The 144,179-nt window shown below is 40.4% G+C and overlaps 3 protein-coding genes and 1 long non-coding RNA gene across 6 annotated transcripts in view; 3 read left to right on the top strand and 1 right to left on the bottom strand.

Moving 5' to 3' along the window:
* Positions 1 to 1,975: 1,975 nt before the first annotated feature.
* Positions 1,976 to 3,790, bottom strand: LOC105028838. The gene is made up of 3 exons (XR_829426.4): positions 3,527 to 3,790; positions 2,482 to 2,782; positions 1,976 to 2,241 (listed from the first exon to the last, which is right to left on the bottom strand). It is a non-coding gene; the product is annotated as an uncharacterized LOC105028838 (long non-coding RNA).
* Positions 3,791 to 12,034: 8,244 nt separating this feature from the next.
* Positions 12,035 to 106,889, top strand: ccbe1 (collagen and calcium binding EGF domains 1). 2 transcript variants are annotated; one of them, XM_010901860.5, is made up of 12 exons: positions 12,035 to 12,198; positions 12,705 to 12,747; positions 12,854 to 12,934; positions 86,778 to 86,830; positions 87,547 to 87,681; positions 91,309 to 91,449; positions 93,401 to 93,510; positions 95,303 to 95,411; positions 96,624 to 96,763; positions 101,382 to 101,417; positions 104,482 to 104,517; positions 105,870 to 106,889. In XM_010901860.5, exons 1-12 carry the CDS (start codon positions 12,123 to 12,125, stop codon positions 106,305 to 106,307), a joined length of 1,398 nt encoding a protein of 465 aa, XP_010900162.2. In that variant the 5' UTR covers positions 12,035 to 12,122; the 3' UTR covers positions 106,308 to 106,889. The 2 variants fall into 2 exon arrangements, with proteins under 2 accessions (XP_010900162.2, XP_010900163.2); XM_010901861.5 differs by lacking the exon at positions 12,035 to 12,198 and adding an exon at positions 12,210 to 12,604.
* Positions 106,890 to 107,605: 716 nt separating this feature from the next.
* On the top strand, positions 107,606 to 115,223 carry LOC114828777 (G2/M phase-specific E3 ubiquitin-protein ligase). 2 transcript variants are annotated; one of them, XM_029124955.2, is made up of 9 exons: positions 107,606 to 107,763; positions 109,691 to 109,903; positions 110,089 to 110,163; positions 110,507 to 111,069; positions 111,248 to 111,562; positions 111,690 to 111,871; positions 111,963 to 112,135; positions 114,424 to 114,638; positions 114,778 to 115,223. In XM_029124955.2, exons 5-9 carry the CDS (start codon positions 111,427 to 111,429, stop codon positions 115,032 to 115,034), a joined length of 963 nt encoding a protein of 320 aa, XP_028980788.2. In that variant the 5' UTR covers positions 107,606 to 107,763; positions 109,691 to 109,903; positions 110,089 to 110,163; positions 110,507 to 111,069; positions 111,248 to 111,426; the 3' UTR covers positions 115,035 to 115,223. The 2 variants fall into 2 exon arrangements, with proteins under 2 accessions (XP_028980788.2, XP_034152751.1); XM_034296860.1 differs by lacking the exon at positions 107,606 to 107,763 and having other exon boundaries at positions 109,406 to 109,903.
* A 21,772-nt stretch (positions 115,224 to 136,995) lies between these two features.
* lman1 (lectin, mannose-binding, 1) overlaps positions 136,996 to 144,179 on the top strand; it is a 54,606-nt gene continuing 47,422 nt past the window's right edge. Inside the window, exons 1-2 of the mRNA XM_010901862.4 lie at positions 136,996 to 137,263; positions 141,588 to 141,742. Coding sequence (XP_010900164.1) covers positions 137,056 to 137,263; positions 141,588 to 141,742 — 363 coding nt within the window. The 5' untranslated portion in view covers positions 136,996 to 137,055. The remainder of the gene's footprint in view (positions 137,264 to 141,587; positions 141,743 to 144,179) is intronic.

Here is a 144,179-nt window from a genome sequence, read left to right on the forward strand (position 1 = left end):
GATCTCCTCAGTTCCCAAACGCTTATAGGGTATTGTTAAAAGAAGAGGTGATGCAACACAATGGTAAAATTGGCAAGGTCCCAAATTTTTTAAAATTTGTTACTGGCATCAAATTCAAAAATGGGCATGTAGTTTTCCAAAAACAATACAATATCTCAGTTTCAACCCCTTGATATGTTGTCTTTGTACAAGTTTTAATAGGGATAAATGATTTGCACATAATTGCATTCTGTTTTTATTTGCATTTTACGCAGCTCCCAACTTTTTTAGAAATGGGGTTGTAAATGGGTGGACACTATCAAACCCAAATCTAATTATTGAGTGATAACTGAAGCCATTTTAGTGAAAGGGTGGTCTAGGAATCAAGAACATACATACTCCACAGCATTTTTATATTAATTCTCGCAAAAAGTAGAGTGATCATTTATTGCTTATGTATTGTGTTGGTTTTACATTATGTTCTGTAATAACAAGTTATCAACTTCGTTTAGATTTTATTCTCATTTTGAGAAACAAAGCCCATTGCTCCCAAAGAACAGGGGGATTGTTATAACTTCTAAGAATCATAATTTTTTTGTAATCAAATCTGTATCCAAGACTCATTTGTCAAATCAATAACAGCTCACAGTTTGACAATTTTATTCAATGGTTAATCTTTTTTAAAGTTTAATGGTACGTTTAGGTATTGATTGTAAAGGTGACAGCTGAGTTTGGGGATAAAAAAGACTACCCTAATCCTAAATAACCTCAATAACTAAACCTTTATGCCTATAATTATCATAATTACTTTTTCCAGTGTTTAAACTCCTGGCTTGATGCACTAATGCAGCTCCCTGTCGGAGCCCAGGGTTCAGTACCCATCCCTACCCTTCACCTTTATGTCTCCTCTTCACCAGTATTCCTATGATTTCAGCTATCAATAACAGCCTTGAAAAATAACTTCCAAAACAATATTTAAGGAGACTCACACTTCCCATATAATAAAGAAGGCCTCTCTCCAACCAGCATCTCGATGGAATTAAATGAACACAGATGCATGCAACAAATGAACAAACATACATACACAGAGCCTGTTCAACCAGTGGACCCTAGAGCACCACTCTGGGGGTTGAGCTTGTTTTGTTGTGATGGAATGGAATAGCTGCTGCTGTTATTCGCTAATGGTACAAGTGTGCGTGCCTCATGTTTTTGTATGCGTGTTTGTGTGTTCATGTGTGTGTAGGAGTGTTTGTGTATATTGTATCGACGGATTTGAAACACTTGTCTCCCAGAGCTATATGATAGTGTACAGTACATCGGCTTTATGGTAACCCATAAGGGACAATTCCTGTCAGAGTGAGAGACCACAGAAAACATAAAATATCCCTCTGGTGCTCTATGCTGTTTGTGTTACTAACCACATGCTATAGGAGCTCCATTTCACACTGCTGTTAAGGCTGAAAATAAAGAACTCACATTGCACATGTAGTATATCGTCCAGATATTAATAGACTCTATAAGTCTGGTTTTGGAGAGAATAGTAATGGCTCCCAAGGAGTTTCAGTCGGAGCAGCATTGAATGCTAACTGCCAGACAACCAACGGTTTAATAAAATACAAAATACAAATATAATGTGACTAGCAGCAATAGGATTCTGAGTTGCTCTACAGCTACTGTGTGGATTAAATTCAGAACAAAACCTTTTGGGTGGACATTTTGAAATGAAAACGCACAATTCTATTGCAGCAAAGGAATTTGCCTCACAATTGTAAATCGAATCAACACTAATATACAGCGTGATTAATGCTGACAAAAATAATCAGTGGAAAATAATTCAGTTCAATATATTGCTTGTTGACTATTAAACACTTTTTTAAACTATAAAAATAATCAAACATACAATACATACTCAAGAAACTGCCACCTGATCCATAGCTGCTTTTTAAAATGCAAAGCAAATATTGAAATTGAAGTGCTCTGTGAGCATTGTCTTGCAGTAACATCACACTGGTTCAATTTGTTCTTCAAAATAGATTTAATTTAATGATCAACCCGGCTTATGAATTCATCATGTGTTTCCTGGCTGTGAGAGTTTTTGAGATGTCCCTGAAGATGGAATTTGCAGTGGCACTCTGGTCTGGGCATGTGCAGATGGACACTGCAGTACTGGTGAGAGGGAAGAAGAAAGGAATACAGAAAGAGGTAGGAAGGAGAGGGAGAGAGTGCAGGAGAGAGGAGGAATGAATGAAGGACACAAAGAGACTGTAGGACATGGAGAGAGAGTGGAGAGGGAGGGTGAGAGGGACAGGATGGGAAAGATTGAGACAGAGAAAAGGCAAGAGAGACAGGACAAAAGAGGAGCAAGTAGGATGAAGACAGAAAGGGGAGAAGAGCGGGATTAAGAAGAGAAGCAGGGAAGGTATTGGTCGCGTTGGTCAGCAGAATGTCAAATGTCTAGACCCTCCCCCCTTCCAGCCACTGTTAGTAGTAAAATAGTACTACCTGATTTAGGGAAGATGCCTTGCACAGCACACAGAGAAACAGAGGGAGTGAGAGAGTGACAGAACGAGGGAGAATCGATCGATAGAGAGTGTTCAATGTGCAAGTGCACATTGCTAGAACCTTGCTGCATGAGTAATGGGAGGTGGTGAATCCTAGCTTTCCTCCTCTTACAGCCTTCATCATCCAGTCAGGAATGGTCCGATGGATGCCAAATGAAGCCTGGCCAGACGTCATGGACCCCCACTTGGAAATAGATTGAAAGCCTGGTCAATGCCATGGTTCAGCTAGCCCCACCCTACAACTGGTAGAGGGTCAATGGGAGAAGTGTGGCCCATGGAGATAGGAATCCACACATGGAGGAAGGCACACATTAATAAATTAGTAAACAAACACAAAAAAAGTAATTGGGCAGTCAGACGTATAATCTGATTAGGGCAATTCAGTGTACTCAGGGTCTGGGAAAACGAGCAGTCAGGTACCATCTTTATGTTTCTTTCCATAACCCTATAGACCAAGTGCAGCTAAACATGTTAAAGTATTGAGAATGGCTATAGAATGTATATTACAAACCAGTCTTTATAAAGCCTGACTTCTAATTGAGTCGGGTATGCCAAAGGATTTGTTTGTATGGTTTGTAATAGCAATAAATAGCCTCTGTGGCTTAAGTTATATGGCCAAAATACCACGGTTAACCTCCTCAAGCCTTATTGTTTATATTGAACATATGAAACAAATGGTTTCATTGAGCCGGTTCTTTGTTAGTCGACAAACACAATACACTACATTTAAACTACTGGTCTCCAACCTTTTACTCATGAAGAGCTACCCATCAGAGAGGAAAACCTACACAGTGGTAGCTCTCCAGGAACATTGCTGAAGACCACTGGTTGAAAGGATTGTGGCAACTGATCTTCCGACATATATAATTACCTAAAATCTTTAAATGCAGATAGTACTTTCTGAGGTAATTACAGACTATGTTCAGACTGTGTTATTGGTGTCTGTATCTTGGTTACATCATATATATAGAGAGAGATGATAATACCTTTTAGGAGCAGCAACTCTCTGCTCCATTTCCCTCTCCCTCCTTGTGCTGATGCATCAAAACAGGTGGAACATAAATGGATGGCAGTGCACACAGCACCCGCACCCGAGTCGTGACGCACGCTGCCTGCTATTTCTAAAGGCTGTCATCCATTTTGTTGACGATGATGGTGGAGCCTGAATGCTTATTGCTGAGATGTGTTCTTCTGGGTCTAAAGGGCCATCGTGTGGACAAAGCGCAAACTACACATGGGATAAAAAGTCAGGAATGACAATGCAAATACACAGCCCTGTGTTGTGAAATACTGAATAGCCTTCTGGAGAAAATACACTTTCCTTCAGCATGGAAATAATTCCACATTAAAATGAGGATGCTATCATAATAGCATAACAATCACATTTTGTTCTTCACCTATTTCAATACATAGACATGATCCTGTCCAAGGATATAGTTAAAGTTTTCTGAAGTCTATAGAGACCATGCAGAATGTAAATTGTAAACACTTGTCCTTCAGTTCCGCTCCTGTGATCCTTTACAGGGCCTTTCATCTCAGGTCACGGTAATGTTCACCACTTTTCTGACTGTGGATTGGAACAGAACAAAGACACATACTGGACGACCAGTTTGGATGATCCAAAACTCCTGCTGCCACCACAGCCTAGGTATGACCCATAGAACAGGGCAGGGGTATGACCCATAGAACAGCTTTATCTCTGGGTTTCCATTGGAGGTCAACCAGAGTAAAGTTCAAGCCTGTATGACCCTGCTCCATATCTATTCAAGTCAAGGATCTGTGTGTGTGAGATTTTGTGTGTGTAATCACTAGGTGATGAGAATGAGCTGCAGGTGTAGACGGAGATCGAATTGGATAGAATAATAGTTCTACAATCACTGGTATTGGGCATGTGCCATGAAACTACAGGATTTTATAAATGCATTCAGTGTTGGGTAGGTTACTTTTTAAATGTAATCTGTTACAGTTACAAGTTATCTGTCCACATTTGTAATTAGTAACGTAATCTGATTACTTTGAATAACATTTAGATTAATTTCATATTAAGAGGCATTGGGGGACAAAAATGGAATAACCTATAACCAACTGAACACCTTTTGCGAGATCAATCAATGTTAGAGTTTACATTGCTGGCCAAAAATTGAATTAGCATTTTACCTTATGGGTTGTGTACAATGCCTGTGGAAAGTTTTTCTAAACAAATTGATTCTACTTCAGTATGACTGGGCTACATCTCTACATTACACGCTAAAGGTCTGTCAGATATTTAGTAATTCCAATTAATCCAATAACCCTCGATCTTCCAGAATCTGAAATCTGAACATAACCAAAAATCTAGTGATGCTTAAGCCTATTTTGTTATTTGTGTTTTTAATTGCTTAAAAACATTGTTGAAACATAAATGGCAATTACTCGAAAAGAGCTTTGACATTGTTGTATATAAAAATAAGATATCCGTAGCTTTTTGTGCATAAACTAAATCTGAGTCTGATGTTTTGCTCCCCAACCAACAACATTGTCAAAATGTTGCAGAAACCCCAGGCACTCAAATGCACGTTTGCAATCATGAACACCCGCATAGAAATAAGATTTACCCGTGCGAACGTAACCTGCAATTATTAGGGCCACCAGTGATGGACAGTGACTCTTAGCTTAAAGTAAATGACGTCAGCAGCCAATAATAACAAATGAAAAAATTTTCAGAGATGCAAAGCAAGCAGTATCACCTACCTGTATGGCCTACCTGTATAATCCTGATTGATGTGGCTGCGTCAAATGCAAATAATCATCCTATGGCAGAGTGCTTCCCAACACACATTTTTTCTCCTCACAGATCGTGGTAAATTCCATTTAATGTTTTATCTTGAAGGCAGCTCCAAATCTATTTACCTAAATAGAGTTCCTAACTAACCAATGACCTTAATTGATCATTTACACTCTTCCTTTTTATTTTATCGATCACTGGTTAGTTTTAAACTCCCTTTACCTGGTTACTTAGATCTTATTTAGATACTTCCCTAAAGTGGTGAACACAGCCGAACCCAGAGTACTTTTACTTTGTACTTTGTACACCTCTACTTCTATGTGATTGTTGTGATCTTTCATTTCAGTTGCCAAAATGCGTTGTTGACCTGGGGGAAGCTGTTGCCTGGGTAAATGCCAACATGTACAAGTTCTCACCCCTGAATGATGAGGAAATACTGGGTGCTGTGCAGATGCTCAGAGAGGCCTCAACTCTAGAGAAAGAACAAGAAGCTTTCTCACCATTCATGTTTTTGGTTAATAATTTTGAAGTCACTGAAATATTCATGGATAAACTAGACAAAAGAGGACTTAATAATTTAGAGTTTCTCTTTTAATTATTTTTGTTGATGAGGATACTTATTAGCTGTCTTTAAACCATCAGCTAATGCTGGTTTCCACACAACAAAAATGACAAGATCCAGAAAACACAATATAGTTTGATGAGACAAAGAGACAAGAAACATCAGTTGTTTAGCAAAAGTAAACTGGACAGTGTTTTGGAAGTGTTCACCTTGCCATACAACATGATAGGATGAAACCAAAGCCTACAGAATCTGGGCAAATCTGAATACACAGTACATACGGTTTAGTTTTGTCAGTGTTGGAATGTAATGTTTTGAATATTTGATTGGATGATTAAATGTTTTACTGTCTAAATGGCATATAATTTAATTTTGTATTTTTAGGTTATACCATCACCTTTATGCTTTTGGACTACATTCATTGATTTTCCATAATGTCTGTTGTGCTCTTTGTGCTCTACTTGTAATTTATGTTATTGAATCAACTTTTAGGATAAGGGTTAAATTAGACCTCAGATAATCAATTCCAAGACATGTAACACTTACAGTGGATATAAAAAGTCTACACACCTTTGTTGAAATGCCAGGTTTTTGTGATGTAAAACAATGAGACAAAGATAAATCATGTCAGAACTTTTTCCACTTTTAATGTGACCTATAATGTGAACAAGTCAAAAAACAAACTAAAATTTTCGAGGGGGGAAAATGAAAAATAAAAACCTTACAATAACCAGGTTGCATACGTGTGCAAACCCTCTTATAACTGGGAATGTGGCTGTGTTCAGAATAAACAAATCACATTCAAAATCATGTTAAATATAATTTATTACACACCTGCCATCATTTAAAGAGACTGATTAATCACAAATAAAGCTGTTCTAGTAGGATTTTCCTGACATTTTCTTAGTTGCATCTCAGAGCAAAAGCCATGGTCCGCAGAGAGCTTCCAAAGCATCAGTGGGATCTCATTGTTGAAAAATATCAGTCAGGAGAAGGGTAAAAAAAAAATCCAAAGCATTAGATATACCATGGAACCCAGTGAAGACAGTGGTCATCAAGTGGAGAAAATATGGCACAACAGAGACATTACCAAGAAACGGACGTCCCTCCAAAATTGATGAAAAGACGAGAAGAAAACCGGTCAGGGAGGCTTCCAAGAGGCCAACAGCAACATTAAAGGAACTGCAGGAATTTCTGGCAAGTACTGGCTGTGTGCTACATGTAATAACAATCTCCCGTATTCTTCATATGAATGGGGTAAGGTGGCAAGACAGAAACCTTTTCTTACAAAGAAAAACATCCAAGCCTGGCTGAAGTTTGCAAAAACAAACATCAAGAAGCACATGGGAATTTTTTTTATGGTCTGATGAAACCAAGGTTGAACTTTTTTGGATATAATTCCAAAAGGTATGTCTGGTGTTAAAACAACACTGCACATCACCCAAAGAACACCATACCCACAGTGAAGCATGGTGGTGGCAGCATCATGCTTTGGGGCTGGGCAATTCCACGCAAATGTCAACCTTGCTGTGAAAAATTTAAGTTATCATAAAAAAATCAAAACCCTTTCTAAGTTGTCCATTTGGATCTGTATTTTATTGTATTGATGTGCTGTCATGTAAATTTTAAGGACATTTCTGTTTATTCACCTCAGATAAGGTGTGCACAGATACTAAAATTGCTTTTTTTATACAAACCTATTTCATGCTTTAAAAAGAGGGATCAAAGACTCCTTTAATTATACTTTATGTTGATAGTAAGGATTTTGCAGAAAGATGGGGGCATGACTGAGATATAAATACACTCACTTTGTTATAACTGCATTTCCCTTTAAATTTATAAAGGCTATATTTAGGAAGTCACGACGCTTAAGTGCTGTGTCACGTCCGTAACGATTTAAAGAATAAGTTTAGATTGTATAATCCTTATTATTACAATTAATTTGAAACTTTATGTACAAAGCCAAAATATGTCCATTCTAGTTATGATTGACAAATCATCTCACTTAATTGCTCTAAACAACCTAATTATGCGTTACGGACGTGACCGTTATGGACGCTTCACATTAAATCATGCATGATTTGACCAGCTTATATTTGTTTAATTAATTAATTCATTTATTTATTTCAAGCAATATAATGACACATAACAAAGGCAATCAAGAAGCATTCTGATTAAATCAATACGAAAAGATAAATTCATCAACTTTACAATATAAATCGATCTATTGCTTGAAATGGAGTGGAAAGAAGTCAAACTTATTTAAACTCACCTTGGTCTTTCATCATTTTACTGTTAAAAAAAACCCACACATATATTAAATTGATCTCTATTACTGTACATCAGAACTTTTTAGAAATCAATTAATACTAGAACCATGGAGTGTGCGTGCGCGTGTGTGAGAGAGAGAGAGAAATATGAGACGCGCCTTCTGTGATGACTCACTTTCTTTCCCGCGCACGCCCTCTGTGGTCAAAGGCAGTTATTTCTGTGGTGATTGTAGATCTGCGATTTCTGGACAAAATCTCTACTTTATTTGCAGTAATTGGTAAGTATTTTGGGTGTCTCTTTCACACAGATCGTCTTGATCCTCCTGACATCCAAACCAATATAAACGTGGCAAAAACCCATCGGGCCTAATGAAATGAAGTAATCATTGTGATTTTGACTTAAGACAATAACATTTCAATTATTATTTCAATGCATTGGCTAATTTTGCAATAATGTGGCTATTTTAAAGCACGATTGCGCATTCAACAACGCAAAACGGGTATAAACATTGCGATTAGTTTGACACAAAACATAATATTGCGATCATTGTGACATGATTGCTTTTTTGCATGCAAAAAAAAAAACGCTCTCCAGACTGTTTGTTCTATATAGACACAGGCCAACACACTGCTACTATCAGACAGCGTTTCAATTCACTGACGGGACTGAGGGGAAACCGGTGCTCTTAACTCCGGAGAATATCGATATGATAAACTGCATATATAATGATTATGTATCTTAGCTTTATCAATTCCATATCTTTCGGGGTCTAAAGTAAACACCTTGATGATAAAAACACATTATCAAGCAAGCAATGTTTTGAACATGCTCACATGCCGGTTAAAGTTTAGCTGCATGAGAGATATGCGTGAACTAATCTATAACACGGTGATTTCAGTTTAAATTTGATTAATTGTGCAGACTTACCTTACTGATGTCTCAGATGTTTGTTGTTTCAAATAAAAAGAGACACACAAAAAGGTCTCTGTTCAAGTTTTCCAGCGTCAGCCAAGTGATGATTTCGGAACGGTCACGTCCATAACGGAAAGAAGTCACATCCGTAACGTCCGTTTTTCCTCATAAATGAATTTTTTTAAACTAAAATAAAATAAATAATGTATGTTCTATAGAGAGCCGACACTCATCCATTCGGCTAGTATTATTTATTTTGGCTTGTGCATTTTAATTCACAGAATTTCAACAAAGTATATTGTCTCCCACAAACTCCCGTCTTTTTTTTGTCACGTCCATAACGCATGTGTATTTCCCTCATATTAAATATAAAACGCATGTGTAGATTGATATTTTTCTAATGTCTGTACTCCTTTATTAAGGGAGTATGGACATATAAACAGACATTTAAATATATTGGTTTTAAATGCATTTTCTGAGAATTTATATTTTATGTTTTGACTGCAAATGTCACGTCCATAACGCTGGAATTGCCCGGCTGTTTTTCTTCAGCTGGAACCGGGGCCTTAGTCAGGGTGGGGGAATTATGAACAATTCCAAATACCAGGCAATTTTGGCAAAAAACCTTCAGGCGTCTGTTAAAAAGCTGAAGATGAAGAGGAAGTTCACCTTTCAGCACGATAAAGAACCAAAGCACACATCCAAATCCACAAAAGCATGGCTTCACCAGAAGAAGATTAACGTTTTGGAATGGCCCAGCCAGAGCCCAGACCTGAATCCAATTGAACATCTGTGGGGAGATCTGAAGAGGGCTGTGTGCAGGAGAAGTCCTCACAATCTGACAGATTTGGAGCGCTTTTGCAAAGAAGTTTGGGCAATATTGCCACGTCAAGATGTGTCATGCTAATAGACTCCTACTAAGACTAAGACTGAGTGCTGTAATAAAATGATAATGAAAAGGTGCTTCAAAAGGTATTAGTTTAAGAGTGTGCACACTTATGCAGCCAGGTTATTGTGAGTTTTTTATTTTTTATTTTTCCCCCTCAAAGATTTCAGTTTATTTTTCAATTGAATTGTTCACGTTATATCACATTAAAGGTGGAAAAAGTTCTGACATGATCTATCTTCGTCTCATTCCTTTACATCACAAGAACCTGGCATTTTAACAGGGGTGTGTAGACTTTTTATATCCACTGTATATAACATTTGCGTGTTCCAAGAACCACCAGAAAAATACCTTTTTCTGTAAACAGATGTTGACCTGACCTCTACATGATGCAAAGTGAAAGTTCCCACCTTTCTGCAACAGACTATAGAAAATTCAACACTTCCAGTTACCAATTTCAACTTTCTAGAACAATGCTGTTAAACTGAACAGTGCAAGTCAAAGGAAGGAGAAACCCTAACAGTGATTTGTATGAAAACTGGTTAGATCTACACAGCAGAACCCACAGGTCTTGGCAAAGGATCTTCAGAACAGTTTAGCTAACACTAAAGTTGTTGCTCGCAGGTCCACCCCACAATGTACCTTACACAGAATGTTCACAATTGTCTAATATGTTGAATCTATGGAAAATGCATAAATGGTAATCCTGTATAAATTTGTGCAAAAGGGGGGCCTGTTTCACTTTGTTACATGTAGAGCTTAGATCAACTATATTTTAACTGCAATAAGCAGCATTCTCAACCATCAACCTCCTAATGATGGCCCTCTACTGAATCACATATAACCAAGCAATGGCTATTTAAAGAAAACGTGACCATGGCAGGCATAGTGAGTATGACTGTGTATCTGTATGTATGCATGTGTCTGTATTATAACTGCACTCAGCAGCTTTCTAAACCACCAGTGTCTCATTCTTGACTGTAAGCAAAACATTTAAAACTATTTTTAGAGGCACTTCAGTCTTCACATTAACATATTTAATTTGTATGTTATCAAAATGTTTTATCCTGAAACAAAATACAATTAAATGGTATTGGAAAATACCTTTTAATTTTACATAATTGGTACTAGCATAATCAGACTAGAGCACTTTTTCAACATGTAGTCAAACCGCTTGAACCTAGTGTCATATCTTAACAAAATATATTGAATTAAATCACATGGACTCTGAGTTAAAGTTGTAACATTGGTTAACTCTTCTTCCTCCATCAGCACAGTCAATGTAATGATGTCATACCCATACATGACTCCTAGCGTGGAACTGTGTGTCAAACCAGGATGTCCCCAAACTGGTAAATGGCGAACATCAGTGGGCATAACCTAAATATTCAGTGGGCGTAACTTAAAATTCAGGAACCCGCATATTAAACAACAACCCAGACTTGTGGTCTGCAGATATACTTTATTGGAGGATCCAACGCCCTCTCCTTCACTTCATCGTAGACACCTGTTTTCTTTGATTATTGCCCGCACTTGTTTTCCCTGATTGCGGACCCTATTTAACCACTGAAACGGAAAGTCAATTCAAATGATTGGTGACAAATTATTTTCAAGGATGCAATTTCATTTCTAACCACATGGTGGTGGCAAAGTCAACTAGACTGCGTTCCATCATCGGCTGGTGCGTGTGCAGCGCTTTTGTTTAGGGTGATGGACGTGAAAACATTAGCTTCTTTTAGTGTCTTAAATGCACAAAAAATACTAAGTGTATATAACTTTTTGTTCGTAATAAACATTAAACTCTTGACTTGCCAACTCAATCGTAAATGACACTATATCGGTGTATCATTGATCTGCAAAGAGTGAAAAAGGTTACAATAAAGGTTTGTGATGAACACTTTCATATTGAACCGAAATTAATTGCACCTATTAATAACATTGGCGTACTGTGGGCTAAACGCAGGTATTCATATATAGGGTGCTCACAGCAGGGATTGCATATACTCACTTAAAGTTCAGTGGAGCTATACGGCGTATCAATAAGGCTAATGTAACATATCAGAATCTTTAGCTTACAATGTTGGTACACGTTTTTTCACATTTTAAAACGGCTGTATGCTTAGTGGTATTCATTCGTGGGAACGTTCCAAAATATAATAAGCCTGAAAGGCGTATTGGAGACGTTTCATGCGATCGGCTTCAAGGACCGAGAAGAAAATAACCATTAAGAAAAAAGAACGGCAGGTAGAACAACCAAGACAACGTAGGCAATTCAATTTTTATTTTGAAAATCAGTAGAACGGGAGAGTGCAGGATGTTTTGGTGAAGTTCTTTATTGTCGAATTGCTCGGCTACTACGTTGAAGTTACACGTCGAAGTAAATTATTAACAAGTAGGCCTTCCACAGCTAACAGTCAGAACGACATCATTATAGCCGGGGGAGCGAATTGTTTTTGGTTAACACTTCTTCAGGCACCACTACACCACTACAGATTAATAATCTCCCAAATCTTGTGGAAGGAGGGACGACCCAAGGAAAAATACAGTCAGCATTTCGGAATAGCCTACTGACGGCAGCAGCAGCATCTGGAACCATCCAATCACTTCAACTCTCCATACACTATTGAAAGCTCTTGTGTAATTGCGACGGGTAACCTACCGGAATACAGGTGTTTGGACTGGGGGAGATTCATACTTGACCGGGGGAAATGAGCTTAAAAGACAGCGGGACCCTTATGATTTTAGTGATGTTTATGTTTTTCTCTCAAGGTTTGATGTGGACGTACAACGATGATCTGGATAATACAGACAGGTAAACAACCCGGCGCGCGACTTGTGTAATTTAGTTTATAAATTCATAGACAGGTTTTAAATCCGGTAATTAAGTGAATTCATAGACTAATTTCAGTATTTTACAGGGAGTTCTGTTCTGAGAATAACATTGCCACAACCAAATATCCGTGCTTAAAACCAACTGGAGAGGAAACAACATGTTACAGGTAGGCTCATTTCAGTATATATGCCTAATCGTTCTCATTGTTGCCTATATAGGCTTCCACCCGAACCAACTTGTATTCCGTAGTTAAAATGTGTTGGCTACGTCAGTGAATAATTATTCTATATGCGCTTTAGTGTGTTTTGTTTAATTGTTCTTCCTTAACACTGTTGCAGTATCATGACCCAATTTTCATGTTAAGCAAAATGTAGGCTTCATAGCATATTTGGAATGTGATCCCATAGTATGTTTTAACTACTGAAGATCCAGTTTGGATCGAGACGTTGTTACTACAAGGGTGAATTGGGAGTGTTTGCAGTGTGATGGTCTCAAGTCAAGTATGAATTTGCCCAGCACAGTTCAAAGATGTGCCTACTACTACAAACAATTCTAATGCTCATTTAAGTTCCAGTATGCCCACGTCTACACTGGATTCAGTATTTTACCAATGTAGCGCTTTGAGCTGAGATTCTGTGGTTAAACATTGTCTTTTTCAAGGAATGTTGCTTTTCAACACGAAGCAAAGCAATATTGTCTGGAGTCACTGACTTACCATTTAGCTTATTTCTTATACTTGGAGGATGATTGAAATCTCCTGTTTTCAAGATAAAGTGTAGCCTAATTAATGTTTACAATGATTGGGATCATTTAGACATTTATTATTTTTCGAAATGAAAGCACACTTTTTGTCCATTAAAATAACAAAATCCATCAAAAATACAGTGTAGACATTGTTAATGTTGTGAACGACTATTGTAGCTGGAAACTGCTTTAGTGGAATATCTGTATAGACATAAAGACGCCAGTTATCAGCAACCATCCCAATGTGTCCCAATGACATGTGTTTACTCATCCAAGTTTATAATTTTAAAGGGCAAATTTATCATTTGGAAACCCTTTTGCAATTATGTATTGCTAAATACATTCATTTAGTGCACTTCAAGATTAAGATTGATTTTGTTTCATAAGAGGTAAAATCCATTTTACTTTTGAAAGAAATGGAAAGTTGGTTTTTGCTTTTAGTCATCCACAGTGTTTTTCAATCATTCATTATGCTCGTAATGTTTATATTGATGTGAGAATATTTAATCTGAGGTGCCTGAACTTTAACAAGTACTCAGAGTAAACGTCTGGCCAAATCGAGCACTGTTTAGGAGTGAGTTAACATTTCATTTTAAATGGGATTGCCTATAAAACACACTGAACCAAGTGGAACCTAACTGTATTTGGCCAATATAAACTCTTGTTGTCACTGCCAAACGTTTTGTGGGGAAATTAATTTTGAAAATGGGAGGTATTACATTTAGACAGCTTCATTTTTGGTTCAAGCACCTTTAGCAGCAATTACACCATGTCTTGCTACAATCTTGCAAACCTGGATTTGGGAAGTTTGCCATTCTTCTCTGTAGATCCTCCCAAGTCAGGTTCAATGGAATATATTGCAAGACAGCCATTTTCAGAAATCTCCAGAAATCTTAATTCGGTTCAAGTCCAGGCTCTGGCTGGGCCACTCAGGGACATTTACAGAAGCCACTCTTGCATTATCTTGGCTGTCTGCTTAGGGTCATTGTCATGTGGGAAGATAAACCTTCACCCCAATCCGTGGTTCTGAGCAATCTAGAGCAGGATTTCATCAAGGATATGTATTTACTTTTCTCCTTTTCGTCTTTCCCTCAACTCTTAAATGGTCTTGTTTCTAATGGTCTGAGAGACCTGTAGATACCTTTCAGCAAACCCCAAGCAGGCTTTCATGAGCGTTTTACTGAGGAGTGGCTTCTGCCTGGCAACCCTACCATAATGGCCTGCTTGGTGAAGTGCTGCAGAGAGAATTTGCTGTCTAGAAGGCTTTGCCATCCCCCCACAGGAACTCTGCCAGAGTGGCCATCATGTTCTTGATCATCTCCCTGACCAAGGAACTATTCTCCCAATTGCTCAGTTTGGCCAGATAGCCATTTCAAGGGTGTTGGTAGTGTCACGCCCTCCGCATCCACCTCCTCCTAGTCTGGGCCAGGCTTTCTCTCTCTCCTGTCTGTCTGTGTATGTGGGGCTTTCCCCCACTGCCCCTCAAGTCTCCACACCTGCTATTCATTCCCTCATCAGCCTGCCTATATATACCCTGGTTTACGTCCGTCTGGCGCTAGATCGTTGTTATTCATTACTAGGTAGTAAAGTTCACGGCCGTTCCAAACCATAGTTTGAACACCCAGTTTAGTTGTTCCTTCCTACTAACCCTGTTCATCCCCGTTACCAAGACCCACCTTACCCAGCCTCCAAACACCTCCACCTGCCCGCCTGTCAGCCACCTAGAGCCTAACCGCTGTCCTGTCTGCCTTGCCCTACCTACCTACCTGGCCAGCCTCAACCCTTCCGGCCTGGCCTCTGTCCTTCCCAGCCATCATTAAAACACCATCTTTGTTTCCCTGATTGTGTCTGGTGTTGTGCGCTTGGGCCCACTCGCGCTTCCCCCCATGACAGGTGGTTCCAAACTTTTTAAATTCAAGAATGATGAAGGCCTCTGTGTTTTTGGGGACCTTTTACGCTACAGAAATGTTTTAGTACCCTTCCCCAGATCGGTGCCACGACATAATCCTTTCAAAGATCTATACAGACATTTCGTTGAACATCAAGGCTTGGTTTTTGCTCTGACATGCACTGCCAACTGTGGGACCATATATAAACAGTGTTGGCCCTTCCAAATCATGTTGAATCAAGCTCCAATAAAGTTGTAGAAACATTTCAAGGATAATCAGTGGAAATGAGATACACCTGAGCTCAATTTCAATTGTTATAGCAAAGGTTTGAATACTTGTAACTGTGATATTTTGTTTTAGAATTTTTTAATATATTTGACAACATAAAAAAAGCATGTAATCCATTTTAGAATAATGCTGTAATGTAAAAAATCGTGAAACAATTGAAGGGGATTTGAACACTTTCTGAAAGCAATTTACAGGTGCTGGACATAAAATTTGAATATCATCAAAAAGTTGATTTATTTCAGTAATACCATTCAAAAAGTTAAACTTGTATATTATATTATATTATATTCATTCATTACACACAGACTGATATACTTCAAATGTTTATTTATTTTAATTGTGATGATTATAACTGACAACTAATGAAAATCCTCAATTCAGTATCTCCATAAATTTCAATATTACTTAAGACCAATACAGAAAAAATATTTTTAGAAATGTTGGCCAACTGAAAAGTATGAACATGAAAAGTATGAGCATGTACAGCGCTCAATACTTAGTTGGGGCTGCTTTTGCCTGAATTACTGCAGCAATGCAGCGTGGCATGGAGTCGATCAGTCTGTGGCACTGCTCAGGTGTTATGAGAGCCCAGGTTGCTCTGATAGTGGCCTTCAGCTCTTCTGCATTATTGGGTCTGGCGTATCGCATCTTCCTCTTCACAATACCCCATAGATTTTCTATAGGGTTAAGGTCAGGCGAGTTTGCTGGCCAATTAAGAGCAGGGATACCATGGTCCTAAAAACCAGGTACTGGTAACTTTGGCACTGTGTGCAGGTGCCAAGTCCTGTTGGAAAATGAAATCTGCATCTCCATAAAGTTGGTCAGCAGCAGGAAGCATGAAGTGCTCTAAAACTTCCTGGTAGACGGCTACATTGACCTTGGACCTCAGAAAACACAGTGAACCAACACCAGCAGATGATATGGCACCCCAAACCATCACTGACTGTGGAAACTTTACACTGGACAATCCACAAGCAATGTGGATTCTGTGCCTCTCCTCTCTTCCTCCAGACTCTGGGACCTTGATTTCCAAAGGAAATGCTAAATTTACTTTAATCAGAGAACATAACTCCGCAGCAGTCCAGTCCTTTTTGTCTTTAGCCCAGGCGAGACGCTTCTGACGCTGCGTCTTGTTCAAGAGTGGTTTGACACAAGGAATGCTACAGCTGAAACCCATGTCTTGCATATGTCTGTGCGTGGTGGTTCTTGAAGCACTGACTCCAGCTGCAGTCCACTCTTTGTGAATCTCCCCCACATTTTTGAATGGGTTTTGTTTCACAATCCTCTCCAGGGTGCGGTTATCCCTATTGCTTGTACACTTTTTTTCTACCACATCTTTTCCTTCCCTTCGCCTCTCTATTAATGTGCTTGGACACAGAGCTCTGTGAACAGCCAGCCTCTTGTGTCTTGCCCTCCTTGTGCCTTGCCCTCCTTGTGCAAGGTGTCAATGGTCGTCTTTTGGACAGCTGTCAAGTCAGCAGTCTTCCCCATGATTGTGTTGCCTACAGAACTAGACTGAGAGACCATTTAAAGGCCTTTGCAGGTGTTTTGGGTTAATTAGCTGATTAGAGTGTGGCACCAGGTGTCTTCAATATTGAACCTTTTCACAATATTCAAATTTTCTGAGATACTGAATTTGGGTTTTTAAATTAATTGTCAGTTATAATCATCAAAATTAAAAGAAATAAACACTTGAAATATATCAGTCTGTGTGGAATGAATGTATACATTATACAAGTTTAACTTTTTTAATGTAATTACTGAAATAAATCAACTTTTTGATGATATTCACATTTTATGACCAGCACCTGTATATCACATCGGAATACCATTCTGGAATTCTGTTTATCCACAAACATGTTTTTTAATCAAAGTCAGTGATCCATGTTTTAATGATGCAGTTCACAACATCAACAGAAGTGTGGATTTGTGCAAGTAATGTCTATCTGGCAAAGTATTTTATGAATGGTTTAGTCGTCTACAAGCAGGAGAAAGTGTCAGTAATGCCAGATTAACTTCTAGTGTAGTTGTGTTGTTTAGTTACATAATAATGCATAATTCAATATAGAAAATAGATGTAAATCAACTTTCTTATCAACCTTGCCTTTTCTGCATTTATCAAATCAAATTGTAAAATAAACAATTTGTAATTAGCTATATTTCATGGACAAACATAAGGGAAAACTAATATTCAATACTTGCACAGTTGCTCAGAGACAACACAATGCATTTTTAAACAGAAATGTATTCTTCCCCCAATTTGTTTTTAAATTATTGTAATCTGAAGGACTCGTAAATTTTTTTTTCTAATTGTGTTTCGGAATCAGAGACATAGGCAAAATATAATGCATGTGCCGGTATGTGCTCCATGTTATTAAAACCACTCAATTTCAAACTTGACATTTCATGCTATGATAGTGATTCTACGTATAGATTATTCTCATAAAAAACTGAATTCACATCCAGCCCAAACTTTGAAGATTAAAAAATAGGTGTTAGCCTCGAGTATCCGCAGAAGATGTTACCATACAGAAGCTGCAAGTTTCCAATACACTACCTTCACCAACAGGACGATCTGAAAAGTGCCAAGAAGTGTCTGCACAGTTTAGGAAAGTTACAATTTAAACACGTTCATCTGTAAAACTAGTCAGTTCAGAATCAGCTACAGGTCGGCTGACTCGATTTTCTTCTCATACAATCCCGCAGCGTCACAGTGCATTTCCTTGTTGAAGCCGGGCTGCTTAGAACAGTTTTTTTCAGTGCTCTGAAAGTAGATGGTGATTGGATAAATGCTGCGATTATGTCCCGCCCACAGACGTTCAGCGTCTCTGGGGGTGATTGAGGAGTGGGCTGGCCCAGACTCCGGGCTTCCGCGTGATGATTGGAGGATCTGACGATCTATTAAACTGCATCTCCTTTTGACTGACAGCGGTCTGTTCTATAAGAAGTCACTGAAGCTATTTCGCGCTCAGTCCCATTGCAGATTTCTCAAGTGTATTCGAAAGACAAACTGCTGCAATATTTCTTGATATTTGTTTGGCGAAATTGCTAGCTGATTTGCATCATACATTTCACACGATTATAGGCTACACCACAATCCTTGTTTCAGTTTTACAAAGTTTAATATATATTTTTCATTCATTCATTCATTCATATAAAGTAGTAGGCTAGGCTAGCGTCATACACGGCTGAAACTGCGCACGATGGCAGACAGTGCTAATATTGTCGACCAGATTTTAGCTAAGGCATTAAAAGTAAAATTATATTTGTAAAAAAATATATATTGTTCTTTTACAAAATTACATGTTATTGTCTGGGGTCCCCAAGTGTAGTGACCCCAAGTGTCACTACAAATGATGACCATCAGAGGGTTATAATGTTGGCCGAAAATGACTTTCCCCTCTTTGAAAGGCCAGCAGCCGCCACTGTGCTACTGTCCGCAGTTACATGATCAATAAAGACAAGTGAGGCAATTTCCATGGCAGCAACCTTATTGTGACCGATAAGTTGTGACAGTTACTTTTCTTTCTAAACACTTTCTAATTGTCATTCTGGTACATGTTAATATCCAACCACAATACCTTTTTGCAGAACTCTCTGGGCTCTTTTTTTTTATTGTATGGACAACCATCTACAGTAATCTTTGTACAAGAGTACACTTTAGTTCTGTTTATTAACGTCCTATTTCCATGTTATTTCAGCAAAAATGTGATGGCTGGAATAAAAGTTGCATTTATTGACTACAAGTAAGCCCTGTGGTGTAGTGGGAACAGCCCTGGTCTTGAATATTTTGACCCCGGTTCAATTCCACTCTCAGACGTTTCAATTTTTGTCTCTAAGAAATATTATCCACTCTGTACTTTTCAGCCATTGCACAACAATATACATGCGCTCTGTTATACTATGAATCTCATATACTCTGAACAAAATTATCAACGCAACACTTTGGTTTTGCCCCCATTTATCATGGGCTGTACTCAAAGATCTAAGACTCTCTATGTACATAAGGCCTATTTCTTTCAAAAATCTTTCACAAATCTGTGTTAGTGAGCACTTCTCCTTTGCCGAGATAATCCATCCACCTCACAGGTGTGGCATATCAAGATGCTGATTAGACATCATGATTATTGCCTTAGGCCACAATAAAAGGCCACTCTAAAATGTGCAGTTTCACTGTATTAGGGGGGTCCGGGGGCATCTGAAAACCAGTCCGTATCTGGTGTGACCACCATTTGCCTCACGCAGTGCAACACATACCCTTCACATAGAACTGATCAGGTTGTTGATTGTGGCCTGTGGAATGTTGGTCCACTCCTCTTCAATGGCTGTGCGAAGTTGCTGGATATTGTTAGGACCTGGAACACGCTGTCGTATACGCCGATTCAGAGCATCCCAAACATGCTCAATGGGTGACATGTCCGGTGAGTATGCTGGCCATGCAAGAACTGGGATGGTTTCAGCTTCTAGGAATTGTGTACAGATCCTTGCAACATGGGGCCGTGCATTATCATGATGCAACATGAGGTGATGGTCGTGGATGAATGGCACAACAATTGGCCTCAGGATCTCGTCACGGTATCTCTGTGCATTCAAAATGCCATCAATAATATGCACCTGTGTTCGTTGTCCATAACACACACCTGCCCATAACATAACCCCACCGCCACCAAGGGCCACTCGAACCACAACGTTGACATCAGCAAACTGCTCACCCACACATTGCCATACTGGCATCTGCCATCTGCCCTGTATAGTGAAAACCGGGATTCATCCGTGAAGAGAACACCTCTCCAAAGTGCCAGGCACCATCGAATGTGAGAATTTGCTCACTTAAGTCGATTACGACGACGAACTGCAGTCCGGTCGAGACCCCGATGAGGACGACAAGCATGCAGATGAGCTTCCCTGAGACGGTTTTTGACAGTTTGTGCAGAAATTCTTTGGTTATGCAAACTGATTGTTGCAGCAGCTGGCCGGGTGGCTGAGAATAATTGTATTATGTAACCCTTTTATACTGTTTGTGTCTTCTAAAGAAACTAAGTAGCTATTGAGTGATTGGAGTTATTGTTTTCATTATAAGTAGGCTGTATAGCGATTAATTAGCCATCTACAGTAATCTTTGTACGAGTGTACACTTTAGTTGCGTTAATAAACATTCTGTTGCCCACGTTATTTCAGCAAAAATTTAATGACTGATGTAAAAGTTGCATTTCCACTGTTTAAATAGCGTAATGGTTAAAGACAGTCTGCCACAAAGAAAATTGTGGATTGAAACCAACCAGGGACAACAACATTTATCCTTTCTAATAATGGGCCAGCTGAACTGGGATTGCCTGGCTCCTTTTCTGTAATTTTTTTTAAATTATTAAAGTGCCACATTTACTGTTAGTGGACAAATATTAAGGTTTGACTTTAATTATTTGTGACTCACCATTGGTCAAGTAGGAGATTGTAAATTGCATTTTATTGTATATTGTATGATGCAAGAAAGCACTTTACTAATTTTTAATTAGTTTAATTTAATTGTATTATCATTATTATGGGGCCCACAGAGAATAAAACTATGTATGCTACCCTCTCTATTCGTATTCATACTTTAAAGTTTCAAAATTTGATTTTGGATTTTGTTAATGGGGCTGACAATATTTTGATTAATTCACATTAAAAATGCATCAGTTTCATTAAAAACACTGATTTATTCTGTGAAGTGCAAATGAATTGGGCAAACTCAAAGAAGTTGAATCTTTTGTGTCCGCGGAGGCTGGCAATACTGTCTGACAGTCCTGAAAGAGTTGTGCGACTGTGCACATGCACACCATAGAGGGAACATTACTCCACAGACCCCAGTTTAGAAACCCTGAGAGAGATTACAAGAAGAGCTAGTTTAGGCCCTTACATAAAGTTGCATCAAAATACAAAGCAAAGGTTACATTTAAAGGAGAAACTGGTCAATTCAGCCCTCTAGCGTCTACAAGGGGAATTGCAGAAATATTTTTTTCCATTTCAGGAACCCTGGGATTACACATTTTCAGAAGCAATTTGAAATGGTACAGCACCTCGCTTAACATAGCACATTATTTCCATGACCTAATCTATCTATCATGTTTTTGTGCCTCAGTTATTTGTCATCAACTTTGAGAGATGTTTCTCTCCTGTGTTTCCTGATTGTCACTGACATTGTACAGTAAAAAACCCAGTTAAATCCCAAAACCCAGTCAGAAGGGAGCATACATATGCTTGTGGCACTAGCCTAAATGTTTCGTTGAAGTTTAGGGATTAAGGATCTTGAGCGATAATCTCACTTTCATCATCACAGGGCCAGGTCAGACATGAGGCAGAGCAGGATACTCAAACACAGAGAAACAGAGAAAGTTCTGACCTGTAACATCAGCATGTTATGACAGACCCTGGTAAATCGCTGTCTAACCGCTATGACATGGTGTTTAAATGATTAGTATGGTTTGTGGCTATCGGTCAGACTTAATGTTGGTTTTATAAAGAGAGAGAGGCTGATTGTACAGGAAAAAATATATCTACATAGCTGAGCAAGCTGGCTGCATTTCAGTCCACTGGCATTGTACAAGTTCACACATGACTAGCTGGCTATCAGCCCTGTGTGTATCACTGTTTTTTTAAATCAGACTACGATATCTTTGAATTCCCCACAGCAGGCATTACAAGGGAGGTTATCTCCAAGAATAATGGGATTATCCCGCCGTCAAAATACTGCTTTCGTAAGAATCCCTAAAATGTATTTGAAAAAAAAAAAAAACTTTACTTCCACCAGCACTGGGGCTTGGCCTAAATATGACCCCTGTGTCTCTGTGTTGGAAATGAAATGACTCCTGCACATAAGTACAGGCACATTCCCTTGCTTTCAATGGGATAAACCTCTTATTTTATGCACATATGCAAGAGTAATAGTTTATATTTGTTTGTATTGAGTGTTTGGTATATGAAACGGAATGATTCATTTGGTGATGCTATGTTTTATTGTCATACACCCGAACAAAATTATAAACGCAACACTTTTGTTTTTGCCCTCATTTATCATGAGCTGAACACAAAGATCTAAGACTCTCTATGTACACAAAAGGCCTATTTCTCTCAAATATTGTCCACAAATCTGTCTAAATCTGTGTTAGTGAGCACTTCTCCTTTGCCGAGATAATCCATCCACCTCACAGGTGTGGCAAATCAAGATGCTGATTAGACAGCATGTTTATTGCACAGGTGTGCCTTAGGCTGGCCACAGTAAAAGGCCACTCTAAAATGTGCAGTTTCATTGTATTGGGGGGGTCCGGGGGGCATCTGAAAACCAGTCAGTATATGGTGTGACCACCATTTGCCTCACGCAGTGCAACACATCTCCATAAATGAGAGACATACTGGAAGAGAGCTTGCATAAACCCTAACAAAGTAGCAGCAAATTACAACATTTTATGATATTTTTTAAGCATTTAAGATTACACAAGAAAACTATTACATTAAAGGAGAAATTGGTCAGTTTAGCCCTAGCTTCTACAAGGAGAATAACAGAAACAATGTATTAAAAATTCTAGATATTGTTGACTTAGCAACTATCTACTGTAGGTTTAACTAGCTAGCTCAGCGCTCTAGCTAACGTTATACATCGGGTGGTTAAGAATTCCCATTTTTATAGCCTTTATTGTTTGTTGCATAACTAACCAAACAAACACATACACACTTTTTGTATAATATATGTGCTCTAGGTTAGTGGAGCAGGATAGAGAAATCTTGCTTGGTTTATTCTTAGGAGCTAACTAAATAACAGCTAGTGTATAGTTTGGCGTTTTTGCTAATGTTGTACATCACATGGTTCAGAAATTCAATTTTATAACCTGTCTTATCAGTGGTATAGCTATAACAGAGCAAACAAGCGATTTCTAGGCTAGTGGTGCCAGACATCGATGTATGGAAAGTTAGTTGTGGGGGGTGTAGCAGTAGCCAGTGAAGTAGCCACCTCCCTGTGAAGAGATTTTGCAGGCTGGGATGTCTGCTCCTTCAAAATTACAGTGTCAGATGCTTGATGTTTAGCTTTTGTTTTGAGGAGAAATATGGTAAACAGCTAGCTACAGAGTGTGAATAAACGTACAATTAGAAACTATTTGGGAAGTACTTCATTTCAAATAGAATATTTCCTGTTCATAATTTGTATTGTTCTCTTTTTATGAGAACAATACAAATTATATCTAGCTAATGCCTCATTTAATTTAATATTGTATAATATTGTACACACTATTGGTAGCTCCTATTTTCGGAGCAAGGAATAGGGACAAGAGAGAGAGAGTTTTGCAGCTCCGCTCAGAGAGTGGAGAAACAGTTTCCTGTACTCTAACGGTCACACGTAATTGACATGTGGCGTGTGTAATTGTTGCTTTATATTTTATCCAAATATTTCTGGTGGTCTCAAGCAGTTTGTATCCCCATATCCCCACCCCTATACACCCCATTCCCTTCCTCCTCTTCTCAGACCTGGGTTCGAATACTATTTGATATTATTTAATGTGCTTCATCTGGGAACTTCAGCCTTCCTTGTTACAAAGGAACCAGTGGAAAAGTAGTAAAGCCTAAATCCCCAGTCCACCTGGCACTCCACCGCAGACGAAATGCTTCAAAAGTACATTAACATTTTCAAATGAATCCAGGAATGCCCTCCGTCTCCTCCTTAGGTGAGGCATTTCAGGGTGAATCAGTGTGTTTACTCTAAAAGGGCTAAAGGCCATCAAATAATTAACTTTATGCATGCATGGATGTCTTCTCCAACATTCCTCTCCTATCCTTGACTTCTTCCTTCTGGCCCCTAGAAGTATATGGATATTGTCAATGTGTTTCTCTTTTATTCTGCTATTGTCACCTCAACCCCTACAACTATGTGAAAATGTTTGTTATGAAAAAACATCCTATTGAAACATTGGGTGTCTAGTAAACAATTTAAAATGAAATAAACAGGCTTCATTTATCTCCAGAGATACCTTCTCCGACATGTTTTCCTTGTACTGTGAGGCAAGACAGTCACGGACCTGGCTGGCATATGTCCTTTATTATCTGATCCTGAACACCTATTAATCTCCACCAAACTATTTTAATGATGGAGCATAACAAATTGAAGCATGCTCCAGAAGTGCTGGCAGAGGACATGTGTTTTTCCTCTTTGACCTGTTGTTATCACGAAATGCTGCGTCATCAATGCTGAATGGAGATAAGTGTTTTTCCCCTCTGTCCTTGTCTGGCATATTGTAATCTGGCGGTGTTTTGATTTTCCATCCCCTACAAAGGATTTGGAATTGCTTTGGTTTTCAAAAAGCCTAGTCATGTTCAAACACTACAGGGAATAGCCTAATTAGCATAGCTTACAACTGGATGTCTGTGAAATGTATCAGTCATAATGCGCCTTAGGCAAAACATGATTTGAGTCACCTTGCCAACAGTTGTACTTTCATCAACTGAATTTTTGGCTGATTAGTATACCATGGCTCTCTTTTGTCTTCTCTCTCTTTCTGTGTTTCTCATACTACCCCCCACATCTATTGCTGTAACCCCTTTACCGTCTCTCTCTCAGTTCATTAAATCTGTCTGACTGCTGGTACTCTCCTGTTTTCTGACACAACATCCATGCATGCACACATTTTTCTAAGCCCAATTAGCTGTTTTAATTGCCATGAAGTAATCATATTCTCTCAGCAACGCAGCATAGCCAACTTTTGTTCTCTTTTCTCCCACTCTAAACATGCGACTGCTTTTGTCAATTGGCCCAAAATATACTTTGAGGTTCTGTTTGTAATAAAAAGCACTATAAAATATATTGTTTTCATATTGCCGTTGTGATATTTCTTCAATAACTACTTCGCTGTTAAGAAGGACCCACCCAGGGTGAGACCTGAGGATGGAAGATAGAACAGAGCAATGCTGCTTAGTTTCCACACTTCCCTTGGGTGGAAATTAGAAAGGATAGAATTATGTGTAATTATAATTTCTGTAATTAATATTTGAGACAAGATAATGTGAAATTTAAAGGTGGAATATAAGGAATTAACACATGCACATAAGGGAAATGCCATTGTCAAAAGCTTGTTTCTACTGTATTTGTTAATTGCAATTATGTCCATGTTGTAAGGAGTCTTAATAAATCAGGTAAGCATGTAAAATGGAATTTTAACTGAAAGTTTATGATTTTATTCCTAAAGAAGCATATATGGTATGTTAACTTTCCACCATGGCAATATACTGTTACAAAGATTAAAATCCGTCAGACATCTGAAACAGATGTTTTTTATTAGTTGAAAACATATCTGACGTATGTTACTGAAAATGCTGTCATACAGCTTGTAAAAACCCAGTCAGTAGAATATTCCTGGATTGGGCAATAAGTTTGCATTCATGGCAAGCAGTCATGTTGGAATACAGTGTGCGGTTCAAGATTTGGCAATTGTGTAACAGGAAGTGTGTGTTTATAAGTGTGTACATGCATGTTTTCCCTGCATTTCTTTATTCTATTCTAAACACTACTCTTAAGATGAATGTGTCACTAGAGACTCTGAACTCACACTAGATAGTCTGTAAAATTGGATGGGGACATGGTTTGATGTATTAATATTGAACTGTTTTCAAATTGCCAAGTAATGTAATGTTATTTTGTTTCTAATCCATGCATGAACCTTTGTTTGAATAAAGTCATACAGATGAATGAAAAGGTATAGATGTTGTATCTGCATCAAACTAATGTGAAATATTTCCCTGACAATGCAAAGTCCAAACCAGTGACTTTGCATAAACACATGGAAAAAGAAAAAAATATCTTCCAACATTTCTTTCTTGGAAAGAAACAGTCTTAACTATAAATTGCCTATAAAGGAACAGGGTTGCTGAGATAATACTGATGATAATTGATTAATCATTTGGTTCAGTGGTTTTACAGAAAATGTTTAGTCCAATATGTTCACACTAACACTTATCAAAATTGTTAATACTGCTGTGTATTTGGCTTGCAAGTGTTTGGCTGGCTCCATGAAGTTAGAATCATTCAACTGTAATTGTACTTTCAAAATGGTATTCTGTTCTAAAAATAGGGCACAGCTTTTAATCATTTTCTAGGCACTCTAACCCTTGATCTTGTGAGGCAAAAATTAATATGATACATTGTTATGGTTACATACAACAGGAAGTCACTGAAACCAAGGAGGGAGGTTGAACGGAGTAGTGAGGGGGCTTATTAAGCACAGGTCTAGCAACCCATTGGTTGTGTATTTCAATCGCATCACTGACAATTTTATAATTTTTGTAGCCTTACTGGTACTCAATTCTTTTCAACTATTTGATGTCAACAATTCTTTCCCATAACCATAAACCACTAATCCTAACCCTAAAATTAACCCTTAACCTTAAGCCCTAACATTTACCACAAAAAATTGTAATTTGTAACATATCATGCATATTGTACAGTTGTAACGCATTGTACAGATTGCCATTCAGACATATTCTAATAATCCCTAAAAAACTGATGATAGACATATCTATATACACTACTGATCAAAAGAAATGTCATTGTTTTCCATGACCACATAAATTAAATTTGTTTAAATAGAAAATATAGCAAAATGAATAGGAAATATAGTAATTGACAAGTTTAGAAATTATGATTTTTAACTGAAATAATAATTGTCCTTCAAATGTTGCTTTTGTAAAAAGGAATCCTCTGTTTGCAGCTGTTTCAGCCTTGTAGACCTTAGGCATTCTAGTTGTCAATTTGTTGAGGTAATCTGAAGAGGTTTCACACTGTGCTTCCTGAAGCACCCTGCCACCCTGATTGGCTTGATGGGCGCTTCTTACAGTACGTACCATATGGTCAAGCTGCTCCCACAACTGCTCAATAGAGTTGAGATCCGATGACTGTGCTGGCCACACCATTACAGACAGAATACCAGCTGAGTGCTTCCCTAAGTAGTTCTTGCATAGTTTGGAGCTGTGCTTTGGGACATTGTACTGTTGTAGGAGGAAATTGGCTCCAATCAAGCCCTTGTCCACAGAGAATGGCATGGCATTGCAAAAGGGAGTGACAGCCTTCCTCCTTCAAGATCCCTTTTACCCTGTATAGATCTCCCACTTTACCACCACCAAAGCACCCCCAGACCATCACATTGCCTCCATCATGCTTGACAGTGGCCTAAAACACTCCTCTAGCTTCTTTTCATTTGGTCGGACCATGAAGATGACCACACCAAAGACAACAAAGATGATGACGAAGATATGAGTTTAGATTAGGACTTGTTCCTGAAATCTTTTTTTTTTTTTTTCATAACACTTTTTTCCAATCTTCCTCTGTCCAGTGTCTGTGTTCTTTTGTCCACCTTAATCTTTTCTTTTTATTGGCCAATGTTAGGTATGGCATTTTCTTTGCACCTCTGCCTTCAAGGCCAGCATCCCTGAGGCGCATCTCAACTGGTTTTTTGCGGGGACTATTTAATGAAGCTGCCAGTTGAGGACCTGTGAGGCGTCTGTTTCTGAAACTAGACAGTTGTATATGTCCTCTTGTTCTGTTGTGCACTGGGGCTTCCCACTCCTCTTTCTATTCTGGTTAGAGCCAGTTTGCGCTGTTCTGTGAAGGGAGTAGTACACAGCATTGCATGAGATCTTCAGTTTCTTGGCAGTTTCTCTCATGGAATAGACTTGATTTCTCAGAACAGGAACAAACTGACGAGTTTCAGAAGAAAGTTATTTCTGTCTGGCCATAATATTTAAACCCACAATTGCTGATGCTCCATATACTCAACTAGGACCCAAAAAACAAAGAGCGTTGTTAGCAGATCTCACTGTGAACCTCGACGGCTGCATGGTCGTATCCCAAAAAACTGTAAACAACCTTGGCGTTACCCTTGACCCTGACCTCTCCTTTGTAGAACATATAAAATATGTCTCAAGAGTTGCTTATTTTCATCTTCGAAACATCGCAAAAATTAGAAAATATCTATCAAAAACTGATGCAGAAAAATTAATTCATGCTTTCGTTACTTCTAGATTAGATTACTGCAATGCTCTTCTCTCTGGTTATCCAGACAAATTAATAAATAAACTTCAATTAGTGCTGCACACAGCTGCTAGAATCCTAACTAGAACAAAAACATTTGAACACATTACTCCTGTCCTGGCATCCTTACATTGGCTGCCTGTTAGGGTTAGGGCTGATTTTAAGGTTTTACTCTTAACCTATAAATCAATACATGGACTTGCTCCTACTTACCTTGCTGAAATGATCCAGCCATACATACCTACACGTAACCTTAGATCGCAAGATGCAGGCCTTTTAATTGTACCTAGAATTTCTAAACAAACAGTTGGCGGCAACTGTGGAATGATCTGCCAATTAAGGTTAGAAATGCAAACTCAGTGCAAACTTTCAAGTGTCTACTAAAAACTCATCTCTACAGCACGGTTTATAATTAGGTGTAGCCTGGCCCGGGGGCGTGAAGGTGACCAGTAGGCTTGATACTGTCCACCCTTGCTGTCTTGCCAGGTGGGCTCTCGTCGCCACTGGGATGCCCTCCCTCCAATGCCCTTCGGGGGAAGAGTCACTGGCTAGTTGTTGACTCTCTATTGCGCACTTGTGCAGTTGGGCTGTACGCTGCTAGCAATACTCGGCCCTCATTCAGGGGGGTTGCGGTTGGTGGGTGTCCCTTTGGTTGATGCCTGGCAATGTGGTTGGATTGATTTCCTGCCTGTTGGGCCCTGTCCGGGGCCTCCCCCGGGTAGGGCCACAGTGTCACCGGACCCCCCCGTCTCAGTTTCCAAGGTGTTACGCTGCTATATTATTGTGCTGGGGGACATGAGGGATGTACAACTAACTTTTCTCAGTTTCCTCCAATTTTAAATTTTAGAAGGAGATGAGGTCCTGGTCCACACCTGCGGATTACCTGGTTTGGGGGGACCGTTGCTGTTCCTGTCCTTGTCCACCTGGTCATACTTCTGACCTAGTCTAAAATCGAATATACTCTGGATTTAGCCAAGAGAAATTTATTTATTATTCCAATTGGACTCTTAATATCTCACCGGCACAGCCAGAAGAGGACTGGTCACGCCTCTGAGCCTGGGTCCTCTCTAGGTTTCTTCCTAAAATTCGACCTTCTTAGGGAGTTTTTCCTAGCCACTGAAATTCAACACTACTGTTGTTTGCTCCTTGGGGTTTAAGGCCGGGTGTCTCTGTAAAGCACTTTGTGACAACTGCTGTTGTAAAAAGCGCTTTATAAATAAATTTTGATTGATTGATTGAACTAGTCTAAAGAAGGCCAGTTTTATTGCTTCTATAATCAGCACAACAGTTGTCATCTGTGGTAACATAATTGCAAAAGGATTTTCTAATGATCAGTTAGCCTTTAAAAATTATAAACTTGGATTAGCAAACACAACATGCCATTGGAACACAGAACTGATGGTTGCTGATAATGAGCCTCAGTACCTCTATGTAGATATTCCATTAAAACCCAGCTGTCCAATAGTCATGTACAACATTAACCATGTCTGCAGTGTAGTTCTGATCAATCTGATGTTATTTTAATGGACATAAAATGTTTCTCTTTCGAAAACAAGGACATTCCTAATTGATTCCAAACTTTTGAATGGTATTGTACATGCTTATCACACGAAATGTAACATATCCAACTAAACAGAGGGAGAGAGATTTGTGTTTATTCTGTTTCATCTATCCTTCACTCATAACCATCCACAAGGCTAGACTTTGAGAGCTAGAAAGATGAGACGCATAAAATCTGGCTGTTAGTTTTGAATAAGAAGTTATCATCATCAGCATCTGTTCTCCCTCAATGGTTCTGTCAGAGGATTTAAAATCCACTTCAGTGGATTGTGGATGTTGACTGAGGAGATCAGTTTGTGCTGGTTTAAAAGAGGTGTGTAGTGTTTGTATAAGGGCAGTGGAGGCTGGTCTAGTTAGATGGGGAGGGCAATCTCATTGTAACAGCTGGAATGTAATTGACAGAACGTTAGTAAACACAAGCAAATGAAAGTCAGGCATTCTTAAATTAAGTTGTGTGTTTAGCAATTTCAAAAAGGCTGTCCCCTGCATGCCCCTATGGTTCCTTCCATGCACGGTCATAGGAAGAAGCCATGAGGTCATCAGACTAATGGAAACTCAAGCCAGTGATTTGTCGATGTTGTATATGTGTATGTAACACTTCCTAGTGCAAGGAGTTGGCAAGGAGTTAAGCTCTCCTATTCTCTATCACATTTCTATATAGTATAGCTGGGAAACAGTATTATGTAAAAGTCTTGCAATAAATTACCTGTTTTTGCAAGACTACAATATAGATAGAACAATTTGTTTATAACATTGTTTTTTATTATCTACTATTACTACTACTAGGGGTATGATTGTGGCCAACTACTGTCTCATTAACTATCACCCTTAGTAGGAAATGTATTTAATTTCAAGCTCATTTCTGTAATATAGGCTAGTTATCATAATGAGGATATCAGCAAAATGCCTATGAGAAGTGATTGGTTTGGTCAGTAATTTTCAATTAATATCATCTAGCAGATTGTGTATACTACAGCTATCCCATGTCACCCATACTTGTATCAGTCAATATACTGGAGACTGAACTACTGCATTTATTTCAAGAGTTGGGCGTACACAAAACAAGTGAGAAAATAAAGCCATGCATTTGCATAACCAATTCAACTTTTTGGGATGGCCCTTTGGAGTGGCGCGATAACAATCAGTTTGCCCACAAACAAGTCATAGGTTTCCAAAGCAGTGGGCGTTGGCTTGTTGCCATCATTGATGAAGTGGGCAGAGATCTCAATAGTCTGGCAACTTTCTCCCTTAACTCTTTACTTTCAACTAAACATAAAAATCTGAGACATTTCTCATTGCTTGAAACATGAAATCCCTGAGACATTGATTTGACGGGGTAATGTCTTTAAGGATACTGAGGTGCACATCCTTCCAGTTCGAACATCAGCTGTACTGCCACTGTGATATATTAACTTTAATAGCAAATACTAGTATAACTGTACTATAAAATAATCATGACTTGGTATGAGAGAGGAAATGTTGAACATCGTAAGAGAGGGAACATTTATTCACATATGGGATGGGATAGGGAGTTGTCGGCATCCTCATTATTGCAAATGGAAGAAAAACTGCTAACTGGCTTATTGTAGAGAGTACAACTGACACATTTTGGTGCTCTTCACTGTATAGAGTTAGGAAATCTTAGTGGGCTTGAGTAACTTTGGCAACTGCAGGGGAGGATGCATTGTTTGTGTTTTGGAGCATTCCTTGATGTATGCCTGCCTGAGAGTCTGACTGCTGCTGTACGATTTAAGCATATTTCTCCAACTCTCACCTTTACCCACCCCTGACCTCTGACTCCTTTCTCTCTTCCTAGGCAAATAGTATTTGTAAAGTGTTTAGGATGTGCAGGCTTAGATGGAATAAGACACAGGCTATTGAACAAAGCAGATTCACTGTAAACATAATTTAGAGCAGTTTTGCTTACAAATATATCAATCACCAATATTTCCCTGTACTGTTCTTTGATTGGTTTCCGTCACACAAAGTTTGTACATCTGTTTTGCTTTGTTGTGGTTTGTAATACAAAACATACCTTTCCAGTAAGTCCATGGTTATAGTTGTGTCCTAAAGTAAACCATATTACCTATACTGTATAGTGCACTGTCTCTGTGCAAATCCTGCAATGTCATTTGGTACGACTCGCATCCAACATCATCTTCATAATAATGACTCACTGTCTCCAGAATGGTTTCAATGGAAATGTTCAGCTTTGACTGTGAATGTAACTTGTTGTTTCCTTTTTTTATTTTAACAGTTATCCACTTTTATGGGATGGACTGTGAAATACATAGTTGATGAGTTTTAATAAGCTTTTAAATCCTTCAAGACATTGAAATAGTCATAATATTATTAAAATGACTCAAAAAAGATTAGATTAGATTCAACTTTCTAATCTTCATATCTTTGATTGTCATGTGATCATTTTGGAGAATGTGATTGCCAAGAATTAAATTATTTTTATAATGTTGAAGTGATTATTTAAGGAAATCCAATAAGCTTCTATTGAGTTAGGTCCAGAACATGCTTTCAAATACACTTCTTTTTTTGTGTTTGTTAGAAATACCAGATGGGTGGATAGCTAGGAGTTCAGGCAAGCCCTTATCAAATATTTAACATTAATCAACTAATATTTCAACCCAGTTCCAGTTAACTCTGAAGTAATGACATCTTAAGAGAGTTTGATTTGTTTGAATTGTAAAACCAGGGTGAGGTAGCTTGTGACACACCACAATGTTGGCATCATGCAGGGATTTGTATTCTTTGGAATCTGTAGATTAAAATGCCTCACAAAAAAGGAGGCGCCACATTGTGTAGGCAGAATGGCCGTCAACCAGAAGAGGAAAAGGAATGGGAGCAGGAACACAAGCAGAGACAGGTTTGACATTTGAGACATGGAAGGTGAGATGCACCCTGAGGGTGGAAGTGAGACAAAGATGGACAGCGGAGCGACTTACGACACAGGTAATGGGGAAAGGCCCGATGTACCAGGGAGCGGGCTTCCGAGAGGCAACTCAGAGCAGGTGTAGAAAGCCACACCCTTTGTCCAGGCCGGTAGTGGGTGGCTGGGACCCTACAGGCGATCCGCCTGTCGTCGGTACCTGGAGGTCGTCTGAAGCAGGAAAGAGTGGGCACTGCGCCAGGACCTGCGCCAGGCCCAGCGATAGCGGCGAACAAACTGCTGGGCCGAGGGGACTGCGATGTCAGCCTCCTGGTCCGGGAAGAGAGGCGGCTGGTAGCTCAGGGAGCACTCAAAAGGGGAAAGTCCAGTGACAGCGCTAGGCAGGGAATTACGGGCGTACTCGACCCAGACCAGGTGGAGGCTACAGGTGGTGGGGTTCGAGGAGGTGAGGCAGTGGAGAGTCGTCTCGAGATCCTGGTTGGCATGTTCTGCCTGCCCCTTCAATTGCGGGTGGAAACCCGAGGTGTGGCTGGCACTGGCCCCGAAGATGTGCTGCACCACCAACTGGGCAGTCTCCTTGGCTGAGGGGGGTTTAGGCAATGGGACGAAATGGTCAGCCTTGGAGAACCGGTCGACCACCGTGAGGATGGCGGTGTTGCCGTCAGAAGGTGGAAGACCGGTGACAAAATCCAAGGTGATGTGGGACCAGGGATGGTGCGGAATAGAGAGTGGCTGTAGGATACCGGAGGGCGTCTTGTTTCGGACACAGTTGATGCAGGCAGAGGAGGGGACATCCGCCCCCATGATGGGCCACCAGAAGCGGTGCCGGATGAAAGCAAAGGTCCTCCCAGGTGGCACGAGAGGTTAGAGGAGTGGGCCCATTGCAGAACATCGTAGCGAACTGCATTGGGGACAAAGAAACAACCAGCCGGGCCTTCTCTGTGGTGTTGTTGTTGGCCCGGTGCACGGTCACCTCGATACCCCAGGTGACGGCAGAAGCAAGGCAGGAAACCGGGAGAATGGTGCCCAGGTCAGAAGAGGAAGGGACGGGACCGAACACACGTGAGAAGGCATTGGGGAAAGGTTGAGGAGAGGAGAGGGTGAGGGTAATCAATGCACGGCTGAAGGGTACTTCTGCTTGAAGAAGATAAACCCAGCACCAGCGGGGGAGGCAGAGGGCCGAATGGAACCATTAGCGACTGAGGACTTTCATGGCAAGATTGTCTTTCATGGCCTTGGTCTCTGGCCCAGACAAGGAGTAAAGTCTACCACAAGAGGGTGATGTTCCGGGGATGAGGTCTATGGCGCAATCATAGGGTTGGTGAGGTGGCAAGGACGTGGCCTGGGTCATACTGAATACTGCTGACAGATCCCGATAGTCAGCCGGGACAGAAGGGAGGTTGGGGATGGCCTCCGCGCCAGAAGGGACTGCGGTGGAGGGGAGCTGAGCAGACTTCAGACAATGGGCATGGCAGAAAGAGCTCCACCCCATGATGGAGCAAGTAGACTAGTCGATAGCGGGGATGTCTTTTGAGCCAGGAAAGACCTAAGACAATCGGGACATGGGGTAACCTGATGGGAAGCAGCTGGACGCTACGTGTGGCCTAACATAGCGACAGGAGGTACTGGGGCCTTGAACACCCTCCAAAGCCTCGGCGGTAAAGTCCTCGTACAAGGTGGCAAATGGGGGTTGGAAAAAGCAGAATGGCTTGGCTGAAATTTCTGAGGCAGGTTTGTTGCAATCTACAATTCCCATTTGGGTGATTTCTGTTATAATTTATGATTTCAAAAGGAGCCAAACAACTATGTGATAATAAATGGCATCATATGATCACTATCCTTAAATAATCGAAATTGTTTTTGCATGAACAGTCATTTTCAAAATGAATGCCAAAATTTCACAATTTCTGCCAGGGTATGCAAATTTATAAGCACAACTGTATATGTCGCAAGAGTACTTCTCGAGTAGCCCGTAGCACACAGCAGTTTTATCATGTGTTACAATAAAAAAAGGTGCACCACCCACATGCAAACGAAGTCCCCCAGGGCATGAGCCAAAACTGCCATCGGACTACAAAAACTTGCTGTGCCACAAAATAACTGTTCAGACACACTTCACACACACACAAGATTTTTCTTCCCGAGATTACCAGCGGAATATCAGTGGGATTAAACCATAATTTCTTTTCACAAAAACACATACACATACATACGTACATTCATACATACATGTGCACATATGCACTAATTTATTCACACCATACCATACCATACCATCTTCTTCCGCTTATCCGGGGCCGGGTCACGGGGGCAGCAGTCTAAGCAGGGATGCCCAGACTTCCCTCTCCCCAGACACTTCCTCTAGCTCTTCCGGGGGGACACCGAGGCGTTCCCAGGCCAGCCGGGAGACATAGTCCCTCCAGCGTGTCCTAGGTCTTCCCCGGGGTCTCCTCCCGGTGGGACGGGACCGGAACACCTTCCCAGGAAGGCGTTCCGGAGGCATCCGAAAAAGATGCCCAAGCCACCTCAGCTGACCCCTCTCGATGTGAAGGAGCAGCGGCTCTACTCTGAGCTCCTCCCGGGTGACCGAGCTTCTCACCCTATCTCTAAGGGATCGCCCGGCCACCCTGCAGAGAAAGCTCATTTCGGCCGCCTGTATCCGGGATCTTGTCCTTTCGGTCATGACCCAAAGCTCATGACCATAGGTGAGAGTAGGAACGTAGATTGACTGGTAAATCGAGAGCTTCGCCTTGCGGCTCAGCTCTTTCTTCACCACGACAGACCGATACATCGACTGCATTACTGCAGAAGCTGCACCAATCCGTCTGTCAATCTCCCGTTCCATCCTTCCCTCACTCGTGAACAAGACCCCTAGATACTTAAACTCCTCCACTTGAGGAAGGCACTCTCCACCAACCTGAAGTGGGCAAGCCAACTTTTTCCGACTGAGGACCATGGCCTCGGATTTGGAGGTACTGATTTTCATCCCCACCGCTTCACACTCGGCTGCAAACCGTCCCAGCGCATGCTGAAGGTCCTGGTTAGAAGGGGCCAACACAACAACATCATCTGCAAAGAGCAGAGATGAAATTGTGTGGTCCCCAAACCTGACACCCTCCGGCCCCTGGCTGCGCCTAGATATTCTGTCCATAAAAATTACGAACAGAACCGGTGACAAAGGGCAGCCCTGCCGGAGTCCAACATGCACTGGGAACAAGTCTGACTTACTGCCGGCAATGCGGACCAAGCTCCTGCTTCGGTTGTACAGGGACCTGACAGCCCTTAGCAAAGGACCCAGGACCCCATATTCCCCAAGCACCCTCCACAAGATGCCGCGAGGGACACAGTCGAATGCCTTCTCCAAATCCACAAAACACATGTGGATTGGTTGGGCAAACTCCCATGAACCCTCCATCACCCTGTAGAGGGTATAGAGCTGGTCCAGTGTTCCACGGCCCGGACGAAAACCACACTGTTCCTCCTGAATCCGAGGTTCTACTATCGGCCGTATTCTCCTCTCCAGAACCCTGGCATAGACTTTCCCGGGGAGGCTGAGAAGTGTGATCCCCCTATAGTTGGAACATACCCTCCGGTCCCCCTTCTTAAAAAGAGGGACCACCACCCCGGTCTGCCATCCCAGAGGCACTGTCCCCGACCGCCACGCGATGTTGCACAGGCGTGTCAACCAATACAGCCCCACAACATCCAGAGACTTGAGGTACTCAGGGCAGATCTCATCCACCCCCGGTGCCTTGCCACCGAGGAGTTTCTTGACCACCTCAGTGACTTCAGCCCGGGTGATGGACGAGTCCACCTCTGATACCTCATCCTCTGCTTCCTCAATGGAAGAAGTGACAGCGGGATTGAGGAGATCCTCGAAGTACTCCTTCCACCGCCCGACGACATCCTCAGTTGAGGTCAACAGCTGCCCACCTCTACTGTATACAGCGTTGGTAGGGCACTGTTTCCCTCTCCTGAGGCGCCGGATGGTTTGCCAGTATCTCTTCGAGGCCAGCCGAAAGTCCTTCTCCATGGCCTCACCGAACTCCTCCCAGGCCCGAGTTTTTGCCTCCACAACCACCCGGGCTGCAGCCCGCTTGGCCTGTCGGTACCCGTCAGCTGCCTCAGGAGTCCCACAAGCCAACCAGGCCTGATAGGACTCCTTCTTCAGCTTGACGGCATCCCTTACTTCCGGTGTCCACCACCGGGTTCGGGGATTGCCGCCTCGACAGGCAGCGGAGACCTTACGGCCACAGCTCCGAGTGGCCGCTTCGACAATGGCGGTGGAGGACATGGTCCACTCGGACTCAATATCTCCAGCCTCCCTCGGGATCCAGTCGAAGCTCTGCCGGAGGTGGGAGTTAAAGATCTCTCTGACAGGAGACTCGGCCAGACATTCCCAGCAGACCCTTACAGTACGCTTGGGCCTGCCGAGTCTGTCCAGCTTCCTCCCCCGCCATCGGATCCAACTCACCACCAGGTGGTGATCAGTTGACAGCTCCGCCCCTCTCTTCACCCGAGTGTCCAAGACATACGAACGCAGGTCAGATGAGACGACAACAAAGTCGATCATCGACCTGCGGCCTAGGGTGTCCTGGTGCCACGTGCACTGATGGACACCCTTATGCTTGAACATGGTGTTCGTTATGGACAAACTGTGACTAGCACAGAAGTCCAATAACTGAACACCACTCGGGTTCAGATCAGGGGGGCCGTTCCTCCCAATCACACCCCTCCAGGTGTCACTGTCGTTGCCCACGTGGGCGTTGAAGTCCCCCAGTAGAACGATAGAGTCCCCAGTTGGAGCACTTTCCAGCACCCCTCCCAGAGACTCCAAGAAGGTCGGGTACTCTGCACTGCCGTTCGGCCCATAGGCACAAACAACAGTGAGAGACCTATCCCCGACCCGAAGGCGCAGGGAAACGACCCTCTCGTTCACCGGGGTAAACTCCAACACATGGCGGCAGAGCTGGGGAGCTATAAGCAAACCCACACCAGCCCGCCGCCTCTCACCATGGGCAACTCCAGAGTGGTGAAGAGTCCATCCTCTCTCAAGGAGTGTGGTTCCAGAGCCCAAGCCGTGCGTAGAGGTGATCCCGACTACCTCTAATCGGAACCTCTCAACCTCACGCACTAACTCAGGCTCCTTCCCCGCCAGCGAGGTGACATTCCACGTCCCTAGAGCTAGTTTCCGTGTCCAGAGATCGGGTTGTCTAGGCCCCTGCCTTCGACTGCCGCCCGATCCTCTTCGCACCGGCCCCTTATGGTCCCTCCTGTGGGTGGTGAGCCCACGGGAGGGCGGCCCCACGTCGCCCGTTCGGGCTGAGCCCGGCCGGGCCCCATGGGGGAAGGCCCGGCCACCAGGCGCTCGCATACGAGCCCCAACCCCGGGCCTGGCTCCAGGGTGGGGCCCCGGCTGTGCCATACCGGGCGACAATTTATTCACACACTAATTTTATTCTAGTAATGAATTAGTTCCATCCCTCTAAATTCCAAAGAGGCAACCATCTTTCCCAGTAGACAAAAACATTTTCATAACCAGCAGCAATATTTTTCTCTGTCTTTTCTGTTTTGTCCTGACATGGTCTGCAAACGGGCAACTGCTCAATTCCCCATAATCTAAGCATTTTTTTGGTGGCCAACATTTTGTACAACAATTTAAACAGAAAGGCTCTCAGAGACACATCTATAGTTGTTTTATATACTAGTCCAATCTATGGTTGCACGATATGGGAAATAAATGACATTGCAATATTTTGTTTTTCTGCGATATATATTGCGAAAGAATACAGAATGTATTCAGAAAGAGCTTTGGCTATGAACCTGACAGTCTGTTTCTTTCATTCTTCTCCAGCCCCATCCTCTACAATTAAAATGTATGATATTTCTGAAAATGTTTATATTTCAGAACAGGTTGCTAGGTATTAATATGTTAGTCATAGTATAGCAATAGCAACAGTAGTAAAATAGAATGCAAAATTGGACATAACTTACCAACTGCAAGATGCAGTCTGTGGCCAAAGCACTGCAATCTGGTCCACTTGTTCAGGTGCAGCCTTCACCATGTTCGCGGCATTGTCTGTTGTTGTACAGACAAGACGACTCTCATCTAGTCCCCAATTAGCTAAAGCTTCTCTCATCCCTGTTGCAATGTTCTCACTTGTATGATCCTCTGGGTAAAATTTGCAAACAGTGACTTTTCAGGTGGAAGTCCTCATTAATAAATTGTACAGACTTATGTAGGGCTCCGTTGTCCGGCTGGACCACAAGTCTGTTGTTGCTGTTTCAACTTGTGCCTTGCATTTTACGTACAGCTCTGAGATGGCAACTTGAGAAAATTGTTGGCATTACATACCGCTTGTCAAGCAACCGGATCATGTTTTTAAAACCCTCTTTGGTAACCGTGTTAATTGGTACCATGTTTTTGGCGACGTGAAATGTTATTGAATCTGTGATTTCTCGTATGGTGTAGTACTGGCAAATGCATCCGAAATAGATTATTGCTTTGGATGGCATTGAGATGCTTTGCACTCGTCATACGAAGATTTGTGGTGACGCATTAAATGGACGAAACCCTTTGTCGTGTTGCCTCCTGTTGTGGCCAGTGCAAGGCACTCTCTACAAAGTATCTGTTTTTGGTCAACAGCATCCTGTCTGTAGCCGAAATATTTCATGTTTAAAATAATAATAATCAACTGTGTATCCAATAACCCATAAATCAGAGGAAATTACCTTATATCAGACAGATATGATGCAAGTTTTCCATTTGAAAAAATAATAATATTACCTTACTAAATCATACGTTCTGTGATGTCACTATTGCGGATGCGTACATCGCAATGTTGATGCTGAAACAATATATCGTGCAGCCCTAGTCCTTTGAAAACTGCAATCAGACTTTTTGAACGTTAGTCGGGTTTAACCATGCATGATCATTAATGGATGGGCAACCAGGAGATTCATTGCTTTCTAGAGTTTACATTTTCTTTCTCTATTTGTCTGGTATGGCTGCAATGAGTTGATTATACCTCTGAAGTGAGCATGTTTCACCATATGCTTGTTTGAGTTGCTCATGAGTGATACGTTTCTTGTCTTTGTTTGTGATGTCTTTAAGAAATAAGATACACTTCTTGTATATTTTTTTTAAATGAAAGTGTGTTTATTTTTAATTAATGTATTTGAGTTTAGCCATATAATGTGGTATACGATTTGTTCAAGCTCTTCAGGGGGATGGAATTGGAACCAGCTTTGTATAGATTCCTTCATAAAGGTATGTTTCAAATAACGTACCATTGTCTATAAATTAAAAATGGCACACTTTAATCTGCAGCATGGAAAAGACCCCGTCTTTAAACATGTGAGTGGCCTTTCTTATTAGTCTTCTTGAGAACCAGTTTGAATTCAGATATAGTTTTGGTATAATTGAAGCTTTAAGCGACTGATTCAAAGCTCTGATATTTATTTGGTTGACCACACCCATTTCATATTCATTATATACATATTTTCATTTTATTTTCGCTGGCTTCCCATTCCAGATAAAATTAAATATGATTTTTTCACAGGACTCAAAAACACACCCTCCTGGTGTAGGGAATGTCATGAATAAATGTGTGAACTAGAAAATGAGTGAGTTGACTGGAGTAATTTGCCATAGATGGTTAGGTGCATTCCTGTCCAAGGTTTTAATATGCGATCGACTTTTGTAATTTTCCTGTCAAAGTTACAAGAAACCAGTTTTTACTAGAAAAAGTATTTTTGGGAAGATGTATACCAAGGACATCCACTTCCCTGTAAAGTGTAAAAGGAGTGTAAAAGGTGTAAAAGTGTAAAAGGAGTATCCTTCAATGATCCAATGTGTAATATGGTGCACCTTTCATAGTTGGGTTTTAATCCAGATAGATTAGAAAAATTGTCTAGATTTTTAATGAGACATGATTATGATCTGTATTTGGCAATATGACAAAACTTGAATCATCTGCATACATTGATAATTTAGTTTTTATTCCAGGATTTCCAAACCCCTTGATGTTGTTATGTTGTTTTTTAGGGCCATTACGAATAAATATGAGGATAATGGGCATCACTGCTTTTCTCCTCTACCTAATCTAAAACTGTTCTGAAAGAAAACCATTATTTATGATTCTACATTTGGGGTCACTATACATCACCTTCACCCTGTGTATAAGACATTTACTTAAATTGAAATAGGTCATACATTTATAAATACAATCTAAACAGACTTTATCGAATGCTTTTTCTAAATCTGCTATGAAAACTAGGCCAGGCCTTTTTGATTTATCGTACAGCTGTATTATTTACAGTAATTGACATAGTCACCAATGTATCGGCCATGTATAAAACCTGTTTGTTCAGGATGTATTATTTCTGTAATGGCTTTTTTTATTTGAAATGATATACATTTTGCTAAAAGGTTTGCGTCACAGCACTGCATAATAAGAGGTCTCAAATGTTTTAACTGAGTGGGGCTTCTAATTACAGTCAGGGTGTTGTTTGAGCAGTAGTGATATTAAACCCTCTTGCTGAGTTACATTTAGAAACTTGATCTGAGTAGGTAAAATAAGCTAATAATTAGTTTAGTTCTTCAAAAATCGTTAGATATACTTCTGTGGGTATGCCATCGAGCCCTGGTGACTTGCCAGTCTCAAAACAGTTCTTCTACTGTTCTTTTCTCCTTACCCGGTTCCATTTATATGTTAAATTAACTTCCTGTTTATAATTAAAGAAATCCTTCAGGTAGTGGGTGAAGTGGAGGTTTTATTGAGTATATTTCCTCAAACTACTTTATTGTCTCTCCCAAGACATCTTCAGGTAAGTCATGAAGGATTTTTGACATATTTTTTTGAGTTCCTGTTTTGAAGATTGAAAACAAAAATGTACGTTTTTCACCATTTTCCATCCAGTTGGCTTTGTTTTTATAATAGGAGAGGTTAATATTGTCTTTAAAAAACATTAGTAATAAATTCTTGTTTTGGTCACGAATTATTCATCGTTTAAAAGGCTTTGATTGAACTTCCAGTATCCTTGTCTTCTTGGGTCAGAGTGAAGTAGATCAAATCAAATGGTGATCCGCGCACATTCTATCAGCAGTTTTTGGAACACCTAAGATTGGAATGAGAAAATAATCCAGATGGCTGCCTGGGATAGCCTCCTCCAAGTATTTCTCACCCTGTCTGGGTTTTTTAACCTCCATACATCAACTAGATCTTCTGTGTCCATAGTTTCAATAATTTAAGTGCCCATGGGTGATAGTTTGTGTGATGGCCTTTGCGATCCTTTGACGTATTAAGGACAATGTTGTAATCCCCCACCATTATAACATTATCATTAATGTTTTTTTTTAAATGTATACGATTACAGTGTATGTCTGCAAAGAATTGTGGATCATCTTTGTTAGGAGCATAGAGGTTAATGATCCATAACTGTTTATCATCTAGTTCCAAGTAAAGAATAATCCACTTTCCATGTGTGTATTTAATTTAGTTTTTTACCTTTAAGTCTGCTATATTGCATACTAAAATTGCAACCCCATTAGAATCTGAGGGACAATGATTATAGTATATATTCCCTCCCCATTCTTTATGCCATACCTGTTCATCAGAAATGTTTTAATGAGTTTCCTGTAGGCAATATACAGCTCTGGAAAAAATTAAGAGACCACTGCACTTTTTTCTTTCCTTTCCAAAAAAGTTGAAAAAAAGTTTTGAATGAGGAACAGAGATGTTCAATTTACAATTGTCTTGCTCAAAACCTTCCTTTCCAACTTTTTTGGAAAGGAAAGAAAAAGGTGCAGTGGTCTCTTAATTTTTTCCAGATCTGCATGTTTTTGTCTTTCTCCTTTAACTGTTGTAAGCACCTAAGCCATTGCAATTACAACTTGATATGCTAAGCTCACAATCCATTAAAATAACTAGGTGGAGATAATGTTTGTATAATTCTGTTAGTCATAATAAAACAGGACAGGTTAGGGGTATGGTGTTCATGCAGGTTCGGTGTGGTATTTTGTTGTTTGTATTATTATTAGGGTTTCAGCAGTTCACTGGTGAAACCATAGACTGTATATATAATGGACGACGCCCTTTCGCTCTTTTCCATTGGTGAAAAATGAAGCCACCAGTGTCCTGATACGGCGCTGACATCTTGGACTTGCATCTGCGCAGATAGCGATCTTGGGACCAGTTCTGCGCAGTAGTTATGCGCAGTAGCGAGAAGGAAGTAAAGCCCTAAAGCCGCGAAATCAACGGCCCCACCCCTGTGCCCCGCCCTCACTCTCCCTCGCAGAATGCGCATACCGTAATCAATCGCAAGTCCAAGTACAGTACAACCTTTGCTTGTAAAACCTAGACGATATGTTATAGCCTAACTTACATCATGTTTAACCTTAATTTAGAATAGGCATAATACAAAAATAATTGGTAACTTCTAGCTAACGATCACCTGCTAGCTATTAACATGGCTATTAACGAGGCTTGTTGTCTTTTAGCTAACGTTAGCTAGCCCATTACATTTATTTACTAATTAAATAGCTTATAAATGTAACTTACCTAAAAAAATTCAAAGATCGATTGGAAATGCCAGATCGGTTAGCACAATGTACTGCAGAACAACCCATTATGTCCGTGTGAAATTATAGAAATTTAGAGATTAAATGTAAAGTTCCAATCTCCTCAGTCCTCCGAAGATTCAGTGGCTCCTCGGCTCAGATAGCTGTCAATCACAGCAGTGAATCACGACGTCACCCCACCGTTTTTAGAGCATTAAATAACTAACTAAAAACAAACTTATTTTAAAAACAAACTCTTGAATTTACATTAGGGTGATACAAACTACAGTAAATGACAGAAACCAGCTTCGGAAAAAATATATTTGAAGGGTTATTTAATTGTTTAGTTGGTCTCGCGTCCCATTGAATAACATGGGGAGGGCGGGATTTATGACCTATACTGGGACCACTCACCAGGGGGCGATCGAGACGTTTTGGCTTCACTTTTCAGGGCTTGTGCGGCACGCTTGGGTGAAACCCTAATGTGTTTGTTCCGGTTTATTATTAGGGTTTCAGCAGTTCACTGGTGAAACCCTATTGTGTTTGTTCTGGTTCATCTAGGATACCCTTTGCTGAAAAACTCTTCAGTACCGCTGTGAATGTATTGTACAAAATACTCAGGAGAGTTTGTAAAATTACAAATATAATCCATATAGGCCATGGTCCTCAGTCGGAAAAGGGTGGCTTGCCCACTTCAGGTTGGTGGAGAGTGCTTGCCTCAAGTGGAGGAGTTTAAGTATCTAGGGGTCTTGTTCACGAGTGAGGGAAGAATGGAACGGGAGATTGACAGACGGATTGGTGCAGCTTCTGCAGTAATGCGGTCGATGTATTGGTCTGTCGTGGTGAAGAAAGAGCTGAGTCGCAAGGCGAAGCTCTCGATTTACCGGTCAATCTACGTTCCTACTCTCACCTATGGTCATGAGCTTTGGGTCATGACCGAAAGGACAAGATCCCGGATACAGGCCCCGGATGAAGCGGAAGAAGATGAATTAATGAATTTGCAGTTATGGGGCACTGTGCAACATCTATCAGAACAATATATTGTTGTCCCTCTTTAACCCCCAATGCCACACACTATACGGCAGCACTTCTCAAAGTCCGGACCCGGAGGGAATTAAATCCGGACTCGTATTTCAACCATAGACTGTAAAATAATATGGACGTAGTGTCCGTGACGTCACCCGTAGGTTTGTGAAGAGCAGTTTTGAAGCCTAAAGTGGGCGGAGCCAACAGTTGCCATTTTGGCAGCGTGTCAACGCACGTCACTCCCGGATAAACAGAAATGGGCAAAGAGGCAGGATGAGCTCAGCGAGGAGCCTGGATGCTGAAAACTGAAACCTAGCTCGACGTGAACGAGTTTGCTCAGGCTAAGCTAATGCTATATGCTACTGGCCTCCCACTAAGTGACTAACAACAGCTGACTTGAAGTAAAGCCAAAAGTAAAAGTTCATGTTTTTGCCCTTCGAAATACTATTAAGACATAGCTAAAAGTGAGACTGTGTATCGTGATGCTGTATTATTCTGCTAGTTAAGTGTATTAACTTACAGTATTGCTGTGAGCTTGTGTTTCATGCACAAACGTCATATCAGCCAGCGCGGCATTGCACATCAAGTTCATGGAGAGCTTTATTCAGTCCATTTTAAACTTTTATTTTGGCTGCCTCTCAAATCATTCAAACCATATTTATTACCTAAGAAGTTCAAGTAAATGTGCTAGAAATCCGTGTTCATTCAGGTGTGCATTAGTTTGTTGCATGGACGGAAAGCACTGACACCTCCAGGAATTTGCATCTGACGGTACATAAGCATATCTAACGTTCTGTTCAGTGAGAGCAACAGTACCGCAGAACAAGTGTAGCCTCTATATCTATAGACGTTTTACACATTTTTAAATCTGGAATCTCCACAGAAAAGCAACAAAATTGTCAGACATCCATGAGTGCATGTTCACAGAGGAAAACAACAGAAAAACAGCCCCGATTGTTCTCTTGATCCTCGACAATGACGGAATACAAAGGCGTGGGCGAACGTATAATGCGTGTATTAAATTGTATGAAATAATCCAGATAAAAAAGCAAGAACACGGCCGATATGTCCTGTTCAGCAGCTGGAATTAGCTGAGGAAGAAACGTGACGGCTGGCTAACAGCTAACAGCAGACAAACAGCTAGTGAGAGCGAGTGAGAGACCAACAGCAGTGGCAATCCACCAGTCAGTCAATGAAGTGGACCACGCCCTTAATCATGCATACATTTAAATTTTAATCAACTAAACAGTTATAAAAAAAAACATAAATTGAATGTTAATTTGTTATACATGTTTATTAAAAACACATTTTGTAGTTACCAATAGTTCCGGACCTTTGTCATTGATGAAAATTCAGATTTGGACCTTTGAATGTAGACTTTGAGAACCTCTGCTATACGGTATATGGAATTCATATTACCTCATTAGTTAGCAGCTAGTGGCATTTTTTAAGTGTGGCTAGTTACTCCATGTAAAATTATTCTGATGACATGAACATTATAACTAACTGTTTAGCTATTTTTAATGAGCATTTTAGATATGGTGTTATGAATACTAGCCTCAGTAGTTCATCTATGCTCAGTAGCTAATTAATCCACTGTTTTCATTTGTACAATGACTTGCTACTATAGGCAAATATTTAGTGGAACACAATGTTGCCATGTTTATTTCATAAAAAAAAAAAACTACCTGGCAGAGTAAAAAAAAGGCTGACCGGAAGTTAAATCATTACTATGCTCTGCGCTGGGGAAGTATGAAATACTGAAAAAAACAAATGTCATATTGCTTGCAACTATGGATATAAGTTGAGAAAAAATTGCACTCTGGTTATTGGTAGCTTTAATGCTAAAACGTGCTAAATGCTGCTTGCAGCTTTAATTATTATTATTATTCCGGCAAATAAGAGTGTTTTTGTTCAGATTCCTGTGAGATTTTTTTAAATGATAGTAAAGGGTCAAGGGCCGCAACTTCTGGTGCAGTGGCATCCGCGTCGGCCTCATGGTGGCGCTGTCACAAGCATCCAAAGTTGCACTTTTTGCAAGCTCCCCGCACCCACCCTTTATGACCTAGAGTAGGGGTGGGCAATATTGTTCACTGGGGGCCACACTGAAAATGCCAGAGAGCATCGTGGGACAGATTTTTAACCAACATGCCAAAAAAACACACAAGATAGATAACTCTGTTAACTTGCATATTTATTTTCCATGCAACACCGTTTTCATAATTTAACTTAATTTATGGCAGGCGAAGGCCTAAAAAAATTATTTTTTTAGGGTTATTACTCAACAGAAATGTTGCAACACATATTTGCCTTAAAACTTAACTTTCAACTCAACAGAATAAGCTATATTACATAAGGTATAGTGTATAACAGTTATATAGGTATAATAGTTATTAGGGCAGACATAAGTCTATGAAATCACTTCTGAAGATTTTCACTCAAAGCAAATGTTGGTATAATTGCCGTCATCTAACTTCATACAGTATATTTTTTGTACTAAGTGCTTTTAACGACAGCGATTCCAGCAGCCCAGACCCAAGAAATCAACTTTTAGGGCTACTCACTCAATATGAACAGGAGAGCCTCGTATGGGTGTTGACAAGTGAGGTGAAGTCAGGAGTCATTTCTGTTGAAGAAGTGTGCGGTTCTGTTGAAGAAGTGTGCGGTACTGCTGCAAGATGTTCTTCAGGCAGGCTGCATCTGCGCTTGGAGTGACAGTTTTTGTATTTCCCTGCATGCTTGCTCTAAAAGTGCCTCTGCAAATTGTACTCTTTAAAAACTGTGACGTTAGCTTAACATATTAAGCAAGTTGCTTTACCTGCGACATCTGCAAATAAATATTGTCCTGTCAATAGTTTTTTAAATACCCTGCTTTCGTTATCAACTTTTCTTAGGCTAATTTCCAGAGATCGCTAGCCATCAATTGCGTATAGTACGTCTGTGCGTGGATTGTGGTGCTGGTCCCTACGTAACATAGCAATGCAAATTACTGGGGGTGCTACAGGACTTTTAATTTGAAAATAAATAAATATGCAACAGTAAATAAAGTAACGTAATCTGCGTACCTCGTGAGTTTTTTGTAATTTTTTTTTATTATTTTAGGTTTTGGATGTATCGCTGGCCGGATAGAATGACTCAAAGGGCCGGTTCCAGCCTGGGGGTCTTATCTTGCCCAGGTCTGACCTAGAGTTTTGGTTCATAGGTGTATCTACATAAGTATATCTCCTCATGATTAACATTTTTGCCAAACACAAAAAAGAAAATACTCCACGTACTTTGAAATTTGGCATCTAGGGACCATGGTCTTCAAAGCTTATTTTCAATTTGTGAAAAACAAAAAAACAAAAAATCTTCTCTGGCAACAAATGTCCGATCTCCAGACACGTTGATATTTGGCATTTATAGACGATGGTCATCAAAAGTTATATCAATCAGGCCAGTGTGTTTAGAAACATGGATGTCATTGACCAATGAACATTTGAGGGGGCATGGTTTGCACATATGTAGACACACCTCCTACAAGGATAATGTTATAATAATTCTACTTGGTACTTATGTTGACAATGACCATACGGACTGCAAAGATTGTTTTTTATCAATCTCTCTCTCTCTCTCTCTCTCTCTCTCTCTCTCTCTCTCTCTCTCTCTCTCTCTCACGGTGGGGCTATTGGGGTTCCCCACATTTGCAAGCTCACCACGCTCACAATGTTTAACATAAAATCTTGAAAAGAGGTATATAAGTCCATCTCTTCATAAGGAACATATTTGCAATTGGGACCCATTAAGTTGGGCGTAAAGGATTTTCAGGAATTCTGAATTTGTGAATAATTCTTCAAACGCTACTTCTGTAGCATCAAATGACAGATTTAAGCCTTTTCACAAGTACATTTTAAAATATCACTGAAGGCCCCTCAGTGTGATTTCTTAATGCATATTATTTCAGTATGCACTGACAATTTCAGAATTTTATATTATGACAACAAAAATTACCATCACAGCAGCCCATAAACACCATGTTGCTTATTAGATATGGAGTAGTATTCTGATTTCAACAGGTTACAATTATATTTTGAAACTATTTAGGGCATTAGTACTGTTAAAAAGTATACTTAATATTTATTGATCAACCTTGTAAGATGCGATATTTTCCTCAGGATCACTCCACATGTCTTATCAATAAAACATATGCTAACCAACAGACAATGGTTTGTGTTAATAATGCATTTATTTATGTGATTTCTTCACTTTTTAACTTTAAAAATTATATAAAAAAAATTGCATCTTTAGTAATGGACAAATATGATCAGTGAAAAACATCTTTATGAAGGTTATGTTGAGCTTGTTTGGCTAATTAATGTTTACGTGCACAGCCATTTTTGTTTTCATTCAACTGAATTCTGGGACCAAATTTCTGCGATCAAAGCTGGTTGATCAAGATGATTCACCAATCTGACCGGAAGTTAAAATCTTGATTACCTTCCTGTCTCTGAGACACTCATCTTGTCACCTGTATCTGATAAACAATCTTTAGCAGACAAGTTGCAAATCGTGAAATACCAACTAATAACCCAATTTTATCGATCAGAACTCTTAAAGGAGGAAGTATAGAGACAAAATTCTCTTGGCACAATTTAACAGTTATTAATTATTTGCAAATCAGAGAGACGCTTCAAACTCCTAAAAACATAATCGTCCGAGGAGTCTCTAACTTAATACATGAACATTCCGTGTTTATTACAGTTAAAAGGGGTAAGTTGCTACCCATCTGTCTTGTCAATAAAACACATTTCCCCTGTTCCATCACACATCCTGGGCTTCAAACAAAGGGACAAGCTGTCCTCCCTCCCATGGGTAACCTTCTCAACTCTTGAGGAGTCACAATGTCTGGACAGACAACAGATATACACTAAAGGGATACAGATTTACGAGTAACCCTCTAATCAGCTGGTGCCGGTCAAGGATGTCCCCTAGGCAAACACCAGATCCCTCTTTAACTACATTCCCTTTCTCATCCAAACAGGGGGTCTCGGAATCTTTAACTAGTAACCCATTTATACATGTATAGGACCAAGTATACATCAGTGCAATAATTTCCACAACACAGACCAGACATCATGTAATGTTAAGTTGATCAGTCTTTTTTCTTTACCGGACAGCAAGTAAGGTAGGTAAAACGCTCTAGTAATCATTTGCAACATCAATAAAAACATATAATGCAATTGAACAAAATAGTAAGGTAGATGAAAATTGGGAATGGGTTCGTATTTTTTATCTATGTCGGAAATTTCAGAAATGGTAATTAATGACACGCTAGTTAACATTTTGTCGCTAATAATTACAAAACATTGACGACTTGATAAAGTTATTATTTGGTATACAATAAGATATGTTCGAAACTGCTGCTGACCAGAGGCCTTTTTTGCTAGCCTAGTGATTGAAGTTAGAAAAGTATATTTTTATAATTTAATATATATTTTCATTAACGCTAGATGTATTTTACAACGTTTGTTCTAAATCAGTCAGTTTCATTTCTTTTCTCTCCCTCGGTTGTGCTGTTTCCAGTGCAGCTCAGATAAATCTGTTCCTGCATCCTGTCATACTGCATAATGGTATTGTACACCCCTGATGGTTTCATTCGTCATGTATTCATGTTTCCGTAATTACTAGTGTTGTAATCCTCTTGTTAAATTGCTTTATTCCACTGTCACTGTGAATATGGGATGGTTACGTTAAATGACAATAGCCTAATAGCTGACCTGACCTGTATATCTACTTTACTGGTAAGCAGGTTAGGAATGTAACCAGCTAATAGTTTGTTTTAACCAGCAAGGCAGTAGATAATTGTAGCTTCCATATACAAATGTTGTGCAGCGGCTAATGACTTTCAATTGGGGATGATTACATTGTCAATTATATTACGGTATATTTTGCATCTATGGATGATGGTCTTCAATAGTTAAATCAATCAGGCCAGTATTTAGAAAAACATAGCTGCCATTGAAAGATTAACATGTGCAGGGGTGTGGTTTTGTACATATATAGACATATAGTCTCCTATAAGGATAATGGTGTTATGATTCTACTTGGTGCGTATGTTAACAAATATGATACAACCATAATGAAAACTGTAAAGATTTTTTTATTATCCACCCCGTGGCGTTTCCCACATTTGCATGCTGGCTTTTGCTGAATTGTGTCCATTTGAGTTCTCTTCCTTTATTCCTAATCATTTCATTTTGTTTGTAAATAAATACTCGGCCTGTTCAAAGTTTACAATGATTTGTTGCAGGCGCTCATTGTCATCGTTCTATGATCCTAGTCTATGCACCGGTGAAAAGTTATTTTGTTCACGGTATCAGTAGGTATTTTGAGTGAGGTGTGTAAAAAAATGCTTGCCTGCATTTTCAGGGTTATTTGCGTTTGGGACTTCTGGGATGCCAAAGAAAATCAAAGTCAGACAGAAAACACCATTTATGAGTTTAACCGTTTATTAGAGAACTTATGTACAGCCCTGTACATGCAAGTCTTGGTATTAGGTTCTGCTCCTTTAGTGTATTTCATTGCCATCACATAATTCTGTATACAATACTACCACAATAACATACCTGCAAATAACATGCAATTCCCAACCATTTTGTCAGTGGAGAATAAAACTACTTAGCAGTGCTCTCAGGTCAAGTATTTATTCCCTTCTGCCTCGCAGAAGCAAGATGGACCAGCCATATTTTTAGGTGAGAATAAACCTACTCAGCATCGCATCACCCAAACATTGCCCTCAGAAACATCACTCCCACCTGATGCCACCAGGTGAGAGCTGGAGCAAGATGCACCAGCCATCTTGATGGTGGAATACCGTACTTGATGACCCCGAACGAAGTCAGTCCCCCAACACCTGACAAGCCCACAGGTTTGCATGCGACCCATCGCCACAAGCAACAGATGACCCACAAAATCAGTACACACCCACCACCCAACTGTAGCCATAGAATGATACACACCATAAGGGACACAACAATACAAACAGCACTTTGACGTAGAGGTCCCAGCATCAGATACACCCGGCCTGAAACTCCTTAGAGCAAGCAACAACAAACATGATGCACAGTGCCCAGGAAAACTCCCTAATAAGTTCAAACCTATGAAGACCTAGAGAGGAGCTGGAATCCTAGGGGTGACTACAACTCCTATAGCTGTGGTGGGAGAGAGTAGAGTACACTGCCTTTGGCCACAGTAACAGGTAGCATGGACAGATGACCTGCAGGTCGATACATGCAGACAAACATGTCCAGTGTCTTTAGCAAGAATCCAAATTCACCACACATGATGACCATGTGGGACCATGTGGGTACAAGCGACGCAGGAATCTGGCAGCAACCAGCGGCAATGTGATTCAAATGCGGAGTATGAACTTGGAGACAACTTTTGACTTCATCTAAGCAGGGAAGACCTGGGACGACCTCGCCGGTACAGAAGTAGAACAGCGGATGCCGGCCACCAGCGGATGCCGGCCACCAGCGGATGCCGGCCACCAGCAGATGCCATCATCGCAAGGAGAGACATGGAATCAAAAGAACAAATGCCTCAACCAGTAACAGAGCAACGACAAACGGGAATTGCAGAAAAGATAATGACATGCAGAGCAAGGAGAACTATATGGCAGTAACATCAATGCCGACAAACAGACACGAAGCCAACCCGATAATAGGAAGATCATTCCAATTGATCTGGCATGATGCAACCCCTGCACCAGACTTGCATACCTTACCACACAATAACATAAACTTGGAAGCTCCACCCTGTTAGCATGACAATCACTTGATTGGGAGTACATTCCCCGGTTCTAGATCGAAACTCGCAGCACTGCAACAGGCGTATCCTCTGACCACTGCATGCTCCATATCGCAGTGAACACCACAATAAGAAGATGAGATCGAATCGGACAATCAAGATCCCAGAAACACTCCTGCAAATCCCCAACACAGCATGAGCACAGCCTCAGCTCAACCGAGAGAGCTGAGGTACCAAACACATTTGAAAGGATAACAACTGAGTGGACATGACAACAACACCAGAGTTCTGCAGGTAAACACAATACCACTCATGGCAAGGAACCATCTATAGTGAGCGGGAGCCCCCACATAGGAAGAATCCATAGAAACAAATGGGCACAGCAAATGATCACAGGATTATAGAAGCACAGTAAGTTTAAACCCACCCAATGACGCCAGCCAGGCAACAACCAGCATGCCTGCCACAAAGGCAGACAGTTGAGGAGTGCTCAATGACCAGTTCTAGATGTAGTGATGCAGCACGCCTGATGCAGCAGAAACACAGGAAACAGAACAGATACATTGTTGCAACATTGACACTCTTATGCACATGAAGGTACACGTGCACACATGCATCCATACATTAAAGACAGACGGACCAGCCACGCAGTGCGAGAGACCACAAGCTGCATCCCGTACGTTAGGCATGAAGCCCCGTTCACATTAACTCCTGCACTCCGTTACACTGCGCAGGACCCCATTCATTCAAGAAAGACCATCACATTGAGTAAAATCACATGGCCCTCAAGTGCTGTTGTAGCGAACGGATAGGTCATGCTTGGAAAATGTCATCAAAAGGGTGTAGCCTGCCGCAGCCAGAATCCATTCACAGAACTGGAAGTCACTGACCGAAGCAAACTGCAATAGATAGCACATAGTTAATAAAACACAGTTCTACAACATAGTCAAATCCACTAGACATAAATGACATCATGCGACACCATTGCAGCTCCTCGTGACAACGATTCCCATGAAATAAAGGCAACAATACCTGACATTATAATAATATACCCATATTACAGCTTTAAATGTGATAATATGGATGGGTACACCATCGCATTCAAAGCGTGTCCTGTGACAGTATCAATGGAATGTTGCCTTTCTGAATGATGCTATCGCATACATGTTATATCCATGGTCAGACACCAACCTAGCCAGAGTACGACTTGAGGTTTCCTCTAACTGTCTGCTACCCCCACCAAAATGTAGCTATGTTTCGTGCTATGAATCGCTTTGGACCTGGTCTATTCAAGCAATGCAAAACAGGACTTCCAGTTGGTGGCATCAGCCCATGGATTGGTCATAAATCCCCAAAATAGGATGTTGTGCATGTATTAGAGTAAAACATGTCATTTTAATTAAATAATTTGATATATTTTTTAGACTGCTGTCATTTACATCTATGATTACTGTAGTCTACTAGCACTTGGACATACAGTCTCTGTTTTTGTTAAGAAAGCAATAACATTATATTACGTTTTAGTTAATGCCTTATTCGTTGGCATGCTAGATTTTAACCCAGTCAATCAAACTAGTGATTTGAGTAATTTTACTGACTCAGATTTTTTAGTTCAATGAAAAGAACATATTTTGCATGTGTGTTAATTCATTACAGGAAAGAATGCCCAGAGCACCCTAGGACCACTGCCAGAGAATAATAAAATAAAAGCTGATGGCTAATTGTAAATGGGATCTCATCTTCTGCAATATTTTTGGTTATGTTGAATGTAATGATTGTGTAATTATTTAGTCAATGTAAATGTGAATCATTCTTGTCAGATGTGAAACTCTCTACTTGTGTCTGTTTTACAGATTGCATGACAGTGTGCATGAGCCACTCTTTCCCTCTCAGGCCTCTTATGTATTATATTCAGAAAGGAAAAACAAATCTTAGATTTTAGGACTCCCACTCAGGGATATCTTGGGAATTCAGGCGCAGGGCAATGACTATCGCTTGCTAAAGATGACAGCTGTCGGCCATTTGTTTACTTATTTCCTGGGGTGACTTGATGAAAGAAAAAGGATTTGTTCATATGGCTGTTTATTCCTTAAATAGTACACTACTTATGCCCATAAATGCTTTGGTTAACCGTTCTGGTGTTATACTGACGATCACTGGTTTTCCCCTAGTCATAATATTTTCCCTATAGCATGTTGGGCTGCTTGTCAACTCAGACATGCTGAATTTATAAACTGATTTACACCAACATGGGTTGGGTTAGATTTACAGAGACAATAAAAGATTAGGGACCACCCTCAAGAAACATCCATTCCCTGCCAGTTGTTTAAACCTGCAACAATTTGATTATACGTTTGGTTCTCTGCTGGGCCAACATTCAAATCTACAGCACTGTGACTAATCCTGATTTAGTAGCAGAAATGATGACTTCTTGGGAAACACAAAGTAAAGACTTCTGGTGGTGATGAGGGCAAACACAACTGAAAGCAGACGCACACACACCAACATTGGATAATCAGGCAACACATGGACACCTTAAATCTTAGCCATGATGTTGATAATGCTTTTGTCAAGCATCTGATTCTCTCCAACCTTTTGGATGCAAAATGTTTTCTATTCTTGGAGGGACTAGAAAAACACATGTACTGTATAGTTAAACCAGGATCACACATACTTTCACTATTTTACCAGTAATGAAAGAATGGCTGTTTTTTTTATCTCCATCTGGTAATGTCCTTCGTGATGGTGTATGGATTAAGTGTTTAATCCCAAGATTGTTTCCCAAATAATACCCTGCATTATTACCCTGCAGTACTAGTGCATTACTGTAGACCAGGGCATATGCAGTATTACTGGGCAAAATCATTACACTAAAGAGATCAGAATGTATTTGGTAAACAGCCTGAGACAATTGAACTGAGGTAACCTCCTAGCGACCTACTATTTATTTGTATCTTAACATCCGCAAGAGAACAAAGCAGGCATATAACAAACAGTGAGATTACGAAAATAACCATGATGTCCGTACATATCTACAAGAAAACAAATATATCAAGACAGTAACAGGAATTAGCCAAGATGGAGAGTCCCATGATTCTAGAAGCTCAATGTAGAAATGCATTTAGCATTTTCTAGAATTCCAAATAAATTTACCAGGGGTCTAAGACATGTACATCAACTGAATGTATCTTTTATGTATTCTGTTCCTATACGCCGTTCACCACTAGCAGCACTCAATTTTAAGTATGAGTAAATGTGTGTAGCAGGCAGTGTTGGGGAACTAAATACAGTAAATAATTACAGTTACTAGTTACTGTTCCCATAAAATAACTAGTTATGTTACTTTCTACAGCAAGTAACTAAGTAAGGCGTTAAGTTATTTTGTTACTTTAAGATAAATCCTTTGATTCTATATTCACGTGTTGGTCACTTATGCCCAAAAGGCAGAGATTTAATGGGACGTCATATAGTCAGGTATTGCGTTGTCAGTGTCACTCAACAGCATGGAAGCCCCACCTGATGGGTGGGGCTTCCAGATTTATTTGACAGGTGGGCAGGACATCCGGTTTGCTGGATGGGCATTCCGTTGTGACGTATGGACCTGTATGACGTGTGTTAGGGCAGGACTTCTGGGATGAAATATGCATAACCGGTGACTTTGTAATTTATGATTGCATTGATGTGTCCATGTTTGATGTTTTGTGACGATTGATAAACACCCCGGACAAGTGTTATAACAGGTGCGATATGTTTGATGTTTAACAAATCAGTCTTAGGGTTCCAGAATGTTAAAATCCCAGGCAATAAATAAGTGCTATATCAGCGGCAAGATGTTTGGTGTTTAACAAAAGGGCGCCAGGGTTCAGCAATGCTATAACTCTGACAAGTGCTACAACAGATGTCTTACAACCGGTGGATGTTAACCTTGCATTTTTTATGGGATGATTGGCATGGTCTGTGTATTTAAACCATGCAGACCCTGGTGATGGTTATTCAGTCTTGCCTGAGTAAACTTACCTACACATTACAAACCACAGCGGATTGTGCAGCGATCAACGTTTTGGGTGAAACACCATTGAAAGCTAACAGCTTAACCACTGCTCAACGAGTCAGCAAGAGATTACAAATGGACAACAGAAACGCAATAAAGATGCCAGCCCAGAAGAAATCGATGCAGAGTTTAACCCAAATCCATCAACTACACCGGGATATGTTGGCATGGGAGTGGAAATTGGACGACGGGCGGATCGGTGGATACATTTTCAACCCAGAGATACCGGAGGTTGCATTTTATTAATTACCTGAAGGCCAAGAGTTTAAGACCAGTGCGATTGATCAAATATTTTTTAATGCCAGTTTATGGAAAACCTTTTTAAAAGTGTTTTATTTAGGACACAGAATACGGTAGATTTACTGTTTAAAGTCGTTGAAGGAATGAAGCTGTATGACTCTGTTAGATTGGAGCTACTTCCGGAAAATGTCAGCAGGTTAGAGTGTGACTGCGGACTGTTCAACTGACGTAAGACCCTGAAGCCCCGCCTTAAGCGAACATCGTCCTCAACACAGCATAAAAACAGACAGACCGCCTGTGACTATCAAGCAGTCGGAAGACATTCTTGTTTCAACCCACTTGATATTTTTTTGATGACAATGTAGAGACAGTTTTAACATCGCAAATGAAACGTGTTGGTCAAGGCTTTGAATGCATTGGGGTTTCATGCACCGCTGACCGATGTTCACGTGGCCGCTGAGAACTTTCTGCATGAGCTCAAGTTGGAGTCGAACATCACACAGAGACTGAGTGAGAACAGGGTTGAAAACATGGATGTATTTAATGAGGAAGCTGTATGCGACGCAGTAGTGTCTTGGTGCGAGAAAAGCAAAGAGACTGCTGTCTAAGGATGGGTAACTTCAATTGTCGTTTACATGTATCTATACAAATCCTATGTGGCTTTAGCGATTAAACAGTTGATGTGCAAAGCTATCAAGAGTGGAATTGATGGTTGTAGACCTTGTAATGACCAAGACCATGTCAGTATAAAGCGTTTAATAATCTGAACAAGCATATGGAAACGGTCAGGAACACATCTGATGATTGGCTGCAATTGTTGTCAAACGGTGTTGAATCAAATGCTCCAAACAACTTCATGTATAAACTTCTAACGTTTTCAAATGCTGACAACAAAGACTTTAAAATTGGGCACCTTTTGTTTGTGTATACTTTTGTATGATGTGTAATTCCGGAAGCTCAAATGAAACAATGTTAAACATGCATTGCTTCGCATTATTGACCTCTACGATGTCTAAACAGGTTATGAAAATAATTTACTACGACCCGGCAAACCCTGTTGCTTATGTGAGTAGAGAGTGTTTGAAAAGAGCATACTTGGAGAAAACCAGGGAGATCCTCAAAAAAAATTGGCAGGCTACTCACCCAGGATACATTAAAATAAGTTTTTTAATTAACATTTTGCTACAGGAAATTATGTCAAAGCGGGTATCGTTGAGAGATTTAATAAAACACTTAAATCACGAGTGTGGCAGTATATCACAGCTGTCAACACTCATCGCTATGTTGAGGTTATTCAATATTTAGTTCATGGTTACAACCACAGCTACCATCGGTCTATTAAGATGAAGCCTACTGACGTTTATGAAGAAAATGTTAGACTAGTTCTCAAGAACCTGTATGGTACAACAATGATGAGAAATGGTAATCAAAGTTAAAAGTTCCGGGTTGGGGATACTGTGAAAAAAGTTGAGAGCTGAAAGTTGAGAGCTGCGTTTACCGAAGGCTATGAAAAAGGGTATACAGATGAATATTTTACAATTACAGAATGCATTCTGTGGGTACCTCTTGTATAAAATGTCTACACACCCCTGTTAAAATGCCAGGTTTTTTGATGTAAAAGAATGAGACAAAGATAAATCATGTCAGAACCTTTTCCACTTTTAATGTGACCTATAATGTGAACAATTCAATTGAGGGGGGAAAAATGAAAAATAAAAACCTTACAAAAACATGGTTGCGTAAGTGTGCACACCCTTATAACCGGAGATGTGGCTGTGTTCAGAATTAACCAATCACATTCAAAGTCATGTTAAATAGAAGTCATTACACACCTGCCAGCATTTAAAGTGACTCTGATTAATCACAAATAAAGTTCAGCTGTTCTAGTAGGATTTTCCTGACATTTTCTCAGTTGCATCTCAGAGCAAAAGCCATGATCCACAGAGAGCAAAATAATTTCCAAAACATTAGATATACCATGGAACACAATGAAGACAGTCATCATCAAGTGGAGAAAATATGGCACAACAGAGACATTACCTAGAACTGGACGTCCCTCCAAAATTGATGAAAAGACAAGAAGAAAACTGGTCAGGGAGGCTTCCAAGAGGCCTACAGCAACATTAAAGGAACTGCAGGAATTTCTGGCAAGTACTGGCTGTGTGGTACATTTGATAACAATCTTCAGTATTCTTCAAATGAATGGACTATGGGGTAGGGTGGCAAGACGGAGGCCTTTTCTTACAAAGAAAAACATCTAAGCCCAGCTGAAGCTTGCAAAAACAAACATCAAGACCCCCAAAAGCATGTGGGAAATGTGTTATGGTCTGATGAAACCAAGGTTGAACCTTTTGGCCATAATTAAACTTTCTGGCCATATTTGAACTTTTTGGCGCAAAAACAAAACTGCACATCACCCAATGAACACCATACCCACGGTGAAGCATGGTGGTGGCAGCATCATGCTTTGGGGCTGTTTTTCTTCAGCTGGAACCGGGGCCTTAGTCAGGGTGGAGGGAATTATGGACAGTTCCAAATGCCAGGCAGTTTTGGCACAAAACCTTCAGGTGGCCGTTAGAAAGATAAAGTAAGCAAGCAAGGAGGTTTTTATTTATATCGCACAATTCATACATCGAAGCAATTCAATGTGCTTTACAAAGAAAAATATATGAAAATAATAACATAAAAAGAAATACTCAAATGAAAACATCATAATAAGAAAAAATACAATAAGAAAACGTATGATGATTAAAATGGGAAGCTATAAGGCTAAACAGTGTGGTTAAGTTTAATTGCTCAGTCATAGGCACGTGAGAAGAGAAGTGTTTTTAACCTGGATTTAAAAATTGATACGTTTGGGGCACGTCTAAGATCTTCTGGTAGTTTATTCCAGTGTTGTACAGCATAAGTGCTAAACGCAGCTTCTCCATGTTTAGTTTGGACTCTGGGCTCTACCAGCTGACCTGTGGTTTATATTCTGCAAACATATCAGAAATGTATTCGGGTCCTAAACCATTCAGAGATTTATAAACTAAAAGCACCACTTTGAAATCTATTCTGTAACTGACAGGAAGCCAATGCTTAAGAACCGTGATGTGCTCTGTTCTCTTTCTACTGGTTAACATTCTAGCAGCAGCATTCTGAATGAGCTGCAGTTGTTTTACAGTCTTTTTCGGGAGTCCAGTTAAGAGGCCATTACAGTAGTCAACCCTAATAGAGATAAAAGTATGGATGAGTTTCTCTTGGTCTTTTTGGGACATCAAACCTTTAATTCTGGCTATATTTTTTAGATGATAGAATGCTGTTTTGGTGACCGCTTTGATATTACCGTTAAATCTCAGGTCTGAGTCTTACCTACACATCAAAACACCAAGATTACACACTTGATCCCTGGTTTTAAGGGCACGAGAATCCAGCTCTTTACTAATACTTGTTCTTTTATTTTTGTTGCCAAACACAATAATCTCGGTTTTATCTTGGTTTAATTGCAGACAAAATTGGTTCATCCAGGTATTTATGTGCTCTATACAGTGACACAGAGAGTCTATTGAGCTGTTGTCATATGGTTCATATATTGCCATATATTGGAGTATCATGGGCATAGCTGTGGTAGTTCATGTTTTTGTTCTGTAGAATTTGGCCCAGAGGTAGCATATAGAGATTGAACAGAAGCGGTCCGAGAACTGATCCCTGTGGAACTCCACATGTCATAGCCACCCTATCAGATTTATGATTACCAATGGTGACAAAGTAACTCCGGCCATTTAGATAAGATCTGAACCAATCAAGGACTGTCCCGGTGAGTCCTACCCAGTATTCCAGCCTATATATATGAGTGTTCTATGATCTACAGTATTAAATGCTGCACTGAGATCTAATAGAACCAGAACTGTATCAGAATCAGTATTCAGGCGTATATCTTTTAAAACTTTAATCAGGGCCGTTTCAGTACTGTGGTGAGGTTGGAAACCTGACTGAAATTTGTTTAAGAGACCGCTCGAGGTCACAAAATTGCTGAGTTGATTTGAAGACAACCTTCTCAATGATCTTGGCTATGAAAGGGAGATTTGATACAGGTCTATAGTTGTTCATTATAAATGCATCCAGTGTTCTCTTTTTTAATAGGGGCTTAATGGCAGCTGTTTTTAGAGACGTTGGGAAAATGCCTGCTTGCAGAGAGCTTTTAGCTATTTGCTGTAGATCCATTGTTATAGAGTTAATTTTTTAATTTTTTAAGTCTGATGGCAGTGTGTTGAGACTGCAAGTGGAAGCTTTAAGATGTCAAACTGTTTCTGCTAGGGATTTTTGATCAATTGTATTAAAATGCGGCATAATAACCAAGTAATGTTTTGGTGGTTGTGATGACGGTACAGAGTCCTTGTTAGACTGTGTAGTTCTGATGTTCCGTCTAATACGTATAATTTTTTCACTAAAGAAACACGCAAATTCATTACATTTCACAGTGGACATGAGTTCTGATGCTGTCTGCTTTAATGGGTTTGTAAGCTTGTCAACCATGACAAATAGAGTGAGGGTATTGTTGATATTTTTGTTGATCATTCCCGATAAATGTTGCTGTCTGGCCCTGTGTAACTCATTGTTGAAGCTACCAAGGCTTTGTTTATAGATGTCATAGTGAATTTAAAGTTTAGTTTTCCTCCATTTACGTTCCGTTTTCCTACATTCTCTTTTCAAGGCGCTTACCATCATGGTGGTTCTCCTTGGTGTTTTCTGTTTGCTCATAGTTTTCTTTACCTTTACCGGTGCAACACCATCCATGACATTCAATATTTTGGCATTAAAATTATCCAGCACTTATTGAGTCAACTGACTCAGCACTTATTGTTGGAGAGATAGCGATGGCTTCAATAAACTGAGCATCGGTATTCTCATTAATGTGCCCTTTCTTAACAGAGACAGAGTTTACTGGAACAACTGGGGTAGTGTTATAGGGTTGGGTATGACAATCTTCATGAAGACCAACACTACATCTATGTTTACAGCCATGATCACCACGGGTGTTAAAACCTGTATAACGCCACTCACAAACATGACACACCCAGAAATCCCTTCAGATTCATGATACCATAGAAATGGTTATCGTGTAAGTACATAAACACGGTTCTAGGGTGGGTGTCCTCGCTGTTTTGAAACATGGTAAAGTGACCATCCCTTGTTCGAAGATAGACAACAATTTTAAACCTTGTCATTTCTCTGCCTCAGCATGTGTACTGTGGGTTCAACATAACGATCAAACAAACTGAAAAACATGTTGAATCATTATTCAGAACCACATATAAATGCTTTCATTTTTTATTGATATTCTGATCTATCAATAGTATTTGAGCTTTACGTCGTGGGGCACCATTCTCGCGGATGTTGACAATTTGTATCACCAGCTCTAATGATTCATCAATCATAACCGCGGCATTACTCTGCATAACATGTTCAAGTAAATGATCAAACGTGTGTTCATCAAATTCACCTGCTCTCATGGACACATGTACAGTGGATATCAGAGATTCACCAATCAACTCAATCTGAAGACAACCACCAGGCCCGTGTACAAAGCCTGAAGCTCTAACAATCAAAGCATCCAAGCCTGCCATAATGTGTGCATAGAATGTGGCACCAACCAAGTATTTTGGAAATGTATCAACTGTCGTAATTCAACGTTGTCAAACTCTAACATCGCCATCGTTTCAATGAGTTTGCATCAGAGAGCTCGGAGGAGAGTCAACTAGATCATCTGAAAAATGGGGGCTACTAATCTCTGTTAACAAACCTTGCATCTCTGGATTAATGTCTGTATGGCAGTGTAACAAAATTTTGTCTGGTTAATTTGTATTTTGGGGTGTGGTCTGTTGATTATGTGTAGATGTTGATGGTCTGATGTTATCACTATCTTTCGCCATATCTCTAGCTTAACGTGTAAATAATGATCCACTTACAGGTTAAAATATAATTCTAACTCAAACATACATTTACATACATCACAGTTTTGATGAGTTGACTGTAGATACAGTGGGGAGAACAAATATTTGATACACCGCGGATTTTGCAGGTTTTCCTACCTACAAAGCCTGTAGAGGTCTGTAATTGTTATACTAGGTACACTTCAACTGTGAGAGACGGAATCTAAAACATAAATCCAGAAAATCACATTGTATGATTTTTTTTAATAATTAATTTGCATTTTATTGCATGACATAAGTATTTGATCACCTACCAACCAGTAAGAATTCCAGCTCTCACAGACGTGTACATTTTTCTTTAAGAAGCCCTCCTGTTGTCCACTCATTACCTGTATAACTGCACCTGTTTGAACTCGTTACCTGTATAGATGACAACTGTCCACACACTCAATCAAACAGACTCCAACCTCTCCACAATGGTCAAGACCAGAGAGCTGTGTAAGGACATCAGGGATAAAATGGTAGACCTGCACAAGGCTGGGATGGGCTACAGGACAATAAGCAAGCAGCTTGGTGAACAACTGTTGGCGCAATTATTAGAAAACAGAAGAAGTTCAAGATGACAGTCAATCTCCCTCTGTCTGGGGCTCCATGCAAGATCTCACCTCGTGATTATGTGGAAGGTGAGGGATCAGCCCAGAACTACACTGCAGGACCTGGTCAATGACCTGAACAGAGCTGGGACCACAGTCTCAAAGAAAACCATTAGTAACACACTACGCCGAATTTGTATTAAAATCCTGCAGCGCACGCAAGGTTGCCCTGTTTAAGCCAGCGCATGTTCAGGCCCATCTGAAGTTTTCCAATGACCATCTGGATGATCCAGAGGAGGAATGGGAGAAGGTCATGTGGTCTGATGAGGTCATGTGGTCTAAACTCCACTCGCTGTGTTGGAGGAAGAAGAAGGATGAGTACAACGCCAAGAACACCATCCCAACCGTGAAGCATGGAGGTGGAAACATCATTCTTTGGGGATGCAAAGGGGACAGGACGACTGCACCATATTGAGTGGATGATGGATGGGGCCATGTATCCCAATAGAATATCTTTGGAGAGAGCTGAAAGTCTGTATTGCCCAGAGACAGCCCCGAAACCTGAAGGATCTGGAGAAGGTCTGTATGGAGGAGTGGGCCAAAATCCCTGCTGCAGTGTGTGCAAACCTGGTCAAGAACTACAGGAAACGTATGATCTCTGTAATTGCAAACAAAGGTTTCTGTACCAAATGTTAAGTTCTGCTTTTCTGATGTATCAAATACTTATGTCATGCAGTAAAATGCTAATCAATAACTTAAAAATCACAATGTGATTTTCTGGAAATTACAGACTTCTACATGCTTTGTAAGTGGGAAAACCTGCAATATCGGCAGTGTTTCAAATATTTGTTCTCCCCGTTGTATGTATTACCGTCAGCGTTCAAGCATTGTGTAATGGGGTAACTGACGCTATGCAGCCTTAAGGTGGGGTGTCCATAACTGTAGCCATTATGGTGATGTAGTCTGCTTACCTACACAAAAAGTATCTGTTCAGGGTGTGTAAGATCACAACACCGCTGATGGTTGCTTGGTCTGAAATAAAAACTCTAAAATCTGGGGTAACAAGCGTATACAGGCATTTCAAGCTGATTAACAATAATGTTAAAAGCCTGCTTACCAAGATTTGAACCCCCAAAAGTGTTTTTCAAAACACGGTCGGGTTTAGTTCCGCTCCGCTTAAAGCAGAGATATAAAACAGACAATATTAAAGACAGATAAACGCGCATGGATTGCTCAATCGTAAAATTGATTTACACATTCTAAAAAAGTACAAATGTGTTGTTTGTTAGCGTTTGTAATTGCAAATCAAATATTTCAAATAGAATAACTTGTACTTACTATGTAAACGGCATACTCCACACTGGAAACAACAGCTGTCTACTGTGGAAGCCATGCATTTAATAGTCTTTACATCAGAGCCTTAACTTTGTCATTGGTTATACGTCATCGTTCTTCATCTTAGAACTATACCGGCTACAATGTTTAAAATTGTGCATGAAACGTAACTAGTTAGTTCAGATAGCTGTTGACGTTTGACAACCAAATATATTGATACTTTCTGTCCGGTAGAAACGCTGTTCTCGTTAGTTATCGCGTCAAACTAATCCGCTTTCATATAAACGCTGGCTATTGTCATCATATCGCCATTAATCTATTCAAACAATATTTAACAAACATAATATAAGACAATATACAGCAATAAAAAATCGGATTTCATTAATTGTTTCAAATCATTACGAAAACGCAGCATATCTTACACGGAGGTCCCAGCATCCACCCACACAGACACGAGCACAGACAGGTATTTTCATACTCTCAAAAAATACAGTTTGTAACCATCGTTGCCTGTTAAACATTTCTATCAATGTGAAGAAAACAATCTTGCGTTAATCCCAATTTCATAAGATGCCTTTACAAAAGTTTTGTTTACCTGAAATAACATATCTTGACCTGTCAACAAATCACTGTTGTTCATGCATATTTATACTCTACCTTCTGGGTAACTTTGTAATTGCCATATAATGCAACTTAAAAGTTAATGCTGACTTAAAACATCCAATTATATTTCAAAAAGCATGAATTCTGTGCTTGTGGAAAAACACCATGCTACACACACATTGTAAAACATGGAAGGTTAACACCCATCTGTGGTAGCACCTATCAGAACATAAAATGCCAGGGGTTATAGCATTGCTGAACCCTGGTGTCATTTTGTTAAACACCAAACATCTTGCCGCTGATATAACACTTATTTATTGCCAGGGATTTTAACATTCCGGGATCCTAAGACCTATTTGTTAAACATATCAAACATATCACACCTATTATAAAACCTGTCTGGGGTGTTTATCAATCGTTGTAAAACATCAAACATGGACACATCAATGCAATCATATACCCTACATAAACTACTGTAATGCATTTAGTTCTTTAATCAACTTAGATGTTAATTTACTATAAGCTATAGTTGATCAAATAAAATGTTCTATGCTTATATAAACTAACACTATTAAACCACTATTAACACCTCCCATATACAAATACAATGTGGGATACATGTTTATACAATCTCTATTAACGGAATGAAAGAGTACTCTTGTAAATCCCAAACATGCCTCGCTGCAATATTACCTTTATTTAAATGCCCTCAATCAATTAACCGGCTGCTTCACGCTGCGTGCTCTCTCCATCTCCGGCGCTCCACCTCGCCAGCATACTAACCGCCGGCTGGAGCAGATGGCAACAGCACACCCTTCACACCAACACATCTGTTTTGAGTTAGTCATTATTGTGTCTATTTTTGTTCCTGATTTACACTCACACTTCACGGGTTATTGTGTCAATGCTGTATGTGACCGTGTTGTTTTGGTACTTTTGTTTTTTGCCTCTCCATTACGCGCTTACTACCTTGCACCTCACAATGTATTTTTTTTTATTTGCATTCATCACCAATTTAAGATCTAAAATATACTTTTTGGTAATGCTTGAAGAAGAATGCAGTCATGTATCATAAATATATAAATTAATGTTACAAATACACGATCAGCCATAACATTATGACCACCTGCCTAATAATGTGTAGGTCCCTCTTTTGCCGGCAAGTCCTGTAAGTGAGGAGGTGGGGCCTCCATGGATTAGACTTGTTTGTCTGGCACATCCCACAGATGCTCGATTGGATTGAGATCTGGGGAATTTGGAGGCCAAGTCAACACCTTGAACTTGTTATGTTCCTCAAACCATTCCTGAGCCATTTTTGCTTTGTGGCAGGGCACATTATCTTGATGAAAGAGGCCAATGCCACCAGGGAATACTGTTGCCATGAAAGGGTGCACAAGGTATGCAACAATGCTCAGGTAAGTGGTACGTGTCTAAGTAACATCCACATGTACGGCAGTATCCAAGGTTTCCCAGCAGAACATTGCCCAAACATCACACTGCCTCCGCCGGCTTGCCTCCTTCTAAAAGTGCATTCTGGTGCCATGTGTTCTCCAGGTAAGCGATGCACACGCAACCGGCCATCCACATGATGTAAAAGGAAATGTGATTCATCATAGTTCTGATGCTCACGTACCAATTGTAGGCGCTTTCGGCAGTGGACAGGGGTCTCGCAGTCCCATAAGCAGCAAACTGTGATGCACTATGTGTTCTGGCACATTTCTGTCAGCACCAGCATTAACCTTTTCAGCAATTTGATCTACAGTAGTTCGTCTGTTGGATTGGACCACACGGGCCAGCCTTCATTCCCCACATGCAACAATGAGCCTTGGTCACCCATGTCGCCGGTTCACCGCTTTTCCTTCCTTGGACCACTTTTGATAAGTATTGACCACCTCACAAGGGCTGTAGTTTTGGATATGCTCTGACCCATTTGTGTAGCCATCACAAATTGTCCCTAGTCAAAGTCGCTCAGTTCCTTATGCTTGCCCATTTTTCCTGCTTCTAACACATCAACTTTGAGGACAGAATGTTAACTTGCTGCCTAAGGTATCACACCAATAAGTCATAAAACAGGGAAACATAATCAATTCAATTTATCATCTAACGTCCTGGCAATATCATTTACAACCATTGTGGTTGCAGTTAATGTGATATATTGTGGTCCGAAACCTACTGTAATTTATATATATTCAAAATACAACTATTTGTCCGACAAGGTTGTAGCAGTACATTTACCAATGATTCTAGATCTTTGCAAGACAGGATCATTTAGAAGAAATCTACAGCCTTATGAAGTGGAAAAACAACCAACTTTTCATTAATCGAGTTTGGAGTAAAATTTAAAATATGTGCTGCAATGTAAATACCTGGCTCCAGATTATCTACCTTCTAGCTATAGCCAGCAAGACTCTGAGGACTTTGTTTTCTGTAAAATGGCACAAAAAAAAACATTATCCGTAGTTTTCTTAGAGACCTGCTATTACAACAACTACATCATGTTCCCTCCCACAGCTTTTTGGACATGAGTTGTGCATAGACTCCTCAGTTGCCTAACCAACAGTAAGTAACATTTTCTAGTCTTGACCTATGCAGCATTTATTTCATGTATGTATACTTGAAATATGGCATGGATTTATTTTTTGCACTAAATGTTTTATACCTGCAAAATAACAGAACATTTTTAGAAAAGAAAAAAGTTAACTCAGGCTGAAGTTCAGGGACATGGAAAAGGACTTACTTTGAAGTAACTAAATCACAATTACAAATGTAGCTGCTGCGGTCAAATGGTGCTGATTGACAATAAGCAGAAGATTTGTCAGCAATGAAGAGGTCTGACAATTAACACTTTGTTATGAGTTTTCAAAGCAACGTGGCAACTAACAATGTTCCAAAGAGACCAAATAGTTTGCGCCCAAATTGCACCTGCATCAGTCACAAACTGCTAAATTATTCTATGGGTCAAGTAAAACAGTCTAAAATTCATGACATAAATTTGACATTTGCAAAGAGGAACAGTGGTTGAAAGTTGAAGCTGACCAACAGGGATAGACAGACTACCACAGAATTGCATCAGCACCTCTGTAATCCAGTCTCAAACAAAACTGTTTAAATCAACTTACTTATGAAATACCAGTGTTTGGATTTGAAATGAATATTTATGAGGTAAATTCAATTAAGAAAAAGGTCACTTCTCTACCGATAGACTGATATATGACAATTAATGCACACAATCCTGTGCTATTGGTTTGCTAGTTTAATGGGCCATACCATTATAACATTTGGTTTCATACCGACACACTATATTGCAGTTAAGTCTTTGTGTCCGAAATATCACCATATACTGCTTTTGATCAGGGCCCATAGTACACTATATAGGGAATAGTTTGAGTTGTGACAAACACACCATGCCTTTAAAGTTGTTTCCACCGCATGCATTTTGTTATTTCATTTTCTGGTGTGACCTGGATCAAGTTACAGGGGCCCCATGAAATTCAAACATAGATTATCTTGATCTTATTTACCCCCAGTTAGCTAAATTAACTTTAAATACCCCATAAACATTACACAGGACCTGCTAAACCTAAGTTACTTTACAAAAGTACACCCTATTCTGGGGCTGTATGGGGCTTTGTTAAGGAGTGCACTATGCAGGGAATAGGGCACCATTTGAGAAGCAGTCTTTTCTAAAATAAACATGCAAAACTGGTACTGAAGAGCAAAGTAGCACATAGAAGTGAATTAAATGCCCTTGTCTTTCCACAGACACAAAAAGTCAGGGGCCACTTTATTAGGTAGACCCTAGCCTCTTAAACCAGGCACAGCTTGAAACTCATCAGCCTATTCTTGTTATTAGAAATGAAGGCTATTCCATGCGGGAAATTGCCAAGAAACTGAAGATCTCGTACAATGCTGTGTACTGCACTCTCCACAGAACAGCACAAACTGTCTCTAATCAGAATAGAAAGGGGTGGGAGGCCCTGTTGCACAACTGAGCAAAAGGACAAGTACATTTGTGTCTAGTTTGAGAAACAGATATCTCACAGGTCCTCAACTGGCAGTTTCATTAAAGAGTACCCTCAAAAAACACCAGTCCCAATGGTATCAGGGCAGAAGCAACTCTGGAATGCTGGCCTTCTAGGCAGAGTTGCAAAGAAAAGGCCATATCTCAGACTGGCCAATAAAAAGCTTAGATTAAGATGGACAAAAGATCATAGACACTGGACATAGGATGATTGGAAAAAGTGTCATGGACAGATTAAATTTGAGGTGTTCAGATCACAAAGAACATTTGTGAAATGCAGATAAAATTAAAACATGCTGGAGGATTAGGTTTGGGTATCATTTCAATTTCATCGATTCCGATTCAGCTTATCAAATCCAGTTGTTATCGAATCCCTATTCTGATTCCAATATTTTTGTTTGAGAATACAACATATTTCAGGAAGGTAAACTTTGCACATTTAGGCTATAATCAGTCAACTGTCATCTGTGACAGGATTCAGGAAGGTTTCTTTTTCCCTTCATTTATAAAAAATCTATAATATTTCTTATAAGGAATGATCAACAAAAACAATTACAAATCAAAACAATTTAAATACATAATATAAAAATATAACCTAAACTCAACCGTAGCAAACGGATGTAACCCCTTCACCATAAATGTTCCACTTTCTCCTTGCTCATCTTCCCCTAAAGTGAAAGGAGTTTCTATACTAGAGGTGGGTCAATGGGGTTGATCCGGAGGTGTAGTGGTGCTCTCTCAATCAATCAATCAAATGTATTTATAAAGCCCTTTTTACAACAGCAGTGCTTTACAGAGACATCCGGCCTTAAACCCCAAGGAGCAAACAACAGTAGTGTTGGATTTCAGTGGCTAGGAAAAACCTAAGAAGGCAGAATTTTCGGAAGAAACCTAGAGATGACCCAGGCTCTGAGGGGTGACCAGTCCTCTTCTGGCTGTGCCGGGTGAGACATTAAGAGTCCAATTAGAATAATAAATACATTTCTCTGGGCTAAATCCAGAGCCTATTTGATTCTAGACTAGGTCAAAAGTATGACCAGGTGGACAAGGACAGGGACAGCAACGGGCCCCCCAAACCAGGTACTCCGCAGGTGTGGACCAGGACCTCATCTCCTCCTAAAATTTAAAACTGGAGGAGACTGAGAAAAGTTTGAAAGTGCATTCCTCATATCCCCCAGCACAATAATATAGCAGCGTAAGACCTTGGGACTGAGATGGGGGGTCCGGTGACACTGTGGCCCTACCCGGGGGAGGCCCCGGAGAGGGCCACAATCCACCCACATTGCCAGGCATCAACCAAAGGGCCACCCACCAACCGCAAACCCCCTGAAAGAGGGCCGAGTATTGCCAGCAGCGTACAGCCCAATTGCACATGTGCGCAACAGAGAGACAACAACAAGCCAGTGACTCTTCCCCCGAAAGGCATTGGAGGGAGGGGAGCCCACCTGGCAAGGCAGCAAGGGTGGACAGAATCAAGCCTACTGGTCAACTTCACGCCCCCGGGCCAGGCTACACCTAATTATAAACTGTGCTGTAGAGATGAGTTTGCATTTCTAACCTTAATTGGCAGATCATTCCACAGTAGTGGAGCTCTATGAGAAAAGGCCCTGCCGCCAGCTGTTTGTTTAGAAATTCTAGGTACAATTAAAAGGCCTGCATCTTGCGATCGTAGGTTACGTGTAGGTATGTATTGCTAGATCATTGCAGCAAGGTAAGTAGGAGCAAGTCCATGTATTGATTTATAGGTTAAGAGTAAAACCTTAAAATCAGCCCTAACCCTAACAGGCAGCCAGTGTAAAGACGCTAGGACAGCAATAATGTGTTCAAATTTATTTTTCTGTTCTAGTTAGGATTCTAGCAGCCGTGTGCAGCACTAATTGAAGTTTATTTATTAGTTTGTCTGGATAAAAAGAGAGAAGAGCATTGCAGTAATCTACTCTAGAAGTAAAGAAAGCATTAGGGATTTTTTGTTTGGGAGAGTGTTTAGGGTGAAGGTCAGGGCAGACGTGTTGAGAGAGTTTGAGTTGGAGAATGGAACGCCACAGGGCAGTGAAAATGTTGGGAGATGAGAGTGTATGGGTGGACGATAAAGATGGCAGAGGAATGTGGATTTAAGGTTGTCGGACCAGCGGTCACATTAGGGTGTATATCACCTTGGCTGTTCCCTATGCCAAATGTTGAAATGAGGATGATAGGGAGTAGGAACAAGTTGGAGACGAGTAGCATGAGTGGTTATGTGGAGATGTTTGTAACTTGGTGAGATTGTATACGGAAGCGTTGAAGGATCCGTTTAGTGGTATGGTGGGGGCAGGGGTATGTGTCCCAGAGTTTGGTGTGAGGATGGGTAGAAGGATGAATGATCACATGTCGGTATATACGGCTGAGATGGTGGCGTTGATTTTTGGGTTGTGTTTGGTGGAGGAGGTGAGGCCACTCAGGGTTGTACTGTGTACTGATTCGGCTGCAGTGCTGAGTAGTTTAAGGACTGGTAGATCGGATTGAGGTGATTTGTAAGTAGAGCTGTTGGGGAAGTTGTTGGGATTGGAGAGGATGGCAGTGGTGGTCTGGTTCAGCTGGGTGCCTGCTCATGTAGGGGTTGAAGGAAATGAAGAGGAGGATAGGATGGCTAAGTGGGCAGTTAAGAAAGAGGGTGTGGATGTGAGGGTACCGTATTGTCAGGGAGAACTTAGTGCTGATAAAGAGGGTGGGGATGCGAAGCTGTCAGAAACAGTGGGACGAGAGTAAGACAGGGATAGGGTATTATGGGGTGCAAAGGTCAGTTAGGGTGGAAGTGCAGAACAGGGGCTGTAGGAGAGAAGAGGTGATCTGGTGTAGATTGAGGTTTGGAGTACAGAGATGAATACAACGTTAAAAATGATTGTTCGGGGCAAGGTGTCATAAACTGTCCTTAGGTGTATGCTGCGTTGTGGTCAATCAAGAACAAAAAAACTGATTGAACTAGAATTTGTCAGACCGGGCAATGTATTTCGATTCTACAAGCAATATAGGAATTTCGTGATGGCCACAGCGTTGCACCCCCTTCGCTCTGGCCGTGCTGCCCCGTGCTGGCCGTGTACGCCCTACGGCTACCATGGCCTTAGCAGTTTGTTTGTAAGTTTGTTTGTAGTTTGCAACTGAGAACAACCACAAGAATGGACATGCAGGTAAGCAAGCTAGCTAGTTATCGACAGACAGCTGACTTATTTAGTGCTTACCTGAATCAAACCTGTTTTGAAAGGTGCGTTCATGAACACTGGGGGGTGGGAAAGTTCCGACAAGTGGGAGAAAACACCTGAAAGCTTTTTGAGAGCTCCAAGAAGTAACGTTAGCTTTGCCATCACTTGACATAGCAGCGTTAGTGGTGAAAAAAATCTAATAATTTACTTGCTCAGTGCACAAATGAGTCACTATATTTGTTTCTATAGGTCGTACTCTTTAGCGGTGTCGTCATGTGTACGCTCCCAACAAAAACTTTTGAAATGAAACAGTCCAGAATCTATAGAAATTGTGAGGGAGGAGTAGATCTAATTTCAAGGATTAAAACATGATAATTAAACTTTTTATATGTAAAAAGTTATTATTAAAAATATGATATTAAAAAGTATACATGACATAAAAATATAATGTGTATGTTTTTTTTCTTATCAACAATTCAAGTTGTGTATTTGTAAGCTCCAAATATTATTTTTGTGATACCGAAGGTTAAATGACCTTGCCCCTAAAATGACAAATTTCGAAGCCTGAGCCCAAGTCTTTAGTGGTGATAATAGTGCATCCTATGGAGCTGCTTCTTCCTGTGTTCAGCTGATAGGATTGGAATCTGGTGATGATGATCTGTGACAAGGACATGAAAGGTTGTGTTGTTTCACAGCTCTGGTATTTGCCTGACTGTGGCCAAACAGTTATCCAGTATGATTCTTGCCATTCTTCATTGACTTCTCTTTTCAGTGAGCTGCAAGGATGTTTTTTGTTTGTCAAACCATTCTCCTTTTGCTGTCATGCATAAAAATCCCAGGAGTGCTTTAATTTTGTGAACTAGGTGGTGCACCTAATAAACTGGCCACTGAGCATTAACAGACACCAACAAACAAATGTTCATGTAACCACTACACACAAAAACACATGTATACAGACCCACATAGACACTACGATGCGCTGGACACTCAACCCTATAGTGACCATTGGCCTGGTCCTCATCCTCTAGTATTATCCTAGAATGCTGATTTGCGCTCAGTTATGAAACAAAATGGGACACACTATTGCAGACACACAGGGAAAAGTAGCAGCTGCAGACTTGCCGGCATGTGGAGTACAGACTAGTCCCTTCAGAGGTGGCTTATTTTTTTTACCATTACTGCCAACGCTGTACAAAAACATCTCCCTTCATTCCTAAACAACATAATCTGCTTCCAAAATAGCACCCAATTCTGCCCATGTAGCACACTACTTTTGAAATCGCCCCTACGGCACTGGTTAAAAGCATTGCACTGTGTAGGGAATAGGGTGCCATTAGTGATTCACTAAAAGTTTTGTGGTGCAGCCAATAAACAACCTCAAAGCTTGTCTGGACTCATTAATTGCAGATGCCTCCACTGTATGGGATGGGTGACCTACAGTTAATGTGACATGTGATACAAGTACGTTTAAAAGCAAGGCGTGAACAAAAGACTATAGGGCTTGCTGCAGTTCATTCTACGGGGGGCAAGTAGCCTAGAGCTGACTGGTAACCGTAAACTTTCCAGATTGAATCACTGAAGCAGAAAACAATTATAATTTTGCAAGCCTTACAGAATTATTGTAGAATTAATAGGCCCTTAGAATCATGGTATGTATTAAATCAGTCCCCAAGTTGGACTTCTCTCTTATTTGTACTGCTGATTAGTAATCTAGTGTCAATAACATATGTACTATTGAAAAGCCTGTTACATGTCATATATTTTTATCCTTCCCTCCTTCTCTGTCATTCTTTCTCTCTTATTCTCTCTCATTCCCTCTTTTTCTGCACTTCCCTCATTATTTTTCTCTTCCTCTCTCTTTCTTTCACCTTACTGTATTGCTGTCTTCTCTCTACTGCTGTAAAATAATCTTCTGGAAGAACTGGAAAAAACATCTGACATCTTATATATTGCATCGACAAACCTCCCATTAATAACTCTTAAGGCATGTACAGTATGTGCTAATTTGCTTCACTAGATTGCTTTCTTATGTCTGAGAGATGGCGGGTCGGTCCAACATGTCTACTCTCCCCATGGCACTTCACTTCCTGCTTCAATGCTTATTAGTTCTTGGTAGAATTTGTGAACCTAGATCAAGAGTGCCGAGCTGAGCGCAACAAAACAAATCCCTCACATTCCTCTCCACAACACATGGGCCAGATGGGGTTAGGGTTAGTGTTGGCCTTTTTTTCCTTTCTGCTCTCTGCAATGACACAGTTATACCCCATTCTATCTATTTAACTGACTCCATTTAGGAGTGTGGTCTCTTGGAATGATGGTCTGAAAGCATTTCAGGCCCAATTTAGTCCCTGAAAGTCTGTGAATAGTACAATGCCTTTCAAAGCTGTCAGCTTCATTTCAGTTTGGTCATTGGGGTGTACATAATTGATTCAGGTTTTGAGCAGAATCAGGGTGTATTAGGTGTGAGGGTATTTCAGTTAGGTTCCTGGATTGATGCCATAGAAAACAGACCTACCACGGTCTGAGGTGGACTGTCAACACATTGAAAACCGGTACTGCTCATTGATATGCCTTGCATTTTAGCGACACTAAATGGTAGGTCTGCATGAATGCACACACACACACAAAGAAACCACCACACACAATATCGCCCCCTGGTTTGAGGGTCATTTGCCATAAAACTAGAAAAACAGAGAGGTGAATTGTATTTTAACGTTTCAATAAAAATAAATGACAACCTTGATGCCTTATAGGATATATATTTAATTTGAAAGTTAGACATAATTTCCAAACATAATTTCCAAAACTTTTAGCGGTGTAGCATCACCCAGAGCATGTTTTTGTCAAGGATGACAAACTTGGTTGGGTGGTTTGGTTAATTGCGTGTTTGTTGTGCCTAACAACAGCTCTTAGCTGTGGCATAGTATGTTGACCGTATATCACTCCCCATCATGACTTATTGTATTATTATACACCGTTATTTTCAGAATAGAGGAAAGTGTTTTGGCATTTGTGTGTAGCCCAGACATATACCATGGGTTTTTAGTGAGTCATCCACTACCATTATAGTTATTCATCAAGTCACTGAGCTAGCCTAAGAAGGATAGGAATGGATGTTTGACTGAAAAAACTGTGCAGGTTATGATTCAGAGCGATGGGTAACGTGAAAATTAAGTGTAAGAAGCAAAAAATGCAATATCCCTTTAAGGTGTCAAGTGGTTTGGAAACGTACCTCACATATTTGGACATTTTGCTCAAATTACTCATATAATGTCATCCCTTGTGGAAACTGATAATAGACAAAGCGTCAACACGTGTCACGGTATTCTAAACAAAACCTGGTGATCATCAGAAAGTGAAAGGGGAAACTACACAATTATTTTTCAAAGAGGAAAGTCACCAATGGAAATACCTTCTGTGTTGTGTGATTCGCATCCAAAACTAAAAGCCTTAAGAGAATATGTCTACATGGCAGGAAAATATAAATTATAAAGTGTTACTGCACAAAAATGTCTGAATACCTTTTTGTTTTCTAAAGCTTTTTCCTAGTATCATATTGCAATCGACTATTTCCCTTAGTATAAGTGTTTATGTCAGCATGCAAGGCTACAGGAATGGATGCAGAGCAGACAGGCCACCAGGACACAGAACAGGGTGGCTATAATCCTTTGTTTTTGTTCCAAATGCCACAGGAGTTCAATTGTTTAGGAACCTTAATATACTTCAGGCTTGTGTGGGAAAGTGCACCATTTTCCTTAACGGCCCTGGTCCAAAATACAGGACTGTATAGGGAATAGGCTGTCACTTGGGAAGCAGAACATCTATTGTACATTATTTCATATTGAAAATTTTTAATTACAAGCAAATATTGTTGTCAGACAGCTGAAAATGTCTTATGTTGAATGTGGATACTTTTACACTGACTTCTCACTACTGTATAGAGTCCTTTACAGACAATGATTGATGCATAACATAACCCTAAGGAGAATAATTCAATATGAAATGTATGAGAATGTATATCCACGCACACAAAGATGGACTCAAACACACAGATTTTGGGAGTGCAATCTACTTGATGTAACTTAAAATGGTACTATAGTCACTGTATTATTGGCAGGTCCACTAAATGAACATACAGATTTAATTCTGTCTGTAATTATTTGACATCCAATATATGCAGACTATACCTGGGTGACTGCATTTAACCAGGATGAACATACTAGCCAAAATAAATTGCTTGAGAAAGTCATAGGCAACCTTATATTATAGTATTTCACATTTAAGTGATTTAGCAGGAGTTCTTAACCAGAGTGCCTTACATCATTTCATAATGTGACCAGCAGGAGTTTAATAAAACTCAATAAAATTCCGTAATGACATTTCTTAATTTGTCAAAGTTAAATCTCCCCCTTTCATATTTTAGGAAATTGCAGGAAGGAATGTAAGTATAGGGCCGTTTTTTTTATTTGGTTTGTTCCTACTGTTATCTCCTATAGATACTGGTGTAACAAGACGGATGGATGAGATGGCTCTGTTAATAGTTTTGTTCCCAGCTCTGAGAGAGAGTCAAATGCTTTAGTCCCCCGCTGTTTCCCTGGCAGTCCTGACTGAGAAGCCCCCCTCGGCCCGGCTGCGAGGCCCTGGTTCTCCTTTCTTTGACCCACCCAGTAGGGCAGTATTAGACACTATTAATAAACAGACACTACATGGCAGCTGCAGAAAGACAGAACGAGTGGGAGGAGAGAGAGGGAGCAGGGAGAAAGAATGATAGTTGGAAGAGACGACAGGAAGAGCCAGATCAATATATATCTTCAGCTATCTTTGGCACAATATTGATGAACATTATTCAGTCTAAAATATTGAATAGGATTACTTCTTAAATTTGGCCACATTGCATGTCTCCTATCTCTCTCCCACTCTTTGAACAATCTTTGCCTACGCTTAGTAACACACTTCAGTCCATTATCCAACTTCACTCTGCACTATGCTCCAGTGGAAACAGAAACCCATCACATGGCTTACCCACATGCATTTAAACTACCTATCCCTTAATGCCAGTTGAAGCCAGCATTCTGACAGTCAAATGGAATCAGTGTAACTTCCCAGAATACAGCCTCTGATCCAAAACAAATAAAGCACTTCAAATGGATTTTGTGCAAATGCTCTGCTCCATTTAATATGCAAGCTACTTTTGTTTTCCTTTCTCTGTTTTAAGGTGTATATCATTGTTTATGTAAAGCTCTGCCAGACATTAGAGGTGGACATTAGGTGTCAAGGTTTGTAACTGTGGACAGGAATATCATATATAGGCTTCATCAACTCATCAGCAGCACAATTCCTCTTCTGCTTCATTCTCACAATTTCTCTTCATTCTCTTTGGCTTCCTCCTTCATGGCTTCTTCTATGGCTTGTTCTTTTTTCTGTTTCTTCTCTTTCTTCTTAATGTCATCTTTACCATAATCTTCCTTCTTCCACATCTTCCTTCAATCCCCTATTATTTTTGTCATCCTCTGTTTTCTTAATACTTTGACCACCATTAATTTAACATAAATGCACCCAGACATGAAGACAATGAATTCATCAACTTTTGTATCTCTTTGGGGGGTGGCTTACTGCTGGTCCCTGCTGTGGGCGGTCTTCTTTTGTTCTGTTGGGATTCACAGAGGTGGAATCTGTTTCTGATGTTGCCAACTGCCATTCTTTGGAATAAGTCTGGGTGAGCCGGCTGCCCTGGATGCAATTTGATCCAAGCAGATAAAGACAAGAGAGAAACCAACTTGAGGCCTCCAAAGAGCAGGAAAGACCTGATTCAATATAGAGTCACTCTGCCTAAAGTCACTGACCTTTTATCAGCCTAATCTAGAGATCACCTGAAGCCTAAAACTACCTCCAGTAATTACATTGGCTTTCAGTGGGACTTGTAATATATGGGAAGGATGGGCTACTTAGAAGGAACTGTTTTCAACTCTGTAATAATAGTAGTAATCCTCTAGAAATGTAAAGATAACCCTGGCAAAAACTGTTAATCCCCATATCGTGAACTGTTAGGATTGAAAAAATTATTGTGAAACAAATGTGAAAAATATCTGGGATCTCTTTTACACTAACTGTTTCAACATTGTGGTGCAGTTTAGTTGCATACACTACAGGATTTTTATACTTTTCTAAAGTGTCTATATTTTTGCATGGACCTGGTGGCAGTGCAGGGGTAAAACAACGGCAGGCCAATATGCATATTTCCTATAACGTAAGCCAGGTGGTTAACCGTAGCACAGCAGGCTATGAATATGATCACCCCAAGTCCAAATCCCTGTATTTATCAATTGCTAATTAAAGCTGAAGTACGTAACTTTCAAGAACGGGATGTTTTTCTGCATAATTTTGTGACATCTTTTGTGACATCAGTTCACTCCTTAAGCCCCACACGTTATCTGTTCACTTTATTCAGCTCATCTAAAAAATTTCTTAATTTGACCAGGTGAGTTGACATACCACTTTTTATTTTTATAAAATTGGCTTGCTGCTTTATCCATAAAGTGAGAGTGATCACTTCTTTTTTTCAGCCTCAGCTCTTTTTTGATACATCAAATGCATCACTTCCTGTACACAGGAAAATGTTTTTTTTTCTTAGCAGCTGTACACAGTATACAGAGGTTTTTCAGATGCGGGCCTGGGACTATCTGATATTGTTCAGTAGGTATTCATCCACAATCCAGATTAATGGAATAGTGATGTGTTAATAAAAACTTCAGCTTTAAGTGAACAAACTGTTTTTAATAGCTAACCACTGGAGGAGAAAACGTCTCCACATCAACTTAAATAAGTTCAAATGCTTTGTGTCAATTACATTTTGGATGCAATTGGTGTGATGCCGTATCCAAACTGGCTACCCTTAGGGTGAAGTAACAGTTGATCTCAGCTCAAATATAATTGGCTTATGTGTTTCCTATAAAAAATTGTTCCCTTTGAAGTGTGGTGTGTCTATAAGTGGAAAAAAAAATTATATATGAAACTAAGGCACGGAATATTGTGTTTCAATGTCTACACAATGTGTAAAAATACACAGTGAGCCATTAGATTAATATACACTCACCTAAAGGATTATTAGGAACACCTGCTCAATTTCTCATTAATGCAATTATCTAATCAACCAATCACATGGCAGTTGCTTCAATGCATTTAGGGGTGTGGTCCTGGTCAAGACAATCTCCTGAACTCAAAACTGAATGTCAGAATGGGAAAAGGGGTGGGTGTGGTGACCTAGAGGCTTGTGACAGTGCCACCATGAGGCTGTAAAAATATGGGCACCTTTAAGCCATTTAATCTCATGGGAATTTGCAAAAAGCACAATTCTTTGCCAGAATAATAATTATTAAAGCAGCAAGCAGCATTTAGCAGGTTTCAGCATTGAAGCTACTACTAGCTACTACTTGCTTGCAACTTATATCAGTAGTTGCAAGCAATACTACATCTATGTTTTTTCCTTTCCTATAGTGCTCCTATGTGGTCAACTTGAAACATCAATCACACAAAGTAAAAACAACCCTGATCAGGTGCATCAAATGTAATCTCACTGAGTGACAAAGAACAACAGATATTGTGTTATGGCTATTATGCCACCACTGTTTGGCCAAACTGAATATACTTGCATTTCACATTGCAATAGTTTTCCCGGACATTTCCCTCTCATGGTATTATAATACAATATTCTGCATCAGATAAATATGGATACTTCAAATGTCTGACATTATCAGAGCAGTATAACACCTTAAGCACCAAACAATGTTACAAGGTAGTTCCTTGAAATTTTCAGAATGTAATAAGTGCAGCATAATATTTTGCTTGCTTTTCAAAGGTATCTTTACTTATGTATGTGTATTAACATCAATGATTGAGCAAACTATTTATTTAATAATTGTTTAATTGCGATGATCAAATGACTATTACAGGTGGCAACAATAAAAACAATACCTTTCCAGATTTTCATTTATTTGGAAAATGCCTTCCCTAATCTTACTGTAAAAATATTTTGCCCCTTTGGTAGGGCATGGGCATATAGCCTATGTACCCATGTGTTGTTGTTAAATTACAACTCAGATTACATTTTGACTGCCATATCTACAATTTAGAGGTGCAATTGATTAGTTTATCCCTCAGTTAGAAGTGGAGCTGTAGAAACCAATAAAAACTTTTTGGATTATTTTTGATGAAATAATCAATGCAAAGTTGCATTCCACTAAGGCTTGACACCATCCCTAAATGGTCAAATTATTATTAGCTTATTAGTTATATTGTTCATGTTAGATGGACTAACGTTAGATTCAACTGAGGTTAGTTAAACCTATTTCCATTACCTAACGTTACTAACTAATGTCAATAGTATTTATTGCTAACATTAGCAATTTTCTGACTCTGTAGGTGTATCTCCTCATGATAAAAATGTTTGCCATTGGTTCCCATAATGATGGATTTTCTGCCATTTTGGATTTTTTGAAAAACACAAAAAACTTTACTCCTCTGGCACCAAATGTCCAATCTTAACGTACTTTGAAATTCGGCATCTAGGGACCATGGTGTTAAAAAGTTATATCAGCCAGCCAAAAAACATGGATGCTATTTGCCAATGAACATGTGAGGGGGCATGGTTTTGCACATACACTCACCTAAAGGATTATTAGGAACACCTGTTCAATTTCTCATTAATGCAATTATCTAATCAACAAATCACATGGCAGTTGCTTCAATGCATTAAGGGGTGTGGTCCTGGTCAAGACAATCTCCTGAACTCCAAACTGAATGTCAGAATGGGAAAGAAAGGTGATTTAAGCAATTTTGAGCGTGGCATGGTTGTTGGTGCCAGACGCTCTGAGTATTTCACAATCTGCTCAGTTACTGGGATTTTCACGCACAACCATTTCTAGGGTTTACAAAGAATGGTGTGAAAAGGGAAAAACATCCAGTATGTGGATGAATGAGGAGAATGGGCCAACTGATTCAAGCTGATAGAAGAACAACTTTGACTGAAATAATCACTCGTTACAACCGAGGTATGCAGGAAAGCATTTGTGAAGACACAACACGCACAACCTTGAGGCGGACTGGTTACAACAGCAGAAGACCCCACCGGGTACCACTCATCTCCACTACAAATAGGAAAAAGAGGCTACAATTTGCACGAGCTCACCAAAATTGGACAGTTGAAGACTGGAAGAATGTTGCCTGGTCTGATGAGTCTCGATTTCTGTTGAGACATTCAGATGGTAGAGTCAGAATTTGGCGTAAACAGAATGAGAACATGGATCCATCATGCCTTGTTACCACTGTGCAGGCTGGTGGTGGTGGTGTAATGGTGTAGGGGATGTTTTCTTGGCACACTTTAGGCCCCTTAGTGCCAATTGGGCATCGTTTAAATGCCACGGCCTACCTGAGCATTGTTTCTGACCATGTCCATCCCTTTATGACCACCATGTACCCATCTCTGATGGCTACTTCCAGCAGGATAATGCACCATGTCACAAAGCTCGAATCATTTCAAATTGGTTTCTTGAACATGACAATGAGTTCACTGTACTGAAATGGCCCCCACAGTCACCAGATCTCAACCCAATAGAGCATCTTTGGGATGTGGTGGAACGGGAGCTTCGTGCCCTGGATGTGCATCCCACAAATCTCCATCAACTGCACTGCAAGATGCTATCCTATCAATATGGGCCAACATTTCTAAAGAATGTTTTCAGCACCTTGTTGAATCAATGCCACGTAGAATTAAGGCAGTTCTGAAGGCGAAAGGGGGTCAAACACAGTATTAGTATGGTGTTCCTAATAATCCTTTAGGTAAGTGTATTTTCTTCTTTCAACTAACATAAAACAAAGGAGTTTGAGCTTTCCCTTTACTTACTATATTCCTACTGGAGCGTATGAAATTTTAACTAAAACCTGGCAATACTGCCTTGTTTGCAGAATGTTCCAAATAACACAGATATGTGCTAGAAATATAATATTTACTAAGATGACCATGGTATGAAAAAAACCTGCCCAACCAGCCTGTTTATAATCTCTTGTGGACAGACTGCATAAATATAAATGGTCCCAAAAATCTATCATGAAAGATTGTAGGGTAATGAGTGAGATTTGCGTGAGATAACGAGCAGATTAGTTTGCATTTTACATTTTAGAATAGGAGGGGAGATTTTTTTCAATAGTCCTGCTTGTAATTTTGAAGAAGGGAGCTCTTTGTTGCAGTTCTGATCCCATCTCTTAACACATATGGCTAACTTGATCTGACCAACTACCCAATTACAGACTTTACTTTTAAATTAATGAAGATTAGTCTGTCTATTGACAGCATTGCAGTGAGGTTTTTGTAGTCTTAATATATTTATTCAACAAATGTTGCATGTTGCTTACTTATAAAGTACACAAAAAGTCTATGTTCTCTTATTATTGTAAATACAACTTTTGATTATGTAAAGATGGAAATCCTTTACATAATCAAAAATGTTTGCTTCTTTAATAAAATGTATTAACCCACAATATGTATAGGTTTTACATTATAATAATAAAACAATAAAAAAAACTGGCAGTATTTTGATTGCATGTGTTTGCACACACATCAACTAATACTTCATAAAGCATATTGTTCATGGATTACAGCAGTATGTCTTTTTGGATCAGACTCTGTCAACCTAACACATTTGGATCTTGTAATTTATTTCAAGCTCATTAAATTGTGTGGGGATTGCCTGTGCAATGCCCCATTTAGGTCAATCCACATAGTCTCTATAGGATTTTGGTCCTGATTCTGATTGGGCTGTTCTCTTGTGATTTATATTTCACATCAGATCATAATACATTTTTCCACATGCAACATATGGGCTTGGATGTGATAATTGCCTTCTATCTTGCCATCCTACCCCACAGCTCAGAATTGCACCTTCAAGGTATACTTAAAGGAACACCAATCTTTTTTTAATGATAATTAGAATCACTTATGTCAGATGACAGAAAATTACATTTTAACATGATTTGGAATGTAATGTGATTGGTTAAATCTGAATACAGTTACAACCCCCTTTATAAAGGTTGTGCACAAATGCCAGCAAATAATGTTTTTTGTTTTATTCCTTTACATTTAATTTTTTTAACTTAAATACTATTAGTTATTAGACCTCATCTCAGTATCTCTGTTTTTTATCAGACTTATTTTGGCCAGGCTTCATATATACACACCAATACATTAACTATTTAATTCACGCAATAAAATTGTACGGGCAATGGAGAACCCATACTTAATAATTCAGCAGTAGAAACTTATGCCAGGTTGTGGGTGTGTGTGTCTGAAAATCCCAAAAAACTTTGATCATTCTGTAAAACTGCTGTTCTGATGGGTTCAACTAATGTATGTGTGAAATCGTCTCAAACACCGTGTCTGTGCTTGAGCCAATCTGAAGTACAAGTTTGGCTTTAGACTTACTCAACTATTTGGTTGGTTTCTGTTATTCGAGGCACTTTTGATCATGCAATGATAAAATATTTAAAAAATGAAATAATCCCAGGCTTGCCACTCCAAAACAGCTGTTAGACAGAAGCACCAGCTGCAACATGCTGATTCCTCCTGCCAGCATGTCAGACTGCTTGCTTCCATCAAAGGAAGTAAGAAGAGAAAGTCTGCTGAACAGTGCCATCCAAAGACCACTCAGAATGAAGGAATAGAAACAAGTGTGTGTCTGTTTTCTGGGTATGTGTATGCGCGTCGGTGTTGTGAAATGTCTGGCACATATAATAAACCGGCATGCTTATGGGAATGACCTCACATTACCACCACAACAGAATAGAAGCTGTAATTTCTGAAGTGTGTGTGTAAGCTATATATTACCCTTATAACATCCTTAAACTGTGAAGTACTAACTGCAACCAAATGTGACCATTTGAGTTAACGGTGAACTTTCAAACATATGGCACCACTTTTTATAAATCCCATATGTATATTGTGATCATCGTGAGGGCAAAGACATGCTTACATAACGTAATAATGCATTATACTGGGACTTCTGTCACTGCCCCGAATTACAGCTGCGTCATTGCAGCCAGGAGTTCACATCCTGGTCATGGCATACCAGACATGGGACTAAGTCCCATTTTTGCAAGTCTCAAGCAAATCTCAAGTCTTACCCATGAAGTCTCAAGTCAAGTCCCAAGTAATAATGGGTAAGTCCCAAGATCCACATCTCAGATCAAGTCAAGTCAAAAGTACCTAATTTTTGGTTTCAAGTCTTCAAGTCAGTGGTTAGGAAAAATTGTGTTATACAATGAAGATGATCAAATCATTTTGAATTCTTGAATTAGCTTAAAGGAACCTGTCACGGTTGGTGTAGTGGTTCAGAGGAAGGAACCAGGCGCAGGCAGAGTGGCAGTCGATGTTGTCAGTTTAATTGTAAATAACACTGAGCACAAACTGAATCCGAAAATAAAGACTTAAACTAATCAAAAACACTCGCCACGTGCACAAACGGAGACATGGAACAATGACCGACAAATGAGGGGAGCAGAGGAGCAATATTTAAACACATACTATTGACCGAATTGGGACCTGGTGTGAATGATAATGGAAGACGAGACACATGACAAGTCCAGGATGTGTTCAAATTGGTAAATGACAACTGAGGAATGTACTGTATAACCCTCCATGAATCAGACTTGCTTAACTAATCACCAGGAAATGTCATGAATATAATAGATTTTCCCATCTCCCCATGTAGCAAGTGTTATTTCAACAGCATTTCATTCTGACATTACCTCACTTTATCTAGCTAGATAGGCACAGCACCACATTAGTCATTTTACCTGTCTTTGTGGGTTTTCAGGTGTCTCACAAATTTTGACATTGCGGCTATTTTGTCAGTAATTTTTGTTTTGCATACTGCTGTCATTTTCCTTCCCACCACGACATAGTCGTTGAATCTAAATGTAATGACTTTCAGAACCAAATCAGATGCAGATACACGTGGACAGTTTTTATTCATAGCAGCTGTACACCACTCTAAAGAGGATGACTAGACAAGCTTTGTAAAATATCTGTTATATGTAGAGAAAGGTTGAATAAATCGTAAATAAAATGAAAATGTTCTCTATATGTTTTTATTGACGGATTTGAGGCATAGGAAATAAATTAAAGATATTGTATTTTTTATAATCCATTGAAATTATTTAACTAATCAGATAAGCTTTTACTGACATTTTTCTGGGATTCTATATATTAAATAATATTTTGTTAAAGATCCCAATAATAATCGACAGACTAATGTATTAACAAAATAGTTGTTAGTTATTCTATCAGTTGTGCTAGTTTAGGGTTATAAGAAACATGTGAGGTTTGGGAAATGTTTTAGAGAATTTCAAGACAGTAAAGCTCCAGGGAACAGGTTTGGACCACCTACCCAAACATGTACTGTTGTTGTCTAGTTCTGAGTCAGGCCTATGTCTGAGATACTGTAGAGCAGGTTACAGTAGCAAAGCCTCTGTAGCCGGTCTGTTTTGGTGTAAGTTGTTAGGGACAGAGGGGAACATCATGAGAGAACACTTTGCCTCTGATGTCCTGTTTATCTCATTTCACTTTCTTCCCAAAATATATGATATATTATAGACTGGCTGAAGAGGGAGAAAATACTTCAGAAAGCAAATGTGGTCTCTTTTACTATTGTGTTGTCATTGATGCTAGTTCAATATGTCGAAGTGATTGCATTCTTCTTTTAATATACTGAGTAATATGGCATGTTTAATATCATATATATATGTTATGATGAAGCAATATTGATATTTAATTCTAACAATCTCCCACATAACCAACAAATCTATTGGTGTTGTGGTTAATCAGTCAAGCGTTGCAACAGTAGAAATTGGGGATTTGAGGGCCAATTTATTCACTATAGTGCTTGTTGATCTCTGTTGACTTTAATTTAGAGATTGACTTTAATTTAAAGGGTTACTAGAGATGATCTGAGACTAGCGTGCCATAATAGGACAAAAAAAGGAACACAAACCTGGCACACAGCTGCCTGGCTCATTTTGAGGAAATTATGGTTATGCTATTATACCACATAACCACAAACAGCACATAAGCATCATGAATCACTGTGGATATGTAAACTGTATTCATGAGAAGAGAGCATTAGCTGTCTTTAATTTTACCGCAACAACTTTCTAGTTCACATAATCTGTTATTTGGTTTGAGTTGTCTTTTGACTTTTATGTGCTATGCATGGATCTTTTTCAGGAGGAAATGTTGTGAGGGTTTCAAATTTGTGCTGGGCCAGTGCATTCCTGAAGGTATGGAAGCGTTCCTGGATTGTTTGATTGTGAGTGTCAAATGGCTCCCTATTCCCTATATAGTCCATTACCATCCTATTTGGCCTGGTCTGAAGTAGTACACTATGTAGGGAATATGATGTAATTTGGCATGCATGCAGTGTCTGTTTTTTTACAAATATTTTGGGAAATATGTCCCATAAATTAGTTTGTCTGGCACTGATACGCTATTATTGCAACCTTGGTGAGAGTATAAGAAAGCCTGCCAGGAACTTAATTGATTATTCAGTTGTTTTGGAACAATACTTTTGCAATATGTTTGGAATTTACATGTCATCGATAAGCCAAAAATTATGTTACAAGTCTATTGGAATGTGTTTCTTTTCCATTTTCAAGCATGACATAAGATATTTAGGCATGACATAATAAATCATATTATAATACAAGACATCATGTATTCTTAATTCTATAACATTGTATTTGTCCCCTAAGCTAATTATTACATACGGCTATGCTTTAGTGCAGTGCAATAGTAATGTATGAAATGTGTAGTATGTGCAATAGGCACAGACAAATTCTGTAATCAGACTTGTGAATGATTGCTTGCTCCCAGATCTATTTGTATCTGAGCTAGCAAGATGGTACAAAACATATTTGGTTTGGTCAGGCCTAGCTGTGTTGGTGAGACAGAGATGTAATCTCTAAAATGTGTTTCTGACACATTTGTGTGTGCATAGATTATGATGTGTGCGCTGGCGCCCCCTGTGAACAGCAGTGCACAGACCACTTTGGACGTGTGGTGTGCACCTGTTACTCTGGCTACCGGTATGACCGAGAACGACACCGGAACAGAGAGAAGCCATACTGTCTTGGTGAGATATATGCATTTTGTTTTTGTTTGTCTTAAACACAGTAACTGAGCCAAGACAATAAAGGCTATGTTACACCAGAGTAAGAATACAAGTTTTACAGTTTTTCGCAATTGTTAAGACACATTCCTTGAAACCTTCACCCATTTTCTCAAAACTTTAAAAACAGATCCAAATCTTTAAAATACATTCACAAAACCCCTGACTCTTCTGTCAAATTCAAACGTTCACCTCAAAACCATCTAATCTAAAACCATAATCTATCAATCAAACAATGCTTTCAGATCGTACAAACAGACAGTCAATATATAAACACTACAGAGCATTCATTAGACACTAAATTAAAAAAATGGAGAACACAGCACCCAGGGCATGTAGGGCATTTTTAAAAGGGCATTTTGCAATAAAAAAGTATAATAATTACAACTTAGTTCAATTAATTCAAGTAATACAGTATTGAATGTCTGTATTCTCAGCAGTGGCATAAACATACAGTAGTCCACTGCAAAAGCCCAGTGATCAAAGAAAACTCTAAACGAAAAGCACATTTCAATGAACTCATAAATGTTGTGCAACTGCAAAATCAAAGTCTGTGAGATATTCATTCTGCCTCAGCATCATGTCTTTGTGCTGAGTCCGGCTAGAGGAGTGTTCTGAGTCCTCGTCCACCACCCCCTACACATACCCTTCCTCCTTGTCCACCACCTTTTACACCTACTCTTCCAGCTCTGACACGTAATCTTCCTCTTTGTCCACCACCTCTGACACGTACTCTTCGCCTCTGCCTCAGATCTGTGCTACCTTTGTACACTGAACTGAGTTATATTCTGAACAATTAGTTTGATTACATCATTAGAAACAAGTGTGAACTATTTTCAGTCTCTGTATGTAAACGATGACAACTGTGTTGTAGTTGTGTTTAACTTTTGCCACCCGTGTTTACCATTTTGCAACACAAGTGCATCACAGTGCGAAATGTGATTTAGAGTTTTGCAAACAGAGTGAATGCAATATATAAATATACAAACCCGATTCCAAAAAAGTTGGGACACTCTACAAATTGTGAGTAAAAAAGGAATGGGATAATTTACAAATCTCAAAGTTATATTTAATTCACAATAGAATATAGATAACATATCAAATGAGAGCTACAAATTCCAAAAAAGTTGGGACAGGTAGCAATAAGAGGCCGGAAAAGTTAAATGTACAGATAAGGAACAGCTGGAGGACCAATTTGCAACTTATTATGTCAATTGGCAATATGACTGGGTATAAATAGAGCCTCTCAGAGTGGCAGTGTCTCTTAGAATTTAAGATGGGCAGAGGATCACCAATTCCCCCAATGCTGCGGTGAAAAATAGTGGAGCAATATCAGAAAGGAGTTTCTCAGAGAATAATTGCAAAGAGTTTGAAGTTATCATCATCTACAGTGCATAATATCATCCAAAGATTCAGAGAATCTGGAACAATCTCTGTGCGTAATGGTCAAGGCCGGAAAACCATACTGGATGCACGTGATCTTCGGGCCCTCAGACGGTGTTGCATCACATACAGGAATTATACTGTAATGGAAATCACAACATGGGCTCAGGAATACTTCCAGAAAACATTGTCGGTGAACACAATCCACCGTGCCATTCGCCCTTGCCGGCTAAAACTCCATAGGTCAAGAAAGAAGCCATATCTAAACAGGATCCAGAAGCTCAGACATTTCTCTGGGCCAAGGATCATTTATAATGGACTGTAGCAAAGTGGAAAAGTGTTCTGTGGTCAGACTAATACAAATTTGAAGTTCATTTTGGAAAACTGGGACGCCATGTCATCCGGACTAAAGAGGACAAGGACAACCCAAGTTGTTATCAGCGCTCAGTTCAGAAGCCTACATCTCTGATGGTATAGGGTTGCATGAGTGCGTGTGGCATGGGCAGCAAACACATCTGGAAAGGCACCATCAATGCTGACAGTTATATCCAAGTTCTAGAACAACATACACTCACCTAAAGGATTATTAGGAACACCTGTTCAATTTCTCATTGATGTAATTATCTAATCAACCAATCACATTGCAATTGCTTCAATGCATTTAGGGGTGTGGTCTTGGTCAAGACAATCTCCTGAACTCCAAACTGAATGTCAGAATGGGAAAGAAAGGTGATTTAAGCAATTTTGAGCATGGCATGGTTGTTGGTGCCAGACAGTTGAAGACTGGAAGAATGTTGCCTGGTCTGATGAGTCTCGATTTCTGTTGAGACATTCAGATGGTAGAGTCAGAATTTGGCGTAAACAGAATGAGAACATGGATCCATCATGCCTTGTTACCACTGTACAGGCTGGTGGTGGTGGTGTAATGGTGTGGGGGATGTTTTCTTGGCACACTTTAGGCCCCTTAGTGCCAATTGGGCATCGTTTAAATGCCACGGCCTACCTGAGCATTGTTTCTGACCATGTCCATCCCTTTATGACCACCATGTACCCATCCTCTGATGGCTACTTCCAGCAGGATAATGCACCATGTCACAAGGCTCAAATAATTTCAAATTGGTTTCTTGAACATGACAATGAGTTCACTGTACTGAAATGGCCCCCACAGTCGCCAGATCTCATCCCAATAGAGCATCTTTGGGATTTGGTGGAACGGAAGCTTCGTGCCCTGGATGTGCATCCCACAAATCTCCATCAACTGCAAGATGCTATCCTATCAATATGGGCAAACATTTTTAAAGAATGCTTTCAGCACCTTGTTTAATCAATGCCACATATAATTAAGGCAGTTATCTATACACAGTATTAGTATGGTGTTCCTAATAATCCTTTAGGTGAGTGTATGCTCCCATCCAGACGTCGTCTCTTTCAGGGAAGACCTTGCATTTTCCAACATGACAATGCCAGACCACATACTGCATCAATTACAATGTCATGGCTGCATACAAGAAGGATCTGGGTACTGAAATGGCCAGCCTGCAGTCCAGATCTTTCACCCATAGAAAACATTTGGCGCATCATAAAGAGGAAGGTGCAACAAAGAAGACCTAAGACAGTTGAGCAACTAGAAGCCTATATTAGACAAGAATGAGACAACATTCCTATTCATAAACTTGAGCAACTTGTCTCCTCAGTCCCCAGACGTTTGCAGTCTGTTATAAAAAGAAGAGGGGATGCCACATAGTGGTAAACATGGCCTTGTCCCAACTTTTTTGAGATGTGTTGATGCCATGAAATTTAAAATCAACTTATTTTTCCCTTAAAATTATATATTCTCTCAGTTTAAACATTTGATATGTCATCTATGTTGTATTCTGAATAAAATATTGAAATTTGAAACTTCCACATCATTGCTTTCTGTTTTTATTCACAATTGTACAGTGTCACAACTTTTTTGGAATCAGGTTTGTACAAACTACCTGAATTCGTTTTAGGTTTTGCCAAAAGAGTGACTGATTCAAGAAATGGGTTTAGGCCACTGAGAATTTGATTCAGAGAATGGGGTTTAGTGTTTTAGCAATTGAGAAAATCTGTAATAGAAGTTCTTCGTCATTTCTTTCCCTCTCTCTCACCCTTGTTTTGACTCTTCTCTCCACTAATCTCTCTCTCTCTCTGCTCTCTCTTCACCCTACTGTCTCTCTTTCGTAGACATTGATGAGTGTGCCAGCAACGACAACATGACAGTGTGCTCTCAGATCTGCGTTAACACACCAGGGAGCTACAAGTGTGAGTGTGAGAGAGGCTATTTCCTGGAAGATGATGGGAAAACCTGCACAAAGGGGGAGAGAGGTGAGGATGACTAGGAGGTGGAGAAGGGGGATTTCAGCTGTCATTTCTTCTTTCTTATCTTAAACTAGTTCCCCTATGCATTCCTCTTAAACCTTCTCCAATAGCCCTTTTATAACCGTTTTCTGAGAACCTTTAGAAGAACCCTTCTAAGTTCCATGTAGAACTATTTTGTCCCTCTGAGAAAAGGTTAATTATGATACTCAAAAATGTTCTACCTGGAACCAACCACCATTTTGTATGTTACCCAAAATTTTACTTAACCCTTTCTTCTGAGATTGTATTCTTGGATGTTTCTGTGAGCGGAGAGCCGTGAAGGCACATCTGATAGTGATGATGAAGACAATAGGCTATACACAGTACGCATAGGCAGGACACATGGCAGCCATTATAGATCACATTATCTTGCTTGTCAAAACGATTCTGTCTTCCAGCTCCCACTGCCCCTTGACTCCTGTCCTGTTTTGATTTGCCTGATGCATCTCGAACAGACAGCAAAAATGGACTGCAGTAGAAAGGGGCAGAGCAACTTTTGGTTTCAGTCAAAGGTTAGCAAATGAAGCGGTCAGGGGTTGGATGTTTGCTACTTCCACTCAAGCAAGTTTAACTCACATTGGAAGCCTTGCTGGGAAAAGTTAGCACGCACGCTATCACACACAGTTCCAAAACGCATTCACGCACAGCTTCGTGCTGCAGCATAATACATCCAGACACGCTGTTTGGGAATACATTCACAAGTCCTCACCTCTCCAGGCATAAGGCATACATTTTAATGGTGACATCATCTGGTTTTGGACATAGCTTTCCCCCAAGGGTAGTGCTAGTCCCCCATGAAATTTGTTATAAGGTTTATGTTCTTTTGAAAAATGTGGATGGGTAACAAAAGTTAGTTCTTTTGAAAAGTTAGAATAGGTAACAAGGGAGGGAGGCAGGGAGAACAGCCGAGTATGTGGGATTGAAAGTCTTTGTTAATATGTTAATGTTAATAATCATATCCAGGCTTTCACCTGTGCTGCAATAAAATTAGGTCTACTTACAGCAAAGCCAAATGATTGCATGGGAAGTGGTCTCGATAACGTAGCCTCACTTCTTCCCTTCTTCGTACCTTTCATATACATACCATGCCCATCTCAATTCACTGTTGCAGCATACAACAGTGCAAGGTAATCCCACAGATGGCGCTGAAAATTGACTCCGTACAGAGTGGGATGAGGTAGAATGTCTTGGGGTTGCATCATCACATTGTGCTCTTGCAAGTTTTTGTGATAGGTCTTCTCCTGCTTCGTGGTTGTTGGCCAGAGAATGCACTCTCCCCTAAGCATGACGGTGTCAACAAATATTTTGTGGTTGAGCGAGCAATGTGTTGGGAAGTAGAATGGCGAGACGTGCATTAGAGGACACTTCTCCATCTTTGACTCTCCCAAACCCGCTAAGGATTTGCCGATCATCATGAGTCTATGAGTAGTCAAACACCACCTTCCCTGATAGAAAAGAGGCATGTGGTCTCCAATATAATCAGACCACCAGTCACTCTTCCCCCTCTAACACAAACATGCAGTGCTCCATAACACATTTACTAGAGACACTTCCTGCTGTCGTCTATGATGTCCAGCCACACACAATGTTACAGCTTTTACAGCAAACCTATGCCAATCACTAATCACTCAAGATCATGTTACATATATTATTTTGTGTTAATTACTTTAAGTATTGTAATTATTTGGATCATAACAGGCGGGAGACTGTGAGAAAGATCTGTGTGTTACAAAATGGTTGGACCCTGCTCGCAAACATTCCCTAAGATTGTGCCACCGATATGTGTTACAGGTATTTTCTAATCAACCAAAAACTATGACACAAGTAAATGTGAGATACGTTCCCCCGGTTTTCAAGTAAGAAACAAGTAACGATTAAATAAGGTAAAATCCTTGGTATTTTCATGTTCCCTTTGCAGCCGCTCGACTGTCAGAGACATCCGACAATGTGATGAAGGCGGGGACATGCTCTGCCACATGTGAAGAATTCCACCAGATGAAGATGACCGTGCTTCAGCTCAAACAAAAAGTTGGTTCTGATTTCCACCAAGATAACCAATTCATTAAACGCATCTGTTTGGATCCTGTTAGTTAACAGCCAAGACTTTACACTTAGTTTATTGAAAGGTGTTGTAAGGATGTATATATTTTATATTTACTGTGTGGTTCTGCTTACCAGTTAGACACTTACAGCTGGTTGGATTTAGTTATTTAAATGGAGCAGGATTAATAATTTGCTTGATTTATTAACCAAAAGAGCTTTAACCAAAGAGCTCTGTATATCATTACCATTTTTCTCTGCCACTGTATTCAGGTAGAATTACACTGGGCCATCTTTTATAGATCCTCTGGTGTTCATTACTATGTTTATTGTATATAGTTAAAAAAAGGAAAATAATTAAAATACTGCAGCTAGCTAGTTGATTCCTTGACTTATGTCTGTGGTTGTAAAGTGCTGGGTTAACGGTGCAAAAGACTCAACACATGTGCACTTCAAGCTCCCACACACAACCACAAACACTGCCGTATAAGCATACACATACACACTCAAACACACACAATCTCACACATGCACGTTGCTTAGTGTGTATTTCCAGCCTTCCCAGTCTGACCTGATCTGTAGACCAGTCTGTCAACAGGGCTGCTCAGCACTCTACACAGTAACATATGAAGTATAGTTCTAATCTGTGTGGTCCATAATGACAGGGTATTTTTTTCATTGAATTGAGGTTTGGGATGGTGGGTTGAGTATTTGGTGTGGCTCTCATAGTACACCGATACCTTATCCATACATTGTCCACTACTTTGGACTACAGGCTAAGAAACAAAATGTGTGTGGTGAACACAAAACAGAGGTGGGGCAGAGGTTTTGACTGTCTGGCATGATTGCATTAGATGGTGTAATATGAAACCGACTGTTTTGGATATGACACTGTGTATATTAATATATAATACTACACATAATGTAGAAACACTGCACAAATGTAAAACAGGCTGTTTTGAATAGAATACCCTGTTTATACTTGTGCACTCATTTTCATGTTGTGGCATGTTTGGCATGTGAATCATGAATAATGATTGGATTTGAGTCTTCAGCCCCTGCCCAAGGACGTACCAAGTCGTATGACTTGCAAACAAGTGGTGTTGGAGGGCCAGCAGAAAACCGTCTTCCTCTCTTGTCTATATATTGTAGTCCCTATGCCCTAGGGCAGTGAAGGGGACATAGCCCTGTATAGGGTGTGTCTTTCAGATGGAACAACTTTCCTGGTTCTGTGGTCACTTAATATTCATGGCAGTCTTTTCGTAAGAGCAGGGGTGATAACCCTGGTGTTGTGGCTGAATTCTCAACCCTGCCCACTATCTATTATTGCAACCTAATCTTCTGCTTCATTTGAAAATAGCATATGTCACTCACCTCTCCACCTCATAGTTGCCATGCCCATTGGTGATAGTTACAAAAGACTAGTTCTGTAACCCTCTGAGAATAGAACTGACCAGGATCTCCCCTAGTCTACCTGAATAATGCAGAGGGATTTCCTGGGCTGGCGTCTGACAGGTTTGTAGCTGTAAAAAAATAACAAATAAAATAAACATAGCATATCCGGTTTCACATCCAACAGATTGCACTTGTACTTTGACGTGCACAAGTTTTCACAAAAAAAAAGGTAATTGTCATGTCCTATAAGTGGTACATTTCTATGTAGTAACAGTTATTACAGGTCCTTAACTGTTCAGTGGACACAACATTGTAGTCCCCCTTTTGGCTTCCTCTAATTTATGCCAACTGCAGTCAGCAATATCACTTGTTTTCTTTTCTGTAGATTGCCTTATTGCCAAACAATGCTGACTTCACCAAGCAGATGACCAGTGAGAAGATGCTGACGTCACACTCTTTCCTACCTGGGCCTCCTGGTCCACCTGGTCCTCCAGGTTATAAGCTTTTGTATATTATCTTTGCTCTTTGTCATTTAGCAGTCACTCTTATCCAGTGCCACTAAAAGTTGCATTCATCTTAAAATGGCTTGGTGGGACATCCACACAAACTGGTAGTGTTACATACATTTTATAATGGAAGTAACAATCATCAAATCCAGTGCTACAGAAAAAAAAGATAAAATATTGTGCATATCAAGGCAATGGTTGGAGGAGTAGTAGCTTCAATTTAAAGATGGTTGCACCTTCAGAGTACCAAGACAGAGAAGGGCTTTGACTATTCTGATCAGGAGGTCAGAGTTATGATATAAGACAGGTTATGGTCTTGGCCTGCCATAGGCTACAGACAATTAATGTGTTTTTATAACCAACTGGGAAGACTTTAGTCAATCACTGAACTTCTCAATTAGCAGAGTTACTCTGGTGAGGTCCATAGGGACAAACTCCTGTAGTACCTGCAACACAGTTAACAACCTATTGCATCTTCTCTCTTACCATACGTGCACACTGTCTGATCACTAGAGCTACAAAGACACACACTCTCACTAAATTCCACAGAGAGCCAGCAAATCACAGCAACGCTGGGCAGAGCTACTCTCTGAAGTAAAATCTCCTAGGGACGGTTGGGAGTTGAGACATTTTCAACTTTATGCTAATTTCCACCTACTACCAATGGCAGGGCAGATGTTCCCTGCATCTTCAAGTGCCTTCTCTTTTCTACTCGCTAGCTAAAAACTCACTTGTTAGCTAAAAAAAATTCATGACAAACTTATAATTGTGGTATCCGGTTTCCCCAATATTTATGATGCTTCTCTGGCATCATACAGTGATATTATTTTAAAAGTAGATGCATGGAAGGTTTCAGAGAGAGTTGGTATCACAGGTGAGTGATACATTCATAACGTCATACAAAGTAAATTGCTATTTGAAAATTAACAAATCATTGACTTGGCATCGTCGTAATACTTTTTGAGTAGTGGAGTCACGCAAATACTAAATACTTATTAATATTTGCCAAGACGGATGTTTCCCCATACAGGTTGACTGGTTGTCGCTGGCATTAATTTGTAAGATATGCCCCGCCCGAGAGGGCAGCTTGCATGTAGCATAAGTGTCCTCCATTACAGAAGCTCTTTATGTTATGTATCATGACGAAAGCCTCTTAGGTCTCTCCCACTGACCCACACCTGTTGTTTTCTATTTCTTTAGGTGATCCAGGGCCAATGGGCCAACCGGGCCAAACAGGGCCGCTGGGGTCGCCTGGTCCTTCTGGACCCAGGGGACTGATGGGCCCCATTGGTCCCACACCCGACCTTTCCCATATCAAGCAGGGCCCGCGAGGACCTATGGTATGTCCCAGTAGCAGAACCCTAGTCCATAAACACCTTGTATTTGAATCCCTTGTATCAGCCTTCAATTACACTCACTTTCAATCCATAAGGACCCTTCATAGATATCCAGTGGCATCGTTAGGCCTACAAGGCGTACAAGGCTATAACCCTGGGTCTTTTATGAATAGCCCTGGATCTCAAATTGACCAAAGAAATTATAATAAAATAAATGGCTCCTGATCTATTCATCTATAATTCCGATATATGACATTGCAGTGTGTACATCGCCATTTTCCACAGGTACATTCAAAACCCTGTACTTTCTGTCCCGGGCAGGGTGGGCGGGTGGGCTAAGCTCTGAATGTATTGTGATCCTAGCAACGCCTCTGTTAAGCTGGTATGGTTGATAATATGATTGATAACGAAGTGAGACAGTAGATCCCACATATATATACTTGCACACGCCAATCGTCCTAAGTACAGTATTTTTTCACCGTTATCTTCATATCATGTTATAGTTTTTGATTGTCTTTAGTAAGAAATAGCATTGCTTTTTCCGCAGCTTTGTGGAAAAACAGGGACAGAGACATTTCCATTTGTTGTTTTTGGTGACGGTGCAGCAGGACAGTCTGTCTCCCTTCTCACCCGTCCGTCTCCCCTCCTCCTCATCTGTCCTTCCACCCTCTTCTCTCTGGTTTATTGTCCTGACTCTGACCCCAGCAGCTGGCTGCAACCTCTCTCCCAGCAAACAAACAGACTCTCGCACATACAAAACACTGTGGCCATGTTCGAGAGATTTGAAAATGTTTATAGATCAGATAACTGTGACTGTTTGATCTACAAATAAAAATAAGTTGTTATTGATCATGGGAGGTAATTTGTAGATTGGTCTGTCGGCAGTCACCTTCAGTCGCTTTTATCTTCTCAAACACAAACAGGGCTTTTACCTCCCCAGCTGTGGATGCTCATTGAAGGGAAACCAGGACATGGGTCTCTACACAATGTAGGGAATAGGCCGTTTGGGCCTTCTGTGCTGGTTTTTGAACCCGACATGACACTGTCTGATTTGTCTTCCTGGGGAGACAGCTGGGTGCGAGCCCAACTGCCTCATATCTCATCACATTGTCAGTATGCCAAATGGTAACCTTTCCACTACTTTATAGTGCACTACTTCTGACCAGAGTTTATGGGTCGAAAATAGTGCACCACAATGTAATGCAAATTGAGAATGAAACGGATTAAATGTGGAGCTGCAGCCCTTTTACTCTACTCATTCAACGGAGTGAAAACCAACAGTTAAATAATATTGCAGAGAAAACAGCGGAGCAGCAAAGTGCCTTACATTTCAAATCTTTATTGTTATTTCAGGCCCATTTCATTCTGCCATCATGCAAGTTAACTTGCCCCTGAGTTGTTGACTGTTCACTGTTAATGTATTTTACCTGGAGAAGAAATGAGAGGGAATATTTTATGTTCATGGTTGTTTCATAAAAGGGCAGTACTTGTTTTCTCTTTAGTTCCTTTCCAAATGGAACCCCGATTCTCTTTTTAGTGTACTGCTTTCAACCAGGGCCCGGACTCTGGTCAACAGTAGTCCACAATATAGTTGAATAAGGGTAATTTGGAACGCATCCTGAATGTTGAAACATTAACCTGTCAACACCAAGAGTTCCTCAGTATAGCATGATACTGAGGAACCCGGTATAGAAATCTACCACACTGTTTTTTTCAGTAGTAGAAATGATCTATGGGCTATGGAGTTAATCTACTGTAACTACAGTGGGGAGAAGAAGTATTTGATACACTGCCAATTTTGCAGGTTTTCCCACTTACAAAGCATGTAGAAGTCTGTAATTTTTATCATAGGTACTCTTCAACTGTGAGTGACAGAATCTAAAAGCAGAAAATCACTGTATGATTTTTAAGTAATTCATTTGCATTTTATTGCATGACATAAGTATTTGGTACCGAAACCTTTGTTTGCAATTATAGAGATCATATGTTTCCTGTAGTTCTTGACCAGGTTTGCACACACTGCAGCAGGGATTTTGGCCCACTCCTCCATACAGACCTTCTCCAGATCCTTCAGGTTTCGAGGCTGTCACTGGGCTATACGGACTTTCAGATCCCTCAAAAGATTTTGTATTGGGTTCAGATCTGGAGACTGGCTACGCCACTCCAGGACCTTCAGATGCTTCTTATGGAGCCACTCCTTAGTAGCCCTGGCTGTGTGTTTCGGGTGGTTGTCATGCTGGAAGACCCTGCCACGGCCCATCTTCAATGCTCTACTGAGGAAAGGATGTTGTTGGCCAAGATCTCGCGATACATGGCCCCATCCATCCTCCCCTCGATACGGTTCAGTCGTCCTGTCCCCTTTGCAGAAAAGCATCCCCAAAGAATGATGTTTCCACCTCCATGCTTCTCGGTTTGGATGGTGTTCTTGGGGTTGTACTCATCCTTCTTCTTCCTCCAAACAGGGCGAGTGGAGTTTAGACCAAAAAGCTCTATTTTTGTCTCATAAGACCATATGACCTTCTCCCATTCCTCCTCTGGATCATGCAGATGGCCATTGGCAAACTTCAGACGGGCCTGGACATGAGCTGGCTTGAGCAGGGGGACCTTGCGTGCGCTGCAGGATCTTAATCCATGACGGCATAGTGTGTTCCTAATGGTTTTCTTTGAGACTGTGGTCCCAGCTCTCTTCAGGTCATTGACCAGGTCCTGCCGTGTAGTACTGGGCTGATCCCTCACCTTCCTCATGATCATTGATGCCCCACGAGGTGAGATCTTGCATGGAGCCCCAGACCGAGGGAGACTGACCGTCATCTTGAACTTCTTCCATTTTCTAATAATTGCGCCAACAGTTGTTGCCTTCTCACCAAGCTGCTTGCCTATTGTCCTGTAGCCCATCCCAGCCTTGTGCATTTCAACAATTTTATCCCTGATGTCCTTACACAGCTCTCTGGTCTTGGCCATTGTGGAGAGGTTGGAGTCTGTTTGTTTGAGTGTGTGGACAGGTGTCTTTTATACAGGTAACAAGTTCAAACAGCTGCAGTTAATACGTGTAATGAGTGGAGAACATTAGGGCATCTTAAAGAAAAACAAACAGGTCTGTGAGACACGGAATTCTTACTGGTTGGTAGGTGATCAAATTCTTATGTCATGCAATAAAACGCAAATTAATTATTTAAAAATCATACAATGTGATTTTCTGGATTTTTTCTGGATTTTATTTTTTATTCCGTCTCTCACAGTTGAAGTGTAAAAAATGACAGACCTCTACATGATTTGTAAGTAGGAAAACCTGCAAAATCAGCAGTGTATCAAATACTTGTTCTCCCCACTGTATATTGTTTTTGCTCAGTGTGTATTTGACTTCAAGTTCCTTTCTGACTCCTATAGTAGGTCCAAGTTGGGTTTAGGGCTCAGTGCGGAGATTTGGCAACCTGATCACATATGTTTGAGTGTGTTGGGAGTGTATCTCAGGTGTGTGATAATTTTTTACTCACCCTATTGGAACTGAAAATTCACACAAGGAATAACTGATCTTTTGCCAGGCCCCAAAACAAAATACTATTTCCGCCTAAGCGGTTATGTTTAGGGTTAAGATTAGTTCACGTGCCTATGACTGAGCATTTAAACTTAACCACACTGTTAGCCATACAGTTTTTATAGCTTCCTCATGGATGCTACTATGGAATCTATCAGTTATGTTTTTATTTTGTTTTTATTCTATTTCTGTTTTCTTAGGATATAATTTTTATGTTGCTTTCCAACTTGTTTTATTGTTGTTTTTATTCTAGTTATTGCTTTTATTCTATAACATTTTTACATTTTTTGTGAAGCACATTTAATTGATTCTCTATATGAATTGTGCTATATTAATAAACTTGCTTGCTTTCAAAATTAGGGCCAGAAGTACAGTTAAGGGATGGTGTTTACTGTAAATATAGGGCAAAACATACATCTATTATTTGGGTTAGGATTGGGGCACTGAGTTAGGTTATTGAGGTTAGGGTTATGTCAAGGTTAGTTAGGGTTACGATTAGTTATAAGTGACAGGGAAAATAGGGAATCCTTTTTCTAAACCCAACAAGGATCGATTTTTTTTTTTGGCTTTACATGTGTGTTTGTCTGATAGGTGGTGTCCATTTCATTGTGTCACCATATGAATCAATGATTTTAACATAACAGCAGTCCCAGCTTTTGGCCCCCAGTCCCCACTGATTATGATTACAGTATATAAATTGAATACACAAGTTATTTGCTATTCAAGTAATTTAATTGGAGCAGGACACCTGATTTCTTTAATCCAGAAATAAGTGGGTGTGGTGTATAGCCAATATACCACAACTATGGGCTGTTCGCCCAGTGCCTGGACACAGCGCTTAGCAACAGTATATCGGCAATTCATCACAAACCCCTACTATGCATTATTACTATTATAAACTGCTTACTAACATAATAAGGTCATAAATATTTGTCATACCTGTTGCGTAAAGTGTAATATACCATGACTTTCAGCCAATCAGAATTCAGTGTTCAAATCACCCGGTTTATAAAATCCTTGTTGACGTCCACATCAGAAGTGGATCTGAATGATCTGATGTTGGATGTCTTCTCTCATTTCATGCAGGGCCATGTGGGAGCCCCGGGAAAAGATGGCAGAAAGGTACAGTGTGATTTTTGGCTTCGCAAATGGCATACTGTTCTCATGGGCAATACTTTTGACCAGGGCTCATAGGATGCAACTTTGGAGCTTGCCTGCCCAGTCCTCTTCTAGCATGATCTCAGACACATTTTCTGTCATCTAATTAGCATATCTCAATTGGTCATTGTTACACAAAACTAATCTGGGAAAAAGATAATCCATCTGGTTACGGCCCTTCTCACAGTTTCACCCAAGGCAGTTTTTTGTAATGCAAAAGTTTTAGAGATGTTGGAATATGTTTAAATGTGATTACTATTGAGTTATACAAACTATCTTACAGAGGCAATTGAAAGCTCAGTGAATTCCAGCAAAAATGCAGATTTTAACACAGGAGAGAGCATATCTGGTCCTGGGATGTCACAGAGGGGAGCCCTTGTCCTTGATTTACCTGATCTGGAGATCAGGTTTGAGGAGTTTGGGCAATTACTGACCCGGGATTTTCACAATGTAGCTCAATGTGGTGCCTGGTTAGTAAAAATTTTTGCAGGATCCAAGACTCACCAGGATCAGTGTTGCCTACCCGTTAGGTCTAACCACCATGGGGATATTTTGAGTATATGACAAGAAGAAAGCTGCTCCCAAACATCTTTGTAATATATGCAGCAAACATTTGTGAAGCCCCAACACGCACAACCTTGAGGCGGATGGGCTACAACAGCAGAAGACCCCACCGGTTACCACTCATCTCCACTACAAATAAGAAAAAGAGGCTACAATTTGCACAAGCTTACCAAAATTGGACAGTTGAAGACTGGAAGAATGTTGCCTGGTGTGATGAGTCTCGATTTCTGTTGAGTCAGAATTTGGCGTAAACAGAATGAGAACATGGATCCATCATGCCTTGTTACCACTGTGCAGGCTGGTGGTGGTGTAATGGTGTGGGGGATGTTTTCTTGGCACACTTTAGGCCCCTTAGTGCCAATTGGGCATTGTTTAAATGCCACAGCCTACCTGAGCATTGTTTCTGACCATGTCCATCCCTTTATGACCACCATGTACCCATCCTCTGATGGCTACTTCCAGCAGGAATGCACCATGTCACAAAGCTCGAATCATTTCAAATTGGTTTCTTGAACATGACAATGAGTTCACTGTACTGAAATGGCCCTCACAGTCACCAGATCTCAACCCAATAGAGAATCTTTGGGATGTGGTGGAACGGGAGCTTCGTGCCCTGGATGTGCATTCCACAAATCTCCATCAACTGCAAGATGCTATCCTATCTATATGGGCCAACATTTCTAAAGAATGCTTTCAGTACCTTGTTGAATCAATGCCACATAAAATTAAGGCAGTTCTGAAGCCGAATGGGGGTCAAACACAGTATTAGTATGGTGTTCCTAATAATCCTTTAGGTGAGTGTATATAGACGTATCTCCTACAAGGATAATGGTATAATAATTCTACTTGGTACATATGTTCATAAGGACATGGAAAGGATACGCAAAAAAGTACTGCAATGTTTTTAATCAACCACATGGTGGAGCTAGTGAGATTTTTCAGATTAGCAATTTCACCATACTCAACCATACTCAAGCCTTGAAAATAGGTAGATAATTCCACCTTCTCACATGGAACATATTTGCCATTGGGACTCATTAGCTTCCTTTTAATGGTTTGTCGGCCCTTTAGAATTTGTGAAAAACACTTTAAAATTAACTGCTCTGGCACCAAATGTCCGATCTTGATGCACTTGCAATATATATGTAGTATTTTTACAGCTATGGACATGAGTTGGATATGTGTCCTACTGGAAAAACTGCAATCTGCATACTAATAGCTTAATGCTGACTACTAAACGCTGCTTGCAGCCTTAATTGCCTTTGATTTTGCAGTTGCAAAAGATTTTTGAGTTTATTGTAATGTGCTTTTTATTTAGAGATGTCTTTGATCATTGGGCTTTTGCAGTGGACTACTGTATGTTTATGCCCCTGCTGAATATACAGACATTCAATAATTTATTACTTGCAGTAATTTTATTCAGTATATTCACTGAACAGGGTTGTGATTATTATACTTTTTTTTTAGCAAAATGTGTTTGCTATTTACAATTTTTAAATAAATTTGTAACTACATGCCCTGGACAATGTGTCCTCCATTTTTTTTTATCTGGTATCTAATAAATTCTCTGCAATGTATGTATATTGACTGGTTGTGTGTATGTGTTGTGTTGATATTGAGCACAGATTAAATGGTTTTTAGGTGTGTTTGATTTTGACAGGAGAGTCCGTTTTTTTTTAGAGATGTGTATCTGTATTTAAAGTTTTGAGAAAATGGGTGAAGGTTTCAAGAAATGTCTTAGCAATTGTGAGTAACTGTAATGCTACAATATCACAGTGGACCCTGTGTACATACTAAGCTCGCATGTTGGCATTCCATGCATTGGACACAACAGATGTTACACTAAACAAGTGCTGCTAAATTCCACAATTCCTCAGGCTCACTGTTGAGGCCCTTAAACAGCCTGGTCGTAAATGCCATAACCCTGTCTAGCGTGTTCTCATATGTGGTCTGTTAGCTCTGGAATATTTTAGCTATAAATGTTATGCCTTAGTAGATTTTATTTTTAGTGATGAGTGTTTCTATTACTAAGATGTTGTTGACAATGTTATTCAAATTGCTTTGAGTATTATCAAATGATAGGATATCACTTGATAGGATATCACTGCAACAGTATCAACTGCAAATTTCTTTGACCAAAGTGTTTTTAAGAGTTGTCAGTTAACTCGACCACATTATTATTTGCTTCCTGCTTAACTCTTGAGCATTTGCATAAAGTAAACATAATACTGGTCACTATTACTATTTTACATTGGAATGATTGTTTGGACTCATAAATAAATCTGATTACGGATAACGGATGAACAAGGTTTTGAAGTTTACTCGAAATGAACTTCCATCTCTCATGTGGAATGTATACTTTTGGAAGAGGGATTCCCCTCACATAGTCAATGTTGTCTTTTAATGCCTTATTGCACTGTTATTTATAACTCACCTCACCAGAATATTTGTTTTATTTCTCTAGGGAGAGAGAGGGGCTCCTGGACTATCCGGACCTCCAGTAAGACACTGTTTTGATGCCATTCTTCTGTCTTTCTTCAACCATATTGCATGATATAAAGTAATATAATATAGCTGACTATAGCTGAGTAACATACACATTGACCATATAATCTTCTCAGGAATGTAGCAAATGTACAAGATTTGTATAACATTTCGAAAGAATATATATCACATTTTCATAAAATGTACATTTTAAAGCAAAGATAAAATTAGTTGAGAGATCATAATCTCATTAATTCTCTAATTGAGTGGTAATGTTACAACAGTGCCTTGCAATGCATTCCATATGGTTCCCTATTCTCTATGTAGTGCATTACTGATGATTACTCTGGTCAAAAGCAGTGCACAACATAGAGCATAGGGCAGAGGTGTCAAACCGGTTCCACGGAGGGCCGAGTGTCTGCAGGTTTTTGCTCTCTCCTTGTACTTGATTGGTTAATTAGGTCACTGATTGGTTAGTTTCTACCCTCACCTGGTTGTGTAGGTATGAACTAGGAACCAATTTATAGGAAAAACCAAAAACCTGCAGACACTCTGCCCTTTGTGGAACCGGTTCGACACCTGTGGCATAGGGTGTCATTTGGATGATCATCCTGTGTTTCATCAGTAACTATCATCTGTAACATGAGGAAATTATATATGTATATACAGTATATATAATGTACATACTGTACATAGAAAGAGAGTGAGAGAGAGTGTGAAACAGGGTGAGAGCGTTGAGGAGAGTGAGAGAATGTGTGTGTGTGTGTGTGTGAGCGAGAGAGAGGGAGAGTATGAAAGAAGGAGAAAGAGTGTGAGAGAGCATGAAAGAGAGTGAGAGAGAGTGTGAGAGGAAATAGAAATAGTGAACGAGAAAGAGTGACTAAAGAACATCCTTGCATATAAGTCATTATTGTTTTCAATGCTGGACTACAGAATTATATGTAGGCCAGAGCTAGGATGGAGAGATGGAGGATTTGAGAAAGGTAATAATTTTGTGTGGTGAACTCTACAGGGTGACAGGAATAAAAGGCCAGTCTCTCATACATAAGCAAACTAAATCACAAGATTCACAGCGAACACCTGAAAAGAGATGTTGAAAGAAAAGCATTATGTAGGTTTTTGGTCTTCAGTAATTGAACAAAGTTAATAGACACAATACAATACACAATAAACAGTCAAGAAGGTGAGGGAAGGAAAATGACATCAGTGTTAACATCAGGGTTGACATCAGAGTTTTATTCCTTTGCAATTCAGTTGCTGTCTCTAAATCAGTAAACTGCAAATCAAATGGACTGAACTGAATTAAAATGAATTGACCCTACACTTCAGTGAAAGTGGTATCAACCTGCTGCTGTATTTCCCTATCAGGGCCCACCAGGCTCCTTTGATTTCCTGCTGGTGTTTATGGCTGACATCCGACACGAAATTGCTGAGCTGAGGAGCAAGGTGTTGGGGACAAACATGCATTCCCTTGGGGAAGATTACCCACCTATGGGGGTCCCAGATACGTGGAGGGACAACCAATCTCCAGGGAGTGAGGTCCCTATGCTGGACTCAGAGAACTGGAGAGACAACCAATCACCCGAGAGCTGGAGAGACAACGAATCACCTGAGAGCTGGAGGGAGAACCAGGACATGCTGATGGATATTGGCTCTGGAGAAGCCTACAGGTCAAAAGAATACAAACCACAGAATGTTGCCAAAGGCAACTCTGGAGAGGACTACAAACCACGCAGTAAGGAAGGGAACAGGAACAGAAAGAGGAAACCCATGACAACAGAATCAGACTTGGATTGGACAAAATGAATTTATGGCAGATTTTCAGTATATAATGTATTTCTTTTCAAAAAATCTCTATTTTTATATTATAGACAAGATTGTAAATATATATATTTTTTGTATTTTAGTTGTAATAGACTTGAATGTATTTTTAAACTGTAGCTTGAGAGCATTCACATTTGTCATCCATTTGCCAGCCAGTTATATTCACGTGTAAACACAGGATTTAACACTTCAGTGCCTAAGAAATTGAATCTGTAACATCATGTCTTTACCACCAATATTTCAAAGCTTTGTTTTTTTGGCCTGCAACACTAGCCGGTAATTGTGTGTGGTTGATATGACTGCTAAGTAAGGCAATGCCAAGGCGGCAGGAGAATGGCTCTTGAAAAAAGAAGAAAGTTCACTGAGGGGGCATCCAAGAGTACTGCTCAATTTTAAGAGAGCTTTAGCTTTTTTTTAAGTGACTAAATACTAAGTCTCCAGTGTTTTTAAGTGGAACCATGATATTATAATTGTGAAAATCCTAATTTGAGGTCAAAAAAGGCAATTTTTCAAACCAAACAATCTGGAGAGAATGGACAATAAAGTGTTAATACAGTGCTGAAAGAGGCCCATTGTCACGGTTAGGTGAGCAGCAGCGCTACCGCTCCGTGCATTTTCAGTTCCCATATCACACAAACACAACCCCGGGCTGTCACGTTTCCAATCTTTCACACCAGGTCCCAATTGACATAATTTGTATGTGTTTAAATGTTTCCCCACATTGTGGATCATTGTGGTTGCTGTTATGTCTGTTCGTGTGTCGGTCAGTGCTACTTGTATGTACTGTTTGAATAATACTTTTTAAGACGCGTTGTCGCACACTTTATTTTCATTCAGTCTTTAGTTATCGTTTTCCTTTCGTGTTCGGTTTGTTTTGTTGTTTATTAAACCCCACGAACGTGAGAAATGCCTGTGCCTGGTTCCTTACCCAACATTACACCGCAAGAACGTCATTACAGAATGATCCACCGCAACTGGAACCAGCAGGCAGTCCCTCCAGAGAGGATGTACACCTGGAGGGGTGATTGGGGGTCTGACAGACTCTCCTCGGACGATGACGAGACCGTCTACGGGAGAGTGGAGGAGGATCCCCTTGGGGAGCAATGCTGGGGGTCGCTGTAGGGCAGGGGTGTCAAACCGGTTCCACGGAGGGCCGAGTGTCTGCAGGTCTTTGGGTTTTCCTTTAAATTGGTTCCCATTTCAGACCTAAACAACCAGGTGGGGGTAGAAACTAACCAATTAGTGAACTAATTAATCAATCAATCAGGTACAAGGTGAGAGGGAAATGAGACAACTTTTCAGACCAGGGGGCAACTCACAAGTTAGTGCTACAGGCCTAGCAGCTCACACTACACAAGAACAAACTGGAGGATCACGGCAGTCTGCGGTATCAAACGCAGCAGCACTTTGGCAATTGGGGCTCTCGTCAGAGGAAAAGGTAAGTGACCGCGCTTTTCCCCCCACCTGTCTAGCCTTAACCTCCCGCAATTGTGTCCAATCTCATGCCTTCGCTGCACTGACATATTGTAAGGCTTCAGTCATGCTCTTTGTCACGCTAAGTTTATGTCCTGGCTTCCTCAAATGTAAATATATCAATTCACTTGAAGAGAAGGAACAACAGCCATTGCGCGGACCGGGTTGAAGTTATAGTTTTAGGTTGGATATTCAACATACAATCTGCTAACCATCCTCCGGCGTACTCCTGCTGCTTCTGCCGCTGAAACTACTAAGAAGTTGTCGCTAAAAATTAAAGAATGTATTTTGAATATCCAACCTTAAACTATCTTCACCGCGATTCACGCATGACTGTTGTTCATTCGCTTCATCGCACGTAACCGCCACAGTGACCATCAATAAAATACTGTGTAGTGTACACAACCGATTTATGCTTAACTGATTTATGCTGAACTAGTCATATTGAACATGTTTATAATCTAAAAATGAAGGGCAAACACATTTAACCTTTTCACGCGTGAGTTTCAAATATTCCTTACCGACCCCCAGCGTGAGTTTTTTTGCAAGTGACTTCAGTACTCTGCAGCATTTGAACTCACGCCAGCATTTGAACAGCCAACTTGCTAGGTAAGGAACACTACATGCATTGCATTGCATTGCAAGCTTCTCTCGTTGACTCGAATTCTAAGAGCTGCAAAAGTTGGTTGATTTATTACTGTAGCTAGCTAGAAAACGTCAGCTGCCCGCTAGCTAACAAATCGTAACCAGTTATTCAGTGCAGTGAAAATGAATAAACTATATAAAATGCATACAACGGGGAACGTAACTTCTAGAAAGTTTTTGCAATGGTTTTGATCGGTAGTAGTCGCTAATATAATTCGTTTTTGTACATTAGTGTTGGCTGTCTGTTGGTACGTAAGTAACACTTCTTGTCCCGATTTGAATGCTTTCTACCTGGTTAATATCATAGTATGGTCTTGAAACAATTACAATCAGGAAATAAAGTTATAAACACTGTTTGAGCTAAATGTGAGTAAATAATAGCGCGGTTTTACCAGCCATTGTTACGTTACTTGTAGCTAGGTATGCTAAACATGACGTTCTAATCACACGGGTGTGATCGTACGCTCCAGGGACCACTCTAGATTGATCACACCCGTGTGATCGCGCCAAAATTAAAAAATAATGGATTTTTCTCAACACTCAACTCCTTAGCACATGGCAATTCAATGTGTTGTCAGAAAACTCTGTCCTGAAGTATAAGTGGCCTCAATAAGAACTGTAAAAAATAGGCCTAAGGAATTGAATCTTCCATGTTGTGAATGCGTAATACATTACAATTATAATGGGGCTTTATACACCTGTGTGATAGGTTATTAGTTTTTGGGGGGTAGTAATGGGAAAAAAACTCACTCAAACTGAACTCAAAAGTTGGAATCCCTGCATTGAGGACCAATAGAAAAAATTGTTTTGGTATTAAGTGCTTTGCCCAGGGATTTTTTTGTCATTATACTCCTTTTGGATTGTTATGCTTTTAAAAATGTTCCAATAAAATGTAAATCACAACTACAGATCATTGTAACTTTGTTCAGCGCTATGCGTCAGTAGCATTCACAATCCTAATATTGACAGTGCCACATTTTAAGTAAAAAGGTGACATTATTTGTGAGAGAGCCTTTTCAGATTTTTAGTTGTATTGTATTGTTTCATCAGCTTAATTTAAGTGAATCAAATGGTTTAATGTTGGCCTAGCCTACACTGTCACCAGTTTTAGTGAAATGTTGAAGGACATAAATTATTGAATGACAACTAACTTTACAGTTGTTGTGTTCTAGAAATAAAATAGCCTATAATGTGTTATGGGTTAATAAGAGGATGAACACATCAAGTATGTCTGCTTTGTTATGTAGGGCCAAAATTCAACATCACAATACTTTCAACAAAGATGTCATCCTTCTTACAAAGCCATCAAGCAGTGTCGTCGTCAAGCATCTCACTAAACAACGGTTACACGAACTCGGACATATACTGAATGGGTTTGAATTCCAGAAGTCTTGGGACCTGAAGACTGTCACTGAACAAATAAGGGATGCCTTTGGAGAAAAACTGTCTGCTGAAGTGAGGTAAGCACTTTTACTTTATTGGCTTTATTGATGTCCAATCATCACTACCAATGTGTGTTATGCTTTTTGGCATTGTTGACCCCCCCCCCCCCCCCCATTCTTTAAAAAAATAATAACAATTCAGCCTTGAGTTTCTGATGGCATGTGGCAACAGATTGATTTCCCCCAAACTGTGTGCTGGACAGGAACTGGATGCAAATCTCATTCACAAAGTATATAAATCGAAAGCCCTATACCTCAGACCATCAAAGCCAATTTTGGTAAGATATATCACATTTGAATTGACCTACAGAGTACTGTTAGAATAGGAACCCATAATTGGTGCATACACATGCATACATAATGATTAAATGCTGTAAATTACTGCTGTAATCTGTTCTTCTTAAACCTTAATTTCAGTTTAGTAACTACAAACATTTTGTATAGCAATATTTTGAATGTTTACAATTTTCATTCTAAGACCAGAAATTGACTAAATTGGCTTCTTGGTTAGAGTAACATAGTTTATAATTTGGAGGGGATACTGGTACTTTGGGAGATGTCATTCTAATAGATGGATGTTAACTCTCGGAAATATAAAGACAATTCTTGATTTTTTCCCAGGTACTGGATGATGATCCTTTCAAGGATGATAGCAGCGATGACAACAATTCTTGTTCCAATCGCCAACTGCGGTCCTCATCTCTAATGCAAGCTAGACACTCTTATGCATCTTCAGACAGTTTGACCAGTCCGACAACTGCCTCCCCATCAAACAATACTTCTGCAGTTCAGTCTTTTGCCTCATCATTTGGATGTGAAGTGTTCTCCATTCATACTCCAGCCTCGTCCTACCACAGCAATATCTCCCCTAACACCACCATTTCAGCAAGCGGTTCTTCTAATCAACTGCCAGTATGTCCTTCCACCAGTCAGCCTTCTACCCTACCATTTGGAGGAACAACTTCAGTTGATCCAACCCTGGTACTGACTTGGCCAAACAGTACAAGCTCACCCTACCAAAGTAGCACTTCAGCAAGTCATTCCTCTGAGTTACCCTCTACCTCAACACACCATCAAGCAACAAACTATGATAACTACCTTTCAATAATGTCTGTACTGTCTGATCTTTCCTCTGATGAGGAGGAACTGAACCAGGCTATACTAGCAAGCTTGCATAGTGAAAGGTCAGTACAAATGTAAATGTTTTAAGATTTAGAACCTTTTCATGTTGTACTATTATTGATACTTGCTAACATACCTGACAATTTTACTGAAGTTTAAATTTGTCAATGAACAATACACATGATACATTATACAATGTAGTTTTAGGAATGTAACTTATTTAATTGATTTTTTTTCTAGGACCACAGGATGTTGGATGCCAGCAAGAGAGATCTTGCAAGATCTTGCAACAAAAATAACCCAACAGAAGAGATGCAAGTTTAACATTAACCGATCAACAGTCTTGGATGGAGCCATCAGAGGTTTAATGAGGGACATATGATCCATGCCACACTATTTCTGTCAGATTTTCTGATGATATGGGAGTACCTGAAGAGGCTGTGGACTTGGGTGGACCAAGAAGAGAATTTCTAACACTGCTTATGGAAGCTTTGCCAAGATCTCAAATGTTTGAGGGAGAAGAAGGCAAAATGAACTTGTCCTTTGACAGTACTGGTATGTATTGATTGTCATCTCATCATTTATGTGCTGAACCTAAATAAGTTTAACGTTATTTTGTGTGATGATGCAGGTACACCTAACTTTGTACACACTATGCACTGTCCATGCTTTTTTTCTGTAGCTATGAGAGAGGACCGGTACTTCATTGCAGGCAGGGCCATCGCAGTAAGCCTTGTACACGGTGGACCTCCCGCAGGCTTTCTGTCCCCAACCCTCTTCTCTTGCCTTGCTGATGGCCCAGAATTGGCAAAGCCAGTATTGGCAGATGTTGCAGATAGTGACCTACGTGACAAAATCAAAAGGGTACATTTTTGTCTGTTTCTACATTAGTGACTAGTGTGGCAGAGAGAACATTAATTAACCACGGTATTAATTGTTTTTCTTCTATTTGAAGGTCATAGAGTGTAAAACATTTGAAGAACTGCTAGCAACCACAGAGCCACTTGAGGAGTATTTGGCCAATGCTGGCTGCCTGAGGCCGCTGAGAAAGTTGGAAGACAAGAACTTGCTTGTAGATGACATCCTGATGTTTCAAGTGATGCACAGAGTGCGTGGTCCTTTCGAGAGGTACATTTTAATCTTTTTCAAGTCTTCTTTGCCTCTCCAAAGCCATTTATACATAGGGCAAGCATGTACATTCATCTTTCTTTTTTTCCCTTTTTTTTAAATCATGGATAAACATGCTGAAATAGGCAACATGTGTAAAAGGTATTGGTGTTTTTCAGAATAGACATAGTGAAAATGGAATATAATATTCATAAATGTTTTAATTAGTGTCTAATCTTGAAAATAGAAGTTGTTTTAATTGCGTTAAGAATGAGCCTCTTATATTTACATAGGAGCAGGGCGTGCTGCCATGATGTCCTGGTATTTTACGAAGTTATCACACACACTATGGACTAACAGAACGGACAAACTTAACAGCCTTACGCGTTTTTGTATATAGTTGGGAGCCTGTCGCAAATGCATGCACCCATTGGAAGACAAAGAAATTCTAAATACATCTTCACCTCATCACTGCTGCCTCAGCAGGTTTACCTCTGGAAGAACTACTAACTACTCTGGGTTTGAATTCTTCTATTTCTCATTCTATTGGCAAACCGTCTGGCGCCTCAGGAGAGGGAAACAGTGCCCTTCCAACGCTGTTTACAGTAGAGGTGGGCAGCTGTTGACCTCAACTGGGGATGTCGTCGGGCGGTGGAAGGAGTACTTCGAGGATCTCCTCAATCCCGCCGTCACATCTTCCATTGAGGAAGCAGAGGATGAGGGCTCAGAGGTGGACTCGTCCATCACCCTGGCTGAAGTCACTGAGGTGGTCAAGAAACTCCTCGGTGGCAAGGCACCGGGGGTGGATGAGATCCGCCCTGAGTACCTCAAGTCTCTGGATGTTGTGGGGCTGTCTTGGTTGACATGCCTGTGCAACATCGCGTGGCTGTCGGGGACAGTGCCTTTGGGATGGCAGACCGGGGTGGTGGTCCCTCTTTTTAAGAAGGGGGACCAGAGGGTGTGTTCCAACTATAGGGGGATCACACTTCTCAGCCTCCCCGGGAAAGTCTATGCCAGGGTCCTGGAGAGGAGAATACGGCCGATAGTAGAACCTCGGATTCAGGAGGAACAGTGTGGTTTTCGTCCGGGCCGTGGAACACTGGACCAGCTCTATACCCTCTACATGGTGATGGAGGGTTCATGGGAGTTTGCCCAACCAATCCACATGTGTTTTGTGGATTTGGAGAAGGCATTCGACTGTGTCCCTCGCGGCATCCTGTGGAGGGTGCTTCGGGAATATGGGGTCCTGGGTCCTTTGCTAAGGGCTGTCAGGTCCCTGTACGACCGAAGCAGGAGCTTGGTCCGCATTGCCGGCAGTAAGTCAGACTTGTTCCCAGTGCATGTTGGACTCCGGCAGGGCTGCCCTTTGTCGCCGGTTCTGTTCATAATTTTTATGGACAGAATTTCTAGGCACAGCCAGCGGCCGGAGGGTGTCAGGTTTGGGGACAACACAACGTCGTCTTTGCTCTTTGCGGATGATGTTGTCGTGTTGGCCCCTTCAAACCAGGACCTTCAGCATGCGCTGGGACAGTTTGCAGCCAAGTGTGAAGCGGTGGGGATGAGAATCAGTACCTCCAAATCCGAGGCCATGGTCCTCAGTCGGAAAAGGGTGGCTTGTCCACTTCAGGTTGGTGGAGAGTCCCTGCCTCAAGTGGAGGAGTTTAAGTATCTAGGGGTCTTGTTCACGAGTGAGGGAAGGATGGAATGGGAGATTGACAGACGGATCGGTGCAGGTTCTGCAGGAATGCGGTCGATGTATCGGTCATAACCGAAAGGACAAGATCCCGGATACAGGCGGCCGAAATGAGCTTTCTCCGCAGGGTGATCCCTTTGAGATAGGGTGAGAAGCTCGGTCACCCGGGAGGAGCTCAGAGTAGAGCCGCTGCTCCTCCACATCGAGAGGGATCAGCTGAGGTGGCTTGGGCATCTGTTTCGGATGCCTCCGGAACGCCTTCCTCGGAAGGAGTTCTGGGCCCGTCCCACCGGGAGGAGACCCCGGGGAAGACCTAGGACACGCTGGAGGGACTATGTCTCCCGGCTGGCCTGGGAACACCTCGGTGTCCCCCCGGAAGAGCTCGAGGAAGTGTCTGGGGAGAGGGAAGTCTGGGCATCTCTGCTTAGACTGCTGCCTCGCGACCCGGCCCCGGATAAGCGGAAGAAGATGGATGGATGGATGGATGGATGGATGGATGGATATTTTTTTCTTTGATTCATTCAGCACCTACACGTGAATATGTAAAAACAAACTGTCCAAAAATATTCAGTCACCAATCAAAATCCTTTCAACGTAACTGTTGATTTTTACTCAGATTTAGGGATGGACTGAGAACACTTGGTGTGCTGGACAAAATCAAAGCTCATCTGGAGAGTTTCCGCCCCCTTGTTTGCTGGTCTCCTACAACCCTCACAGCTGACCTGGTTGAAAGCCTCTTCACCATCCGCCTTTCTCCAGCTGGCAGCAATAAAAGGCATTCTGAAGAAGTTGTTGTTCCTTTCTGGAGAGACTACCTAACAGATGCAGAAGGTTATTGGAATGTTTAAATAAACTAAAATAACGACTAATTTTTAATTTGAATTGCACTGTATCTTACCATTGTGTATCACTTTAGAGTAGTGAGGTGTGTAGTGTTTTAATCTAATATCTGATGTATTTCTTTATGTAGAGCAAGAAGAAACACAGAAGCTAGGGAGGATTCTCGCCTTTGCCACTGGAGCCAATATTGTTCCACCAATTGGCTTCTCTCCACAGCCTTCAATTGAATTTCTTCACCCGGAGCATGATGCAGGAACTACCTCTAAACTACCAATTGCAAACACATGCATCAATTGTCTGAAGTTACCACTGCACACTTCTTACAAAGACTTTAAGGAAAACATGGACTTTGCATTGGGCAATACCCATGGTTTTGGCATGGCTTAATATGCATGCAGAGAGGCCTTCTTCTCAGTATTCTGTTGTAAGGTCTAACTCACACACAGATACTGTAGATAAATACATGAAGCAGCACTGAAGTAATCACAAAACAGTTCCTGACACGCATATATTTGGTGTCTCATCATTCCACAATTTGGGTGTTTTTTTGTGTGCAAAATACACATTTGTTCCATATTTTTTTAAAGAATGTGCTTACCATTTCATATTAAGTACCGTTCAGATTGTCAGAGTTCAATGAAGGTAAAACCCTATCAGAAACCTATTGTTGAGTAAGCTTAAAATTTTTAATTTGGCTTTTTGTGGCCAGGATTATCTTGCCAGTAATCTTGAAACTGCTGGTTTTCAGTGATAATTCATAGATGCATTTAATTGGTATTTTAATTTCAATAGTGTTAGCTTTAATCAACTGTGCTTGATTTCTTTAATGACATTTATTTGCATGGACCATTAAAGCAAACACTTGTTGTTGCTGCAAATATTTTTGAGCTTCAAGAGTTCACCAAATCTTACAGTTTGGATAACTGGATAAGTGTACAAGAATCCTATAGGTAACACATTGACCCTAACCTGACATATTGCCTAATACCATCAAATATTGTAAGGCATTGCTTTCAGATTGTAATTTGGCCTCTTATTAGTGACAAATGTTAGTGATGCCCTATACTTGACTCTTGTTACTCCTGTTCTTTGACTAATAACATTTTACACAATTTTCTTATTAACTAGTTATTTGGTATTTTTTTGCTGTATGTGCAATGCAAAAAAAAATCGGCTTTTGTCATCTTCTGCTTTGTTTCTCTTGATGTCCATTTCTGCAGATTCCCAATGTTTGTTGTTAGATTTTTTTAATCCTGTTCAACAAAGGACATGTTAAAATAAGTCAGATTTTAATTCAATTTATTGAGATCTCTAGATCCAAAAGCATGAAAAAACACTGGTTTTCACAGTATTTCAGGTTTCACCTGTTTTGGTAATTATTTTTTGAAAATAAATAAACAATACAATGATACCATAATAATAATAATAATAATAATACATGGGATTTATATAGCGCTTTTCAATGACCCAAAGACGCTTTACAATAACAAGCAAAACAAAGAACACTGAGAAATAAAATATACAACAACAAAGGGGCTATGGGAAGGCTTGTTTAAACAGAAATGGCTTAAGGCGGAGGCGGAAGGTGTTAAGAGAGTCAGAGTCAAGGATGGATTGTGGCAGTGAGTTCCAGAGCCGGGGAGCAACCCTGGAGAATGCCCTGTCACCACAGCTCCGTAGCTTGGATCTGGGGATGATGAGGTGGCCTGCTGTACAGGAGCGGAGTGAGCGTGAAGGTTGATAGTGTAGAAGAAGGTCCGAGAGGTAGGGGGGAGCAAGTTTGTGGAGGGCTTTGTAAGTCAGGAGGAGTATTTTGTATTCAATGCGCTGTTTGACAGGGAGCCAGTGAAGCTCACAGAGGATGGGGGTGATGTGCTGCCAGGACTTTGAATGAGTAAGAAGCCTAGCAGCAGAGTTTTGAACCATTTGGAGCTTATGGAGGTATGAGGAGTTGATGCCGGACAAAAGGGAGTTACAATAGTCAAGACGGGAGGAGATGAATGCATGAATCAGAGTTTCAGCTGCAGGTGGGGGGAGGGAGGATTTGAGTTTTGCAATGTTACGAAGATGAAAGAAAGATGATTTGACAGTCTGTTTAATGTGTTGCTCGAAACATAGGGTGGAGTCAAGGATGACCCCAAGGTTGCGAGCACAGGGGCAAGGAGAAACTACAGTGTTGTGTACCATGACCTTATAACGATCTCTAACTTTAAGTAAAGTGTTGTTCTGTCACATAGGCAGTGAAAGGCAGTTTTGCTTTATATTACATAACTATAGCAAGTAAATATCCTGTGTTCTTCTACTATTTATGTTAATCTTAGTCTTTGTCAAGTTACGCAGTATAGCTCCTGGACGGGTTTGGTTTCTTTTTTGAGACCGCATTATGGTTACAATATTAGGATTGCCTCTCAAGAAAATGCACAAGGTTGCAAAATAAATCTATACCATGATTTCCATCATCTTCAAATGGATCAAAGGTCTGCTGAAGTGTCTCCATTGTTGTGTCACTAATGGTAATGTTCATTGATGGAACAACAACATCATTGTTTGTAACTGTGAAAGTGGTCTGTCATCAATAGCAAAGTCACTGTGTATGTCATAAACACCATTCATACAAGGGTTATGCATTCCAACATTATTGACTATGCCTCTTTGCCACAGCTGAAGTAGAGTTTGACCCCCTTGTGTTGAGAGACCATGGTTGTTCCACTGGTTCTGAAATTCAGTTGCAGCCCTTTGAATTTGTGGTAAATAAATATAATGAAGACAAAATAAATGGATTTCATTAAGTGAATCTAATACGTTATTCTGTTCCATAAAGTTGAAAATATTAACAAAATGAAATGACACCACTCGATTTAGCTCTGCCCATAATCTCTCTATTCTTTGATTAAGGACTGATCTGCCAGTGATAACACTGTCTGTTTAACCCTCTTCTGTAAAGCATGAAACGGGCAACACCAGTGTTTTCCATTCCATGGTCACATCTCACCCTGGATGGTAATCCAAAGTTCTGAACACCAGTAATGAAAAGTGACAAAACACTAGAGGCTCTGTTGTTGTCTAGACATGCAAGGTAAATGATGGCGCGACTAAAACCATCTACACAGCCATGGAACACCATCCTCCATCTCACAAGTTTGTGGTTTCCATCGATGTGCCTAAGAAAATTAGGAAAAGGGGGAAAAATAAATTGTAAATCGTGCATCAACAATTGTGAAAAATGTTAAAATTCTGTTTTGCTTTTTGGATGCTTAGTCAATTTAGCAGGAGTCATTCCATAGAATGTCAAATGAAGAATCTCATAGGTGTCACGTCCTGGCTGTGCCCCTAGCCATCTCTGCGCTGGGCTCGGGGCATAGCCAGGACATGACAGGAGGTGGCCTTTAGCCACCTCTACTCCTTTTTTTGGTTTCCCCAATTGGAGGCAGGTGTTAGTCATTGCCTCCAATTGGGGACCCTATTTAAGTTTAGTTTGTAGGCCCCAAGGCGTGGTTCATTTTGGTTTTGTTTATCCTGTGAAAGGAATACCCACGTCACTGGTTGCTGCTTTTTGTTTTGTTGGAGTCCTGCATTCTTTATTTTGTATTAAATGGATTACCTTACCTACCTCTACTCTGCGCCTGTGTCCTCTTCATCCCACAACCGTGACAGAATGAACCACCACCAAGAGACACAGCAGAAATGGACGGTAGGGGAACTCCTCGGTTGGCCGGACAGCGACACCGAGGAGGAGGAGAACCCCTACTGTCCTCTGCGGCACACCGGGCCTCCACAGCATCCACCCCGGAGGAGACGTCGACGGAGGCGACGTAAGCAAACCTCCGTGTGTCCGCCCCAAGAATTTCTTGGCGGGGTGCTGTGGGGGCAGGCGGAATGGAAGGACGCGGCCGTGCCACCCGTGCTCACGTGTGGGGTAGTCCAGGTGCCCCAGCCCTGCCCGGTGCCAGCTCCTAGGCGTCGGGCAACAACGCCGGGGGGGCCTATGAGGGCTTTCCCTGATGTTGGGAGATGTGAGGACTGGTGGGGCTATCGGGACCCGCCGTACCGGTTCTCGCAGCCAGCGCCCCCTGCTGCCCGGGAGCCGCAGCCGGCGCCGCCAGCGCCCCACACTGCCCGGGAGCCGCAGCCAGCGCCCCCCGCTGCCCGGGAGCCGCAGCCTGCGCCCCCCGCTGCCCGGGAGCCGCAGCCAGCGCTCCCTGGGAGCCGCAGCCAGCGCCGCCAGCGCCCCCCGCTGCCCGGGAGCCGCAGCCAGCGCCCCCCGCTGCCCGGGAGCCGCAGCCAGCGCCCCCCGCTGCCCGGGAGCCGCAGCCAGCGCTCCCCGCTCCCTGGGAGCCGCAGCCAGCGCCGCCAGCAACCCCTGCTGCTTGGGAGCCGCAGCCAGCGCCCCCCGCTGCTTGGGAGCCGCAGCCAGCGCCGCCAGCGCCCCCCGCTGCCTGGGAGCCGCAGCCAGCGCCGCCAGCGCCCCCCGCTGCCCGGGAGCCGCAGCCAGCGTCCCCCGCTGCCTGGGAGCTGCAGCCAGCGCTCCCCGCTGCTTGGGAGCCGCAGCCAGCGTCCCCCGCTGCTTGGGAGCCGCAGCCAGCGCCCCCCGCTGCTTGGGAGCCGCAGCCAGCGTTCCCCGCTGCCTGGGAGACGCAGTCAGCGCTGCCAGCGCCCCCCGCTGCCCAGTGGCCGCAGCCGCCAGCTCCTCCCGCTGCCCAGTGGCCGCAGCCGCCAGCTCCTCCCGCTGCCCAGTGGCCTCAGCCGCCAGCTCCTCCCGCTGCCCAGTGGCCGCAGCCCCCAGCTCCTCCCGCTGCCCAGTGGCCGCAGCCGCCAGCTCCTCCCGCTGCCCAGTGGCCTCCGCCGCCAGCTCCTCCCGCTGCCCAGTGGCCTCCGCCGCCAGCTCCACCCGCTGCCCAGTGGCCTCAGCCGCCAGCTCCACCCGCTGCCCAGTGGCCTCAGCCGCCAGCTCCACCCGCTGCCCAGTGGCCTCAGCCGCCAGCTCCTCCCGCTGCCCAGTGGCCTCAGCCGCCAGCTCCTCCCGCTGCCCAGTGGCCTCAGCCGCCAGCTCCACCCGCTGCCCAGTGGCCTCAGCCGCCAGCTCCTCCCGCTGCCCAGTGGCCTCAGCCGCCAGCTCCTCCCGCTGCCCAGTGGCCTCAGCCGCCAGCTCCTCCCGCTGCCCAGTGGCCTCAGCCGCCAGCTCCTCCCGCTGCCCAGTGGCCTCAGCCGCCAGCTCCTCCCGCTGCCCAGTGGCCTCAGCCGCCAGCTCCACCCGCTGCCCAGTGGCCTCAGCCGCCAGCTCCTCCCGCTGCCCTGTTTTCGCCGCCGCCAGGACCCGCCGTGGACTCCCTGACCCTCCGCCGGCTCTCCCTGACCCTCCGCCGGCTTCCCTGTCTCCGGCTCCTTCGCCGGCTCTCCCACAGGGTTCTGACCCTCCGCCGGCTCCCCCGGCTCCTGCTCCTCCACCGGCTCCTATTCCCCCGCCGGCTCCCCCGTCTCCTGCTCCTCCGCCGGCTCCTGCTCCCCCGCCGGCCGTCAACCCTCCGCCGGCTCCCCCGGCTCCTGCTCCTCCGCCGGCTGCCGACCTGCTGCCGGCTCCTATTCCTCCGCCGGCTCCCCTGTCTCCTATGCCTCCGCCGGCTCCCCCGGCTCCTACTTTTTTTGGTTTCCCCAATTGGAGGCAGGTGTTAGTCATTGCCTCCAATTGGGGACCCTATTTAAGTTTAGTTTGTAGGCCCCAAGGCGTGGTTCATTTTGGTTTTGTTTATCCTGTGAAAGGAATACCCACGTCACTGGTTGCTGCTTTTTGTTTTGTTGGAGTCCTGCATTCTTTATTTTGTATTAAATGGATTACCTTACCTACCTCTACTCTGCGCCTGTGTCCTCTTCATCCCACAACCGTGACAATAGGACCTCCCAATATTCCTACTCCAAATTCTTAGTTATGAGTTTTAGAAGTCTAGCCATTGGAGATACATTTTATCAATTGCTTACTTTTCAGAGGGTTGGGTTGAAATTTCTAATAAAAAAAAAAACTCACAGATTGAGATTTCAGACAAAAGACATCACACCACATAGAATGAATAAAATTGTATAAATTACTTTTGCTGAATGTTTTACGTTGATCAAATTAAAATAGTATAAAATAAAAATCTGACCTAAACAAAGAGTTTCATTTATAAAAAAAAAATGTGTCTGCCAGTTAACCAAATCGGTATTATGTGTAGAGGTTTTCATAAAGTCACACCTAATATTTGGTCCTGGATTTAAAAAACATATATACTAAATATAGCTTTGGAGGTGCAACAAAGTTTTTAAGATATGTTGTCAGTATATTTTCCTCAGAGGGGTTATTTGAATTTCCCTGAAACATGGAGAAAATATAAAAATTCTGGGTGACTAACTTTGTGCTTGTTGATTTACATTTTGTTTTTCTGTTGGGAATTTACTTACCATAATTCATTGGGAGTTGGAACACTGTATATTCGTCTGTTTATTGCATGGCGTCTTCTGAGGGATCGCCCAATGGGATAAATTTCTTGCAGACTCTGTCTAACACGCCACCTTTGAATGCGTAACCCATGTGACCTCAAGCTCCCCTGAACATATCGTTCACCTGCATTTGTGGTTGACTGAAGAATTTCAGCAACAACTCTGTTCAGGTGGTCATTTGACAGTGTTGCATATGTCAGTGGCTGAACACCAAGCAGCTGTCTATGCCTGTAGAGAGTCCGACAGCTTCCTCCTAAGCATGTTGCAATGCTTTGCCAGTTCATTCCAAGGGATATTAGATGAGAGATTTGATCTTGTGAAATGCTGTATTGAGGCCTTCCTTGAAGCCCAGTCATCACAGGTGGAGGCAAAAGGGCATACCTGTTCTCATACCTGGTTCTTTGCCTGCTTTCATGAGCACTCACCAAAAAATTCAGATATCCATTTAAAGACTGCAATGTATTGATTGTTTCTCTATTTCTTGAAGGTTCAACAAATCTTGAGATGGACATTAATCCAGATAAGGTTTGAACATGATCACAAAGTTCTCCATACAGCCTCTCATGAACAAAGAAATCTGTAGCTCCTCTTTGTATATTTTCAACACATACCAATATATTGTTAAAAAAACTCTGTCATTTTCATTGCTACTTACTCCCAAAATTAGAAACTGCACTTGAGAAAAAAACAGGATGAGTTTGAATAGCATCATTGTGTAGGTGGGCCCCTAAAATCCAGGTTAGGATCAAGCTAAACAAGTCCTTTGCATGTATTTCTCAGTTTGAGAGTGAGTTCCTGTTACGTTAGAGATGAGGACTGCAGTTGGTGAGTTGAACTCAAATTGTTGTCATCGCTGCTATCATCCTTGAAAGGATCATCATCCAGTACCTGGGGAAAAAAATCAAGATTTATCTTTATATTTCTGAGAGTTACCATCCATTAGAGTGACATCTCCCAAAGTACCAGTATCCCCTCCCAGTTATAAACTATGTTACTCTAACAAAGAAGCCAATTTAGTCAATTTCTGGTCTTAGATTGAACACTGTAAACATAGAAAATATTTGTATAGTTTCACAAAATGTTTGTAGTTACTAAACTGAAATTAAATCTTAAGAAAAACATATCCAATATATAATATCCAATCTAAAACTAACTTCAATGGCTGTTGTTCCTTCTCTTCATTACAGTAAGTTAATTGATATATTTACATCTGAGGAAGCCAGGACATAAACTTAACGTGACAAAGAGCATGATTGAAGCCTTACAATATGTCAGTGCAGTGAAGGCATGAGATTGGACACAATTGCGTTAGGTTAAGGCTAGACAGGTGGGGGGAAAAAGCGCGGTCACTTACCTTTTCCTCTGACGAGAGCCCCAATTGCCAAAGTGCTGCTGCGTTTGATATCGCAAAGACTGCCGTGATCCTCCAGTTTGGTCTTGTGTAGCGAGCTGCTCAGCCTGTAGCACTGACTTGTGAGTTGCCCCCTGGTCTGAAAAGTTGTCTCATTTCCCTTTCTGCCGCGCTGTGAACAAAGTTAGGTGCAGATGAGCATGTCCTTTGCTGCTCAATTGAATAAATAGTATCACAGGATGTTTAAATAGTTTTTAAAAATCCAATGGCTTGCTGCAAAACGGTTGTCTCATCTCCGTCCATGCTAATCGCGACCTGAACTTGACCCTGCTCGAGTTTCTCAGCCAATCACAGCGCGAGAAATGTTCTGCCTTCCATTTCAACTATACTCCTTCCGTTTCCACTATACTTTGTCTCTCACACACATACATTCTTCTCTCACATACATATATTTTCTTTACACATGCATACATTTTCTGCTTATATACATATATTATTTAAAATTGTGACTGCATGCGCATGAGATAAAAAAATTATGAATATGTATGTTAAATATAGAAATATGAGAGAAAAATATATTTGTGTGTGTGAGTTAAAATATAGAAATATAAGAGTAAAATGTATGAATGTGTGAGTAAAAAATATATTTTTGAGAGAAAAAACTGTATGTATGTTAGAGTGAAAATACATGTATGTGAAAAGAGAATGTATATATGTGATAGTGAAAATATATGTATGTGAAAGGAAAATGTATGTATGTGTGAGAGTGAAAATAAATGCATGTGAAAGGAGAATGTATGTATATGAGAGTGAAAATATATGTATGTGAAAGGAGAATGTATGTATGTGAGAGTGAAAATATATGTATGTGAAAGGAGAATGTATGTATGTGAGAGTGAAAATATATGTATGTGAAAGGAGAATGTATGTATGTGAGAGTGAAAATATATGTATGTGAAAGGAGAATGTATGTATGTGAGAGTGAAAATATATGTATGTGAAAGGAGAATGTATGTATGTGAGAGTGAAAATATATGTATGTATGTGAGAGTGAAAATATATGTATGTGAAAGGAGAATGTATGTATGTGAGAGTGAAAATATATGTATGTATGTGAGAGTGAAAATATATGTATGTGAAAGGAGAATGTATGAATGTGAGAGTGAAAATATATGTATGTGAAAGGAGAATGTATGTATGTGAGAGTACCAGAATGAATAATGTCTTATACGGCCCCTCATAAATATTACTTAAGATGCTTTGTCGCGCACTTTATTTTCATTCAGTCTTTACTTATCGTTTTCCGTTCGTGTTCAGTTTGTTTTGTTGTTTATTAAACCCCACGAATGTGAGAAAAACCTGCGCCTGGTTCTTTACCCAACATTACACCGCAAGAACGTCATTACACCCATAGTGTATTTTTGCTGATGTTGTAGCTGGGGTGGCATGAGTTAAAAGCAACTACTAGGCTTTGAAGACTGGGATAGATTGAGAGAGAAAGTTCCAAATGCTTCTCTCTTCTTGGGGACGATAGAAACAATGTGTAGCCTACTATGGTCGTGATCACATCATGGTATGTCATCAATCCCATTACTAGGCCCCATGGAGGGAAGTGCTGTGTTTTTCAACAGTAAGTAGTGTCAAATTGGATTGGAAGTTTAAAACAGATTAATTTGTTCCTTTAAAAAAAAAAAAAGGCATCCCAAATGGCACACGGTTCCCTATTTAGCGCATTACTTTTGACCAGAACTGTGGGTTCCCTATATTTAGAATAGAGTTGTTTGTACAATCCCATTTCCGAACAATTTGGGACACTGCATAAAATGCCAATAAAAACATAATGCAATCATTTATTCCTATATTTTTGAAAGGTGTTGCTGGCATCAAATTCAAAGTTGGTATATATTTTTGCCGGACCGCGTAAGCGGGGCCGACCAAGATGAGCGAATGTCTCTTATTGACTGACTGGGTACACCTTGTTAAACTGCGTAGTGGTTAGAGAAGCGGACCTGCTTTCGTATCTTCTCCCAGTCAAAACAATGTATACGTTATGAATTGTTTCGTATAGAAAACTTCGCTGGCTATAACCTTTAGTATCTGCACTATAGTAAGTTTTATTGTAAAACTTTTTCTGGCATAGAAAGGTTTATATTCAGTCTCGCTAGCAATTGCTTAATTCTCATTACTATTCCTAGGAAGTTAGTAGATACTTGTAAACCGATTACTGGCCAATAAGCTGTTAATGGCCAGGTGCAAAAGCCATACAGTTTCAAAGATGCTATGGTGCAGGTAAACTTAATAATAAACGTCAGCCAGTTTAACACAATGCTCACTGGTTTCTAGCGACTAAGGAAACGTGTAGTGCCATGGCGTAGTGCTAAAAAACAATGCCACTCACATGGAAGACCTGAGTTCGAATGCGACTTTTATTCATTTTAATTGCGGGCCGCAATAAAACTGTTTACATTTATATTGTGACTATTTCTCGTGGATTTTTTGAAGTACGCACTCGGGAATGCTTTTGGGGTCAAGATAGACAGAAACGTAGCTGGCTTCAACATTCAGTGTAAGCCTAAACTGTTTATGGTTATGAAGTGTTGCGACTATTTCTGGTGGATTCCACGATTCTCTCGTCTTTTCACTTGATGAAAAAGGTATCGTCACCTTTATTGATAGTTATTTTGTATCAATGTAATTCATGAATGAAAAAAGTATGTTGTTATGTCATGAAATTAAACAGTGTAAACTTAAGTATCTCTAGCAATTGCTCAATTCTTGACTATGACTATTCCAGTAAGTAAGTAGATACTGGTAAAGCCTATTACTGGGTTGTACGCTGTTAAAACGGTTAGTGGCAAACGCCATGGAGTTCATAGACGCTTGTGGTGGAAGTAAAATTAGTAAGAAACGTAATTTTAACATAACGCTTAAAGATGTCTAGCCAGCGAATAAACAGGTAGTGCTGTGACGTGGTGGTTAAAGACGGTGCCTTTCATCCAGGTGACCCAGGTTCAAATCCAGCGAGGGTAGCAGTAATTATTCATTCTAATTGTTGGCTGGCCCAACTAGGCATGCCTGGTTCCGTTTCTGGTTCAAAAAACATTTCCCAGTTTCAACATTTGATACTTTGTATACTTGATACTTGTCTTTGTACTATTTTCTATTGAATATAGGTTTTAATTAAATCATTTGCACATCATTGCATTCTGTTTTTATTTAAATTTTACGCAGTGTCCAAACTTTTTTTGAAACAGGGTTATACATACCATGCTCATCTCAAATCACGGTTGCAGCATAGGACAGTGCACGGTAATCCCACAGATGGTGGTGAAAATGTTCTCCGCACTTTACAGATTGGGATGAGGTAGAATGTTTTACAGGGTTACAAACCTGCTAAGGAGTTGCTGATCATGACATTGGGGGATGAAGAAAAGGGCAGTTTATGAGTAGTCAAACTGCCATACTGAAAAAACACTGGAATTTATATCAGTTCAACACTATTTGTTCTAAACACCTATGACACTAGTGAGACACTTCACTGTTCATCCAAACAATCCGAGTATGTATTATAACATACGTGAAGGGTGACTGTCTGTGCTCATGCATGAATGCATGTTAGTAGGAGAATGCAGTCTTATTTCACCATCTGAAGTTAATAAATAGTACAATCCTTCTAACATATGGGTATCAGTGAGGACAAAAGCTAAAGCTCCATTCTGGAATTTGCACAATACAGCCACCTAGCCATTTGAAGGAGGGCTCTAGGGGAATGTAACCTCTGTAATCTGAGACTGTAGCTTTAATGGTAACAAAGAATTGCTTTTGCAATATTGTCATTTTTTATCTTTTTCTTCAGCAATCTCACAGTGGGTTATATGTAGTAGTGAGGGATTTAAAATGAATGGTGTGTTCAAGGAGAATAAACACCAATAATGACTTGCTTGAAGCAAAACATGCACAATATTTCCAAAAAAATGATCTCAAAAATAATTCCTTGTCTGACAAAATTGGGTGTTAAGTTTGTTTTTATGTAAGTTCATGAATTCCTCTGTGGTATGAATGTGCTTTATTTTCAGTTCTATATCTCAACATGATAAATCTATGCTTCTTTTGTCAAGATAAAATGGTAATATTTTAGCCTCTGTTGTACCCTGTTGAATGTAATTAACTAGTAATTGTTCTAGTTGAGATGGCTTTAAATAAAGGAAAACATCTATATATCCAATCATCACCTATTTACCCAGTTCTAATTAATTTCCAGAAATGTAGATTATTATGTTATGTTTGTTATATGCATATATCCCTGACCATAGAAATGTAGACACATTGTTTAAAAGTCAGTAAAACAGATCAAATTTCACAATGATTTTCTGTAATATTAGTTAGCGGCCGCTAGTGGCGGTGGTTGATCTCAACCTTGGATGTAAAATGTGTTTCCCATTAAATCCACTAGATGGCAGTAATAATCCATACTCAAGTTTCAGGTATAGGACAAAAAAATCTATGACAATATCTTACAATTACAGAGAATTTCTACATTAACTGATAAGCAACTTTATCTTGCGTTTGATTGTTGCTATCTTTATGACACCACTTCATCTGAAATAGTGAATGCTCACCATTAAAATAATGTTATTTAACTATTAAAAATGTTGACGTTACAGAATTATTAGTTAGGATTAATTAACGTGCTATACTGCTGTGGAGGTGGTCGAGCTAAAACAACACATAGCTTTTCTCAATTAATAAGGAGTTCAGATGACATGATCCCTGAAGTGAAAGTCTTTCAGGTGGAAGCCTAAACCCAATGCCCCACTAGGAGGTAAGCCAGGGTGTAACACAGTCCCCTTGCCATTCACTTTCCATGCTCCTGTAGATCTGGATAATGAGGGATGCTCTATCGCACGACCCCCTCTGTAGAGATCAGGTTGTCGTGTCTCAAATCTGGGAATGCTGTGTCTTCCCCTCTCAATGTTTCTGCATGCTGGGTAATAGGAACATTTAGGGAATGCAGTGCTTATTAGCGATGGGCTGTTAGGGACAATTAGGGAATGCTGTGACATTAGATTATTAGGAAGATTTAGGGAATACTTTGTTCTAGCAATAGGTTATTAACTTACAAATTCCTTGATGCTATACAGTTTATATCTATTAAAATATAAATCTTCATTATGATACTTTCCTGAATGACACAAGGTGACTTTGTTTATCGATGTCATTGGCTAGGCCCTCAGGGGGGATACAAATGGAGAGTTAGTAATTGAGGGTGTTCTCCTTTGTGCAGGGTTCACTTCATTAGGGAGTTAATTCTTTCTCTCTGGAGGAAATGCAGCATTTTCATGACAATGGAGATGCAAATAGCTCCTTTAGATGTTAGACAATAGAGACTTGTAGTAAGCTAATGGATCCCTTACTCTGAATACCATTACTAATTAGTCAGCACAAATATTTGGAAAGCCAATTACATCAAGGTTTACACTGGAGGGAACCTTGAGCATGACTCATTGAAGGTTATACTGTCTGTGGATACAACAATCCAGTAATGTCTGATTTTTTTCAGTATCATCTCAGAATTTATCATTACCTCTTTTCATTGGAGTTGGTAGCCCAGTGGTTACAACATCTGACTGAAAACCAAAAGGCTGCTAGATCGAGTTCCAGAGTCATCATGGTAACTGACCTGTAAATCTGTCCTTTAGCAACCCTAACCCCAAACCCCTCACATTTTGCCAATATCCCATTTCCCTGTATATATAAGATAGAGTCTGAATCTTCTGTTACTGTGTAGTGAAACATACCTGTGTTACAGGGGGTCATAGAGGGGCAGCGTTAGAGTGGCCTGTCAACTCCGTTTGAGTCCAAGGCTTTGATCAATAAAGCTGCCATATTAAATGTATTCATGTCTCAGCAGCACAAGGCCTTGCAGGCATTACCACAACAACACAAGGACAAACAGCAACAGCTAGTTGCAGCTTATGAGACAGCAGGCTATAGGAGACTATTGCAAGTAGGAAACATAATTTCCCATAACCTGTAGGGAAGATAAACAATTCAACAGCTGTTAGAATAAGTAACAGTGTTAAAACAACTGGCTATTTCAAGTTGAACTGGCTTTATTATATTTCATTGCTGCAAATAGCCTTATATCAACACAAACTAATGTACCATAACCTAAGCTTTAACCACCAGAACAACCCCTAGTGACTGCTGCAAATTACTGAATCATTTGTTTTGGCACATGGTGTGGTGTTAAGTGGTTATGGTACATTTGTGAATTGTCACCAAGTGGTAAGTGGGAATTTACCACTTGACAGGCCCAATAACATGAAATTACTGGTGGGAAACTTATATCATATCTGATCAAGAATTTTTCCCATATGGTGACCTTTGATGTTCCCTAAAAGCAAAGAAAACAAAAACATTATTTATAAATAGATATCTGTTAATCGGAATTAATAAAATACAATAAAAAATTTCCAAACATCAATTGGATGGAGCCATGATGTTCAACACACTTTTTATATTTGTATCATAAATTATGTTTTTGTGAATCATGACAGTGGCAACTTTTGAAATAAAAATATCATATTGTCTGTTTCATGTGGCTCTATGGTCTAACTAAAGGCAAAAGGGCCTAATATACCACTTTTATTATCTTTATTTTAAAAAAAAAAAGTGATCCAAACATGTCAAATAAGTTTTGCCATAACAGAGTTGCTATTAATACATGATTGTGGGTTCGATTCATACAGGAGACCAGCAAAACAATGTATGCACTCATTCTGGATAACAGAATTACACTATGCATTTCTCTTTTTTATCATCTTTATCAGCACCATCACATATTACATCAGCCCAACTCCAATTTTTAAAACAGAACTGTAAAAAAAACATGCAACATGCAAAGTTGTATCATTTATTTTTGTTGACCATTAGCTCTAACTGCCCCATGCTATTTTCAGTGCACTATTAGTTGGTCACAGTCTGCTAGCCTGCACGTAATGAAGTAGTGTGTGGATCCATAAGGCCAACATGGTGTGTTTTTATTCTCAAGGCCAGGGGAGACTAAAACATTTACCTCTAAGTGGTTCAACACAGTCTGGTGTGCCTCAGTGAAGAGTAGCCTGTCATTGTCTATGGAAACTAAAGCACATTCATTATAAGCAGTAGTCCTCTCTCATTATTTACAGACACACCAAACCAAGGGCCCCCAAACAATATAGAATAGATTCCTTTGTGCAGACCTCAAGTACCTCATACTTTCTACGAGCACAGTGTCCATTCGTCCCCCTGTCACCCCAATTTCTCTTTTCAGATACCTGCACGTAAAAGATGTGAAGAGAAAACAAAGCATATCCTCAACTTTCCTTTTTCTCCATTGTGTGAAAATAGGCCCATTTTGAAGCCTTTATTAGTGCAAAGCCTCTCATTAACTCTGCTCATGCTGTCTTCCCCAGCTTGCCAATGGTTTAAGTACCGTGTTCCACAGCTTGCCATTGGCTTAAGTACGCTGTTGTGTAAAAAAGCTACCAATTAGTCCCTCATCAGGTCCAATCAGAGGAGACAAAGCCTGTGCAAAGATAACTCGATGAGAGGGGACAGCGCAACACAGTGTAATCACTTAAGAACCACTAGGTCCATTCAGAGCCGCTCGCTGCTGCGGGTCCATTCACTAACCCTGCTTCTCCTTACTGGACCCCTTCGGACCTCTTTCTCAGGGCCAAGTTTTGTTGTGCTGGGAAGATGGGCCCCCCAGGAGTCTCAGAGGGGGAGCTATTCACCACTTACCTGTTTCACAGCACATAAAGCATTAAGGACTATGTCAAATCTTTTATTGTCCACCTACCTCAATGCTTCCTTAAACTTAGGCCCCAAGAAGCCCCAAGAGCCAGTTTTCACTAGATTCTGATAATTTCAGTTTAATGTGAATGGCTTTCATCTCATTAAAAACACATTGGCACTGTCCTGTAAATACACAGGAGTTAAAAAATATTTTCTTTTTTTTTAATCGTCTATCAATGCAGCAGGTTTTTTGGGGCAATTTAATTTGAAGCTTGCTGCTGATCACCAAAGATCTTAAATGCATTAATTAGAGGCTATGCGGGGTAACCCTAATTTCCTCAATGGCTTCGCTTCTCTGTTCTCTCTTCTTGGAACAAGTTTGGACAGGCCGGACCACCGTGCTAATAAAATTACCTCATTAATGTCTTTATTCCAGCACAGAAACTCATTCATTCTCTGCCATTAAGCATTAATTTAATGCTGTACGATGAAGGGGGAGAGAAGGAGGATGAGGAGGGAGGGAGGGCATTCATTCACTCACATTTTTGTTAGTGGGCAGTTCTAAATAATGATCCCAACAGGAGGAGAGTTATAATTTGGAACAAGGGGCACTTCAGCAAATATGTGTACACTGTTCGATTAATTACTTCCAGATGGGATTTGGCAGAAATATTCCTGCCAACTCCCCCATCCCCCTGTTCATCTAAGCTTGTTAAAAAGATGTGCTCAGGCCCTTTTATTTTGGACCCCCTTTAATCAAATGCAAATTATGGCACCGACTGTTCTCTTTCTGAGCATGGCCTCATTGTGGAACAAATGAACAACATGTAAACAATGATGTAGTGTTTAATGAATCATTAGCCACTGGTCCAAGTTGTCTGCGATTGAAACAAGGATTTAATGACATTGCACTATAATATTACAAAGAGGTTTAAAACAATGCTTGTCTGACCTAACTACGACTCAGTCTAATTATAAAATAGGTTTGGCATACTTTTTTTAGTTCCAGGTCCAACACAAACTTTTTGTTATTTAAGTGTGCTTTGTGTATTGTCTATTCAGTGCAGTTTGATAGAATGTGCATGGAATTAGACAGTCAAGGCCTCTTACTTATTTCATGTGTTCCTTTTGCTTCTTATTTGTCTTTTTTTCTTATATTAACTTCTTTGCCTTGTCTGCTGTTTGTTTCCTAATTTCAGGTTGTGTTTTTTGTGTTTTATGATTTTTATAAAGGTTCTTGTCAAAGATACCTGGCTGTTAATCAATACATTTGACTATATGTTAAAATAACCCTTTAATTCAGACAAGAAACACCACGTATGAGTTTAACCATTTATTAGAGAACTTATGTACAGCCCTGTACATGCAACAAGACTTGGCCTTAGGTTCTGCTCCTTTAGGGTAACTCATTGCTATCACATGATTGTGTATATGATACCACCACAATAACATACCTTTGTTATTATTTGTACAATTCCCACGGCAATGAGCAAGGTACGCAGTACCGATCCCCCTCACAAGGAATACAGAAACAAACAGGTGAAAGCAGGAGTGGTGGGTAGGCACGCACCCAAATGCTGTACAAGCTCAACACCAACAAAGTGAGTAACCTGATGTTTATATACAGGTTAGCAGTCTGACGTGATGAGGGCGATCATGCATCAGCTGATGCATGCTCCTAATTACCACTCGGGTTTCCTGGCTGAACTGGCTATTCTAATAATTTGGAACATTATGATACAGTTCCCATAAAAACCCCTCCTTTATTTTTTTCTTCACACTTTCTCATGTTATTGTATCAGAATTTAATGCATTTCTTTGTCAAGATGACAGACATGCTTTGTTTCTATGAAAGAAACCAATTCTGATGTTACATTTAAAAGAGAGTTTATCATCCAACCAAATTCCAAGGAATTTGTATGAAGAAAAACATTCTAAGATCAAATTATCCCGGTTAGTAATTTTTCAATGATCCAAACGTGTGTTTTTAGACCTACAGAAAACTATATATTTTGTTAGATTTACATAAAAAATGTGTAGAAAATTAGACTGCAAGTGCCAAAATGTGCTTGTGCAAGAGATAGAGCTGCTATGTACAATACTGTATTGTCAGTCTAAAAGTGAAAATGACAGATTCTTAGTCAAAATATATTTTAAATAAACAGTAAACATTTAAGGGCACAAAATTGAGCCCTGGGCAACTCCTTTACAAACTGGAATGAATTTGGATTCACACCCATCTATTACAACTGCTTGAGTTCTATCACTGAGTTATTTTTGAAACCATAAGCAAGTATTAATTTCCATTCTCAAGAAGACAGTTTTTTCCGGCAAAACAGGATTGTAAACAGTACTGAACGCCTTGGACAGGTCAATAAGTAGACCAACACAACTTAGATTCTCATCCAAAGGCTTTGGCTATATTATGATTGTTGTAATTGCACTGTGTCCTGGTCTAAAACCAGCTATCATTTTTTTATGTGCTATTTTCAGTTAAATATGATTGCAGCTGTATATTTACAAATGACAATGTTAGATAAAAAAATGCACATTGATGGACAACAATCCTCAAGTCATGCCATAAATGTTTGACTGGATTTAGGCTGGCACTCTGACTGGGCCACACAGGTTTTTCTCAAGGACTTTTTTGCTCCATAATTTTCTCCTCTCAGTCAAGTGTCCATGCCCTTAATAAAGAAACATCTCTGTACATGATGCTGCCACCACAATGTTTCACAGAGGGTTGATATTGAGTTTGTGCCAAATGTATTAGTCCAAAAAGTTACTTTTTTGTTTTGTCAAACCAAGCATTTTTTTGCCACTGGCTACAATATTCACATAGGATTCTAGGTTGGTTTTCTTGGGTAACGGCTTTCTCCGTGCCTCCCTATCATGCAGGAAATATTTGTGGATTGGTTGGAATATGATTGTTACATGCATGTTTTGACAAGTCTTAAAAGCCTCTAATATTGTACAATTTGCCATTGGTCTCTTGGTAGCCACTTATTTTGTCATCAGATTTGAAGGGCAGCCTGATCCTGTCAGGGTGTTGGAGTTTCCATATACTGTACCATCCACTTCTTAGTAATCATCTTGAATGTTCACCAAGGCATTTGAAATTGTTTTATACCCATTCGTTGGTATATGCTGTCACGTAATTACTTGATGTCTGTGACCTGCAGACATCCCCAGTGTCTTGCATCCATTTAAATTCTGATTATTTCAGGGGCTATTTACCTTCAGCAAAACAAAGGCATGCTCAATTGGATACAAGGCCAATAAAGAACCTTCAGCTTTTTGGCCCTCAAAAACTCTTTGGTAGCTATGACAAAATATCTGGGCACCTTTTCCTATTGTATGATAAAATTATGTAAAATGAGTTCAGAGGCATTTGATTGTATCTGAGTTTTGCAATTCAGAATTCATTCTACTTCTTTCAGCGAGTGTTTCATAATTAAGACAATTGAGTTTCAATACACCACTCCCTCTACCATATTTCACAGATGATGGGGTACATGTTAATGTTTGTCTGCAAGCCCTTTTACTTTTAAGGCCATTGTGTTTTTGCGCCTTTCAGTCTAGCCTCTGTAAACTGGCTATTAAAGTATATAGCTGATGGTAGCATCTTTCTGATCTGCCTAACTGTTTGTTCTTCATTATGGAGAGCAATCTTTGGTCATTGACCGTGTACATCTTCTTGGGCTAACATTACATTCTTGACATGCCTAACATTTTAACTATGTCACTAATTAATTTTGTATTTTGTATGTTTGTATGTTTGCGTCATGATGGCCAGCTTGACTTGCTTTGACACTTGTTTGGTCACCAGCAGCAGACTGCATGCAAATGCAAAGCCTAGAATCATTCAAGATACTTTGTGTACATTCACCTCTGTACCAGTGTCCTGGAACCTCCAAAGGAATATTACAGAATGACTGAACATTTAAGGATGCAACAGAGGTGGACAGTAGGGGAACTCCTCAGTTTGCCAGATTCCAATTCCGAGGAGGAGTACCCCTATCATCACCCGCCCTGCAGCCAGTCCTAGAGCCAGCCCAGCGACCATCCTGGAATCAACCCCAGCAACATTTTTGGAGGGGGCTATGGGGTCTGGAGGGGTTTGACAATGAGCCCCTGCCGCCACCACCAGAGGGGTTCTGTGATGGCCCCCTGTCACCTCCTCACAGACTCCAGACAGAGCCTTCCTCCTTCTTCCTGCCTGGAGTGGGGCCGCAACCCATCCCTGACCGCTGCCTCTGTCCTGTCGGTCAGCTCCTTCACCAAGTCCCCGTCCTGAGGCAGAGCTACTGCCTGCTCCTTCTCCAGGTCTCTGTCCCAAGGTGAAGCCTCTGCTTGCTCCTTCTCCAGATCCCTGTTCCAATGCGGAGCCTCCACCTGTTCCTGGTCCCATTAAGCACAGCCGCTTTGTCGCCCCGCCCCCACCCCCTTCTTGTCTTGTGGTTCGACCCATGCCTTAGGGGTACTGCACCTTGCCAGCTGTTGCATTTCTATTTCTTTATCTTCCAGTGGATCTTTTTCAATTTTCATTTATTGGTTACACCTGTGTCTGGTTTAGTTTTCAAATGTACCTAATTTGCCCCTTGTCCCTGTTTAAGTTCCTCCTGTCCTAGTATTTCTAATAATGTTGTAGTAAATTCACATCATTGTTGTTTCCTGTTTGTCTTTCTGGTCTATGTAAGTCATTAAAGATGCTTTGTGTACATCCACCTCTGCGCCTATGTCCTGCAACCTCCAAAAGAACACAAACACCACGGTCTAGAAACAGCGGTGAAGACCATTTCTCAAATACTTTTGGTGCCCTAAAATGCAATCATTTCTAAATGATTCATCCAATATGAATGAAGATACCCTCAGAATAAAGATTTTAACACAGAGACTGAAACTAACAATGTGTCACTGTCCGAAAACATTGGGAGTTGTGAGGGATTTTCGTGTGTCTCTTACATGGACTGGGAAACATTTTGCCCACTCGTCATTTCTGAACTGGAACTGTCAGATGTTTGATCGCTTTCTTACATGTACGACATACTTCAAGTCCTTTCACATCCTATGTAAAGGATTCAGCTCTGGGTTTTAGCAAATTTATAACAGTCCTTCTATTATTTCTGAGCCCTACTGCTGTGGATTTGTTTGAATCATTGTCCTTTGTCAAAAAGCATTTTTGTTTAAGTTAAGCCATTTGACAGATGGTTTCACATTATCTGCAAGTATTCTCTGGTACTGAAAGTTGACTCAGTGATTGCACGCTGGCCAAACCTGACACAGCAAAGCAGCAAATTTCCAGCCACTATGCTTTATATTTGCTTTTAGTTTCAAAATAATTTTTTTGTTTTTGCAAAACATGATGTCTAGCATTGTGGCCAAAGAACTCCCCCTTTAACTTGTCTGTCCAAAGGCCAATATCCTGTAGTCCTGTTCCACACTCTGAAAGCTTAAGTCATGCATTCATATTTTGAATATAAATCCTTCCCAAGCATGTAGACAAAGTTTCCAAAGTTTTTCCCCCAATGGAGACAATTCAAGAGGGACGTTTGCATTTTGAGAATACTCAAGTGAGCAGGAACATAGCATTCTAACAATTTTATTGTGTGGCCTGTAGAGCATTAACCTCATTTAGGCCAACGAAATGTATCACTTTGTAAACTCTGTTTTTCACAGTAGCTTCCCCAACAGTGGGTTATGGGCTTCATAGAGAAAATCAGCTAGTTTCTAAATCTCATTTCATACAATTTTACACATTGGGATGTCGAGTGTGAACTCCCCAGGCCTATGCTGCCATTGGTTAAGCACATACCGTAAATGATAAAATAATGACTTTAAATAGTATTGCATTTAATTACAACCATTAAACCTGATGTAGGCAACCCTGGAGTGCCAAGTCAACATCCTGGAAAGTCTTCATATTTTTTTTATTTACCAACTGGAACATTAAATGCATTGAATGCAACCCCAGTGGTGCCTATTTGTGAGGAGGAGCTTCCCTTACAGTAAAAATAAGGACCTCCGTGGACCCCCATGTGTTCAGAAGCATTCTTTAGACTGAATAAAATAAGATTTATTTTCCTTCAGTATGGACAGTTAAAAATACATTCAATTGGATATTTGAAACCAAATTCATAGGATGTGCTTACTTAAGAAACATATTTTTTACACAATGTTACAAAAGGATTTAAAATGTAATTATTACTATGAGGTTAAGGAATATATTCTACTAGTATGTGGTGATCCAGTGTAATAAAAAAAAATTACCTGAAAAAATACCTGTAGGCCAATCATAATTTTTAATTATACCATTTATAGTGCCTTATCATAAGTACTAGCTTTGCTGTTATTACTATTCTCATTAGGTTACGTTTGTTGTAAAGACCAACGCATATTTAATGTAAAATAACAGAGTAGGTATACCACAGAGAGAAACATTTCGTTAATGATAATGAACCAAACAACTAATTATTAAGCAACATGAATCAGGTGGTACATAATAAGGCCACCCACCAGTGATTTTGGACCATGGGTCACAAAAAGGCGATAGATGAAAAAATATCACACGAAATAAAACCTAATCCTGTGGCAGTAAAATGGAACTAAACGCAACTTCGTAACAGTCTAACAATACACGTGTATAAATTTTTGACTAGACTACAAATTATCAGTGGCGCTCTTTCAACTACAGTTGACTAGTAGTGTCTAGGAATCAACCAATAAGAAAGCGCCCTGTTGGCCCTACAGGCAATCCCATCATCCTCCTTGATTACAACGCTACGTCAGCAGTGGTACCAAAAGATGGCGGTGTCCATAGGGAAGCGCCTTGCTGCTGATGCTTGTTTATTGATATTAACTTTAATATTTCAGGACAGTAATGCCAGCAATATTGCCGCCGGTTCTTCTACCGCAGAAACACCACACCGCCGGTTTGAATATAAATACAGTTTCAAAGGACCGCACCTGTCTCAAGCCGACGGAAGTATACCCTTTTGGGTACACAGTGGAAGTAAGTTTTAGTGTTTGAATGGTGGTTAACTTTAGTGTCTTGCTTACCGTTATCATAAACTAATGTAGGTGCTATTGAAAACCAGCTTTGATGACTGTCTTGCAACTCTAGCCCGCGATGTTACTGCTGATATTTATGACACGTTTGTAGGAGATACTAGGTACCGGCAGTAGTAACCGGCTGTCTGAGTCTGTGCAGTTGCCTTGCTATAGTTGTTGAAAACTTGGGCCATATTCAGCATCTAAATATAGTGATCTGATATCAAATACTTTTATTCAGTAGCAGAAACATAAAACTCAAAACTCTCAAGAAACCTTATGTATACATAGGGTTTTCAAAGGATGTATCAGATCACCTTGTGAACTGATATCCAGACGCTCTGAACTATGCTTCTTTTCTAATTTACTCACAGGTTTTTGAAATGTTCTTGATTATTTTGAGGGCAGTAACTAAATTATTTGGGTAATGATTGTAACTCAGTGTTACATCTGTATTGTGTGTGTATGTTGTCTACCACTAACAGCGCTGTCAAACCATGTCAAACATTTTGCATTTGTAATTTTATAGTACTTCAGTAGTAGGCCTAAATGTAATTCTGATTTTAAACATTCAGACCATGTTCAGTAAAGAAAATGAGTGAATAGAAAAGAGTTGCTTTCAGTTAATGACAGGAGGTTCCATCGTGGCAATATGTTGACATCAGTAGATACTGGATCAGGGTGGCACGGTATTGAAGTGGTTTAAAGCGTTTAACTTGTAACTGAAGGGTAGCTATACTGAATCCCAGAGTAGGCGAAGTAAAACAGTTTGTGCCATTTGATCTAAACCACTGGGTCTCCCTTAAAATACAGCATTTCACCCAAGGGTGGAGCCTTATGTTGTAAATCACAACGAGCACAGTGTGAATCATCCATGTTCACTGCACAGCCTCGGCAGCTGCACTGAGGAACAGTTGTGCTCATAAGTTTGCGTACCCTGGCAGAAATTGTAAAAACAAATTGGCATTGATTTTGAAAATATGACTGATCATTCAAAAAAACATTTATTTAAGGATAGTGATTAAGGATAGTGATCATATAAACCAATGCGCCAATGCCACAAAAAAGTCTGGTTACAATATATGACAACACATTGACACCCCTCACTGCTTCTGGCACACTGTAATTTGCAGTGATGAGGCCAAAATAGAGCTTTATGGTCACAACCATAAGGGATATATTTGGAGAGGGGTCAACAAAGCCAATAGTGGACAGAATACCATCCCCACTGTGAAGCATGGTGGTGGCTCACTGATGTTTTGGGGGTGTGTGAGTCTTGTGGAAATTGATGGGAAGATGAATGCAGCATGTTATCAGATAATACTGACAGACATTTTGCATTCTTCTGCATGAAAGCTGCGCATGGGACGCTCTTGGACTGTCCAGCACGACAATGACCCTACGCACAAGGCCAAGTTGACCCTCCAGTGATTACAACAGAAAAAGGTGAAATCTCTGGAGTGGCCATCAGTCTCCTGACCTTAATATTATTGAGGCACTCTGGGGAAATCTCAAACATACAGTTCATGCCAGACGACCAAAGACTTTGCATGACCTGGAAGCATTTTGCCAAAACGCTTGGGCAGCTATACTGCAAGAATTCAGGACCTCATAGACATCTATTACAAAAGACTGCGTGCTGTCATTAATGCTAAAGGGGGCAATACACAGTATTAAGAACTAAGGGTATGCAGACTTTTGAATTGGGGTCAGTTCATTCTTTCTTGCTATGTTTTATTTTATGATTGTGCCATTCTGTTATAACTTACAGTTGGGACGCTGTGTAAAATGTAAAGACAAACAGAATGCCATGATGGGCGAATAATTTAATCCCTATATTCATTAGAAAATAGTACAAAGACAATGTGTCATGTTGAAACTGACATGTTATTGTTTCTTGAAAAATATATGCCCACTTTGAATTTGATGCCAGCAACATGTTAAAAATAATCTGGGACAGGGGTGTTAGAAATCGGCGATTTCGTATAGTGGTTGAAATAATTATCGGTTGTCAAGGAAGAGTAATTCAATTATTTTTTCCAGCATTTGATAGTCTGTTAGCTCATGCTGTTACAGGCTCAATATCTTCTCTTCTCACTGTAATGTTGGTTACAAGCTGATATATACATTGAAGGGTGTGTCTACCTAGCAAAGATCAGTTTTCCAAGACAGTAACCCCCATGCCAAATGGTCAATGTAAACATTCCTGTGGTTATCAGAGTGCAACCTACAGAGATAATCTAAACAGAGAGTTTTCTGTTGTTCTCATTATATAAGCACATTCACTTCCAATGAAACATACATTCACATTGTAATTGTTAATGCTCAGATTCCACAGGGGCAACACATGTTTGAACAAATTGTATAACGCTAAATACAATTTGGTGGAACATCTCACCACTAATTATGTTAATGGACAACAGGTCAGTAACATGATTGGGTATAAATAGAGCATCCAAGAGATGATGAATCCTTTAGAATTGAGGATGGGGAGGGGTTCACCACTCTGTGAAAGACTGCGTAGACAAATGGTGCCAAAATATAAGAATGATGTTTCTCAATGTATAAGTGCAAAAAGCTTGGGAATCTCAATCTACGGCACATAATATTAAAAGATTCATAGAATCCAGAGATCTCTGTATGCAAGGGACAAGGCCAAAAACCAATAAAAACAGTAGTAGACATCACAGCTTGGGCTCAGGTACAATGAAATCCATTGTCTTATCAGCACGCAGTTTAAAAGCCAGTGGCCTTGGCTGTATGGGGTTTCGTTAGAGCACATGGTATGGGTGACTTGCACATCTGTGAAGGCACCATAAATGCTGAACAATATATACAGGTTTTGGAGCAACTTACGCTGCCATCCAGATGTCCAGATGATGTCAAGGAAGGCCTTGCTTATTTCAACAAGACAATGCCTGACCATATTCTGCATGTGTTACAACAGCATGGCTCCGTAGTAAGAATCAGTGCTGAACTGGCGTGCCTGCAGTTCAGACCTGTCACCTATTGAAAACTTTTGGCGCATTATGAAATGGAAAAATATGACAAAGGAGGCTGTAATACTGTGTCAAGCAAGAATGGGAATACATTACACTTTCAAAACTACAGCAATTAGTCTCCTCATTTCCCTAACGCTTTCAGAGTATTGTTAAAAGAAGAGGTGATGCAACACAGTGGACCCAAATTGAGCTCAAATGTATCGACTGTAAGAAAAGGGAAATAAAACTATGAAATATGAAATATTTCCTAGTATGAAAAAACTAAATTCAGTCATATAAAAAATATAGATTCAAACGTGGTAAAAGTGTATGCTAAAATCTTGAAATTGATTTTCGCGTACGATCTTAGAAGGTCTTTGTTCATGTTTTTCACATTCGCTTCTTACGATTACGATTTCTTTCCACCTTTGTTCGAGTCAGGTTTCTCAAAACCAAGTTTTGAGCCTCTTTTGGTGTGGTGGCAGTGCTTTATCTGGGCATTTCAGTATGACGTTAACGTTTTCATGTTTATTATAAACCACAAAGAAAAGTTATGCTCCATGCTTGCCCAAGTCCTTGCTCACATTTACTGTAACATTATCAGAAGCTGAACATATCAATTACATTCTTAATCCACTGGATTGATATTGTTCACATTTTTCAAGTTTAGTGGACTATTCATTGATAGGATTATTTCAAAATAGTTTAGCGCTGAGTACTTATTTATTCTTACTATTGTGAACTGAAACCTCCTAAATTATATTGTCTAAATCATACAGTCTGTCACATATTGACATACATTTTTATATATTTTTACAATTTAATCTACAGTCAAATCTGCAGTGACATATCAAAGAGGAAAGGTCATTTCCCTGCTCACTGAGAAGCATGGCCAGATTTTGCCACAATGTTGACCACAGGGAAACTGCAAATATATTTTGGGAACATATCTAAATGTGTGCACAGGCTTGAAAAACAATTATGTTGTTAACCCCCAGTTTTGCAAGAAACTGAAGTATCTGCTTGACAATTGTTTACTGCTGGTTAAACAGCAAAGTATGTGCCTCCCCCTGTGCAAACATTTACACATATTACATTTTCCTTCATACATTTTTTGTTATGTCAAGTCCGGTGAGTGTTGTTTCATATGTTAAAATGGAGCTTCCGGACATAATAAGAGTACTTAAATTATCCTGTCTGTAAGCATTTTTTTAAATGTATTTTAGACTCTAAATGAAACAACTGAAACCTGAATTGAGCTTTACCACAACTTTGATGCTAACCAGTAATGCTCTTCTGTTATAGATGCCATCCCCAGTGCCGACCAGGTCCGCATTACCCCCTCTCTCAGGAGTCAGAAGGGCTCTGTATGGTCTAAAAACATGGTCAACTTTGACAGCTGGGAGGCTGAGGTAACATTCCGTGTGTCTGGCCGTGGACGGATGGGTGCTGATGGCCTGGTAAGAGTAAATCCTTCTAAGTTCCTACTTCTCACAGTAAAGTCCAGCTAGCCCAGCTTTGTTGCCTAATTTGTAAATGGGATCTGGAGAAACTGCTAGATATTTTTGGCATATTCACTACCGGTCAAGTCAAAAGGTTTAGGACACTCCCATTTCTTTCAGTTTTTATTGAAATTTACGGAGTTCAGGTCCAGTCGGCATTGGTATCAGGACACAGAGGTTTCAAAAGCAAAAGTAGTTTAATCAGGGAAGGCTCACAAGCAGCGCAGCCGTAGACATATGAACACACACCGTGACTAACAAAAATCAAAGGGGCAGGAGGAACATAAATTCGGGACACAACGGGAGGGGCAAACATGACACAGGTGTAAACCATTATACAAAAGGAAAAACTGCGTTCAAAATCAAAGGACAAAAATCTAATGGGCTGCGTCCAAAAGCAAAATCAAAACAGAACCTCAATGAATAACTAATTTTTTTTAATGTTAAACAAGTTTAGGTTACCAATAACTGAACCAGAAAAGGAACCATGCAAACCTAGTTCAGCCGGCCCGCAATTAAGTGGTCAATGTAACTCTCACTGGATTGGAACCCTGGTCTCCCACATGAGTGGCCGTGTCTTTAACCGCTACACCACGGTATAGTTTAAATATTTAGTTTCTTAACTTTACCTCCACCACAAATAGCATCTAGGAAATGTATGTTTTTTGCCACAGGCTGTTTTAAAAGCTTATTATCCAGTAATAAGCTTACTATTATCTAACTTACTACTTGAACTTAACACAGCCAAAGCTATTTTGTGGCGCAAAAGCGTTTGTTTTTCTTTCATTCGTGAACGACATTGATACAATAATTATCAATATAGGTGACAATAACTGACTTGTTCAAGACGAGAGAATCTTGCAAACCCCTACTCTTATACTGCCCACAGGGTTTTGATCTAGCCTATATTACCCTTCGAAAACCCACCAGAAATAGTCGCAATATAAAGTTTTATTCTAAGCTTACTACAACGTATCCACTGAAGGTTGTAGCCAGCAACATTTTAATCTATACTGAAATCCTAATTCATTATTTGCTTTGACTGTGATGGGAGTCGAACGTGGGACCTGTTGTTTCCTTTGTCCGCGTCTCTAACCACACAGTAAACCCTAACGTATTTCTTACTCAAATGTTACTCAAGTGTAACTCAAAATGAGAGAAATGTTCCCAATAACTTAAAATGTTTGTTTTACTGACTTTTACTCAATTTTTATAAGTTTAAAATGAGAATTATCCCAGCATGCTCTGCTTCAAGTTGATATTTTTGAAATGTTTTATCCATTTTTTGCATGTACTTTGACTGATTAATTCATCTTAACTACACAAACATCAAACATACATTTGTCTAAAGTAATCCAATCATTTAGTCAAACATATTTTGCACCCACTACTGAAATTATTGTAACAATTACAAAAAATATCCATCTTTGTTTCAAATGATCTGGTTCCAATAGGAATTATGCATTCCTTTGCAAGCCAATGCATTGTGGGTAGCTTTGCCAAACTCTGCTGAAGTTCCCAGGATTTCTAGAAATCTCAGCAGAAGTGTTTATTTTTATTTTGTAAATCTGGGAGTTTCCTTAAAGTTATGAATGTTTTTTAAACATGACTTTCTAGCCACTTTGCTGAGGCACTGTGGCTAGAAAGTGATGCTAACAATTCCCCATAGGTGTTCCAACTTTTGTTGATTACTTACATACCCTATGTTACTACACCCTCTTAAGCATTATTTAGACAGTATTAAGTTGCAGTAAGTAGTATATTGCTATCATGATGATGAGAAAAAAGGCAATTTACAAAGGAAGACAGACCATTACAACCCTTAAAAGTGAAGGTCTATCCTTTAGAGACATTAAAAGAAATTCAAGGTATCAATGAGCACAGTTTCCCGAACACTGTCAGGAACAAAAAAGAGGTGCAAAGAAAATATGTATTTATATAGTGCAGCCTTCCATAAAGGTTAGTAACTTGGTATGGTTTGATCTTAAACTAAATGAATGTGTGTTGACATCATTACAACATCAAAAGACCTGTAAAGAGACTCCGAAAAATAACATGATTGATGTTCCAAAACCTCCATGGAATTTGTGGTGCGTCATTCCACGGTTCTATGATTGGTCAATAAACCTGACCTACAGTGGGGGGCCATAAAGGACAACCAGATTTAGTGGAGTTGAGAAAGCATGAATGCTTATTTGTACTGGTGTTAATGATCACGTTTTAGCACCAAGCAAACAAAATGTGAAAGAGCAGTTTTCTATGTGGGCTTGTAATTGATATGGTCAGGCAAAGAACATCACATGGACATGATCAACATTGGTGTTTCAAAAATACCTTTTTAAGAAGGTATGTTTTTTGTCTTTTAAATATTATTGTATTCAGTCTTCATTTTGTT

Source organism: Esox lucius, chromosome 14, assembly GCF_011004845.1.
Source record: "Esox lucius isolate fEsoLuc1 chromosome 14, fEsoLuc1.pri, whole genome shotgun sequence".
NCBI lineage: Eukaryota > Metazoa > Chordata > Actinopteri > Esociformes > Esocidae > Esox > Esox lucius.

Bases quoted from the DNA above. Each gene is read 5' to 3' on its own strand.
- ccbe1 (XM_010901860.5), top strand. From the start codon at position 12,123: ATGCGATCGGCTTCAAGGACCGAGAAGAAAATAACCATTAAGAAAAAA. The intron at 12,748-12,853 runs GTAAACAACCCG...AGTATTTTACAG, and splicing joins GATCTGGATAATACAGACAG to GGAGTTCTGTTCTGAGAATA. The intron at 93,511-95,302 runs GTTGGTTCTGAT...TCTTTTCTGTAG, and splicing joins TGCTTCAGCTCAAACAAAAA to ATTGCCTTATTGCCAAACAA.
- LOC114828777 (XM_029124955.2), top strand. From the start codon at position 111,427: ATGGGAGTACCTGAAGAGGCTGTGGACTTGGGTGGACCAAGAAGAGAA. The intron at 111,872-111,962 runs GTACATTTTTGT...TTCTATTTGAAG, and splicing joins TACGTGACAAAATCAAAAGG to GTCATAGAGTGTAAAACATT. The intron at 112,136-114,423 runs GTACATTTTAAT...ATTTTTACTCAG, and splicing joins GTGCGTGGTCCTTTCGAGAG to ATTTAGGGATGGACTGAGAA.